The 113,277-nt window shown below is 41.3% G+C and overlaps 3 protein-coding genes and 1 long non-coding RNA gene across 9 annotated transcripts; 3 read left to right on the forward strand and 1 right to left on the reverse strand.

Moving 5' to 3' along the window:
• Positions 1–945: 945 nt before the first annotated feature.
• Positions 946–16,546, reverse strand: xpo5 (exportin 5). Its single transcript, XM_033613876.2, has 33 exons — positions 16,331–16,546; positions 15,610–15,731; positions 15,451–15,523; positions 15,224–15,361; positions 14,729–14,911; positions 14,576–14,602; positions 14,279–14,464; positions 13,549–13,625; positions 13,411–13,455; positions 13,220–13,310; positions 12,554–12,637; positions 12,289–12,414; positions 12,119–12,209; positions 11,901–12,029; positions 11,450–11,565; positions 11,191–11,346; positions 10,409–10,450; positions 10,226–10,315; positions 9,864–10,063; positions 9,676–9,778; positions 9,208–9,389; positions 7,759–7,859; positions 7,579–7,675; positions 7,356–7,492; positions 7,084–7,181; positions 6,927–6,973; positions 6,352–6,458; positions 5,529–5,591; positions 5,335–5,429; positions 5,137–5,244; positions 4,449–4,586; positions 3,174–3,338; positions 946–2,888 (listed from the first exon to the last, which is right to left on the reverse strand). Exons 1-33 carry the CDS (start codon positions 16,430–16,432, stop codon positions 2,742–2,744), a joined length of 3,666 nt encoding a protein of 1,221 aa, XP_033469767.2. The 5' UTR covers positions 16,433–16,546; the 3' UTR covers positions 946–2,741.
• A 3,685-nt stretch (positions 16,547–20,231) lies between these two features.
• Positions 20,232–51,663, forward strand: tp53bp2a (tumor protein p53 binding protein, 2a). 6 transcript variants are annotated; one of them, XM_078176259.1, is made up of 23 exons: positions 20,232–20,381; positions 20,677–20,833; positions 33,198–33,345; positions 34,435–34,548; positions 36,028–36,098; positions 36,915–37,016; positions 38,126–38,300; positions 38,497–38,678; positions 38,809–38,973; positions 39,187–39,225; positions 40,876–40,923; positions 42,306–42,489; positions 42,831–42,887; positions 43,788–43,838; positions 44,611–44,733; positions 44,938–45,059; positions 45,177–45,561; positions 46,727–47,577; positions 48,334–48,471; positions 48,627–48,760; positions 49,463–49,629; positions 49,786–49,985; positions 50,445–51,663. In XM_078176259.1, the coding sequence occupies exons 2-23, from the start codon at positions 20,807–20,809 to the stop codon at positions 50,484–50,486; spliced, it is 3,525 nt and encodes a 1,174-aa protein (XP_078032385.1). In that variant the 5' UTR covers positions 20,232–20,381; positions 20,677–20,806; the 3' UTR covers positions 50,487–51,663. The 6 variants fall into 6 exon arrangements, with proteins under 6 accessions (XP_078032385.1, XP_033468951.1, XP_078032386.1 ...); XM_033613060.2 differs by lacking the exon at positions 43,788–43,838; XM_078176260.1 differs by lacking the exon at positions 39,187–39,225.
• Positions 51,664–57,263: 5,600 nt separating this feature from the next.
• Positions 57,264–83,862, forward strand: LOC117248537 (semaphorin-4G-like). The gene is made up of 15 exons (XM_033613720.2): positions 57,264–57,629; positions 63,721–63,997; positions 70,007–70,155; positions 72,243–72,305; positions 72,411–72,509; positions 72,872–72,962; positions 73,044–73,157; positions 74,517–74,671; positions 75,589–75,764; positions 77,547–77,691; positions 78,416–78,638; positions 80,969–81,084; positions 81,179–81,333; positions 81,726–81,784; positions 82,719–83,862. The coding sequence occupies exons 2-15, from the start codon at positions 63,850–63,852 to the stop codon at positions 83,726–83,728; spliced, it is 2,703 nt and encodes a 900-aa protein (XP_033469611.1). The 5' UTR covers positions 57,264–57,629; positions 63,721–63,849; the 3' UTR covers positions 83,729–83,862.
• Positions 83,863–84,428: 566 nt separating this feature from the next.
• LOC144467493 (uncharacterized) lies at positions 84,429–87,638 on the forward strand. Its single transcript, XR_013493687.1, has 2 exons — positions 84,429–85,330; positions 86,713–87,638. It is a non-coding gene; the product is annotated as an uncharacterized LOC144467493 (long non-coding RNA).
• Positions 87,639–113,277: the final 25,639 nt, after the last annotated feature.

The following is a 113,277-nucleotide window of genomic DNA, read 5'->3' on the forward strand; positions in this document are numbered from 1 at the left end:
ATACTGCTTTTACAAATATAATTTCTAAGTCTCTCCTTCCTTCAGTATTGTAAATATTTTTTATTTTAACATCTCATAAAAAGTATTCTAATGATTAGTAAAAACAGGTTTTGGAAAATTATTAATCGTCATATTTTTTTATAACCAGTGGCAGTTATTACATATTTATAAAACAGACAGAAATTGATCCAGAAACATGACTCAACTTTCCAAATTTTGACTACATTTATTGAATTAAATTGATTGCATTTTTTTGGTTCGTTTGTTTTTTGTTTGTTTAATTGATTTAAGGGGTGGTGTAGCATCATGGGGAGTAAATGAGGACATGGCAAAACACTGAAAATGTGTTAATTGTGCATACAAAATGTGAAATATTATTAAAAGATAAAAGTAGAGTATTAACTAATTGGGTTAGCAATGAGCTTGTGTCTGAAATATGTATTTTTAAATTATGTTGAAATACTGCATATATTTAATGAGCAGGGTAGCTCCGAAGATCTGTCAATGTATATACACATTTAATTTTTATTTCAGTTGAGACATTTAATAGCCTAAATGTTAAAATTTTTTTATTTATTATGTCAATGTAATGTTACTAAAATCATTATAATGTAGTACAAAACTTAAACATGGTGACAGAAAGAAAATGAAATGTAGGCTTATGCTTCTTTAAAGGTATAATTTATTTTTCCACAGTTATTTATTTTTTTTATTTTAAATTTTATTTCACCCCAATGTATATTTACAACTATGTCCTCGTGTTGGTCATTTTGCAAAATGTTGAAAGTGGTGCATATGCAACAAAAACAAATAATAATTAATAAGACCCAAATATGTCGATCTATAGTAATTAAGAACTCATCTTTTAAACTTTAACTACTTCTGTCTTTATTCTAATTTTTTTTTTAAAGATTTTAAAGAAAGAAAATTAAAGATAAACTGAAATCAAGATCAATCTTTTTTTATTTAAAAACAACAAAATATAAACCACACTACACTTTTAAAAAGCCTATTTTCTCCTTTGTACAGAACATTTTAGTGTTGGACAAGCTTTTTTTTAAAAATGGCCGCATGTAAACAAACAGTCATGACAAAGACAGGAGAATTCATTGGAAAGTCAAGCTTCATAAATGTTCTTATTCCTGTGCAAGTATGATGTGAACCTGTTTGCAATAATTATCTGAAGTGCAGACCAGTCTAGATGCATTTAAAGTGAAAGCTCAAACAACTCCAAATAATTTTGGTCTGAATCTAGACATCACAAAGCAAATCATTCTCTACCATGAAGGAGCAAAACACACCCATCAAATTATGCTTAAAAACAATCCTTTAGACAACGGGGGAATGTAGTGCTGGTTCGTCTTTTCATATGACTGGAAAAACCAGTACAAACACATAAAAAACAAGACATGAAAAACAGAATACAATCACAAACTGAACAGCTAGAAAACAACAGAAAGACTTGGATTAAGCTACACATTAGTCGTCGAGTCCACCCTTAAATAATCTTCATAAAAGTTGTATCTTAGTAGGTTTTGCTTCTCACACACAAATGTCTGGTCAAGTTTGTCAAATAGGTCTACGTGTTTTGGCACAAAATGTGGCTGTATTAATTCTCTGTAGTATGATATGCATTAAATAAGCGTTTCAGAACAGTATGTGGGCTGTGTACAGTAAAGTGTGCCGATATGAAGAACGGGCAAAAAGCAAGCAGCCTAAAACAACTACTTCGTAATATCTGCAAACTAGAAAACGGTCATTCATATTTATATCTATAATAACGATTCATGAAAACACAATCCAGCTGCTTTGTTTTCTTTCTTAGAGTATGTTTCCATAAAGCATCTTGACCCCATGTTGGGGAACGTCGCACCTGAGGTACCCTTCAGCACATCCTTCAGAATCAGACCGCAGTTGAGCTCGTTCAGTCAGATAAAAACACAGCAAATAAAGAAATGTGCACCATTATGTGTCCAAGGTTTTTCTTCTTCTTGACCCAGCATGTAACAGCCTCGACAGCAGCAGCGTGGTCACACAACATATCTGCCAACACTGACCTCTGAATTTAAGAGTTTTTCTTTTGAGTACAAACAGTCTCCTCCTCTCCACAAGTGACACAAACACACACACTCTCCTTCCTAACAGGCTACTCCTGCAGCTATTGGCTCTACTGGCTTTGCTTGTTTGGACATCATTAGATGCCGACTTGTATGCTGAATATCAAACCTCAGCGGGGCTCTCAGTTTGATTCCCTCGTCCCATAAACAGACATGCTTAGTGTGCGTGATGCTGAGCAACGGGCACATATTGCCCCTTAAAATGAAAACATGAAACGACAGAATCAAAGTAGTTTTGTGGCTCGAAACTTCTGCTGCAGAGCAAATATTAATGGTTAGTCTGCTATTTTAAGATCATCTCTTAACCCAATCTGACACAGACACAGGCCATTCTTTAATCTGAAATATTTACTTCTAATCTCCGTAGCTCATATACCTCATTTATCGGTATGAGCGAGAGGATGGAGAAGTAGTTTGCTCTTCTGTGTGATAATAGCTTGCATAAATGACTGGTGGAAAGGTGTAATTCATGAGTCGTGCAACGGCACAATGAGAGTTGGATTAAAGATGGAACAACAGAGGTGTTGACAGTTATGTTAGGTACAGCCCCAGCTGGAGGACGGTGAGTTTGTACACATAACCGCGTCCTCAGTCAGTATGAAGTTCATTAGATCCGCTGTCTTCCTACAGGGCATCATTCTCCGGGGTGAAGAGAGCTGCCAGGCCCAGCACCTCACTGTTGGTTACATCGCTGTCTGGTTTCAGCTTTTTAAAGAGGGATGGAAGATTCCGGATATGAACCTCCTTCCTGAACTGCTGGCACAGAGCTTTCTGTTGGCAGGGGGGGGCAGAGAGAGGAGAGGTTACACAGAGCTATCCGAGATCTACCAGAAAGAATTTCATTACAGTGTACAGCCCTGTTGAGCTGCTGCACTTTTTTCTTTTTCTTTTTTTTTTTTGCTGCCGAGCACATTAGATTTACAGCACAGCCAGAATCACACTGCTGAGTAATGACTTGTGCTCTTAGGCTCTGGTTTCTCTGGTCACTTGTGATGAGCAGCTACAGTGGCATATAACAGAGAAGCACTGCCCTCTAGTGATTAAATGTGGCATTACCCCAACAGTTCCTGCGATGAGCTTCTTGAACTGGTCTTTCCTCTTCTTGTCTCCCATCTTCTGGGCATTGGGGTCCATGAGCCTGTGGTCATACTGGTCCAGAGCATCAACATTGATGTTTGGGATCTGAGTCATCACGGCTTTCAGCTCGATGTAGCGAGGCCGCTGAGAGAGATGGACAGACAGGGAAGGAGATTACAAGAGATGCATTTTCAGCAATTAACTTGAAAGCTGCACAGACAGAAACTTCTGTATTATATTACCGCTAAAGAAACTGGTACTACATGACTTTAGAGCTGATTGACATCAAATTAAGGTTGTCAAAAGTATCGATAGTTGGATACTTTTTTAATGCCACATGTTCAAAACAATATGATCTTCAATAATTACATATTCAATAGTATTTTAAGTACCAAACCTTTAGAAAAACAAACAAACAAACGATCTAGAATCAGATTTTCAAGCTGCACAGATGAAACAACTGGGAAGAAAATATGCTGGTCCTCAATCTGTGGCTGTTTCAGCATTTACTCCATCAACAAACCTATCAAATGTGTCAGTATGTGTTAAGTGACCTCCTCTGCACAAGCAGAGTATGCAGGTTGTTAATAAAATAATATAATAATCCTTTTCTTTTCTATTTTTTATTAGCATCCAAAGAGGTCTTAAAAAGATTATTTTTTTTGGCTTTTTGCATTTAATGACAGGACAGTGAGTGAAAGGGGGACACAGAGAGAGTGGGGACTGACATGCAGCAAAGGGCCGCGAGCTGGATTCCAACCCGCGGCTGCTGCAGCGAGGCGTTGCCTCTGTACATGAGGCACTGGCACTATCCACTACGCTACCAACGCCCCACAAAGAGGTCATTTTTTTATACTAGTATTAAATCACAATTTGAAATTCTGGTATTGTGACATTAAAGCAAATAAATCAGAAACTACTTTGATACTGGATTCATTGTTTGGAGTCATTTTTCATGCAAAACCCCCAAAAATTCAGAGATTCCAGCTCCCCAACTAAGAGGATTTCCTGCTTTTCTCTGTCACATGATAGTAAACTGAACATCTTTGGGTTTTGGACTCTGTAAAACCTAAAACCTGCAATTTGAAGACCTCACCGTGGTCATTTTAACCATTTCCTGACATCTTAAACAATCAAGAAAATATTGGCCACGTTAATCAATAACAAAAATAATGGTAAGCTGCAGCTGAAAACTGAAAAACAAAGGCAGACAGTAAGAGCAGATATGGCAGAGAATACCGCCCTTATCCTCACCAGGTTTTCATAGATGAGCATCGCCAGCTGAGAGAGGGTGGAGTTGCAGACCTCATGCTGCCCGTGAACCTGAAGGCCCCTAAGAACACTGGTATAAAACCATGTGACCGCCTCGGGAAGAAGATTACCCCCTACGACCTGAAGAAACACAGAGTGGATGGAAGCTTTAGAAATATGTGGCAATTTAAGATACTTTCTGAAGTCATCTTTCAGATCACAGGCAATGAGTTAGTATTTCAGAGGGGTTACCGAGGGATACAAAGATGTCAGTGGTCAGAAAGGTGGCAAAGGTTTAAATGAAAATACAAGTGCATTTTTTTTGTTGGGGGTGTGCAGCAAAGGGCCCAGGCTGGAATCATACGCAAGTTGCTAAGGTAAAGACTGAGACTAAATGTACACGCTCTACCAGGTGAGCCCATGTTTTACTTTCTTTTCTTTTTTTTTTAATAATGAAAATGCCTTAACGAAGCTGGCAGTGGGCAAAATGTTACTTCAGCCCCCAGCGAGAGGACTTTGTCCATCTCTGACACTTGCACTTCTGTCTGTTCAAATTAAATGAAGAGAAATGTGTCTTTATACATTGGGGGGGGGGGGGGGGGGGGGGGGTCCGCTGTACTGAACTCGCCCCAATCTGTGACTCCTTGGGTATGAAGTGAGTCCTGACTTTTGTGTACCATTACATCCCTACCTGCCGCAGAAGTGTCCAGCAGACCATGGAGGCAGTGCGGTGACAGTTCGTGGTGTCCTTCCACGACAATGAGGTGAAGGAGAGGGTCAACATGGTCATGTAGATGCTCTGGGCAAAGAAAAGGAGAAACATTGAGTTTACATGCAGCATTTAATGAGTGACCATACTGTCCTCTGAATGTAAAAGTCTCAGGCTGACCTCATGTTTCATCAGACATTTTCCCAGCTCAGTGAGCTCCTCTGTGGGCTGAGCAGGAGTCGCCGTCTGCACTGAATCCATCATCATGTCTTCCTCTATGAGAGCACATTTCAAGCAAAGACATGAGATGCTTGTCAGAGTAAAAACAAACAAAATCAAACTATTGATTCGAATGGTTTAGATTTGACTCTCACCATCTACTTCCTCCTTATTATTTGCTGCTGGTTCAGGTCCTTTTCTGGAAACACAGCTCACAGCTAGAATAAAAGGAAAAGACAAGTATTATGCATCATTATGAGTAAAAGCTGTTCAGACACACCTCATATTTTTTAGTACCTTTTCAATATGCAACATCAAAAATCATCCTCAGTATCTTGGCTATTTTAGTTTGGTACTGCACAGTCGAGCTAAATGACTTTAAACCCAGGTAAGAGGTTGTTAGTCACCCAAGATAAATCCCATTGGAAGCAACACAGTCTGATCTACCACAATATGCAGAGTCTCACCTCTATCCAGGAATTATGGCTGATACTTGCACTTTCCTGATGTGTTCTGAAACCGTTTTTAGCCTGTGTAGCTGGCACGAATACAACCATACCACATGACTAAAGTGCATTAGCAGTATTAAGGAATTAATACCCAGGCTTCACGTCACGCTTCGTTTTACAGCGAGTTTAGACAGGGACATTATATTGCTATCATAAAACAAGTGTAACATCATTGTAATAAAATTTTTATTTTTAATCAATACTTATGCCGACAAATGCAAAGTGGCTGACACAGAGTGCTCAATGTTAATACACTTCTTTCTTTGTTAAATACTTATTATTACTTATTATTTCAAAACAATCTGTTTATAACATTTTCGGGTGAAGAATTATCATTACACTGAGTCTGTATTAATTTGATGTTTCACCACCCCTTCATATATTTCACTTTTAATTCCTTCTAACACCCCCAACTGTTTGCTAAACTTGTATGGATACAGGAGACGTTAACAGAGATGTTGAAACTTACTGAGCAGATCCAGCACCTCCCTGGTGAGCAGGCGCACCAGCTGCTCCTCCAGCATCTCCTGCGTCACCTGGCTATCCTGACACACCACCTCCTCCTCATCCTCCCCACTACAGACAAACAGGTTACCAGTTAGTCCACATATCCGGTTTAAGTCATCAAAGAATTAAACATAACATATTTACCAAAAGAGGTTTAACAGTTCTGAAACCAAGAGCGAAACCACAGCTCAAACGTTCATAGTCTCATGTCCTGGGACATGGTCTCATGCAAACAATTTCAGTTTTAGTCAGTGAGTTGTGCCTGCCCTGTTCAAAAGGCAACTGCAAGCTGCAACTGCGTTAAAAGGTCAGAGTCTGAAGAACATTACTGACATCTGTGTTGCTTATTTTTGTTATTTAGTTTTTCTTATCGACAATATACCAGTATTTGAGTGCCTTAACCGTTACAGTAAGAATTATGACCAAAGAGCTAAAGCTGGGGGAGGGAACTTGTTGAGGGAACTAACTGTTTTTAAATACATAATTTCCAGCTTCCTGATATATACACAAAAACACATACAGAAACAAACAGCTTACTTGACAGAGGTCCTCTGGTTGATGACCTGCCACTTGATGTTGAGTCTCTGTAGTATGAAACAAAAGTGAGGTTGTGAGAAAACAACAGTGACTGAGTGAATATAGTCTATCTGATGGTGAGATTAATGATAAGTGCTGCAGACTGTGGAGATCTGACCTGCAGCATGTAGGCGAACAGAGGTCCCAGCAGGGGGCAGAGTAGACTGTTGTAGTACTCCTGAGGGCATGATATCACCAACTGCCTCAAAAATACACGTGCACCAGTTAAGGAAATTACATGTTAACATAAAGCTTTGTTAATGCAGAGTACTATTCATCTAAAGTGAGTCTAGGAAAAAGAGCTTTTACACCTATGTGCAACAAACCACTGACTAAAGCATGGAAACCGAAAAAACTGGCAAGTCAAATCAAGCAAAAGCAAAAGGATATGAATCATGGGGCGAAGTCTGTGGTCAGGCACATGGTCGAGGGAGACGAAAGCAGAGCCAGTGATTTCTTCTGCCAACCTCTCAATGGTGTAGAATTCCTGCTGCAGGGACAGACCTGCATTTCCCAGCACATGGAAGCTACAGAGGGAAAGAGACACAATTTAATCTACAACAGCACGTGAGGTATAACCAATACAAAAGAAAAATTTGGGGAAAATCCTCACCAGTTGTCATACAATGTGGTGAAAAATCCCTGCATTCGCTCCAGGTTAGTTCTATACACAGGAGAGTCATAAATATCCAGAAGATGCTGAGAGAGACCTGGAGGAGGCACACAAAGCCAGACGGTTTAACCACAGTCCATTCAGATGACAGCTCACTAATGAGCAAAACATTCCTCTTACCAAGAACCACATTTTTCTCTGCATCCATCACCTCATGGGCCCTGGAGAAGGTCTCACTCAGACGAGCCATGTTCTCTGGCAAGAACAGACTGTTGTGAGTCCTGCAATGAGGAGTAAAGAAAACAGACTGGTCACAGATCAGTACAATAGTAGTAAGTATTACTGAGACACTGTTGGAGACACTTAGTACGTTTGCATGCACAGTTAAGTCAAGCTACAGTTATAGCTCAACTAGGCCATTTAATTGGACTACAGTCCTTGTCCCAGTATTCAAGCACAGGAGGGGAATCGATTTATTGACCGAAGTATGTCCGAGTCCGCTATGATAGGTGGTGATATGTCCCCTTTCAGCTTGTTAGTATTGGACCCTTTTCCCAAACAATTGACATACAAGTTAGCTACGGTTAGCTAGCAACAAACTTGTACCATGGTGGACAACTCTACAGCTCTGTACATTTCATACATCCAAAAATGCACAGCTCTGGATGTAGATTTCACCATGTTGTTACCGGCTTCTTCTTCTGTTATATGTTTAATGCTATTTAATTTCTGGATCAAAGCCGGGGGCGGAAACTGTGGAGGTGTGTAGAGCACCTCAGCCAGTTTGGGTCCCATTGACTGTATACATGCAGGAATAATTCGACTCCCAAGCGATTTTAAGAAATTTGATTTAATACGACTTCATTCAGACTACAATGTTTACACGTATTTTAAAAGCCTGGTTTATTTGGACTAACACAAATAATCGATTTTCTCTAACGTCATGTAAACGTATTGAGTGATAACCCTTTTACGTCAACCACCCACATACATGTCCCACCTAAAAATTAAGGCCAGATCTGAAATGTCTGGACCATAATTATCTAACTAACTTAAAATAAAATTATCTTAGAAATTATGTCACTCTAACTCACATAGCACAATGCCTGAGTAGGTATTATCATGTTTATTCTGCAAAAAAAATGTAGCCGGAAATAGGTTTATTTAGTTTACAGTTTAAGAAAAACTGAGTGATAGACTTTCTAACTCCTGCAGGATGAAGCATCCGAGCATTTCTGCTCATGTGTGGCTACATTTCGGTGAAAGTCGTAGCATATATGGCTGATATGTTATAAATTTTCAAAGCTTTAAACTTGAGAGGGTTGCTGTAGCACCACCGTCAGGACTACTAGCCCAAACTGCCAGTTGAGGAAGTTTGGCATTAGCCTGTTTTTATATATTCATGAGAGGGCACATTTCCTCGTAGCAAGAATAATAATAACATTGGCAAATAAAAGAGGGGCTGGCAGAAGAGCTGCCCGACACCTAAAAAAGAGTGCCATGTTTGTTCAAACTATGTGTAAATGTCCTGATATGGGCATAATGCGATGATGTGTGTTAGTTCCACACAGTTCCACACAATGGAAACATGCCTGAACACAAGTTTTTGGTGTCAACCGATATGCGCACCTGATTAGAGCCAGCAGGTTGGGCAGCAAGGCCAAAAACTGGGCGGTGCAGGGGTTTCTGTAGATGGGTGCTCCAGCAGGGGTGTAGCCCATCACGAAGCCACCAGCTTTAGCTTCCTCCAGGTCTGCAGGCCAGCGTGCTCGCTTCACCACCCCCAGCATGGCGTACAAACAGAAACTCAACTAGAGGAAAGTCAAAAAAAGAAACAATCAGTTAAACGATTACTACGTTGTTATAGCTAACTACAAGCTTTTTGTAGACATGTTAGTGATACGGATTATGTCACCTCACGTCATCATCATCATCAGGTAAAAATCCAAACTGTCCAATACTTTAATTAATAACAAAATACCTGCAAAACTAATGACGTTCCTTGCAGTGTCTTACACATTAGCGTGAAGTAAGCAAATCTACGTTGAAATGCTACAGTCCTTATAGCTGACATAATCACTCAGTCTACACACTTACCCGCCCTCTATTGAGCCCCACTGTGTCTTTATCTTTATTTTGCTCGGTGACCACCTGATCAGCGCCAACAAAGGACAGGAACATGGCAGGGTTCCACAGCACACTGAAACACAAAGAAGACAGTCAATTATCTGTCAGGACACTAAAACATGTCATGTTCAATTTGAGGGAAAAAGAGAGAAACGCACTGTCTCATCTCATCTGAAGTCCATTCTGCTACCACTGAAGCCATCAGTTCATCTAGAAACGCCTTCTGCTTTGCAAAGTCTTTGAACTGGTTACTGATGAGCACCAGAGCTTCCATCAGCGAACATTTCTCCATGTGAGTGAGCGTGGCGTCGCTGGAGAACAGCTTCTTCACGTGATTGTAAAACATCTCAAAACAAGGCTGGAAGAGGAGAAAATAAATTACGTCCCAAATATTTACTCATGCCTATTCATCAGCACGATGTACTTCAGGTACACATGTTGAGCATGAAATCAATCAACTGAGAGCAAGTATAATCTAATTCATGCTGTTTTACTTTCACTGGGAGACATGCACACTTACCAAAATGAACTGTGGGTAATCCCGGCAAATTTTGATGATGGAAGAACAGGCGTGCCTCCTCACGTTCTTTACGGCTCGGGTCCGAGGTGCCTGGAGACGTCAGTCGGACAATTTAATTTTTCCTCTTCGACATTGCAGATAAGGAAAATCACTGATATTTGCTTTCTGTGAAGGTAAACTCACCTTATTTTCCTGATCAATCTCAAATGTGATGGCTTTAAACAGCTGCAGGGACAAAAGAATAAAATACTGTAAGGTATTTTGATTGGCTATGTAATGATTCAGCGTCCACTAATACCCTACCAAGTATTTCATGATTATTTAAACAGACGGAAATAAAAAGAGCTAGAAAATAAATGTGGTATTAGGTAATAAAAGCCTCTTGAAATAATTATGAAATAAAAGTCTCCTGAAATAAATAAAAGTAGTCTGTTGAAAAAAGACCTTTGTTTTTAATAAAAACCTATTTATTTATTTATTTATTTAATGAACTATATTGTATCACATATATATTCATATTCATTTATTCTTCTTCCTTATTTCAGGAATTATATCATAGCCATAATTATTTATTAAATAATTTATTATTTAACAGGTATATTTCTTATTTATTTTATACTGACTTAAATCTTAAAACTAAGTTTAGGTAAAAATAAAAATTAAAAAAAAGAGAGACAGAGAAGCTACAGTATCAGGTTGGCAGATACATATCATAACTAATTCTATACCATTATTAAATCAATTTGATGCTTTGAAGGCACAGCACTTGAGCTGCTAATTAATATTTGGTGAGGAAATACAGTTTCCGATTTAACATGACTTCTGGTATAAACCATGCCCACTTCCGGCCTTCGATCAGAATACATGAGACCGACAATTTAGTTGGTTGAACAGAGACAGATAATGACGCCTCTGTACTCCAAACACATAAGTAATATGTAGTAACCAATGACGACTCAGCTGACCTTGTAGAGGACCTGTGGCAGGAAGTGCGGTCTTTGTACGACAAATGGGAAGAGAGCGGAAACATTGGTGAGCACACAGGACAGGATGAGCGGGTCTTTGGTGTCGTAATTTAGCACGGCCTGCAGCAGCTCCATGCTCTGATCTATGGGCAACTTCTACACAGCAAGAGGGAGAGGGAGGGGAACAAACCTTCATGTCATCATAATCAACATATTTCTCACACAATTTTGTTCTGTCACTTAAAATTGTTTCTGTTACCTCCTCCTCCAGATTTTTGAAGATCTGTCCAACCATGCACTCCATGAAGACGGTCATCGCATCCCACTGGACCACTGATGGAGACAGGAGGGAGCACAGGCCCTCCGCTGACTTAGCTGGTGAGGTGCAGAGAGAGAGGTCAGGTTAATATGCTGAATGTAAAAATTCATGACCATCGTCATGTAAACTTGGTTATAACAAAGTCCTTCAATTGAATGCTACGACAAGTTCAAAAACACATGTTGCTGATGCATATACATTCCTACGTCACTATCAAAATCAGTCTGTTGTACCTGAGGGGGCAGTCGGGAAATCTAACCAATCAGGACTCCCTCTAAGCCCAAATCTATTTCCATATCGCTGCATATTTCACATGTTAAATTAACCAAACCAACCACAAATGTACAGAAAAATCTTCCCCAACATGTAAATAATGAGGACAAACACTTACATGTGGTAGCACCAGTATCAATAGGGCTGGCGATCTGATACTGTAACCACTCTGCTGCTATCTGGAAAGCCTCCAGAGGTACAATACGACATGCACACCTCACCACCTCTCCCTGCTGTGCTCGAAAAGCTGTTGAGCATGAACACACACTGTGAAACACAACATAAAATAAAGGGTACTCTTGTTTAGCGAAGTAAAATAGAATCCATAATACTTACAATTAAAGAATGAGTTGAAGTCCTCATCACTGTCAAAGTCCACACGGGAGTACTCACAACTTGGGCTATCATTTCTAGATGGAAATCCAGTCTGCAGAGAAAAACAAACCGTTATACCTGTTCATCTTCCATGTACTCTGGGAGTGGTAGCACTGACATCATTGTCTCACCTTAACTAGGTTGGTCATAGACGCTCTGAGGAATTTGATGGCCATCTCCACAACAACCACGTCCTTCGACAGAGTCTCATGTCTGAACAGAGCTCCCCAAGAAGGCAGAGTGGACGACTTCAAAAACTGCAAATAAAACAGTCGCAAGAAAGATCAAACACAGCTGAAGGATTGATATTCTACAGATTTAAATGCAGTCTTTGACTAAATTATTCAGAGGTGAAAGCTTTAAGTAAAATCCACCAGTAAATGATTGTTATCTCACCTGACTGGAATGTATAGTGAAGGCTAAAAAGGCTTCCATGTACTTGCTGAGATTTGCAGGTACCTCCACCTCGACATCTGAACCCTGTGGAGAGAAAATATATTAAAATGAAAAGTCTGAACTGCTAAAACATGCCTTTGTGATTGTACACAACGTGTCAACACGGACCAAGCTTGGTTTGAGCGAAATTGTACACAAATTTCAAATTTGAAGTGGCAATTTTTCTAATGCTACCCAATCCTACTGACCATAAGTTCGGAAACACCTAGCCCCGTGGGCTCCATGAGCACACACGCTGCCCTACACTCCATGTGACATATGCAAATGACAGTAGACGGAGAAAACAACTTGTAAAATGGCACGATCAAGCTTTGATGCTCACAGCACTACTGTGGCGATGGGAATTATCAAAATGTAAGATACTTAAAGTGAAAGTATTGAAATGGACTTCAAATGACTAAAATATAATGCATGTGTTTTTATTTTTAGGTTCAGGGGCCGCACATGTTTCTGAGGGCTACCACTGGCCCGCAGGCCGCACTTTGAGCAATAACAGTCTAAAAAATTGCAATTAGATTACTGTCCCATATTGTTCAGCCCTTGGCCAAGCCCTGATAAAAGACCATGTAAACACAGGAATAAATGTGTGGCCAAATTAAGACTCACCACTAATGAGCAGAGCTGTCCTCCCAGAGCACACAGCACCTGACACAGCCTCTTCAGGAAGATGTAGCGCCGCTCCACCACCTCCACTGCTCTAAAAGGTATATACACAGGACTATTAGTCACAGCAATGTGTGCTGAATAAACTTTAGATTTATCTTTGTGCTCCATAGTATCAGCATCCCATTACTTACTGTGATTCAGGGGATTTCTTACATATTGCCAGTCCATCTGCTGACCTGTCACCAGACACACAAACAATTCAGTAACAGTGACAACGGTAGCATGAAGCCTGTAATGATGGGATGATGGAGAGAAGCAGTTGTACTCACTGGGCCGCAGAAAGGATGTAGTGGATGGCCACATCGTCAAACAGCAGCATGAACGGCTTCCTATCCTCCAGCTTGCCCTGTGGCAGAAAGACACAACTGATTACACAAGACTTATTACTGTTAATCTAATGTTAATTTTATAGGCTGTAACCACGCATAGCATAGCGTGACTTATCTCATCTACGCTTCTACAAGAAAAAAGAAGTCCAAATTGTCTAACTCCAGCTCCTTAAATGTGAATATTTTCTAGTTTCTTTACTCCTTTACTAAACTGAAAATCTTGGACAAACCAAGACATATGAGGACATCATCTTGGGCTTTTTTGGACATTTTTCACACTGTTCTGACATTTTATAGGGCAAACAAATAATCGATTAATCAAGAAAATAAACAACAGACTGATCAACAATGAAAATGATCATTACAACCCAACTAGGAATGCAAAGAAAAACACTCTTCCGTACCTCTCGGTTCAGGAGTAATGAGCCAAAAAAAGTGTGTTACAAACAGCCACATGATGGCGCTACTGCTCCAGATCTGCACCACTTCTTAACATAACCCATGGCCTAACCTTCTCACAAATTCCATTCAAACCTGGTAAGACGTTTTTAAGATATCACACAGCAGTAACTATCTGACTAACAGAGACAGACATGGGACTGAAGGTATAATATCGTCACAGCTATCAGGCAAGCAGTATGGCTTAACCTCTGCCACTTGTGTGTCTCACCTTCCGGCTGATGGCGATGAGCAGACACTCCGCGGCCTCCAGCTGCAGCTCCGGTTCACTCAGCAGCAAACACAACATCTCCAGGAGGTGACAGTTTCCAGAGGTGATGTGCACCAGAGACACCCAGTCTATGTAGCCTGCGAGTGTGTTCAGCGTAACCACGGCGACTCGACAGTGAGCTCTGGCCTGAGCGTGGAAAATAAAGGAAGAGAGAAGAGTGTGTGACACAGAAGTAAACAAAGTGATCAAGTACATAAGATATTCATATTTGGGCAGAAATGCAGTGATGTTTCTCACCTGCAGTTCATGTCCAGGTGACCCTTTCTGGATTAAAAGAAAAGTCAGGCAAATATTAAAGTCACTTTACTTTGAGCAACATAATAATACTGACAAAAAAAATAATCTTAATGCGTCTTATGTCTACAAACTAAAAGTTAAGACCCCACTGACCAGTTTCCGGTAGTCCTCGACATTAACATGCAGAATGGCCATCATGAAGCTGAAGATATTTTCCATGTTCTGCGTGAGTGTCTGCTGGATGTCTCTGCGTCGCTGGGTGGGCAACGTCTGGAAGGTGATCACATCCTCCGCCAGCCTCAACAGGATCAGCATCACCAGCTCTGTCTGTGCCTCCTGTGAAAGGCACAAGTGAATATTTTGTTTTTACTTCATTAACTTATATTTGACTTTTAAAAGTCCATTACAACAGGATTAGAACACTGCATGCTTTTGCCAAGAATATAGATTGCACATGATGTTTTGGTTCATAGTTGCTGAAATCCACCAGTTGCATAGTTGACATGACGACACCAAATGCAAATGAACATGACTAATCTACATGCATGTGAGTGGTTACATAATTGTAATCAAATTGCATGCAAATTGGCAAAGGAAACAAATTATATGCAGTAACATACTTTTTCCCGCAAAACATAAGTCACTCACCCCGTGGCTAGTGAGAGCCTCCATCTCTTTCAGCATGTCTGGCCAGTGTTGAGGCCATTCTCTCTTTATCATCTCCACAGTGATTCGTGACAGGGCGTCTTTAATGTGGCTCTCCTCCTCCAGGATGGCATGAGTGCCCTGATGAGACCCAAAACAAGTAAGATAAGTGTGACAGAAAGAAGTTTCAATTGAGCCTCAAGACAGATTGTTATTACCACCACACTTACATTCGATAACAACTGCATGGCACACTCCTTCAACTGGACTTTCTCCTGTTGTTGCATGTTGTTCCATCTGAACCTGCAAGAAAAATAAGCTTTCTCTTAAATATGCAGCTTTTTATCATGTCATTATTATTTGATATATTTGATATCTGGTGCACTCACTTGATGACGTGCTCCAGGATTTGCAAACCAAAGTGTCTCACTACAGCTGGCTGGGCTTTGTCTGCTAGTTGTAAGCCACATGGGACACAGAAGGAGCTCGTCTCTTTAAACTCTTCGCAAAACTGTTGTGATAAATTAAGCTTGTTACATTACACACACCAAGACCAACTGACATTTTAAAGATTACAATAACACTTAATATTACCCTGCACATGTACTGTGTCAGTGTCATGAGGCTACAGCAACATCTGCCTCAGCTACATTACAATATACACTCCAATAGCATAAAGCTAACCTACAACTAGCCATCCAAGCTAGGTGCAGTGTTGCCAATAGCAACATGACATTAGGTTAACAGTTGTTAAATCGAGCTCTGTCTGTTATAACACCCCACAGGACGGCCAGTAGTGAACCAGATGTTACTGTTTCTATGAATGAATGAATGAATATGAGTGGATGTGGTGGTGAGGTGATAATCATGGCACACCGGCTAGCTCGCAAACCATCTTGCCATCATCATCACCACCACTGTAAATTTAGCTAACGTTAACAAATGTAAATGAACTGTCTGACTGACGCCATCACTAACGTTACAAACCATACCGATAAAAACAGACTCTTTATTTATCTACGCAGGTACTTGACTCTACTTTCACAACAGCTACAATAAATGACAAGCTGGGCTAGCTAGCCGCTAGCTAGCAGCCCAAAACGGTGCTACCTTTAGGGCCTCCAGTCGGTAAATTTGGCCTGTTTCTGCATCCATCATCACATTCACAGCTTTGATAAGCTGCTCACACATGGCGGCCACCTGGTCAGCCATGACTTCAGGTAGCGTCTGGCACACTGTTGAGGCGAAAGCGAAGCGCCCTTATGCAAAACACCTGCACGACAGTGAGCTGCGTACGAATAGGGAGGTACCAACGTGCACAAAATGTGCTGCCTGAACCTGTGGCTCGCCGTTGAAGGGGAATTCTGGGAGACGTAGTCGAAGCGCCATTTTTTTTTTTTTTTACAAGATCGTCTATACTGAGAGATAACTCACCTCTGAGTTTAAAAAAATAATACATTTTATTTTAAAATAACCTTTCAAAACACACTTAAAACGGTGCTTTGCCATAAAAATAAACAAATTCAAAACACAAGGAGAATGTAACGTAACGAGCTAAAATATTATAAAATGTCACAGAGATAACAAATAAATAGAAGGTCAAAACTGAAAATCAACATAATAAGCAAGAATTTTTGCAACATTGCAATAAAATGAAAAGACAGCTCAGACAAAATGATAAAATCAGGATACATTCCGAAAAAATATGATGATGGTAATAATAATAATAATAATAATTATAACTCAAGCTGGAAAGCCTATGGAGCACCAAAGTGTTCATCTTCTTGCATAACATATAAGGAAATAAACAATCTTATAAGTACACAAATTAGTCAATAAACTGTGAAATTATTGATTATAAATATGATTCAAACTCAACTGGTATGTTGTGTCATCATTCTCTTTATAGAAATTACATTCAATTATATATTTTTTAAAATGACTTTTTCAAAAGTCTGATTTTATTCCATTATCTTCTTTCCCCCAACAATACCTATTTCATGATGTCATTATTCATGACAGTGGAGTTAAGTCACCAGTAACCCTCCCCTCACCTCTCAGCTCTTCAAATTATTTCACACTCATTGGTGTCTTTATGTATTTTACTCTATTTATTAATAATGTCTCATTTAGTCATTTAATATTGCACTGGGTTTCCATAGTAGATTGTCCGCTTATCTCATTAGCAAACAGTTGTTTTCTGATTTATTGTCATTCCAGCTGGAAGAAGTGGGAGGTCAAGTATGAAAGAAAAATGTCACATTTATACAGTCACCAATGGATGCATTACATTACCCTTACAAACATCTAGAAAATCACTGCTAAGTAGGACTTGTAATCATAAAAGCACAGGTGTAACTTAACATTAATGATACCTCTGTTCTATTCAAGTGTCACTATAAGCTGACAGAGAGCCCGCATACACAGCTAAATGGAATTCAGTCACAATTAATTACATTATTTACACCTGTGATTTTACTACTGTGCTATGTCAACATTTCTTCAGTGAAAAAGTAAAAAAAAAAAAAAAAGAAAAGAAAAGAAAAAAAAGCTTATTCCAAATTAAAATGTACATTAAATTAGTACAAATCATTGACATAAGGAAAGGCTGAAACCCTTGGGCAGTCGCCCACTTTGCATTTCAGCCTTGCTTTTAGTCAGAAATATGGGGAATTAAGGGATAGGTTTAATTTTTCTCCAAGTCTGTCTTGAAACAGTGTCATTACTATTCCTCTGCAATGGCTTAGCAAGGAAAACTGTCTGTTGAAGCACAAAGAGAGAACATTATACCAGAAAAAGTCAGAGATACCCACTTGATTTGTCCTGCGCAGATTTCCGGAGCCCCATATTAGCTTTCGCTGAACTTAAGACGTTATTTTTAGACAGAATGAACCCTATGGTTTTGCCACCTAAACTGAACTTGCTTTAAAAGGGAATCTGTTAATGATACAGACAGGGGGAGCAGTTATGGCAATAGTAACCCTCTAGGCCTATATGTACATATTAAAATAGGCTTACACCTGAAAAATGTGAAACTATTGGTTATAAACTAAACATTTCAGCTACAAGGATGTCTAGGTAGCTGCTGAAGGTCTGGATGCATACAACCCCCCTTTCAAAGTATAGGGGGTCACTCTGTCAAACATCAGAGATACCTATTGTGCATTATCCACAGTTGCATGGTCTATAACACTAGTGTGATAAAAAATAAAGATCATGCAGACAGTCATTCAATTATTTGGGATGGGAGATTCTCCATATAGTTTTTAAAGGTTGCCATATTTCACATAAAGTTATCTTCTCCAGAGGTACGCACCTGTTCACTTCTGAGAGCCACAATCCAATCCACTTCACTGCAATACATTTTTTGGCAATAGCCAATAGGATTTCTGTACGCTTGATGGAACGGTTATGTCTGATATTAGCATTTAAGAGGTCAGGATCCACTGGGAGAATATCTCCATGGACTATGGATAAAGCATCACAGATCCCCCTGCCAAAAACCTTGTAGTTTACTACACTGCCAGGTGGAGTGAAGAAGAGGGCCCTCAGCCAGACCACATCTAAAGCAAAGGGGTGAGAAAGTAGGGAAAAAAAACGTATAGCTTTGAAGGAGTGAGATAAGTCTGATGAAGACAACTGAACTGATTAATCTATATCTTGAGTTTAGAGTACGAGTAACACCGTTGCTATGTAGGTCTCTCCACAGTATTTGATCAGTCTCAGTATCTAAATCCCTCTCCCATCCAAGTCTACATGTGTCTCTGGTTCTGAACTGGAGACAAAAGGTAGCAGGGCTTCATAAACCTAACCATTGGTTGACCTTCATGAAAAAGGAATTCAGTGGGTGACATCTTGGATAGTTGCCGCTGTCTTTGGAGGTTAACCCTTATAAAATTCACGTTTTTCCAACTATTTTTTTATCAGGGTTTTCAAAGTTAAACACACATTGACGATAGTCTAAAAGTGAAAACAGAATTTCTGATACAAAATTATTAAAAAAATATTCAACAAATCAAAAATACTCTAAAGGGTGGGTTGTCATACATGTATAGAAAACGGCACAAATATGGCAAACAAATTTGCGACATTTTCAGATAATATCATTCTATTTTAAAAAGTTTGAAGAAAGAAAACAAAATTTAATGACCATGTTCTATGGAATTTAAACCAGGCTGGTTAGGAAAGGAGTAAACCTTGAGAAATTTCTTAACTGCATCAATAAGATAGCAATTAAATGAAAGGAATACTACTAGAATAGAATAGAAAGAACTTAATTTATCCCCGCAGGGAAATTCAGCTGTCCAGCAGCTCATAAAAGACAAAAAACAACAACCACACTTCCCCTTATCAACAACAAAACAGTGACATTAAAATAGACATAAGATAAAATAAGTTAAAAATAAGTGCATAAATAGAAATTAAATTAAAATATATAAAAAAAGAAAACTACTACTACTACTACTAGCTGGATAACCTATGGAGCACCAAAGTGTTTGTCATTTTTCATAACATATTAGGAAATATACGATCCTATAAATGCATAAATTAGTTCATAAATTGGGAAATTATTGATTATAATTATGATTCAGACTCAACTTCTAATGGCTCTATTAAAATTAGTATTAAATTATTAGTATTTAAAAAAAAAACTCTTTCAGGTCAATAGCTAATAAAAATAAATTTAACTAATTAATAATGAACTAATTTATAATAAATTTTAAACTTTTTTTTAAGGATCTGAATATTTCCTCCACTTCCGGCTGCTTGTCATAACTCCGCCCACTTCAACTTAGCTTTCAACTTGTCAAACACGAGCAGAGTGAGACCTCTTAGCTTTATTCGAGTGGACTCAGGTTGGTTTCTGCCATTAAAATAAGCACATTTGCTGCTAAGAATATTTTCGTCCAACTAAATGACATTAACCGGGAGTAAACTGCAGTATAATTTAACTTTTATTTCCTGTAAGTGCGTATACAGGGCACAGTTTCGTGTTTACACCGGTCAGCCGTTGGGGGTGTCTCTGCTTCATGAGGGGGCGGAGCCTGAATTCCAAACTGGAATGAGTTTCCTCTCGATACGTCACTCTGGGATAGGCTACGAGCTATCGAGCAACGCTGTCAGTCACCGGGGTTTCGGGCTCATTACCTCGGCGTCTCGGGTAAGCAAAACCTAAAAAAATACCAAATAATCCCCGCGTAGATTTCTAATATGTTTTTATCTGTAGTTTAACCACAAAACGTGAGGGTTTTTAGCAATGCCTCGCGCTCCCAACGAGCCGTTTCAAAGTTCTCAGCGATGCTCTCAGAACTACAACGGAAACTTTTGCCGTGAAGGCCTTGTTATTCGTTGCAACAGGTCCTCTACACGGGATACAGTAAACATTAATGTGTTGTATACTTTTGGATATTTTGTCGTGGGTGATGAAACAACGTTGTGCTGTGTTTTTAATGCAGGACGGGACCCCCAAGCAGGAGAAAGTAGCCTTGCCCATCGTGGGTTTAGGCTCTGGGATTAAAGTGATCGCCAGTCCCACAGCTTTCGACGAAACTGCCAGTGAGGATTCATCCTGTGTTGGTTAGCTAAATGCGGTACGAAGCTAAAATGATGCCGGTGAGTTCATGTTTTATTTACTTGGCTATAAGTTTTAACGCTGTCCTGTAGGTTAATATTAACGCTTTCGACATTATATAACCGCTTTAACCGCGTATTGTTACCGCTGTGATGATACCTGGACATTTAAATTGACGTGGCAAGTTGATGCGGCTGCTACTTTGTGTCTGTATTATGGCAGCACAGGTTTCTGATGTGAAGTTTATTCGATGTGACAGCTGCGTGTGTGTGATCGGTGCATGTGGTTAGAGGCTATGTCATTTATTTGCTTTCTGAGGTATTCTTCCACGCATACAACTACGTCTGCCCTATATGTAAACCAGTCCCCTGCGTCAAAATGCTGTGTTACATCCATATCCAGTATTGGGACAGTTAACATTTACCTAACAACATAGTCATTAACGTCACCGTAGATGCTGTCATGGTACGCTTTGTTAGTATATACACATCCATCCTGCTCAGGACACACACAACAAGCAGAAGGGGTCTGCCAAGTCTGGATGGCACTACGCTAACCTCAGCTCTGGACTCCTGCCATGTCATCACCATCATCACCATCATCAGAGGTCCATTGCTTTTGCTGCAGTGAAAGCCTCTGTCTGTCAGCACTTCTTTGATGTGTGTAAGAGAGGGCAGCAGACAGTGGAGAGAAATATTCTTTCCAGCAAATAGAAATAGGGACAAGTTTGCCTGCTTGCTGAGAAATGAGCAGAGTCCAAAGAAGTGATGGCCGGATTGGTCATCGTTTAACTCAGATGAAATTATTATGTCTAGAATTTATTTACCAGAGTATGTCGTGGCAAATAGAGCTGCAGTCAACACATTTTTTATTATTGATTTGTTTGTTTAATTAATCGATGATTAAATGAAATGCCATAAAGTAGTGAAAAGTGGCCGTCAGAATTTCCTAGAGCCCAAAGTGAAATATTTATATTGCTCATTTTGGTTTACCAACATAAAGATATTCACTTTATAACATGATAAAATCAAATATCATGATACTTTTGATATAGAGATTGCAATAATATTGTGATACTGTTGGTGCTTTCGCAAAATATTTAGATCAATGAGATTTTTTATAAAAAATGATCAGTAACGTGGATGTGATGACCAAGTAGGGCTTATAAGGGCAGTAGGCTGGTAAGTTCAGAAAATTCCACCACTTCACTGTAAACCAAGATAGGATAGGACTTTGTCTCGAGGGAAATGCTGAATTGTCAAATTACTGATGATATTCAAAATCTAAGACGATATCTAGTCTCATATCACAGTATCGATATACACTCTTGACAAAAAAAAATGGCGCTAAACAGTACCCAAAAGTGGTCCTTTGACTTAATTATAGGTGAACCTGTCTTAGTGCTATATGTTACCCAACTTTGAAAGGCTCTGTACCGTGCTTTTTAGTGCTATATATATATCTATATATATATCTATATATATATCTATATATATATCTATGGAGGTGCCATGTAGCAGTATGCTGTTTTTAAATTTTAGACCCAGGCAGCCCATAAATGATACCAGATAATACCATGGACAAGTTAGTATGCTTCTAAGCAACAAGATATAAATGATTAGTAATAACTTCTTAAGCGTTATTGGAGAGGTTTCATGTCCTCTGTGGGGAGCACTGGAATATATTTGTGGGGCAGGAGATTGAGAGCCACTGCTTTAATGTGTTATCTGCTGCAAACACACCATTTTTAGGCTATTTTAATGTAGTCTTTTTATTATTTCCCCATAAACTGACTTAATGAAGCTGAAGAACCAGCACATAACCTCTAAGAACAATACAGGGGCTTCAAAGGTTCCCTACTGGTTCTTCAGCTTAGTTTACTTTACTGGGGAAAGATCCGGTAGAAAAAAGCATGCTGGGGTTTAAAATTTTCTTTGTGTGGCAGCAGTGCCATATAGCATCTCAACCCACATTAAAGAGCCACAGAGGAGCCAACATTTTCTGTGTGTATTGATATATTGCCCAGACCTACTTTACAGTTAGGTTATATAAAACAGAGAAAAGCAGCAGCTGGAGCCAGAGTATGTTTGGCATTTCATCTTGGTAACGGACTTAAATTTTTGATCTATTGTTGAAATAGTTGCTGGTTAATAATTAACTTATTGTTTCAAACTAATGCTGGTTCAGCACTAGTTGCTGAATGTTTAGTTTATAAAAGAAAGGACAGTCATTATCCTAATGTTATTGCTGAATTTTTTTTTTTTTGCCTCCACTTCTCTGGTTGATTCTGAACCTTTGTGTCTTTGGTGAAATAATGTGTTAAGTCACATGCTTTTTGACAACAATGTCAATGAAAAATCCAGTCATATCCTCTGTAGTAGCATGTTCAGGTTCTACTAATGATACCCGTCTCTGCTCAGACCTGTGCTTCCAGTAAAACAGCTTGATCAGTGAATTAATCATCTTAGCTGTGGAGACAGTCGTATTTGGATGCCTCCTGTCTGGTGCATGACCTCAGTCTGCTGCTGGCACATGGTTGTTTGTTATCACCAAGTGCTGCTCTTCTGGACACCAATATAAATTGCTCCCTTGCATGTTTTCATACAAGATCTCTTTCTTTATAGGCTGCACGAGACCTCTGTTACTGCCCCCTTTACCCCGATTCTGTCACCCGAGAATATATCTGTGTGTGTGTTTTGGTGTGTTTGAATGAGATACAGCTTCTGGTGTTCGCCTGATAAACACAAAATGGCCTCTATATAGCCATGTCTGATGTGAGGTATTGTCTTAGAAATTACACCCGTAGCCCATGACCCTGCTTGTACAGGCCAGGGGCTCGGGGGTAGTGAGAATGTAGTGTCGTAATTGCTGGCTGGGTTGGTAAATAAGGGGTCACTGTTTCCTGAACACAATGAGCTGCAGGGACTCTTTAACAGCGTGTTGTTGAGAGCACATTGTGTGTGCCTGTGGTGTGGCAGCACCCTGATAAGGGATGCTCACCCTTTATTGAACCATGGCAAGGTATAACTCATTTACCCCTGATTCACAGTTATTTCTACCTAAAGCAGCCTTTGTTGTGCAGACATTTATTAATACCACATTTAGGCTTGAATTCTCTGCTGGTTTATTAGCCCATATTTCATTGCTGTGTACTTCTTGTCAAGATTAATTATGGTCATTAGACTATGCCAGCAACATAAAAGAACAGAAACCAAAAGATAAAAAATCTGTCAACATCAGCTGGGGAAAAGTTCCTACATGATTTTGGATTTCAAATGATGCCAGATCATACCACTTCCTCATTCCTCTCCCGTGACACGAGTTGCTTGCTGTGTAGATTTCAAGCAGATAAACTTTTGTGTGCCTGGCTTGCATTATTTAGTTTTGCATTCTTTGACCACACACATATTTGTACTAAGTCTCAGTTACACCGCAACAAATCTTACTGTTGCTAGACGGTGTTATGATGGTGGGAAGATGAGGTGATGCTCTGAGAAGCCTGATTTTGCTGTATGTGTCAACAGAAACCTGAGAAGGCTTTCTCTGTGGCCACCATAGGCTTTGTGTTTAGTCTGTGGGAGAGTATGTGGTGGTTACGTAAGCAGCCCCATCAGTGATTGCCAAGGACTTTCAAGGGCATTGTTTTGACTTTTATTTGAAGAAGAATTATCGTTATGACTGTATTAGCTAAAAGAGTGGTGTATAAAATACAACAAGCTGGTTATGTATGTGTGTCACTGAGTACTTTTTACACAAGCCTAATTTCAATCATTACAGGGCAGAATAAAGAATACATGCTGAGACAATTGTTCATCTTTTAAGTAATTTTCTTGAACACATACTGTCAGACTCTGCAGCGTACTACTGCTACAATACCAGTATCACATTAGCCTGGTTTCTGAGAGGAAGCACATCAGAGTCACCTGAGCAGGTATCAGCTTACCTGCCATGGAATATTGAGTGACTCCCATCTGTGAGGAATCCAGGTGAAAAGCAGAATTACACATTAAAGTGGTGCAACTCCATAAAGACCCCTTGTCAAGCACCGAGGGCATTGTGATAGCATTGTCTGAGGTCGAAACACTAGTCTAGCCATGGAGAACAGGGAGGCCATGGTTCAGAGGTGTAACCAGGGTGGTCTGGGAATCAGCTTTCTAGGAAGGTTGTGGCCCCTTTTCACTAGTAGTCCAGGGAACTAAGGTGAAGCAGGAACTAAAGTTGCTTCGTTGTGATGCTATTTGCATTTTTCAATCACATTTCAAGAGCCACAAAGGTAATGGTAAAATTTAGACTGATAACAGAAAGCAGTGGCTTTTTGGAGACAGTTTTTCGCATGTAACAAGGAAATAACACAGTTGATACATAGTTCCTTATAATTTACTGCTGTGCTACTCTGATGTTTGAGTGGATGTTTTTCTAGTATGTTTAAATGCCAACATTTATTGAAATTTAAAGAAGCAGTACGTAGGATTTAGTGGCATCTAGCGGTGAAGATTGCAGATTGCAACCAGCTTAAACTTCTCCAGTGTGCCAAGCTAGAACTCCAGGTTAGGATTCCTTCAGTGTTCATTGTTGAGGAGGTTTTTACCAGTAGCCGAATTATCTGCAGAGGACTCCTTCTCTCCAAAACAAACACACCAGGTGGTCAAAACTGGAAAAAACACTGAATAAAGCAGTTATACATTACAAATCAGTGTTTCTTTGACATTGTTTGGCTCGTCACAGACAAGCCACTAGCCTAGCACCTGTTAATGTACTCAACTTCTTTGATAACGTAAGGTCCGGATGTTCAGTTGTTTTTTTACAGGAGCCCGAATTACTCGCAGAGGTCTCTTCAAAACAAATGTACTTGATGCTTTAAACTGGTAAAATACTGAATAGGCAGTTTAATGTTAAAAATCAGTGTTTTTCCGATGCTGTTCGGCTCTTAATGGAGGGGCTTCTAACAATGGTGGCCGTCGCAAAAACGCAAATGGCCCTGTCTAGAGCTACTGTTTGGATTGTCCATTCTGGGCCACTGTGTAGAACCATAGCGGTGCAACATGGTGAACTCCATGGGCGAGAACCCACTCCCTATGTTGATATAAAGAGCTCATTCTAAGGGAATGAAAACATGACAATTCTTATTTTCAGGTTATTTATTATATGCTAAAGAAAAATACTTTGTATATTATATTCCATTTCAGCCAATATATCCCCCTAAATCCTACACACTGGACCTTCAAGCATTTGTAGTCCTAATGTTGATGCTTCTGGGAACCAGTACGTGCCAATCTGTGAGTCATATCCCTGTTCCAGGGTTTTGTGGGGACAGAAACTATCACCCAGGAACTAAATTTAGACCCCGGTTCCTCTGAACAAAACATGTTGAATGTTCCTGAGTCCTGAAAAAGGTTCCTGGAAAAGTTCCGGCATTGAAAAAGGGCTTTTGTACTCTGCCTCCCCCAATCACCCTCGCTCCTGCTTTTCACCAAAGTCTCTTTTGCATATGACAGATTAAACACAACAAACACACCATTCACTCTGCATTTTTTTCAGGAAGCCAATTAGTGCGTCTGCCTCATTTTGAAATGCTGCCTCTTGGCTTTTAGTTTCTTTCATGAGATAAGCGTTGATAAAAGAGTTTTGCATACGATAAACTCCCATACAACAGAGCAGCCGGCAGACTATTTATAAAGCACTTTTATGTAACTTAAATCTGTGTATATTATCTGTAATACCCTCCAGTTTGCTGTGGCCTTGTTCTTACCCTGAATTACTTCATCCAACTGTCAAGAACACTTGGAAAAAAGGATACGTCCGCTCCCCTCTGCGTCATTTCGCCTCCCATTTCCCTTATCTCCCAGATAAGCACAAAGTAGGAACGGTCTCATCACGGAGAGCAGGAATGGAAGACTATTGCGAGAGTACAGATCATAAAGTGATAGGCTAAGTACTGCAGTGCAGACAGAGAAGAGGTTGTCCTGATCGAAGAGTCGCAGCTCCCTGCAGCTTCAGTGTATAGTAAAAGCTGCATTTTTTTTTGGAAATGTTGCAGCTGAACGAGGCTACTGTGAGTTCAGATTCCTTCTGCATTCTCTTGTTTGTTACCCCTGACCTTTTCTCCCTCGCCCTTTCATCCCTCCATTGCAGCATAAAGAAAGTGAGGGAGAGTGAAAGAGAGATGAAGAGGAATAATGCATAAAGCCATTAGGGACTTTTCTGCTGCCTCGTCTTTTTGAAGGACTGCTATGCTGGAACTGTGTCAACTCTTGAAGCTGTGGCAGGGAGAATGGAGACACACATGCAGGGAGATGATGCTGCAGCAGTGTCTTACAAACTTGCCGTAATCAGATTCAGAGGTGACTCCCTCAACAAGAACTAGTTGACTCATTCGCTTACCACAGCAATACGTGTAATTGAAAGTGTGTGGAGACAGAAGGCCCGGTAGCCCTTAGGTGAGACCCCCTCAGGCACGGTCAAAGATATAGCCCCTGTTATCTTCTGCTGCCTTCACTCTGCCTCATACTGTCCACTTTCCCAATTGTCCTGTTTCTCCCTTAGGCTTTAGATGTTGTTTATATGTGGAAGTCAATCCCAGTGTATTATATCAAGCCTGTATGACACTCTGCCTCATTTGATCTGACTACATCCATGCTCCTCCAAGGCAGGGATATAGTCTGAACTTGCTCAGCTATTCATAAAATAAAGATATAAATAAAACTGGACTAACTTACTGTTTTGTATAGTAATCATTAACACACTCTCAGATATTGGGCTCTTTTATCTTTGGAGCATAATGCAGGTTTCCCAAATTGGCGTTAATGTAAATTGTGCCAGTGTGAATCCAACACACACACAGAAATGATTTTGCTAGTTAATAGCATACCGCACTGTGGCCCTCACTTAAGCAAAGTTTTTCTAACTAAGAAATTAACATAATTGATTACAATATATCACTGTTTTATCAGCAGGAGGTTGTAATCAGGTCAACCTGGGACCATTGCGACACAGTATAATATGCATGGGTGTACAGGTTCTCTGTTTGAAATTAAGCACACTCATGCAACACTGTGTGAAGCTGAAAATATTTTTAACACTACTCACTACAGAGAAAAGTAACCTTTTTCTTTTTCTCACACACCAGCGTGAAGGACAAACTTTTACAATGACTCATACAAATCAGCAGGCTCCTTCACAACCCTCTATAACAGCCTTTTGTACTATAGTTGAAATATTTCTGTAACGGTTACTACATCCATGGGCTGACAGAAAATTAACAATTCTAACAACTAAGTAAATTATTTTTTCTTCACTTTATTTTGTATCATGTTAAATTAACCATATTTGGGTATTTTGACTCTTGGAGCAATGTTAGGTAGTAGATAGTAATTATGTTTTCCTACAATTTGAGGGGTGAATTTATTACAGTTTACATTCTGAACTATTAGCATAAATAATCTGAAGATTAATCATTAATGAAAATGGTGTTGTTGCAGTTCCAGTTTGAACCATAGTGTTTAGGAAAAATAGACACAGCTTTGAAAGACAGAAACATTATGGACCAAAACAAAGGTACAATTTTTTAAGAAACTGGTTTAAATAGAAAATCAGTTACTTGCTGACTTTACAGGGAACATCCATAAGGTTATCTAATCAGATTTTCTGTAAAATATCAAAGTGAGATAATGAATGAACTCCAACCCAACCTTGCTGTGGATATCTTTTAGTTATATTGCTGAATTCTCAGTGACGGGGTGGGCTTTCATGTGCTAGTTATCCTGATATTGCAGAGTAATTCCATTTCACTGCAATCTAATGTGGTTTGTCTATTCTTGGAAATGGGAAACTGCAGTGGGGGACAGTTTTGATCACACTTAACTCAATATGGGTACAATTGCATTTGGACAATCATCTTGAGAGACTAACACAGTGGAATTGACCCTTACAAGGAGAGAGTGAATTGTCAAGGTTGGACACTGTGATTGATGCGCTACTACTAGGCTTGCCACAAGTAACATTGTTAAAAGATCATTCTTGTAGCTTGTTTTTAATTTTCCTTAGACCTGTCTGAATACATTTGCTGAATTGCACATGTTCGTTATCTAAATGATCAGTGGGAGTGCCTCTCACACACATACACACACGCCAACACAGCATTCCTTGCTGTAATTGGCTACGGTGCAGTGTTGATCTTTAAACTCAAGTCATCTTGGAATCCTCTGTCTAAACAACTAGAGAGGCATGAAAAGCCTGTTCCCCTCAGCCCTGCAATCAATGGCATCTGCTTCGTGGCCCCTCTGGATTTAATGGGAGAAGGGATCCAAATTACACAGCAAAGGGCCACATCAGCATCTTATGGGCTGTAGGCTTTGTAGCAGATATCCTCAGCTTACAGTAAATGGCAGTATAGTCCTGCACCTCCCTACTGGGGCTGCATTTTATTTACCTTCATACACTATAGAATCACTGACAAAGAAACGTGTTTCCCTCCATAATAACTGTTACAGTATCTCTTGTTTTTTCACATCTCTCTTCCTCAACCTCACGGCTTTTTTCAGCAGGGCAGGTCAAGTGCATGCTGCCAGCTGCAGCCACTCTTTCCCTCTAAGATGTTTTCTTATTACAGTGTCTTTTATTTGATGGTTTGATGCTACAGCCTTTCATCTCAGAGAGACACACACACACTCCGATCTATGTTTCTGTGTCTACAACAGATGTTCTTAAGCATGTGCCATTGACCCTAAAGACTCAATAGTTTTCTTGTTCGGCCCAAGATACTGCAGTTCCTAATTTTATAGATTTAACCACCATAAACCAGGCACTGGACTGTGACCTCTGTTTGTAAGAGTGAACACCTGCATACTCTCTGGACTTGGTTACCCAAAAGGATATTCTTTTTTTAAAACTTAAGGTCTAGTGGCTGTAGCCTAGCTGCAGGCTATTGAATTTAAGCTTACTATTGTAATACTGAGCCAGTAGTCTGTTAAAAGGCTATATTTTTATATAGCGGATTAACTTAATCCCTAAGATATAGCCCCAATGACCTAGCCTTATAGCTGCTCTGCTCTTAGGAATATCTACAGTGCAGGCTGCAGTGTTAATGGACACATTTCTTTGCACTGGCTATAATTGTCAGTTTGCAATTCTGAGCTGTCACACCAGTCCCAAACCCTGGCAGACAGCTTTGACTTAGCTGATGCTGTGATGGAATTAGAAATCTATTGCTATAATAGTGAACCGCAGCAGCGAAGGCAGCTTGTCCGCCCTCTCCTTCCCCAGGGCGATCCCTTCGCCCTGTCTCAGGTAGGCAGGAAGTGCAATTCAGCAGTTGCTTCTGTCATCCACTCTGATAGACAGAAGGCAAGTGTAGCATATTTTTGCCAAACGTTGTCATATGCAATCCAAATGAGTGTCGCTTGGCTCCATGGTTGTGTGAGACGACCTAAGATGATGCTTCCTGGTGAGCTGCTGTGCTACTGTTTGTGTGTTTTTGAACTATCGGGTTGTTATTGAACTGTTTAATTTTACTCGCTGCTGTATCGATGAATATTTAATGAACTCTCAAGTTGTTTGGCTGAGTCAAAACGAGGAGTCAGGGAACTCTTCTCACCTATCTGTCTCGGTAGGCCACTTAAGACAGTCTTTTTCCTTTTAATCAAGATAGCAGAGGCTCTGCAGTAGGGCTGGGTGTTATGGAGTAAAACAAATATTATTATAAACTTTTAGTCATTTTGAAAGACTGTACATCACAGCATCTTTTTATGCATAACAAAATAACACGTGAAGTCATATTGTTGTCACACACTGGTCTACTGATAATGGAACGTGAGAGTTTAATCTGTCCCCAGGCAATATGAATATGCAAAGCTGTATGAAAATTGGCCTGATTATCTTAATTAATTATGTTTGTGGCACATGTGTGCAATATTCTATCCCATAAGCAGTGACCGCATGCATTAGGTGGATGAAGGTCAGCAGCAAAGTGCTAACTCATGTGGATTGAGGATAGGACTGGGTAGTAGTGGCCCTGGATCATTAACTTTAGTGCTGAAGAGAATTGGCTTTCAGTGTAGGCATTGCCACCCCCAAGACTCCACTCCCCTCCCATTAGTGTGTCCTGTCTTCTCACTCCCTTTCAGTCCTGCCCTCTCCCACCCTGCAAACCCCCCCTCGCTCTGTTGTCTCTCTTTCACTCTCCAAATATTAACAGGGTCATTTGAATGTCCTACATTGCTGGGAAGTTGTGATGATGTCAGCTGCTCTGCGCTGATCTCTGAATGGCTTTTTTTTTTTTTTGCTTAAAGCTGACATGAAATTGATGCCAGTTGAGGTTTTATTTTAATTACTGGCCCCGACAGTTTCATTTATTATCTAGACTGAATCCAGTTAAGTTCTCAGCTGCATACCACAAACAGTAAAACTATTCTGATAAGCAGACAGGAAAGGAAAAGTCTTGGTTTTTGCTTTGTTCTCCAGGGTGGTCTTTCACCACAGATCTATGGCCGGTGATAGGGGCAATGTCTGCTTACGGCTTTTTGTACTGTAGATTACTGACAAGGATGACTCACGGCTAATTCGCTCTATTGATGGGGATCTTTCATTTACATCCGTATGGAACAAACCAGTTGAGTCAGGTCCTCTGAGTCACACCGCTACCCCCCTCCCCCTTTCCACCATCACCTCATCACCGCAAAAACCTCCTGTGGTTGTGTATGTTGCTAAGGAGATTTTCAGAGGAAACATGTCACCTGTCCGCTCACTCAGTGAGCTTCATTTGAAGAAGAAAAGGGGAATAAAGCCACTTATCTTAAGGCTGTTGAGCTTTTGCTTGGTGCAACCCACAGTTCAAAAGCAACTCAAATACTTTTGTTTCCACACCATGGCTGCAGCTGCTCTGCAAGCTTGCCCCTCAAGCCCTTTGTGCTCGTGACCCTGCTGACCTGATGTTCCCACCATGGCCCCTGTAGGCACAGCCGTTCATGGCAGCGTGCTGAGAATAGAAAAACGTGGCAGTCAAACCTGGATGTTTAGGAGACAAACAATACTATTTAAACAATTACACACTTTCCAGGTTATTCCAGTTCTTAGGCTGAAGCACTACAGAAGTCACTGTGAAGATATTACATTGTGCCAAAAGCTGGGGCTGAAACAAAAAGGTCCGATGAGTTCAAGTTGTGCCATGCCCCAGGACACCTATGCTATGTCATATTAGTTTTATTATGGCCTTATCAATACTTTCACTCTCCTTTTGTGTGATCAGATTACAGATGGGAGCATATTCCAGCACGGCCATGAAAGCCTCTTTAGCGTACATCTGTATATGATTACACAGAGACACTGTTTTTCACTGTCATGTTCACATTTGTATTGATTTTAGAGTCTTACTTACACAGAATATGGTATTTCACTCCCAGCTGTGTATTTTTAAATTTACTGTCAAGGCTTTAATTTGACATAGACCTCTTTTCTTTTATTCAGTTAGACTCCCAATGCCTATAACTATAAAGTTACAGAATATCCTGTTTAAGTATACATATTATATGAGCATTTCTTTCAAATCTCTGTCAGCAATACAGAAGCTGTCATAGTTATAGAGCTGAATGTGAAGGAATACCAGCTTTCAGGAAGCTTGCTGTTAGACAGCTCAATTTTCTGCTCAGTGACGATGTGTTGTTTTTTTTTTTTTCTGAAGTAGCTGAAGGCTTTCACATTCCACTTCAGTGACATCTTCATTGAGATAGTCCATTTCTTTTTAGATAGTCCTAAACCAGTCTCAATCATCTGTCAGTCACACACTGACATCCAAATCCAGAGTCTCCAGAGTCCTCAGTGGGTCTATCCCTTGAGACTTCTTGGCAGGAGTATTTAGTGTATGTGTGTGTGTGTGTGTGTGTGTTGGGATAGAGGGATCTCTCACAGTGGTGACAGCACTAGTTTGCAGTTGGATGGCGTGAGGTGAAATGGAATTCTGGGAGCTGGCCTCTGATTTCTCTGTTGACACAGAGGAATGAGGGCTGGGAAACAAATCCTGCTATCTGTAGCCCCCTTGAGACGCGCAGCCCTTCATGTTAATCTGATGACAATTTGACATGTTGGTCTGATGTTTTAATAAGCATCCACTTCTACGTAAAAGTCAGGACAGAAATGTTAGTACTAGATGGGACCGTACCACTCTGGCTTCAACTACAAATTAAGTTCAATTGTAAATGTGCCGTCATGTCTGAACAAAGTCATACAGAACTTTAACATGAAGTGTGCCATTACTTGTACAAATGTTATATAACTAATGTTTGCAAAGTGCGAGTGAAGTACACTTCTCACTCCGTACACACACACACACTCCTCTATCTTGTATTGTTATTCAACTTCTCTGTCTAATCTGCTCTGCTTTCTGCCCCCCTCTCTCTCCCCCGCTGTCCCCAGATGTTCCTGACAGTATACCTCAGTAACAATGACCAGCATTTTACTGAGGTTCCCGTTACCCCGGAGACGCTGTGCCGGGATGTGGTGGAGTTGTGCAAGGAGCCGGGGGAGTCTGACTGCCACCTGTCAGAGATGTGGCGTGGATCTGGTGAGTGACGGTGCCAGCTCACCCAGTGTTATCCTTATCCTTCAGCACACAATGAAGAGCATGAGATTTACAGTCACATGCTGTTTCGGTTGTGGGATAGGGACAGGGACAGGAGTCAGCATTCAGATAGTTGTTTGCCTTCTTCCTTTTAATTAGAGGGAAATTGCTTTTCTGAAGTAGCCCATATATGGAGATTAGCTGTATGGTCAACTGCTTGGTGATTTCTTTTTGAAGGGCTTATCTCTTCTGGGGCTGCAATACAAATGAAGCAGAGCCCATAATCCCTGTAACAAACACAAGCACCCAAACATCTCCCACATCTCTCGGGTGGGAGGATGGGGGGGTTGAGATTTTATGCCTTCCCCTTTTTTCCCCATCTCTGAGAGTCAGGAGGTATTCAGAATCAAAACTCAAGGAGCCAGGCTTCGTAGCTGTTTCCATGGTGACGCTGCCGTAAGAGTGAAGAAAGTGCCAATTATTGTGTTTGAGTACTTCCACAAGTAGTCTGAAAAGATTGTCTCATTTTGCAGCCATTTTTCTCTGCAGGCCACTACTGACTCTCCTTGAAAACACAGCGATGACATTTAGCATCAAATTTAGATGTAAAGCTATTAATAACCGGGATATTACAGGTCGTACTGATTTGTTTTGCAGTCATGCCATTATAATAGATCACTTTCATTGACCTCTGCTTGACTGTAATGTGTCAGTCCATTTGTGTAATGAAATGGTCTTAAGCAGGTTGAAGAAAATGTCTGAGGAATGGATGATGAGCCCTTTGGCTCAGTACCAACCAGAATAATTGACAACACATCACAGTTGTTTTCCCGGAGGTCATTACTCAGAAAGATCAACTAGATGCAGATGGCGGTAAAATGAATCTCATTGCAGTGTAGGCCAGCAGTGTCAGGCTAATAGTTGGACGGGATCTTGCAAAGCAAACTTCACATGCAAACTTGACCTACATTAGTATTTTCATGTGTTTTAACCTTGGCAAATTAAGTATAATTAGATATTTAATATTGAGTTTATGGGTGTGTTTTTAATCTCACCCCTGAGCACTGACATCTTTATGTATTCTGTCTGCAGAGCGAGCTGTAGGTGATGGGGAGAGGATGCTGGATGTGCTCCAACGGTGGGGACAACACAGGGCAGAGGTGCGCTTCTTTCTGCGTCACAATCGAGCCCCTAGCAGGGAGTCTGGTAAGTGTCCATCTCCAACACACAGCTCAACTGTGCATACAGACAGTGAAGCAGAAGCAAGGGTTTCTATGGTCACTTCTCTCACATGAGTCATAGTTTGGGTGAGGGCAGTCCCCAGAGAAAAGACATTTGACACCAACGTAGTAAAATCCTGACATGCCAGCAGCCTCTAAACGTACACACATCCATTCTGGTGTTAAGGATTTATGAAAGTAAATTTATATTAACAGCTTGTTTGAGGCTTAGAATGAACCAGACCACCTCTCCTCTCACACTACAGAGGTTTGGAAGTGGTGCTCTGGCGACCGCCTTTATCCAGGAAAGGTTTTATATTAGCAGGCCTCAAATCCTTGAGCAAGCCTTATTTAACCGTACTGTTGGAGGCCAGGGTGTCCCAGTCACATCGTCATAAGCCTGTTACTTTTCAGTTTTCTTAGGAACACAGAAAACTCTAGTATTTTGGTCGTGCGCTATCCTCTCAGCCCCCAGTTGCATAACTAAGCCCTTTTACCCCTCACAGCTTGAGTCTGGCCCACGGATTAGATGGCTGTTTTCCCTTCCTGTTATCTTAGCTCTGCTCAGTGTTTGCAACACAGCTCTGAATTACCTTTTTCTGTTGCCATATTTTTTTAAGGATGGGTACATTTGGTCTCCTGTTTCTGTGGCGTTTATATTATTTATGGGAATTCTGCTGTATTCAGTGCCACCTGTAGTATGCAGGCCGTTAAATGCTCATACTTCCTGATGCTGTGCAGGCTGCCTGACCCGTTCAGAGGACAACATTCATTTACTGCTGAATAGAGCTAGCTAAGTAATCTCACATTTAATGTCACTTATTGAGCCTTAGCACGATGTTATGTTCACACCAACACTTAACTGGTGCATGTATTTAACATGTATACTGTATGTCAAGGGTCATCTAAAACCATTATGCAAGCTAAAAGGCTTTGGTCCTAGTCCGAGGCTTTAAAGATGGGATCTGGATTGCTAGACGACCCCCCCCCCCCACCCCTTTAGCTGTCAAATGCCAGTAGCATGGTTGGATATAAGTGCATTCATGTACACAGAAAAGCACATACACACACACACAGTTGTGGGACCCACCGCCAGACGGTTATGTATTAGGTTAAATCCTGAGATTACTGCAAGTCACAAAGAGCACTGATCCCAGTTGTTTCCCAGAGGAGCTAAGATCATTCAGCACTAGCCAGTCTATTTTGCCGGGCTGTCTACTGATCTACACCCTCCTCTGCAGCAAGTCCAGACAAAGCCGTACAGTGTGTACCCTTGTTTGTCAGAGACAGTGACGGGCAAAAAGGCAAGGGGAAAGTTCCTGTCATTTTTCACAGTTGTCTGCAAAGGCCAGTAGTTAGCTCGGTTTGCTGTGTTTTTTGGTTTGGACTAAATTTAGGTAGCCGCTTTGAGGTCTTCAGTAGAATATGATGTCTGATGAATTATTTTATTGTATCGGTTACTCAGGTGGGTCAAGAGGCTCAGAGCCGAAGAGGAATGGAGTGAAGGGTCCCCCAGACAGAAGAATGGAGAATGGGGTGAGTTTGGATGTCTTCTTTATACACAATTTGAAATATGTTCAGCAGGATGCTTTCTTTTTGAAGAAAAAAAGTAAGATATAGCCTCATGAAATATTTTACCTGAGCCAGTGAAGCACTGGCAACACCTTATTCATACTTTTGCACTCTCAGTTATTTAATTTTTGAATTCAAGAGGAAAAACAATAGCCCTGAACTTCCTTTATAAGGGCTTTCCACTTCACCTCATTAAAACAACATCAGGATTACAGTCATAGCTTCCTTGGCTCATTTTAGGCAGAGGATGTTTTGATGCATCATCACCAAGTTTCCATTTTGTTCTTTAATTCCCGTCATGTGGGTCATAGATTTTTTTGTTTACAAAAATTCTGTGACCTGGTTTGTTGTTTTTTTATACTGAACAACAAGCCTACTTGATGATTTGCAAAGGGGTATGATTACTTTATTCAGTTCAGAAACGCCCTGCAGTCAGTGTATGAATGCAAGTAAAAAAATAATCAGTGCATCATGACGTGGACATGACTGTTCATATAATTTATAATTTAAGAATATCATTTGAAAATTAATGTAATACAAATCCTGAAATCACAAAAAGGCCTTTGTTGGTCCTCATATGAGAGTTTAAATAGGAATGTAAAGGGATTGCTCCACTACTCTCCCCACGTGTTTGTCTGTTGTTGCTTTTGCTTTTCTGACTTCAAGGCTACACTCATTGTCTTGTTTTCAACCTTGAATGATAGAGCAGTGATAGAGCTTATTACACAAGATTGACTGTGTTGTCTTTTGTCCTTTGTCCCTCTAATTGTCCCTGCACAGGTGGCGACACCCCGGATGGACATGACCCTGGCTGAACTACAAGAGATGGCTGCCAGACAGCAGCAACAAATAGAAGCTCAACAACAGCTCCTTGCTTCCAAGGTGCATAAAGACGAGAGTGCAAGATGAAAGGGGAGATGGGGACTGGTAGAGAGATGGGTGGATACAGGGGGTGAGGAGGTTTAAGTGGCGGAGATGAAAGTAAAAGCCAGAGGAGGAGAGAAAAATAATAGAGCAGGATTAAATAGGGGACATTGGGAGAAAGTGAGAAGATAGCACACAAAACAAAGGCACTAAAACAAGTCTAGTGCACTTATAGAAGTAAAGATGCTGAGATAGGGTGCACGTGTTGTGATAGACAGGTTAGATGAGTTGTGGATGGCTGCAGGTGTAGTGTTTATAATTTGAGAAGCCTGAGACAGCTGCCTGCCCTGGATTCTCACTGTGTAGGACTCCTCTGGTGTTTGAAGATCTCTTTTTTTTTCTTGCTTGTTTCTCATTTTGCTCTGGATTTATTGGAGACGGTGAGAAAGACATTTGACAGAAAACAGACGTGATATAATTAAATACCTGGCTGACCTTTTGTTTTTTTCTCCTTTGCCTTTTTTGGTTCTTGCTGAGGCACCTTAAAATGTTTTTGCTCTGCTGATCCACACATATGTACTGTATTAGGAAAACTTAAGCATTCTGATCTATATTATAGCAAGCCAAGGAATGTAGCTTCAAGCAGGCATGTATGTTAACTTGCATACAAGTCATGTAAACAATCAGGTATGACTATCGGCACACATCACATGGTGCAGTTCCGCATAGAGCCTGTGCTGTGATCATCTGAGAACCTGTTTGGGAGAGCTCTGTCAGGTGTACAGCACACTGTCACAGTTCAATGGCTTTTTGTTTTGAACATTTGACACTGTTTAGCTCCACAGAATGTCTTAACCCTTATTTAACCAGGTATGTTGATATAAAATGGATTCCTAACAGCCTACAGGAGCAGTTACTGGGGGAATGGCATTCTTACAGCAGCCGTTTTACTGTCAGCTCCTAACCACAGTGTGTAGTTCAAGGCCTTCTCTGAAGACACTTGGACAGCAGCTGTTTAGTAAAACATCCTCGGCAATGGATTACTCGTAACGAAAGTTAACAGGGATGTGTCTGTTTAATTATGTTTCTGACCTTTGCCCCCTTTCTCCTCTCTTTTGTCTGTCCAGGAGCAGCGGCTGCGCTACTTGAAGCAGCAGGAGCAGCGACAGCAGCAGCAGGCCTCTGAGCAGGAGAAGCTGCAGCGCCTCCGAGAGAACATTGAGAACCAGGAAACTCGGCTCAAGAAGGTTCGGGCCCTCAAGGGCCAGGTGGAGCAGAAGCGCCTGAGCAATGGCAAACTGGGTAAGCTCTAAGACTTTGTTGAATGGTTGCCTCTCAGAATGTTGTACATGGAAGGTTTGATTTTGTTTTTTGACTCCTACCTTCATAATATTCTGTGTCTCTCACTTCCCCACCTCCATCATCTTCACCCACCTTCTCTGTACCTGTGGTTCCCTCTCTTCGCCTTCCTCTCCTTTTCATCCCTCTCCCTTTCCAGTGGAGGAGATAGAGCAGATGAACAACCTGTTCCAGCAGAAGCAGAGAGAACTAGTGATGGCTGCGTCCAAGGTGGAGGAGCTCAGCCGACAGCTGGACTTGCTCAAAAATGGCAAAATGGACAACTTCCATGACAACCAGAGCTCTGTGGCTGAACTAGACCGCCTTTACAAGGAGCTACAGGTGTGCAGAAATACAACTAAGTTAAATTCAACACTAAAACAAAATTAAGCTCTAAAGACTAGAGAGTATCTTTTTTAAATTACATTAAAGTAACTTCTTTTTGTCCTCATGTCTTGTCCCTTTTGCTTAGCTGAGGAACAAGCTCAACCAGGATCAGAACACTAAGTTGCAGCAGCAGAGAGAGGGCCTGAACAAGCGCAACCTGGAGGTGGCTGCCATGGACAAGCGCATCAGTGAGCTACGAGATCGGCTGTGGAAGAAAAAGGCAGCACTGCAGCAGAAGGAGAACTTGCCTGTAAGTATTGTCACAACACAGCAGCATTAACAAAAACATTCACATCATGTGTCATCTTTTATATCTCGTGAAAGGCATTAATGTGACTTGCTCACAATTTGTCAAGCCACTATTATTCATATCTTCAAATAAGTGATGGAAATGGTTTTGATCAGAGCTCCCCCTAGTGGCCGTATAATAAAGGCTGTTTGTATCTCTCTTTACCTCCGGAAGCCTCAGACGCCCTGGCATTCAGAGCTCACCCATGCCAATGTAAGGCACCTTAACCTCACTATCTTCTGTGTGGGCAAACCTAGTGACCCCCTCACTCAAAGGACTCAATTCCTTTTCGTCTTTTTCCATGCTTTGATCTCTTTTTCTGAGATAGCTGGTGGGGATTGATCATCGTTATGATCATGTCACAGAACTGCATCTGAGTTAACACTCCCACTTCTTCACTCAGCTGTGTTTTCAGTCCCATTTGGCAGAAACAACTCCTGAAGATGAGAGAGGAGTAATGAGTGCGGGCTGACATCTCAGACAGGCAGGAATGTCAGGGGAGATGCTATCTTTTCTGGCTGCACTCCTGACAGAAACAGGAAAAGGCAAATGACTTGTTTACTTAAGACAAACAACCATCTTACTTAAAAAACTTTTCCAAACACATTTTATAATAAAATACATGACAGGATTCAACACATACTAGAAATTAGCAGGCAGAATAATCCAGTCTTTGTACTCACTTGTATGGATGTTAAAGTTTTGGCTCCGAGTTTGCTGCCTGGTGTCGCCCTGCTCCTCCTCTGCTCCTCTCGCCCCTTTCCAGGAGTTGTTTTGAACACAGGTTGCCATGGGACTGTAAATAAGAGTCAACAGACTGTGAGGAAGAAAAATTAACATGCTCACTGCTTGAGGTTGACTGCTTGTGTAGGGATAGCAAAGATGAAAGGGACGCCAGAAAGAAAACATAATCATTCAGATTGGACGATGGATGATTTATGTTTTTACCCTCTCAGATAACATGAGTAATTTTATGCTGTTCTCTATGCAGTAATTTCTGTAATTATATATCCAATCAGGTCCACTTCCTTTCAGACATAATGAAGGTGTTTCATTGGCTTCCAACATTAACGTTCTTTCTTTCAATCAAATTAACATTCAGCTAATTAACCCCAGAGATTGTTTTTCATTATATAATGCTGATTTATAACTTTGTAATGCAAATCACAAAGCTGTTTGTATTCACTGCCATCAGATTCTTTTTTTTTTCTTGTGTTGTACATTCAAAAAATAGCCTTCTTAGTTTCCAGCATGCAGTGTTTACTTAGCAGATGCTGCGTACAAGATCTAAAGTGACCTATAAGTTAGAACATAAATAATAAATGTTATAATGGAGACTAACATATCCTTCTGAAGCTCTGCTGGAAGCCTTTTAAATAAAGTAGCAACTTGCACCCTAATCCAACTTTAAAGAAGCCAAACTTTTCTTTAGATGCCCCCCTGATAATAGAGTAGGCACAGAACAGAGAGAGGTGTGTGCATGAGTGTTTGTGTTTGCATGTGTGCACATGTGTGTGTGTGTTTTTAGAGATGAAGGCATGAATAGGCCCTAGTGAGGAGGTGATTTACCCACACCCTGCCTAGAATCATAATGAGTGGGCCTTTTTCACACTCGCACAAAGACACACTCCATCCAAGCTGCTCTCTCCTCCAACCAAACAGCGAGCGTCTGGCTGACATCACCCAAAAAGCACGTATAACCATACTAACTGGAGAGAGGCAGTCTAAGAGCCTACAGTCATCCTGCTCCGTCTTAGTGACATAGGTCAGGAAACACAGAAAAGGCTTATATTAGACTGGAAAAAGGGGATTGTTTGGTGTCTTGAACTGCTGTTGCATGTTTGTGCTTTTGTTTTTTTCAAGAATGGCTATCCTGGTAAAGAGAGGGCTTCAAAAGACACTCATCTTCAGGTAACTAAACTAGTGCTGGAGCTAAACATATGTGTTTCTTTTCTTTCCGATCTTTTAAGTTTGACTTGGCACATCAGATTCCATTCGTCTTTTTTTTTTTTTTTTTGCCTTGAAACCCTTGATGAGCAAAGTGAGCCGTGTTCATCTTATTTTAGAGGGACAGCTGCTCATAATGACAGCAGCTGTAGGATGAGTTTTCGTCCAAGGGTTGAGCTGTATTTTGAAAGATGTTTCATGTACTTAGTTTAGGTTTAAAGTGAAAGTTAATCAGTCTGTGTATTGGCTTTAAAAAGCATTAACTTCTTCTTTGAGGTGATGTATTTATGACAATGTTACTGTCTTTTAACTTCAAGATTTCTCTAATTAAGCCTGAAATTAAGCTACAGGATTTAAGAGGCAGTACTGTCAGTGTGGATTTTACATCCTGTCCAAGGGGGAGAGCCCACATGTTTCCTGACTGCTTTAAAATTACTGCATGATGTTCAGTTGGAACATGGTTTTTAAAAAGCTTATAAAATGAGAGGACATGAATATTTAATAAATCTGGGTAAGTTAAAGCTTCATAAATCAGCAACTGTAATGCATATGTTTTCTTGTAGCACTGAGGTTTTTCAGTAGTAGCTAAACAGTTGGATTGCGAATAATCAGTGCCATAAAATACTAGTGGAAGTGGTTTAAAGTAGCTCAGAGGATGGTGATTTTGGTTAATCATTCCAACAGTTTGGCCCTTAGTAAAATATCTCAATTACTGTTTGGTGGATTGCCAATTTGTTGCATTTATAGACAGTCATGGTCCTCAGAGAAACATGACCCATCATCAATCCCTACCAGCAGGTCTAAATTCCCACTTCTGTCAGACTTCACTTCATGACTGTTCACCGTAAAAGCTCACACGTGTCTTTGTTATGCCCGTTCCGCTAGCACCGCCCGCAGGTTAGAAAAGTAAAGAAGACTGCATTACAAATCTTTGAACATTTCAGCTGACCACAATAAATCCTTTTGAGTTGAGTAAAATTGTGACCCGCTCTGGTGCCACCTTCAGGCCAAAGTTAGAATTTTTTGCCTCAAGACAATGAAGCTGTTTCACCATTTTCATCCATCACACAATTTTGTTTTTGTCATGCAATGAACATCAAGCTTTAGAGGACTGCTATAGACTTTTAATGTTGTTGATTAGTGCGTTAATATTAACCATGATTTCAGCATGCTTTCCATGATCTCAACTGTTTTTTGTATCATTAACAAAACATACAAATTTTCGGTTACCATTTTGTCATCTATATGTGTGTTCTTTCTCTACCCTAATACAAGATATTGTGGATTACTCTCACTGACTTATGCTGCTCCTCTTATTTTTTCTCTCCTCCCCTTACACTGAACAGGTGCCCTCAGATGGCCAAGCTGGACAGCAGTCGGGTCCGTCTCGTGTGGCGGCGGTTGGCCCGTACATCCAGTCGTCCACCATGCCCAGGGGCCCAGTGAGGCACGACCTGCTTGTAAAACCAGCATACCCGGACGGCACTGCCACTCTTCCAGCCCACGACCCACAGAGCAAGGCCAGCACAGGTGAGCAGCCAGAGACAACACACTGTCTGCAGCCTTTCACCTCTCAACTCAAGCCTTTTCCTGTCTGACCATGACTCAGTTCTCTGACACTGGAAGCGGACCTGCGCTTCTGTGTTTTTACATGTAATTTATTCAGCTACATCTGGCCATTGCTGAGTCTGCAACAGCTCACTCAGCAGCAGAGTCCAAAATAAAGCTTAAATTGTCAGACCACAAATATGTAAGGAAACCAATAGCAGAGAGTCCTCAACTACAGTTCCCTGTGTTTCTTTGTGAATGTCATCATGGAATTGGGTGTGTTTTTCTTTAACTGAAATGTGACAAGACTGTTCCGAATCCAGCAGGAGCAGAGGAGTCTGGGACACCTGCTGGTTGCGATGTCACTCTGAGCTCAGAAGGTAGCTAGTTGGATGGTGTGGTGTGACAGAGTGTTGCTGAGCCTGAACTTTGAACTCTTGCTTTCACTCTCATTACATTTTCTTAAGAACTTTTGACATGTTTTGCAGTGGGTGAACCAGTTTTTCATGCCACGGTGTGTGTCTCTTTGTGCCCATCTTCTGTTTTTCTTTTAAAATCAAGCAGAGAACAGAGTAAGCTGTTGTCGCACCAGCACCCTCTCCCAGCGGACTGCAGTAACATGTGCGCTGTGTAATGGAGGGGAACAAAGTCTGGCCGAACCAATGATGGACCAGAGCAACATAGCCCATTTAAAGATGTTCTTTGTGCCATCCTCTTTCTCAGTAATTCTTTCTCACGTGCTTCATCTCTAGACTCGCTCTCGTAGCCCTAAAGCAGTCCCCCAGTGGATAGTGGGCCAGCAGTGCGCTTTACGTTATTAAAAATGAATGATCCGACACCAAAATTAGTCATTACAAAACAACAGCAGAAGGGAAACCCCCCTCCCTCATTCCCTCTCTCACCTCCTCATCAACCATGTTTTCCCTATTCAAGCAGTTCCACATACAGGAAGTAAAAGTAACAGGTTTTTCCCAGGCTGTCATGATGCTGCACGCAATTATTTCTGCATGCTGAGTTGATTTGCAGTATGGGAAGAAGAGAGATAGGGATGGGCGGGGATGCAGAGGAATCTGCTCTTAGTGTACACCCATTCCTAGTTCTTCTCTAGCAGAGACGTTGTGCATAGCATCAGCCAGGCTCCTGGGGGTTGTGCTGGACTCTGTGTGGCCCCTCAGGGGGGCCCCTGCTTGGGCCCAGCCAACAGCATGTCTTGAGCAAGGGGAGATCTGGAGCTCTAAGGCTACTTTGTTTTTCTTGTCTTTCGAATGCATCTTCCTCAGAAGCCATGTTCTTGCTTAAGCCTCTGAAAGAGCTGCGGGCTAAGAGAAAAGGTACACACTTGTGTTTGTGTGTGTGTGCTTTTCAGCGGCTTTGTTTCATTGTGTTTATGTTTCATGAGAGTCATTCTCACTGAAAAAGATATTTTCATAATTTCCTGGCTGGATCTTTTGGTCCTGTTTGCTTGTTTTGCTGCTGTTTGTTAAAGCGTGTTTGTTGAGCTTTCTCCTCAGTTATTTTTCTGCCGCTCTAAATGGGTCAGTTGGAACAAACACATAACCTTCAGTTGAACTGACATTCTGTGTGGATTCTGACCAACCCAATCAGGTCTCGCTCGCAAAATGTGTGTGTGTTTGTTTGTTAGTGTATTTGTACAACACCTCTTGAGAGGCAGCATTTAATTACACTCTGCAGGCACTGCGATGGAAATCATCATGTTTTTGCCATCTTTGATGTGATGCAAATCTTGCTCGTTGCAAGAGCCCTCATGCTTTTGTGGCTCATCTGACTGTGGATGTCTGCGGACATGCATGGCCACTGGCTGGTTCTTAGTCAGTCAACCAAAACAACAAATGATGAGTAATGAAGAAGGCAAAATGCTATAAAATTCCCATCACTTTTCAAAAATCCATGATTGTTTGCTCTGTGCGACTCTGCATAACACACAGCTCTGGGAACGTTTATCTGGATAAATAATGGCTGAAGCGAGTTTCCTTGTGCACTGGTGCTTTATTTTATCATCCATGTCTGTGTTAAATCTTAACATTAACACACTGTTTTATTATATTTCCTTATTCTCTCCTTGCTCTCCTGCGGGTCCCACAGGCCATCAGCCATCCAAGCTGGCAGACTGGGGCTCTTCAGGTCCAGAATCCAACACCAATGGTCATGGTCCAGCTTCAACACTGCCACGAATGACCTCTCACTCCAACTCTAACACAGAACAAGGTAAGAGGCATACACACATGCAAACTACATGCACATACAGCCATTCCACAGAATCGGCATTGCAGTCTCTTCTTGTAACTGTGGAAACAGTAACGCAGCAGGACAAAAGCTTTCAAAGGGGCTTTTGTTCTGTTTTCTTTATAAACACACTGTCTGAACATGAGACAAAACTGATTTCCACCTCTACGTGTGGTTTGTGAATAGATGACACGGAACTGAAGAGGGACAGGAAGGTGCGTCCATTTTCCATGTTCGAGCCAACTGAGGTTCCCGCCACCTCCCTCCGCAAAAACCAGAGCAGCGATGACCTGGTCAGGGACGCTCAGGTGAGAGGGAATGGAAACACTGTACTCACATCCAAAAAGGAAATTAATTTGGTTATTACCAGCAGGATTACACCCTGGTGTTAAATTTTCTATCTGTCTCTCCTCTTATTTCCCCAGTCTGCTCCCAAAGCTCCAGTCAAGGTGCCTCCTCCTGTTCCCACCAAACCAAAAGGCCCTGGTGTCGTGCCCTACGGCAAACAAGGTCTCAACACAGGCACCTTCCCTAAAACCAAGCCCCACAGCCAGCAGCCCCAGGCTGCCCAGGGCCGCGGCCCTCTCCCGCCCTCACAGAGCCAGACACTCCCCTTACCCTCCAAGCAGGACACTCCACCTGCAGCCACAGTACGGCCGTTCACCCCAGAGCTGCCTTCCTCCAAAGACGCCAGCCTGAGTAAGCCCCAGACCTTAGCGGCCAGCTCCATTTACTCCATGTACACGCAGCAGCCTGGTGTGCAGGGCGCTCTCAACAGGTCTCAGAACCGCACCAATGGATTTGTCAGTGGTAAGAATATCCAATTGTAACTTTTTCAAATGTAGTGCATGAACAGTGTTAATGAATGGGGTCATTCTCATTTGGGTTCCTTGGTAATTGATTGAATAGGTGTAGTCTGTTTGGTCACGAACACATTATGTGTCCTTGTCCCTTGTCTTTATACTTACTGTAACACACAAAGTCAACAAGTATATGTACACGTCAATCTCCAGATTTACATGTCAGCCTCTGAAGTAAGTATCCTTTTAAGTGAGATGGAAATTAAATCTGAATACTAATGCTGGAGTAAAAAAAAAAAAGGTACAGCTAAAACAACGTGAGGGTCAAGATGTAAACAGGGTAAAGAAAAGTAGTATCTTGTGTCACTTAAGATATATTCACTGGTAAACATGCCCTACTGCTGTTGTCTTCAGCATACTCAACAAGAAAATATTCACACGCCACTGACCAGAGAAGCAGCGAGAGAGGTTGAGCCATCTGTTATATCTTCCCTTTACAAACGCAATATCAGGCAACCATACCTGCTGCTTCTGACTGGAACTGTGGAAATTAAATGGAACAAATTTTGTCTTCCTTTCTGCGTCTGTTCCGAGAATTTTCATGTAATTCACACTAGCTCTGTGACGTAAATACAGTACTATTTTGCTAAGACATTTAAGGGAAACAGGAAAAAACAGGTAATTAAATGAGAGACCCCCCTCCTGACAGAGATTCAGTAGATGCTGTAGATGGAAAAGACAAAGTAGAGCGTCTAAATGGGCATAGAAGAAGTTCAATATGAGTGTAATAGGTCCAGTATAATTAAGTAATCCATTATACAGTAATTAATATTGACCTGGTGTTTCATTTATTAAACAAATCGTGTATTAAATGTCATCGTGCAGCAGGTATAGAAACTGATACAACCCGGTTAAAAAAACACAAGCAGCATTTTGTAGTCTTGTTTTTATTTGATCTATCTTAACAGTGTTTATCTCTGCATCTCTTGCTTGTTGCTGACTTGATCAAAGTCTCACAGGCTGGTTATGTCAGGTGGCAGGGTTTAAATACAGTATTACAAGATTAATTAACATGATGATTTTTATTTTGTTATCATGAATGTAAAAGGGCTAATGTGGCTCCATCCTGTAGTCTAACAGCAGTGGTAACACTTGTTTTCTGTCTTCACTCGCAGTGTACGGTAAACCAGTGATCCCCAGTGGAGGCTCCCTACATCCAGACAATCCTTACGTCGACCGCCGCTCCCCTGCCCTAGAATATGAGGTTGACCACAATGGAGCCAACAACGTGGGTCCCAGCCAATCCGAGGGCCCCCAACCAGAAACAGAGCGCATCCCCCGGCCCCTCAGCCCCACCAAGCTGCTTCCCTTCATTTCCAACCCCTACAGGCATCAGAGTGATGGTGACCTGGAGGCCCTGAGGAAGAAGCTCTACAATGCCCCAAGGCCGCTGAAGAAACGCAGCTCCATCACCGAACCAGAGGGTCCCGCAGGGCCCAACATTCAGAAACTCCTCTACCAGAAGACCACACTGGCAGCTATGGAGACTGTGACTACACCAACCACTCCTACTTATGCTGGTGAAGCAGAGGCCGCGGAGGGATCTGTGGGACAGCATGTTCCCAGCTCTCTGAGTGGTGCAGAGAACCACCCATCAGAGACAGGACAGACTCTAGAGGGAGGGCAGCTCCCATCTCAAATCCCAGGTGCTAATGTTCCCGCTCCAGCCCCTGCTGAACACACCAAACCACCTTTAGCTATCCCAGAGAGTGAGGACATTATCCCCCCTCCGCCCCCATCCCACCCAGCCCCAAGGCCAGATGACGCTCTTTTCCCACCACCACCCCCTGCTGGCTTGGAGGACGCAATGTCCAACCTGCCCCCTCCGCCTCCAGAAGGCTTCCTGGAAGAGTTCCCGCCCTACCCACCACCCCCATACCCCAGTGGAGCAGAGCAGGACAGCTTGGGCGAGGACACCTTTAACATGAAGGCACCTGAGGTCACCGGCCAGGTCACTCTGCCACCGGTATGAATTACCACCTCAAACTGCTGAATCACAATTATCATGTGGCTCCCAGCTGTCTTGTTTGTGTGACTGCAGTCCTGAGTCTTCAGTATAGATTAACATCATGTGCTTTATCCTATTACATGTTGGTTTGTTAGTACCAGGGGGCAGGTCGTGATTTACAGTTTGTGCACATTCTACTTTTTAACGACGTGCTGGTTAACAAGCGCTGACCTGGCCTGATGTTACGTAATTAGATAATCCATATCAAGTACTGCTTTTGTTTCTGGATAAAATGGGTCTAATTCTGCTTACACTAAGCGGATACCCACCCCACTTTGCCTCATTCTGTGTTGAAAATAAACACCAGTTTATGTGCTTGTTGTTAAGCTCTCAGTGAAACTCTTTAAGTGGATTTAGTGGTGGTGTGGCAGGTTTTACCCCAAAAGGAAAAAAACCAATGAGAAATCAGCATTATGACCCATTTTACTCCTTTTGTCACCTCCATTTAAGACCCATTTGGTTGCATAATCATGGTTTTAGAGAAACTATTTTGTTTGTAGATAAACTGGATTAGCAATGCACTTAGAGCTGGAAAACAAGTCCCTCCTCTGCTCTCAGACCAGATTGAACACAACAGAGTGGATGCTTCCCACCTCAGTAGCACAGACTTCAGGACATAACTTTGCAGACTCACGTCTCAGATTCAACATTTCTCTTCTCTGTGTTGTGATGATTGTTTAGGATCATTTTACACAGTTATGATTGTGTCTTTAGGGAAAGAGGACCAACTTGCGCAAGCCCAACTCTGAACGCATCGATCACAGCATGAGAGTGAAGTTCAACCCACTGGCTCTGCTGCTGGACTCTTCTCTGGAGGGAGAGTTTGACCTGGTCCAGAGAATCATCTATGAAGTAAGACATTTTCACCACAAGAAACATTTGCTATGGATTATAACATGGTTTTAATGTTGCGTTTTCAGCTGTATTAGCATTAATATTAAAGTAGAGATTATAGTTTACTGTTTGCTGGGGCTAAAACTCCCCTCACCCCTTGTAAATTCTCACAGGTGGAGGATCCCAGTCAGCCCAACGATGAAGGCATCACTGCTCTACACAATGCTGTCTGCGCTGGGCATACAGAGATTGTCAAGTTCCTTGTTCAGTTTGGTGTCAACGTCAATGCTGCTGACAGTGATGGCTGGTAAGTTCAAGTTCACTGCTGACATGGTAGATGAGTTTATCATCCCCCTGCTGTCCAGTGAAAACTATATGTCTTTAAATGTGTTGATTGTAAATGTTGGTGATAAACTTAGAGAATGAAGTGTTTCTTTATGTGTTAAGGAAATTCTCCTACTAAGCTAATTGAACTCTTTAAAAGGTCAGTTGGAAAATGCATCGTCACAAAGCTGAAAACAGCTGTTTTTCTGACCCCATGAAAAGTTAACTTTTAGAGATATGTGGTTCTCACAGGACAGCAATGCTACAAACACATAATGATCTTTTAGAATATGATGCATTGCTGTAGATTAAACCATGTGACAGTATATAAAATTGATGCAACCTTAAACATCTACAGCAGTAAAATGCAACATACATATGAATACAGCAGTAATACTTATCCAATAACATAACATATAATAGTAAAACATTGACAGGGATAATTTTACTGCACTGTGATTACTTTTAGTTTTAATACTTTTAGTATGTTTTGCTTAAAATACTTAAATACTTTTGCTTCAGTAAGGTTTTGAATGCAGGACTTTTACTAGTTATGGAGTGTATTTATTGTGGTATTAGTACTGTTACTACAGGGATACAAAAAGGATCTGAACACTTCTTCCGCCACTGCCCTTTTCCTCTGTTCTGACCTCCTTTTCCTTTCCCACCCACCCTCTAAACACAGGACACCTCTTCACTGTGCTGCATCCTGCAACAATGTGCAAGTGTGCAAGTTCTTGGTGGAGTCCGGTGCAGCGGTGTTTGCTATGACTTACAGCGACATGCAAACAGCTGCTGATAAATGTGAAGAGATGGAGGAGGGTTATACCCAGTGCTCTCAGTTCCTCTACGGTCAGTGGAAGCTATTTTTTTTTTGTTGTTGTTTTCCTATATGTTATGCATGCTTTGTTCCTTTTACTGTTTCTGTTTCTCTCTGAAACTCACCACACTTGAATCTTTTTGTGCTCATTAGTTCTCTGTGTGATCTTTAAATCCGTCTCCTCCCAGGTGTGCAAGAGAAGATGGGCATCATGAACAGGGGCGTGGTCTATGGTCTGTGGGACTACAGCGCTGAGAACCCTGATGAACTGATGTTCCGCGAGGGAGACTGCATGACCATCGTGCGCAGAGAAGACGAGGATGAGATCGAATGGTGGTGGGCTCGCATGGGCGAAACTGAGGGTTACATCCCCCGCAACCTTCTAGGGGTGAGTCATGAGTCACTGGCACTGTAATCAGGGTTCCTGCACATCCTTTAAAACTCTTGAAAGGTATTGCATTCATCAATGTAAAAATAAAGTTTTTATTGCTGTTAAAATGTCTTAAATCAATCTCAAAAGAGTTTAAAAGTTTTTTAAACTGGGCACGGTGGGAATCATAACAGTGGAATCCCACATGCCGAGTAAGAAACAAAATCAAAAGTATGCTCTAACTTTGTCTCTGCCACATGACAAAGAAGTCATGTAATATGTTACAATGAACATTTGGGCAAAAAGTTTCCGTAATCTGACATAGCTAATGTCAGTGATGTCACTTTAATTATGAGTGGCATGAAAGAGTCCTAAAATGTCTTAAATGTGTGTGTTCTAATGAAAAGTGTATTTTATGTTGAAGCATTTTATGTACAAGTGTGCATTGTTGACACGTCGTCGTCTTGTCTTTAACAGCTCTACCCCAGAATAAAGCCAAGACAGAGAACCCTGGCTTAACACACAAAGATGCCTGCACATTCCAGTCTGCCAGAACTCTCCAAAACACACACACACACACACTCATATACACACAGGCTTTAACAGACTGGGGAAGAGAAGGACACTGCTGAAATGAAGAAACAAGGACAGACCAAACAATATGAAGGATCAACTATGAACTCTTTTTCGCACTTTTTTTTCTGTATCTAAAACAGAGGGATTCTCCCTCGCTTATTTTTCCAGGCCGCACTGTGTGTACTGTGTACTTAAGACACTATTGGCATTGTTTTCCTTTATTCCACTGTTTTTGTAATTAGTGTCTGAAACTATTTCTAAACTGACAGATACACTCAAACATTGGGATGTAAATGGAACAAGCAGTATTTTCTATTGCTAGACAGTAATTTTTACACTTTTGAATAGTCTTTTAAAAACATGTTTTTCTGGGCTACTGGTTGTTTTCTAACACACTTGGGGCTCTGCATTGCATGAGGTGGATGAGTGGATGATGATGATGATGCGTTTGAGATGCTCTGTCACCATGACAATCTTTGGGGGGGCTTGTTTCTCGTCATCTGTTGAGTGACTGCGCCTCTGAATACCTGTACTGGAGGTGTGGCACTTCAGTTGTGACCGCCACTGTTCTGCATAAACAAATGCTTGGTGGTAAAAGCTTTTTTATTGATCTATTGCTGTTCATTCTGTGGTCTATGATACCCCGAGAGCCAGTCTGTTTCCTGCATTGGCACATGGTTGAGATGCCATAGATACTGTGTATACACATATTTCTGTCACAGAAAATAGTGAAAAGTTACTGTAGGAATGATATCATTATGAAAATTGACTTTCAGACTCTGGCACTTTGACCAGGAAGATGTCATGCAAGTATGAATTTAATATTTCATCACAACCACGTCCTGACCATACAGCAGTGTAAGAAGGCAAGTGCAGTACCAGAAATCTTGACTTTTTGTAATAATCAGAAAGTGATGGTGACACACTAGTGTATAGTCAAAAAAAAAAAAAAAAAAAAAAGGAACTCAGTTCACAGTGAGTTACCAAAACCCATCACATATCTCTGTCACTGCAGATGTATTTATTTTTGTTACTTTTTTCTTTAGCCCTTTTGTCGGAACTATAACCACAGATGTACTGTAGTATTTCAGACATTTACAATAAAAATACTTTGTACTAAGCCTATATTGTCTTCTTGCTCGATCATGAATGCAGACTTTTATACATTTTTCCTATACTGTGATAAAGGTGAATAGAAATGTGTGGGTCTGTTTTTACACAATCTTTGCTGCCCCCTGCTGGAGATAAGTTGGTACTTTCAACTACCACAGCATGAAGACAAATATGGAGGACAGTGAGGTGTGGAAGCAGGTTATAAAATACATGAATCTTGTTGTAAAAGTGATACAGTACAGAAAATTTGATTCAGGCGGTCATAAAAAAAGACCCTAAGTATATTTTGGGCGATCCTTGTAAATTGATATCTTGCAGTATTAGATCACAGCTAAAAAAAAAGGAGGCTAATTTTCTCAACCGATCCCTTCACAACAGGGAAGTAACAAGCAGAGGAAAAGGATGTTGAACAGCACACAGCACAAATTAAGCCCGACAAAGACAGAGAGCACACAGATTTAACGAACCAGTATTTGAGTAACAGCCCAGATTAAATTAACTTAATAAATGAGCCTGTAAGTTGGTGGTGTGTTTGCAGTGTTGAATGAATGCATGATGTTGTCTGGCTAAAGCAAACTGCTACTGATATTGTAGCTTCTTCTGAAAATATTTCACTCCACAGAGAAGACGAAAGACAGCATTTAGCAGCTAGTAATGGTAACCCGTCCTTAAGTCTCCCACAGCTGGTTTAACTGCCCCTCTGAAACAACGGTTCAGGGCACAGTAAGATCAAACTGTTTTCCAAAGTCTGAAACTTCAAGAGAAAAGAGGAAGGGATGAAGTGAGCAAGTCCCTTTGTGTTTGGACCCCACTAATCACTGTTTGCAGCTATATTTAACATAATTATTGTTCAGTTTATCAGTGTTATTTAATTTATTGCACCAGTAGCGTGATATAGTATTTTTGATATCAGATAACACCCTGAAAATCTTGTTAGATTAGACATTTTAACATCTGTCCATACATTACACAGTGTGTAAAAGTCCTGAAACTGTGAAATAAACCTTTTTATTTTTACTGTGGACTCATCAAGACTAAATATAGTGAGCCTTGACTTTTTTTTCTAAGTTATATTTCCACATTAGTAGGCCTGTGTGTGTCATTTGCCCAGTGTTAAACATTAGTACAAACAAAAGGCAGGTGTTTTTAATTAATTACAGAGTGTTGCTAAATAATAACTTAATTTCCTTTTAATCACCTCACTCAACACAACACCGAACAACATGGTCCCAACAGAGTGTGGCCAGAAACAATCTGAAATATAAAAAGCATCAACATGAATTACAGGTGATAGATGACAATCTCAGGAGGAAATAACAGTAATTGGTGTAGCAAGTACTGAATGTGCATTTGTGTTTATCCGTCATTATACTTGCTGGTGCTCTGTGTTTTGTGTGTGTTCAGGGGGTTCACGGGTTCATCTATTACACCAAAGACTCCCTGGGTCAGGAGATGAGCTGACACTAGGTAGGTAGGTACTTTATTAATCCCAAAGGAAATTGCAGGAAAACTACTGTCCATATGAACTGTTTATGAAGCCTTCACCAGAGCCTGTAATACACTAATACAAGTAATGGTACAAGAATTGGCATTGAAAGAGTCAGAGCCAGCAGCTCTGTGATGTGTAAACTACAAGGCTCAGCAGTACTTTGAGTTGAATACTAACTTAAGCATGCTAACATGCTCAACATAACATGATACATTACCCCTCTATACTCCCTTTCCATGTTTAGTAAGTTTATATGGAAGCCCATTTTTCTAATGTGATGTTGAGGAAAAGATCCTGTAAGTCATTATAATGAGGAACTTCATCAAAATAAGTAGCACTGCAAAATAATGACTTAGTTTCTCAAAATAAAAAAAAGACAGCACTAAGTATTCATTTTGAGTTAGTGAGTTTTTTCCCTCATTATTTTAAGGTCTACAGCATTACTTTTAAGGAGTTTTTCATTGTGTAGCAATAATAAGTTATCATTTGAGAAAGTTTCACATTATTTCGGGACTAACTCGTTATTTTAGAATACTATGACATTATTTTGAGATTTAAGTCATTACTGTTAAGAAAGTTTTTTCATTATTTGGGACTACTAAATCATTATCTAAAGATACTACTATTATTTTTAGGGAGTTTCTCATTATTCTGAGATATTGACCCATATTTTTTAGTATGTTCTTAATTTCGTTTTATAATACTAAGTCATTATCTTGAGCTAAGTTATTATTTTGAGAACATTTCTCATTATTTTGAGATATTAAATCATAATTTTGCTAATGTTAAGCATTATTTTATGATACTAAGTCATTATTTTAAGAAGGTTCCTCATTATTTTTGATACTAAGTCATTATCTTGGGAAAGTTCCTCATAATGACTTACAGGATCTTTTTGTCATCACACTGGTGGAGATGGGCTTCCATCAGCTTCCCCAAATAACACAACCTATGTTTGGATCTAGATTGTACATAAAATATATATGATTTATATATAAACACTTTTTATGACTAGGATTTCAGCTGACTGGTTTGAGCCCGACTGTATGCTGTGTTTTGTGTGCAGGTCTCTGTGGATCTCAGTAACAGACTGGCGGGCGGGGTGAAACAGTTCAGTCCATTTTTTATTGTTATTATTAGCAAGCACACACTGGGAAGAAAAACAAAAGTGCTGCATCTTGCAATGTATTGAGTATATCCACAACATACTGTATGTCATCATAACGAACCAACCCACCACTTCTTCAGGTGCCTCTGTTGCCATGGTAACCTGTAACAGTGATGCTTCTTCCCCCATGAGCTCCAGTGAAATTCCTCTGTTTTGTCCCTTTGCGAGTTTTATGGGGTTAATGCAGCTGAATGTAAGACAAAGCCCCTACGCTGCACAAATCCCCTGATGAAATTGCATTAAGGAGTTGAGATAAAAGCTTGCATTCAACATCGACACTGCCCACTGAACACGACTAACTGCATTTATAATTGATATATACATTCATAATAGATTAAAAGTTCTGTATAACTGAGACAAGACAGTGGTGTGACAGATAGCTGCTGTTTTTCCTCTTTATAATCATCAATCTCTGCAGCACACAAGCCCTCTGTGTTGTTCTGAACATTGTGGAGACCTGCAGGGTGCATGCACACAAACAAATATCTGATCTATGTTGTTACTGTTGCCTTATGCAATATAATGACTAAAATCCCATGTATATCTCCTCTGGGCATGTTATTTCATTGGGTTTGCATCTATCTGGGGATAGGAACGGGGAGAGCGATGGAGCTGGCTTTCCTCACAGGCACCCTCATTAAGTGTTGAGCTCCTGTATCCACAACATCCACATTTACTGGGTTATGGGATCTGCTGCACCATGAATCTCACCTAATCTACAGATGCAAAATATAACATTTTACCTGAGGGTCTGGAGGAGAGGTAGAGGGAGGCGAGGATACAGATTAGGAGCCGCAGGTGGAATTATGTCTGCATGCCTGAGTGTGAGTAATGTGAGTCTCCCACAAAAGTAAAGGAAAAACCTGACTTCTCTAGTTCATGTTTCAAACATCCATTGTCAATTCATACTGACCTTGAAATTTAAAAAAGATGATCTCATGACTACTTGCAGAAAAGTTCCCCTCAGCTTCACAGAGCTTTGCAGCATCTTTAGTGTCAGTGTTTTGTTTTTATGACCCCTCACTGTGTTGCTTGACTCTCAATGCTCTTAGTGTTGTTCCTCCAGCAGGCAGCTGTTTTCAATGAAAAAGCCAACATGCCGCCAGAACAGGAGCTGCATACCATAAGTCACTTTTTGATCTCTGACTTGCTTGAAAAAGCTCCAATATTCCCACTGTACTTTTTCTGTCCAGCACCAAACGAAGTTAGCCAACATGCCAACACAACTAAAGAGCTGGATACTTCCTTAGGAAACAGAAAAAAAAAAGCTTAAACAGAGTGAATATTGGACTTACATTCACCAGGAAGCCTGACACATGATTCCAAATAAAAATCTTCCAGATGGAAAGGCCGCTGTTTGCCGTATCAGTTTATAAGGTGATAACATCTGTGTTGTCTTTACAGCTGGTTGCCTCTGGACTCAAGTGCTTAATAAGGTGATTACTTATCTTTATATATATATATATATATATATATATATAAAGAGGTAGGACTTGATAAGTAATCACCTTACTAATTAACTATTTTATTAACCACTTTGAATGTTGTGAAGCCATCTAGGGCAAAGACACCTTTGATATGCTTAACTTCCATGTGACATGGGGCTCTGGCTAATATCTTTATTGCTTTGTCTGATGGTTAATTACCATGTGGTCCCCTGGTGCTACTGAAGGCTCCAGGGCCAAGGTGGGCCACAGGAGAATCGAGTTTTCAGGGGCTTGAAATGAAGAATTACTGATTGTTCTTACAAAGTAGCATCACTACACTATGAAATGCTTGAGAATCACATGTTTAGGTCCACTTGATTTAATCATTTTCTCCCTTTTGTCAGGAGGGATTAAAGCACTGCTGGTTTCAATCAGAAAAGCTTTATATATACAATCTGGGGTCACAGGAGAAATGTATTATCCATAGTTGTTTAATATAGGTATTTGCTCAAAATGAATAAATAAATGTATTCTGCATTCCTAGGCCACTTAAAAAAACAATGTCTTACCAAGATACAGAATTTAGAATACAAACTGTGTTACTCATACATGGGATGGATATTAAAAATTCAAAATGTACTAATAAACATGTAAGACAATGTTTTTCTACCCTCCTAACATAATGGTGTCAAGATTTTTTGACTCAGATGAAAAATGTACATTTTGCAACAGTGAACCTGAAACACTAGTAGGTTTATTTTACAGTTGTTCGCATTCTAGTTCACATTTTTGACAGACTTGGCAAAACTCATTCATCATTTCCTTTCTTTTTTTTCCCATTTATTTCCATGTAGAAGTGGAGCACAGTGTATGCAGGTGATTACATACAACACATCCAATACACAAACAAACAGTATCATTCCACCACAAAAACAGAAGAAAAAACAAAAACAAACTAAACAATGTACCTCACACAACACAGGGACAAATGGCCATACAAGAGAAATTTCATATTGGCATGGCAGTATTCCAAACTAGCTCAACAAGTTGACAAAAAATAAAATAAAAACAATAAAGAAAATTTAAGGCATTCTTGAAGAGTTTATGTGAGGTCACATATCTTTTCTCACCATCTCTCAGCTTCAATAAACTTTCCCCATCTATCAAAATAACCTTTTTTATTTGTATAATATCCTTCCAAAATAAACTGGTGTTTAAGGAAGCCCCTAAATCTATACATGTTTAAAGATCCTCCTCCAGTTGCCTTGTAAATGAACCTTTTCCCTGATAATATAATGTTTTTATATTGTTATTTTTAACCTCACCGTAAAAAGCAGATAGAATACGACAATACTAAATCTGGCCCCCTTTCAAAAACGTTTGCACACCCCTGGTATATGACTTTCTATAATGAACACACCTGGGTGGGTGGGTGTAATTCCCTCATTGCACGCTAGGTGTCAGTGTGACGCCACCCAGCAACACTGAATGGACAGGTTGCACCCGTGCACCTTTTTCACTTTGCCTCATAACTGTAACTGTCCTCGCGCAGGCTGGAGCTCATGTTACACCCCAAAAAGTGGAACTAGGAACCGTCTCATCTTCAAATAACAACGAGCTGGTTTATATAAAAGGGAGCGGACCACCTTATCCAGAGGTTGGTGGTGAGAAATAAACCGGAGAAGTGAGCGTCGTGGGAGGGCGGGCCACCTGTGACGGCAAATGAGCGGGGAAGAGGCTCGAGTCAATGCCACTGTTAGTACTGTGTGTCGCTCAGAGGGAGTTTGTGTGTATGACAGTGTGTTTCGGCGTGTAAAGTCCACTTGGATTGTCTTGAGCTCAAGGAAACCTGCATATCTTTATCTTTGAGGAAACTGTACGTGATTCAGGTAAGACACCCTGAACATTACACCATGGTTGCTTAGATACAACCGAGAGGAAAATACCTGTATTGCTCTATTGTGGTAGCTTTTATAGTATTTCTACTATAGTCATAGTTGTGTGTGATATAACTCTGTGTCGTCGTGGTTTATTTTTAATCTTTTAAAATCTTTATGACAGTTATGCAATGGTCTAAAACAGACTTGGGATATTTGTACAATATAAAATTTGGGATTAATACGTCTTATTATGGGATATTCAGTCCACCTGTGAGTTGAGCCAATTCAGACAGGTGTAAAATCCAACTAACATGATGATTGTGTGTAAAATTGGCTGTGTTTGAGTCACACAGTGAACCATAATGTGCCTTCCTGCTTCACTTCACTGCATTACCTCGTTTCAACTCATCGGGAACTGCATTTTCTGGACAGACTTCCAACCCGTAAGATTGAAAGATCAACAGGGGATGTGGGCGAACTGGACAGCATGCAAAGTAAAGCTGCAGCCTGTGATTCATATTGGGAAACATGTGGCTGGAGCACCTCTGATAGGAGTAGATCAGCTGTAAACACACATTGATGATGCTGAAGGTGCTTATAGAGCATGATTGATCTGTTGGAGATTGGTAGTCAGCCTTCTCCTGTCCAAGCTGATGGTCTTTGTAACTGTGATCTAATCATTAGAGTAGAGAAACCCAGTGAACCCCCTTATCGACCGGCTTAGTCTTTAAAAATTCAAGATGGTAAGTGGAAGGATGGGCCTGTAAGATATGCAAAGATTTGGTCATTAACACAGAGTATGTAATTGTTATATAGATAGGGTCCTTGATGGTCTCTTCTAATTGTTTTTTTTATTTCACCCCATTCTTCAAAGGATATAAAGGGGTTATCAGCTCTTACTCAAATGTTGCTCATCTATAATCAAGCGTTTATAATGGCTTAACCAATGCTTTTAGTCACGAGTAACTCATTCTGCTGCAACCACTCACTGGCATTTAGCACAGCACACAATTGGGCAGTCAGTATCTATCACGATCATGCTTTTTGTAATAATTTATTGTCCTTGCTACATCTACACTGCAAACATGATATATGTTCATGCAAAACAACAGTAAGTTGTTCCATATACCAAATAAATGTTTGCACTTTGTGTAATATTACAGTTCAGCCTAAGCTTACTATTGTTACTTCTATCTGCTTTGCACAGCATGCAGTATATTGCATGTCTCTCTGTCTCTGTTGCTCTTTTCCTCACTGACCCCAGGCTCTAAGAACAGAGAGCATTGTATGCTGCCCAGATTGCGAAGCCCTCTGAAGCAAATTTAGGATTTCAGGTTATTTATTCCAGACAGAACTATTTTGAATTGATTGTAAGCCTCCTGTTTTTTTCAGTGAGATTGGTTATTGTTTGTGAAGGTTTAAACCAGGGGTGTCAAACTCACTTTAGCTCATGGGCCACATGCAGCTCAATCAGACTAGAAAATCCATAGCATACTAACCTAAAGGCCATAACAACACCGTCACATTTTTCCTATCTTTTAGTATAAAGAAGAACATTCTGTCTCAGGTTTTCCACATTCAGTCAGTCTATTACTCACTGTCGTTACATGCACATTTTTCCATACACTTCTGTGTAGTAATGCTGGCACAAACCATATACAAATCAAAAGTTTTGAGATGTTTTAGCTGCAGCCACATCCCGAAAGGAGCCTACACAACACACAACCCCTGCCCACCACTGGTACAGGACAAACGCACAAACGCTAATGATGTCAAACGTAGCGATAATACACCTTTAAGTTCACGGAAGATGTGATTAACCTTATAAATATGAAATGTAACCCATGTCCTAACTCTAACCTTAACTGCCTCTCTTTTCTCCTCACACTTCATTGCTTACTAAGCATACTTTAAGGGCTTCCGCTTCTGGGCCAAAGAGCGAAGGGGGCCGATTATGTAGGTATGTTGGGTGACTCATGTAGCTAGTGGACTGGACAAGTAGCTTCTCCACCCACACGTATACCTACTCAAATGTTTTGTCAACAGCGTTCCACCAATATTGTTTTGATATAGACATCTGATGCAGATTCTTTTGTACTGAAGAAGCTGAATATTTTGCACAATGTTTAAAATCTTTTTTTTCTTCAGAGAACTGTATTCTTGTCAGGGTAGAAATGCCTCTAAGGTAGCATTTTACATCTACTCACTGTTTAACTTGGTCCTGAAACCTGGCACCTCTTCTTAGCCTCCACAAGTGCATCAGTATAGGGTGTGCAAAGTCATTCAGTGAGCCAGATTGGCCCCTTTGGCGGGCTGGTTCTGGTCAGCGAGCCGCATGTTTGACACCTCTGGTCCAAACTTCCTATTTTAGACTCTAGACTCGTAATCATTACTGCATTTGGACTTCCTGTAACCCCAGAGAGAACCAGCCGCAGAGTGAAAAGATTGAAACAAATAAGCTGTGAGGTTGTGTCATGCAACATTTCAGTAACACACTGGCCGTACACAGTTTGCCTCAGTGTCACATTGTCAGAAAAACTCCAGTGTCTCTGTAAAGAGCACAGTGTTACACTCACACAGTGACTGTACAAAGTGTAAAGCTACAGTACTGGGTACAAACAGAGTTCAGTTCAGTTGGCTTCCTTTTGTCTGTCTGTGAAACAAGAGTGTTTTTAAGCAGTCTGTCTCTCAGTTGAAGCACAGCTCAATGGCTTTGACTGTAATCTTCTCTACTATTCGTCACACACACACACACACACACACACACACACACATAGATACACACACATATCCAACTCCAAAAAACAGAGACTTTCGAGTCCTTTGGGACAATCGTCGTCTGTTGATGGAGCTGTCACTGCAGCGCTCCAATTTCCTCCATTCAAGCGGGTTTATAGACACTTTATAATTGCCTGATAAAATCCATCTCCGTGAATGGATGTCATGGGACAGAGAGCTGGCAGCGAGATCAGCAGGAAGACAGATTAGAAAGGTTAGGTCGCGAGCGGTAGAGTCACTGTGATTTCCTCTGGGTCAGCCCTCATTTTATTTTCAAAATGTCTCCCTCTACATTTTCTCAAAGTTTTGACTGGTGCGCTTCGGTGGCCAATTAACTATTGAAAGCTTCTGCATTTAGGGGGGTCGGTCCGCGGTACTCTGAGCAAGTTGAGGAGTAATGGATTTTAGATGACAGAGAATTGGGAATGTTACAATTACTGGCTCTTTGCTCTTCGCTGCTGGACTTTCCAACAGCATTTTACCTCCTTGCTCGCTGCCTTCCTCCTTTCATATTTCCTTTCCCTTCATATTCCTCTGAAACATTTCCATCTGAATAGACTCCTCTTCCTCTCAGGATTATAAGACCACACCAGGACCCCTGTGGTTGACTGACAGACTGATTGACTGAAAGGGTTCAGACCCTGACAGCTCATTTGAGTGATTTGGTGCACATGAGTCCGATAAATGACTTATAAAGAGCCCTACAGTGCACCTCCTCTGCCACCTTTTAAGGTGAGCTTAGACAAGGCTGGGAGGGCGATTGACACACCTGTACAGAGTCTGACAGGCCTCAGGAGAAGCAGCACATCCTGAAAGAGAGTACGACTGAAATAATTGGTGTCCCCAAAGTATATTTGCCGTACTGGGAACAAGACAGAGCTGTAAAAACCTTTAAAACTGCTACATTTCAGGATTAATAAAAGCAGCCTCACTGTGTTTTGAGATTATCCTGAGGGTTAGAGGCTCAAGGAGTTGTACATTTTTTCTCTACCCCTGGAGGATCACATAACATTTGCAAAGCATTTAGATTGATTTCCAACCTTCTAGCCATTGGTTTAATTTTCCTGCAGTACGGTAGAGACATCCCTTTGCAGAGACCTGAAATCCTTCACTGTGAAGATTTAGTTGACTTCACCCTTATGCTCAAATTCCTTTCTGTCAAAAATAATGAATTTGCCATCAGGGACAGTTTCTAAAACTCCTCCTTGCCAGTGTATTCAGAGAAAGTCCAACATCCAAGACTTTAGAGTCAGCTGCTGAGAAGTTGTATTCAATGCAATGAACTCACAGACAATGAGCAGTTTCATCTGGTGATCATTTAGTCTTTAAAATGTCACAAAATAATGAAAGACGCCCATCAAAAGTTGTCAGAGCCCAAGGTGATGTTTTCAGATTGCATGTTTTGTTCAGCCAAAAGACCACAACCCAAAGGTATTTTAAAACAGTGAAATAAACCCAAGAAAAACAGCAGCTCCTCACATTAGAGAAGCTGGAACAGGCAAAGATTCGATGATTCATTTTCTGTCAGTTGACCAATAGATTAATCATTTCAGCACTAAACAATCACTTCACTTTTCCCATGAGGGAAGGATAGTTTGGATTTTTGAAGTGGGGTTGTATGAGGTACTCATCCGTAGTTAGTGTCTTACCTCCAGATGGTGGTTGGCATGCCCTCAGTTTGGAGAAACAGGGAGGAATACCGCCACAGAAGCCAAGCATTGTACTGCTGTCTCATCTAGATTTAACCAAAATCTACAGCAGGTTTCACATCTCTCTGCGGAGTTCATCTCACAGAGAAATCAACTGACGCTGACTTCTGCAGGAAGATAGAAAATCAATCTAAAAAAGAATATATGTATTATTTAATGGGCTGAAAACATGCAAAACCTCTTTAGCATTGACCCCCTGGAGACACCATACTTTTAAGCTTCCAGTGATACTCTATGTATATTTACAACAGGGTGTCTTTTTGTCCGTCTGTGGATGCACATTTCTTGTTCAGGACTATACTCATGTATTTTTCCATAGTACTAGCAGTCCATGAAAGTCTTACTCAGAGCTATTGTCCTGTGGGTGGAACAGTGGGTAGTACAAAGTTATAACATCACAGTGTATGTATGCAGTACGTGCTGCATGTCCATGAGCCTGTGATTCCCCGTCTCACTGTTACTACCTACTGCTGATATAACAGTATCTCTCTTACCCACACCTGCATGCTGCTGTGTTTGTCCGTTACATTATGCAACGCTCAAGCCAGCCGTTGTCATGGTGTCAACCCTGAGGGACTGCTGGGACTTTCTGTAAGAGTGCAGTCACAGACACTTGTGCTAATGGCTTCACTTTTCTGCTCTTTTTTTTTCTTTGGTTGCATCCATGCGTGTAAATAGGTTTGTGTTTGTGTGTGTGTATGTGTGCGTGGAGGAACAAGCAGCCTCCCTGGACATTCAGCTCTTTAGTGTGCTGGAGGCATGCTTTGTGAAAAGAAAGCGCAGAGGAGTGACTGTTTACATTGGGAACTGGGAAAGCATTTTGAAGACAGAGGTGGAGTATTAGCAGAGAGACAGAGAAAGAGAGACTGTTTGAAAGAGCGACACAGAGGAAAACAGAAAGAGAGATGTCACCATTCCTCCTAATAAAACTGGAGGATGTCGGTGATGCTCAATTGTATAGAATGTATTCTCAGTGTTGGTGTGTGCACTGGTGCATGTGATAGTGAGACACACACCATCTCCTCCCTCCCCTCCTCTCACCATCTTTCCCTTCAGTTCTTCAAAAAGAGGGTCTTGTCCAGCCAGAAACAACATTGGCATTCACATCACAACACACACTCATCATAGAGATGATCATATTTCAAACTCTTTCCCTCGTGGATTTGTCTCCTGCTTTCACACCTTATCGATCTGGATTGCTCCACATCTCCGCTCAAGTGTTTGTTCGTGACATTGGCACGTAGCTCTGTTTGGCAGTCATTGTTTGGTTAATGATATTTGCAGTCATGTGTTCAGCCTGGGCAGCTGCTGCTCACACACTGCAAGACTTTGCAACATGCAGCAGCATTGATCTATCTATATTTTATTGAGCGAATGCACTTTGTGTCTCTTTCATATCTCTGTCGTCATCCTTGTGAAATCCTCCACATCAGCTTATTTAATGTGTTTGAACTGTGCCGCTCAACTTTACTAGCTTTCCCTCTTTTTTTTTTAACTTCTCTGAGTTTTTGAGGTGGCACTTTCAGTCACAGTGCCCACACGCACAGCATTTTCCCTCCAGTATAGACATGACTGCTAACACTGTTGGTTTTGTGTGTGTTTTATTCTTTCAGGTTTCTTTCAAGAGGCTGCCTGCTTGTCTGCCACTGCCAGTGAGTGGGTGTGTGTGAGTCGTGGGGTGAATATGTTTGTGTGAGCGCCTTTTGCATGTGTGTACACCCCGGCTGGAGAGTGTGTGTCCCATGAGACGCTCGTCGGAGATGCAGGGAGCTTGGTGCTCTGCGGTGCAGCTCCTGCTGCTGAGCTGCTGTGTGTGTGCGGCAGCCGGCTACCCATTCAGAACACCCCTGGACCTGGATGTGACTCCACGCATCACCGTGTTGAGCGGCGGTAAGCACGGACACAAGCACACAGGGGGAGGGGTCTAAAATCTGCATAATTTTTAAACAGTTTATGTTGGATCATATTCATGTTAGAAGGTCTAAGTCTTTATCATTTGACCCTTAAACGCTGAACTGATTTTTCTCTGTTTAATACCTAAAGATGATTCATAACTCAATTATTAATGCCTTGCTTTACATTCAAACTGAGAGTAACATGTTTCACGACATACATCTTGAGAGAAATTCTTCATATGTTGAGTGTCTGTATTGCAGGTGCCTCCGCCTTTCTCTTTATCTTGTTTTACTCTCTCCTGGCTCAGCTCCTTTGTCTTTTCCCTCTTTTCAATCTCATTTGTCTGCACACCAACTTGCGCATACACCCGCTTGCCTCTGGTAATTCTTACCTTCTTCTTCTGTAAATCATATAGATTTTTTTTTTTTATCAAAGTGTGATTATTATTCTTTTACCGTGTTTGAGTGATGGCATGTAGCCTGAGGTGTAACACAGACAGAGGCAAGATGAGTGAAGTGCTTACACTTGGATCCCTGCGGAGCATCCAGGGAGACTGACACCACTGTAGGTAGTTCACAGGCAGCGTAACCATGACAACTGTTGTAGTATGGCGCAAGACGGCCGTATACAGTATTTTCCTTTTTGTGCATGTGTGGGCAAGTGTGTGTGCACCTCCTCAAACCAGCGCTGTTATCTGATCCTGGACTTTATTTGTTGATACGCAGACGTGTGAAAGACATTTTCTTACATCTCCACTTTGACTTGCAGCCAGATTCGCTTTATAAGATCTACTCATAGGACAATATCCCTCCTCTACCCTTCTCTCTTTGTAAACACTTGTCTTTCTCACAATACATCACCAACTTACACTCATTATCCATTTTTTTCTCTCCTGTTACTCCTCTTGCTACGAATCTCTCTTGATACTTTTATCTCAGTTTCTGTAAATCATCGGTTAGTGCTCGAGCCTGCCCACAGGTCCTCCTACACGACTCATCCGTGTCTGCTGCCCCGTCACTCTCTCATCCACTCCCCCTCCTCTGCCATCCATCTTTCCGCCTTTGCACCTAAGGTCTGCCTCTCTTGCTCAATTTTTTCTTCATTAGTTTGTACTTTTCATGGTTGCACTGCCCTCCTTTAACTCCTTTACCTCGCCTTCACCTCTTGTCTTTGTTTCTTTTGCCTCACTCCTGCTGATGAGAAGACTTCGATATGCAAACTCACCTCTAATCCATTTAATCTCTGTGTTTCTTAGCAACCTAAAGGCAGAGCCTCCAAACCTGTGAGGGGTTGTTAAATCATGCATGGATGCTCACAAGCAATCAAACGTGTACCTGTGTTCTCTCCTCATTGCAGTGTCACCATAAAGAAAAACATATTAAGGGAGGGACATCGTTAAGGGTTATTAATTTGACGATTTCCAGTGCTCAGTTTTGAGAAGCTGAGAGGCTAAACGCTGGCAAAACAGAGAGGAAGCAGGTTGTTTTTAAGGGTGAAAACTGCTGTTACATCTAAACACCTTCTCATTGCACACACTGATTTCAACCTGTCAGGTATTTGGGAATTACAGTCAGTGGATTTAACTTTGTTTATTCAGTACCGTCTGCTGGCCTGACAGAGTACTCTGGACCGTAAACAGTCCTGACAATCGAGTGTGAATTTGTATGTAAGGCTGTCACGTCACAGCCTGTTGCCGAGAAGTTCAGAGAATGTGCGTGCTTGCGTGTGTGTCCCTGAACAGTGCATGTTGTGCTGATCAGCTGAGGTCCCTCCAAGTGTTTGCTTAGTAAATAATATCATCTGGGCTCCTCTTCGCCTCTCTCCCTCCTTGTCTTTCCCTAAAGAATGAATCAAACCTCCCTTTTCCTGCACGATCTGGTAAACTGAGGCTAAAATGTGCTGTCAAATCTAGTTAATAAATCTTCCTCTGCTCCGTCACACTCTGAGCGAGGTAGTTTTCAGTTACCTGGCTCCAGCTGTCAGGCATTGTGTGTCCTAATGCTTGGATTACACTGAGGAAACCTAGGCGTTGCCTCTGCTATAATGCATTGTCTTCACTCACAATGAGGCACTTATATCATGTAGGAAAAGGTATTGTTCTGAAAATCCCATACAGGTAATACTCTTCCTCCTCCTGCTGAGAACGAGGGAGGAAAAGTAGACACCTGATCACCCAAAGCAGTCTGGGATGGGAACCAACTGCTGCTGCTGCTGCTGGAGTGAGCAGAGTGGATTGTGTTTTGCAGCAGCTGATAGGAATCTTAATGACAACTTACTTGATAACCATGCAGTCTTCAGCAGGGAAGTGGAGTGGCAGGAAGTGTGACACTGTTCTGTTTGGCCGAGCTGAGCTGCTGTACTCATGAATTGGCAGGAAAAGTGGCCCGCTTTCAAGTTTGTGACTCTTAATTGCTGTCAACACTCCACATCAGCTGATAGTAAAACCTGCTCAGCATTAGTCACGTCAGATATTTTAATTAGACATTAAACCTTGACATCGCTGTAATTTTTTCCACAAGTGGCAACACTGCATCGCACTCTTACGTAGATGTTGTCATGCCTAGAGGTTCTCTGTGTCCGTGTGTGTGTGTTGACCGTGGTGTCATGTTTACCCAAGCTAAGTGGAGTCCTGATAGATCGTATGTTTAGAGCTTATATAACACTTGGTCATCTCATGACTTCAGCAAGTGACTTCAAAACATGTCTTGTAAGCGTGTGTGTATATGTGTGTGTGTGTGTGTGTGTGTGTGTGTGTGTATGTGTGTGTGCACGCGCGCTGTGCAGCATGTCTCTTTACTGAGTGTTTGTATGAGTGAAGCTCATTAGTATCTTGTCCTGTCAAAACAGATGCATCCCAATATAGCCTGGAAAACTGGACAGGGGACAGAAGCAAAGCAAAGAAAACTCAAACCACAGAAACCCACATTAAGTAGAAGTGGCTCTCTGATATCTGATGTTGTGTTGGGCCTCTTTTCATTATCTTCTTCTTGCTCAGCAGAGCTGCGTAGGATAAGCATAATCCCTTGGCTTTTATTCTCCATGGTGGAGTTGTAATTTCATTTCTGGTCAGGGCTATATGGACTTATGTAGCTATATAAAGCTGAGAAAGGCAGAAAATCTTATGTTTGTGATGCTAGACACACCAAATCTGTGACATTTATTTGTTTGCAGCAGGACTCTTGTGTGTGGCAGTGGTTCACCAAAGAAATGTTTTTTAAATTGATGATCCTGAAGTTTCCTCCAGCACCACCATGAGGTTGATGTTCATGGTTTTAGGTGGAATGTCCCCACAACGAGTTGCAACGATAGGAGATTTCAAGGAATGGTTGAGGCAGTCGAGGAGGAAGGGAGATGCACAGTTGAGATGGCACATCCTGTTGCATTTTAAAAAAATATTGTAGATAAGCAAATGTACATGGTACGGTATACTGCTGCAACACTACTCCACAACTGTTAGATGCATCGTCATGAAATTTGGTAAAGACATTCAAGTTTATTGATGCTGTATGTGCTTTTGTTATGTCTGATTATGTAGGCCTGTTTGTCCTTTTTTGTCTGGCTATGTCTGTTAAATAGCACCTTTCAAAATACACTTACTAAGTGCTGTACAATATAACTAAACACAGTCAAAACACAGGGAGAATGAAACAAACTAAAATGTGAAATGTGTGAAATGTGTCACCAAAGTAAAGATGATATACCAAAGGTCAAAATTAATCTCAAGATAATAAATGGGAAATAAGTCAATAAGATAGCAATAAAATAGATGGACAGCTCAGATAAAACCAGCTTTCTGATAGGAGAACATTTTTAGAAGAGACTTAAACAAAGACAGTGACTCAGACAGCCTTATATCCTCGGGCAAGTCATTCCAGAGCCTCGGGGCCCTGGATGCAAAAGCTCTGTCCCCTTTAGTCCTCAGCCTGGACTCTGGATCAAACACAAGACCTCTGCCTGAGGATCTCAAGCTACGCAAAGGTTCATAAGGGACTGGAAGGTCTGAAATGTAATCTGGAGCCAGGCCATGAAGAGCCTTAAAAGTAATCAATAAGATTTTAAAGTCAATTAAGTCAAAAGTTTTCTTTACTTGGGTCTCTCGTGAAAGACATCTTGCTATTTATTTTGAGGCTATCTGATTAAATAAAAGTTGACATATCTACGTGTTCCTCTCGGGATGAATTTTAACAACTTGACTTTGATCTCTGACTTTTCATATGTATTTGGTGCTATGTGGAATGTTAACATGCCAATACTGAACAAAGATGAAAAGTAGTAAAGCCTCACAGAGCTGCTAGTGTGGCTGTAGACTCTTAGTGTTGTTCACTGTTTTCTGACATTTTATGGACTAAGCAATTAGTTGATTCATCAAGAAAATAATCTGCAAATTGGTTAATAATGAAAGCAATTGCTAGCTACAACCCTAAAACACACAAAAACAGAAAGTCTTAACATTTGATTGGACAGAAACCTTTAAATTTGGGGCCATTTTTGCTTGTTAAATGACGTAAACATATGATCATCATTTTTTGGGCAGCCAGCTAATTTATAATTGACTAATGATTTCTGCGCTAAAAATGAGCAAAGGAAAGTCAGTAGATGAACAGTCTTAAAGGAAATGTCTACCTTTAAACATCACTGCTGCCAGAAAGCAGATATTGACAATAGAGCTGCAATGATTAGTCAGTTAATCAGTTGATTGACAGAGAATTTATTGGCAACTATTTTGATAATCAAGTACTCATTTATCATTCATGAGCGAAAAAGTTAATCATTTGCTGGTTTCCTGCTTCTTAAATTGATAATTTGGTGCTTTTCTTTGTCATACATGATAATAAACTGAACAGCTTTGAACTTTTGGACTGAAGACGTCACCTTGGGCTCTGGGAAATAAACCATTTTTAAACATTTTCTGATATTTTATTGAAAAAAAACAATTGATTTAGAAAATAATGGACAAATGAACCGATAGTGAAAATAATTGTTCGTTGTGGCCCTAACTGATAGTGTTTTGCTGTTTCATTTTTGTGTACTTTTCTTATTTCTAACTAAACACAAGCACCTGTGAAGTCACATAAAGCGATTTCCTGTGCAGCTACACTACAATGGAGTTTAATAGATTTTTTGTCAGCAGTCTAAAAAAAGAATCTGAGATTTTAGAGCGAGGCCTTCTTACCACTTTGCGTCAACGTTCGGCAATCATACAGCAAGAAATCCATCACAGGAGATGAATAAATTTCTATTTCTCTCTTTATTCTCATACTGCCAGGTTTGATTGGAAAAGTGCTTGCTCTTAATATGCCTCCACTCTGATGCCAAGAACTTTATGCACATTAAAGGGCTTTCAAAAGGCGTTCAGTGAGATGATAGTGCATGCGGGGATTTTTTTCTTTGTTTTTTGTTTAAAGTACCACATAAAAATCCAAATGACAGTATAATGAGTTTTGTATTTATGTGTACATAATACAGTAATTAGTCCAGTGGCACTACAGAGGATTAAAAGGTCAATTCCTGGAGAAAATCTGAAATTGAAGAAATGATGCTCTTTCTGAAAAATGTTATTTGTTAACCCACAGTTGTTCCCATAGAGACAGACCATAATCAATAGCAGTTGACAGTGTTTGTGTGGAGATATTTCCAGGTGGTAATGTGCCATAAAAATGAGAATCAGGCTTTTTCAACCACTTTTGCCATTCAATAATCACACCAGGGATATGCCTCTGATAATATCTGAGGAGAAGAAAAACTGGGTTATTTTTACTGGTTTTTGCTCCCGCTGATTCTCAGTGTGTCATTTCTAAACTTTCACCAATCATATCACTGATTCAACCTTGGCGGTGTGTGTCTGTGATCTATTTTTTTTAAAGAGCAGCAGGATATGTTTTGGTAAAGAGATGTAGCAGAAGCAATCATTAACAACCAGTAACTTTCCTCTCCTTCTCCTTCTCCTGCTTCATCTCATCTCATCTCCTCTCCTCTCCTCTCCTCTCCTCTCTCCTTTCCCAGGTCTCCAGGGCTGCAGACGTTTCCACTCCTCTGCAGTCAACTACAGTACCATGATCCTGGAGGCTGACAGTGAGCGTCTCTACGTCGGGGCCCGGGGGGCTGTATTCGCTCTCAATGCCTCTGACATTTCAGCCAGCTCGCCTCTCACTGTGAGTTTGTTTGTTTCTGTGTTGTGCACCTCAGCTGCCATATCTTTAACTCTGCCACGGCTTCATTTGCATTCCACAGCACAGGAACTTTTTGAGGCAACAGTATTTCATTTTGAGGCAAAACTATTTATTCCCATGTCACCTCCTCTTGTGTGTTTGAGTGTGTGTAGTCACATTACTCTTAACACAATAATAAGACAGTTAAACCACAGGAGCATCGTGCTGCATAAACTTACATATTAATGAGAAAAAACTGAACTACTGTATCTTCTCACTGTAACTCTAAATAGATACAGAATTCATGTTATTATAATCCACGTATGGGAGCATGTTGACACAGAAAGAGTTTCTGATTTATGCAGCAATTAGCATACTATCTACCTCAACTCAGTGCTGCCAGTTTTATTGAAAAAAATATATTTAATGGCAGCAGCATAATTAATTATAAATCACAGCCATAAATAGTATCAAAAATTGAGTTCAATTATTTAAATTACTTGTGCAGTGCCTGTTCAAAACATGCCTGTTCAAGACGGTGTTTGTCTTGGGCCCCTAATCACTAAATCTGCCCCTAAAAAAACACCTAAGTTGTGGCTACTCATCAGAAACACCGGTGACATTCACTTATTGGAGGTATTAATTAAGTCCCTTGCCTTGACACATCACCACTGCAGTCATAAAGTAGAGCATGGATTTAATTAGCGGAGGTATTTTGCTGGCTGTAACGTTATTAGTGTTGTAAGTTTATGTGGCAAAGAAAAACACAGCCAAATCGCGGTTACTTGTGGTCAGACCCACCAGTGAAGTGCAGTCTGCGAGACATGCTTGACTCTCTGCAGAGCCCTGAAGCCCACCCCTGCTGTTTCACAGAGCCACAGAGTGCTGTTTACCTGTTTATTCAAACTTTAATAACTTTGACAAAATTGTTTATTTAATCAATTAATTGAACATGTTGCGTGTGCGAATATCACCAAATTCAACACTGCATGTCCTATGTGAAGGACCCACACTCAGACAGACAGATGAAGATTCCTTGCTTTATAGTTAGATGTCCATTAGCTGATGGTGAGGCCATCTATTTACATTACCTTATAGGGAGAGTTCACCCTGGAATCAAAACGCACATTTTTCCTCTTACCTGTAGTGCTATTTATCAGTCTAGATTGTTGTGTGCGAGTTGCTGAGTGTTGGAGATATCAGCCGTAGAGATGTCTGCCTTCTCTCAGATATAATGAAACCAGATGGCACTCAGTTTGTGGTGCTCAAAGCACCAAAAAATACATTTGAAAAACTCAACAGCAATGTCTCTTTCTAGAAATCAGGACCTGGTTACTCAAGATAATCCACAAACCTTGTGAGCAGTTTAATGTAGGAACTATTTTATTTTTACCAAACATTGGTGTTGAGTTTTTAAAATGTATTTTATGTGGCTTTGAGCACCACAAGGCGAGTGCCATCTAGTTCTATTATATCAGAGAGACGGCAGACATCTCTATGGCCAATATCTCTAACACTCACACCAAAACAATCTAGATTGATAAACAACACTACAGCTAAGAGGGAAATATATATATTTTTGATTTTGGGGTGAACTGCCCCTTTACGTTGTATTGCCAGCAATGTTGCTGTGATTAAGTCTCGTTCTTAAACTGCTGCGTGTTGTAGGATGATGTCAGTAATGTTGACCCTTTAAGCACACATAGAAGCCGAAAAACCTTGTTCATGTCTGCCAACAACGTGACGTTAAGCTATTATGCTAATTATGTTAATACAGCGTTGGCGTCTGTCATAAGGTATAATTGCTGGTGTGTGTGCATAACACTCCCTCACAGCCACACCTACATCTCCTACTGTAAATACACCTGTTACAGAAGAGTTAGAAAAACATGCTGCTGTTCAACAGCACAGTAAATTCAGATGTTGTGAGGTCAAAATTCCTACAGTATGAATTATTAAAGCAAAAGAGCTCACTCTCCTTTTTTCTGCTGTCAGATCTGTGGTATTTTGCTCAAATTTATGCAAGTCGCTGATATGAAACCATCCAACTTGTTGTGTGCTCTTACTGTATGTTATGTGGTGTGTGTTAGATTGAGTGGGAAGCCTCCCCCGAGCAAAAACGTCAGTGTCTGCTCAAGGGAAAAGACAATAAGGTAGGCATTTATCTCTTTCTCCCTCAGTCCTTCCTTTTCATCTTTTTGTATTGATATTCATTCCCTCACCATAATATGTTTTCTGGCTTTGTCTTCCTCTTCTAGACGGAGTGTTTTAATCACATCCGCTTCCTCCAGAGGTTCAACTCAACTCATTTCTACATGTGTGGGACTCATGCATTCAGACCCCTCTGTGCATACATAGTACGTCAATGCAAAACACATTGCAGCCCTTCGAGCACTTTAAATACATTCGATGTTTCTTTCTTCTTCTGTGCAAGTGCAGTCTGTTTGCATCTTGAATTTACTGTATAAACATGTTTTTTGTTATTCCTCATCAGAATCAGAATCAGAATCAGTTTATTTGCCATTTGCAGAAAAACTGCATTGTAAACGAGTTGCAAGAGCTCAGCATAAAAATACATGAAAAACAGTAGACAAGGTTAAAAAAACAATAAATATACATAAATATATTTATGTATATAAACATAATATATCCCAACAGGAAGTGAGGTATAATCTCATGTGTGGTTTCAAGATTAAACTAAATGTTCTGTCCTGTATAGGACGAGGAGAGGTTTGTTATGTCTCCACCTGAAGAAGGCAGAGACAAATGTCCCTACGGCCCGACAACAGGCTACACTGCCCTCATCGTCGGTAAGCACTTCCAACAGTTGTCAGTCACCTCCAGAGTTTTACTAAAAAACTGAAGAGGCTGATTAATTGTTTCTCCTCCAGACCAGCAGATGTATACAGCTTCCCAGTACGAGTTTAGGAGCTTTCCAGACATCCGCCGCAACTCTCCGTTCCCCACGCTGAAGACAGAAGATGCCCCTACACGCTGGCTGAATGGTGGGTTAATCTCCTGGAATGATTAAAGCCCTTTTAGCATGTTTAGGTGACAGGGTGGTCCAGTAGGTCAGAGCCCCTGTCTGTCAACCAGTTGAGACAATGTTTAGGCCTCCAGACTGACAAGATCTAATCTGATGAAGTAGCCACAGCAGCTCAGATACTGACCCTTTACCAGTGCCAGCTGACGATAAAGTATCATTTTAGTTTTTCTACTGATTGCTCCACTGATTGTTAAACATTGCAACTTGTGTTTAGTCAAAGCAGCAACATCTGTGGCTGAAAAATTAAGTCAGTGCTTAAGTTCTAAAAACTACACTTTCTCAAATGGCCACTTGAGGCTGGTTCCAGAAGCGAGTTGGTCTGTAGCCTACCTAACTCAGAATTATGTCAGTCAAGTCAGATTTGGCTGTTCGCAGAAATATTTGACTACTTGTTCCTTTTATTTCCATATAGAGTTTGAGAGTTTGAATGGTATTCAGCAGGACGTTCGTTGTGACAGTGACGTTCATGTAATATAGCTAACTGTCGACACTAGATGTCAAACTAAAGCCAGAGACAATATTATATTAAGTTGCTGTGAGCTGTAATTTCACCACTTCTACAGTATGCAGAAGGCAGAAGATAACTTTATCTTAGGGCAAAGCCTTTCCTCCTCTGGGCAGCTGCCTTTGTGTATGCAGCTGCCTGTACTGAAGAGCGGAGTGAAAGTGAGGAGTGCTCGTTATTTTCATTTAGCCCGTGATTTAGTTCAAGTCCACCACTTTTGTCTGGACTAAAATATCTCAACAGCTACCGCATGAACTGCCATGACATTTTGTACAGACATTCATGATTCCCAGACAATGTATCTGAATAACTTTGATGATCCCCTAACTCTTCTTCGAGATCCACCATGAGGCTGACATTTGTGGTTTTCAGTACAGCCTCACAAAGCCACCAGTGTGACTGTAGACTCTTATGTTTGCTAATATATTTCTCTAGAAACGTGGTTGAAATGACTTCAATGTGATGTTTTGCAGATAACCAGAGCATCTAAACATAATCTCTTTTTGGTTTTGCTTTCACCGTCTGTTCAGACTGTTATATTCCTTTCCCCTGGTGTTACAAGTAGCAGACTGCTCAGTCGAAGATGCTTATCTGCAGCTATCTCACTTTAGCTTTATTGTTTCATGTTTTGGTGAGAAACCTCAGGCAGACAGGTAGAATATTACTTTAACTGTTTTGTTCAGAGCAACAGCTATACCGAGTTTCAGTGCATCATGTCAGCTCAGCTCATGTCAGCTGTTTTGCTAATTCATTTATCAAGTAGAAAAAAAAAAACACAGAATGTGTCAGTGCATCTTTTTCTCCACCATACAGAGGCAGAATTCGTGGGCTCGGCGCTGGTGAGGGAGAGTTTGGGCAGCAACACCGGTGACGATGATAAGATCTATTACTTTTTCACTGAAAGTAGCCAGGAGCAGACGACAACTTACAGCCACAGCCGGGTGGCACGAGTGGCTCGCGTTTGTAAGGTGAGTGCAGATTTGAAAAGATGCAGCTTATGATTTACAACTGGGAGTGAAGCCTTGCATCAGAGTAGTTTGAGTGAAGTCGTGGTTGGTGATACTGTAGGAGAGGGTGCTATAACAGATAAGGGGCTGGATGGATAATGCATTTGTAACAAGGCCCCAGTGTGATTAGAGGAGCAGACTGTGTAGCTGATGAATGGGTTGCAGAGTCAGTGTGGGTCGGAGTGAGAGGGATGGATGACTGCAAGAGAGAGACAGGCTGTTTAGCATCCTCTGCTGCCTAGAACGTGAATGATTTACATTTCCTGCTACCCAGGAAGGAGTTAAGATCAATGAGTGCTAACTGTACAGTGTAATAACCTTGTTGTTCTCTCCTGTGGCACCTTAAAATAAAGTCAGCTCACAGGTTCTCTCCTTGAAAGCTTGGCAGCATATTTGTTTTTTCATCTTAATAGAAATGCCTCGCAGTGGCATGTGTGACATTTGCAATTTGCCATAAGCTGAATACATTTAAAAGTTATCATCAAAGTGCAAGATAGATGTCAGCTGCTTGATTTTCAAAAGAATCGTGGCCTTGAGTCAGGTTTCTCCATTGTAAACCTGTCAAATATTATTCAACCTTTATGTGTGCTGCAGTTTGCTGAGGGACAAACACACACACACACACACACACTCATACACAAACCTGTAGATTACACCAGGGAGTCTTACCTATGGGAAGCCATAATCTTATTGAAAGTATCATTATTGCTTCCACATGCCATCTGTTGCACGCTTCAGGAGGTTCACTTCCCTCTGTGTGCCACCTTGAGCCAAGTGCTCATTCTGTTTTTCAATTATCCAGGCCTTACCTCATATCACCTTGTCTGCTCTCTCCTCCTCCTCTGCTTCTCCTCTCTCCCCCACTCTTCTTCCCTCAGGGTGACCGGGGAGGCCGTTTAACTCTCCAGAAGCGGTGGACGTCCTTCCTCAAGGCCAGGCTGACATGTTCTCTGCCCGAGTACGACTTCCACTTCAACATGCTGCGCAGCGTGTTTGTCACACCTGGCCTCATGCCGCAGGACACGCTCTTCTACGGCATCTTCGGCCTGGAGTGGTGAGTGGGAACTTGTGTGTTGTCACGGCTGGAGGCGACTTTGAGGATGCAAATGTAAATGAGTGAGATAAAGATGAAAGGCAGCGATCGATACATTGAGACAGCCGAAGGAGACAGGAAGGGACGAGATGAAAGAGAGAGGTGAGACAAGGAGAGGAGAACTTTTTCAGCCAAACGATGTAAGAAAAAAAAAAAGAAGTTGGGTGAGGTTTTACAGCAGTTTGAGGGGAGAATATTAATTAGAAATGCAGATGGAGAAGTTAACCTCTTAACTCCTCACAGTGGCTCGTCCTCCTTGTTCCATTACTTCCTCACAAAAATGAAAAATTATACACTGATGAAAAACGGAGAAAAGGACCTGTTGTGTAGATGCATTTCTGATGAACAATTGCAGTTGGAAGTTAAACATAATGGGTTTAATTTAGCTGCAATATCAGAACCCATCAGCTGTCAGTTGGACAACAATAAGCCTCTGGTGGCAATGGCCAATATGTCAGGAGATCTGGTGCAGCCAGCGGACAACCTGGCAAAGACATTCTGTTCCATGCCACAACTCAATCATTATCAGACGATAGCTGATGGGTTCCAAGATTGCATTTCGGTCAGTGCGTTCCACCTCTCCACTATTTGCCTGCCTTTCAAACGTGATTGGTCAATAATATTTGGACTACAAACAGAAACAGTCCCATTGATGACACATGCTGCATACATAGATACAGACATCTGTTTAAAGAGATTACCTTAGCAAACAGGTGGCAGTCAGGCTGTTATGGTTGAGTCTGCCACTCTAAAAAACAACTACTGTACACAGAGATAATTACTGAATATTTAAACATGAAATAGCTATTGCAGAGAAAATGCAGACTATTAACATTACCAAAAAATGGGCTTGATTCCAAGAAAATCTTAAAGTTCCCATGTGTAACATTTAGGGGGATTTAGTGGCATCTAGCAGTGAAGACTGCAGATTGCCTCAGTTTTCATTGTTGAAGAGGTTTTTTTCAGGAGCCGAGTTATCCTCAGAGGTCACCTCCTCTCCAAAACGAACAGACCAGGTGATTTGAAGCAGTAAAAACACTGAATAAAGCAGTTTCACATTAGAAATCAGTGTTTCTTCCACACTGTTTGGCATGTCAGAGCAGGGCTGCCAGCCCATCACCTGCTAACCCGTGCTCACCTTTGTCCTCTGATAACTCAAGATCCAGACGTTCAGGAGATTTTTATTAGGAGCCAAATTAAAAATGAATAAAGCAGTTTCACGTTAAAGAAACTGGTGCTTTTCAGATCTACACACCAGACCTTTACAGATTATAACTAATGTACATTTGTAGAAACTAGTTTCCACTTTTCAGTGTTGTTCATTACTGCAAGGATTGTTATGGCTGTCATGCCAAAGCAGAAGATTTTGCAGTGTGGAAAGCATAAACAAACAGTCATTATTTTCAGTGTTTTTGTTGTTGGGATGCTGCTGTCTCCTCTTGATCTCCACCTCTTACCTCAACTCCTACTACACCTCTCTGAAACCAGTTTGTAGTTCTTCCGTCCTCACTCCTACTCTTCTCAGAGATGTATGACTTCTAACTATCTTCGTACTATCTCTGACAGTGCTCACCTCCTCCTCTGTGCTTCCCTCCCATTTGTGTCTTTTCATCTTTTAGATGAGCCACTGATCTACTGTACCTCTACTGCTGTCCCTATGGCAACACTGGGTTTACTGCTGTTATTGTTCCCAGCCTGTGCTCTGGTCTTTTTCTCACCCTGTGCATGTGTTGCTGTCTTTAGGAAAAACGTTAAGGCGTCTGCAGTGTGTCGGTTCTCTCTGTCTGAAGTCCAAGAGGCCTTTCAAGGACCCTACATGGAAAACCAGGACTCTGGCTCTAAGTGGAAGGAGTACACTGGAAAGATCCCTGACCCCCGACCTGGAACGGTAAACACACATGCACGCAGACACACACGCCGTCTCTTAAACACAAGATGAAGCACAGAAGAAATGTCTTCCTCCTCTTCAGCCTCCAAGTACCCACACCAGAAAACCCCAACAGAGAGCAGATGAAACTGATCAAAGTAAAGATGGAGGGAAAATGATAGAGAGGATGAGTGGCAGCCTCAAGGATGAGGTTCAAAACACAACCAGCTTATGTCACTGAAACCCATTTCCATGGCGATTAACTCCAGCCTGCAGCTTTGGCGACAATGGCTTAGCACGGCAGTCAGGGCTGTGGTTTGGTTAGCAGGAGCAGACATTATCCACTGTAGTGTCACTTCAACACTTTGTTGGACTTAATTTTAACGTTGCTATTAAACGGAAAGAAGAAATGGTCAAGGGCTTTAACTTGGGAGCGTGAAAGCCTCTTAGAGGAGTTGGCTGAAGGGAAGTCGTTCCCTTAGTCAGGTGCAGATAGAGCTGAGTCGCCCGCATGTCAGTTCAGGCCGGCTGCTGAACTCACACAGGCTCATTGTTGTCCAAGTGAAAAGTGGCATTTTCTCCCGACACTATCTTCCACAGGCTTGCATTTTCCTCTTGATCCCCTAATTTTCCCCACAGACCATCCCGCTAAGCATTGTGACATCCTCTCTGCCCTCCACATCGTGCCTTTCTTACTTGCTCATCATGCCCTCTCTCACTGCTCTCTTTGGCTTTTTTTCTGCAGTGTATAACTAAAGCTCTGAGGGCCAGGGGCATAAACGTCTCCACCTCCCTGCCCGATGATGTGCTGAACTTTGTCAGGAGGCATCCTCTGATGTCCCAGCAGGTCCAGCCTTCAGACAGACGCCCCCTTTTGTTCAGGCGGACCACAGACTACACACACATGGCCGTACACTTGATCCAAGGCTTAGATGGACGAACATACCATGTATTATACATGGGCACAGGTGTGTATGAATTCACGTTAGATTTAATTGTGCAATCTGTTAAAGAATAAATAGATTTTTGGGGAAATATGCTTTTTGCTTTCTTGCATAGAGTTAAATCAAAAGATTGACGCCACTCTCAGGTTTGTATACTAAACGTGGAGCTACAGTAAAGCCAGGAGACAGTTAGCTTAGCTTTGCATATAGACGGCTTACTCCAAAGGTAACAAAATCCACTTTCATTTTATGAGGGGTTATGCCCTGGACTTTTTCTTCTGAGTGCATTGGCCTCCTGGAGTCTTGTGTCACAGTGCTTTATAGATTACTCATTGCATACACTTCTTGACATATTTTTCTAACCCTCCAATTAGCTAGATTTTCCCATTCATTGCACTACGATGTGAAAATCGGGTCAAAAATGGCAGCCCATCATTTCATCACTGTTATTTGTTTTTGTTAAATTACAATATTTATTCATGGTTATCAGGTTGTTGATGTGTTCAAGGAGACTTTAGAGTCCAGTGTTAGTGGCCATGTTCCAAGTTCCTAGGCCACATAGTCTTTAAAGTGTATCCACAAGTCCATTAGGCGAGGAAAATGTTTAGCAAGGGTTTCACGGCAGTTGATTCTTATCCAAAGTTACATCTCAGCCCAGTCCGTTACTGATTTAATGGTCTATTTGTACTTAACATGAGACAAACTCCACAATGTAAAATATTTACCAAATACAAATGCCTGCTTAAATGATTATTGGATGCATTACAAGTTTTCAGAGAATCGATCAAAAAATGTGAAATACGCAGCATGAAGAGGAAAGTTGGAATTGTGTCTATTTCTTGCATTAAAAAGGTTGTGTTTTGCAAGAGGACTCCACATCATAGGCCCTGTTTACACCTGACATTAACATAGATCTTAGGTGATCGAATCACACATGGACAGCTTTAAGTACAGGTGTGAATGAACCCAATGCATTCTCAATGCATCTTGAGTTCGGTCTTGTCAGACCACATTTGGAGGTGGTCTGACAAATCTGCATATGGTCACGTTCTTTCAGCAGAATGTATTATAATGTGTCCTGGGACACATTGAAGGACCGCCTACTCAACTGATGTCCTTTGAACAGCGTGTCTGTGTGTGTGTGTGTGTGTGTGTGTGTGTGTTGCTGTGTTACCACAACTCCTTTGCGATTTAAGTAATCCTTTGCTTTGTTGTAGGGGGGAAATGATGGGAATATTAGATAGGGCTGTCCCTTGAAAGTCAGAGATTTGAATCATCAGTCAGAGACCCCTCAGTTGGATCAAACAGCTTTAAGTCGAGCAGTTTTTTTTTCAGCTAATCACTGTGTTGTGCAGTCTGGGGACATTTTGGTCCCCAGATTTTGCTGCAGAGTGAGCGCTCTTGACTTTCACGCTACTGTTTGGAACAGACCGCTGTAGACACAATGCAGCGGCACAGAGGAGGAGAAACTTTCCACTGTATGGCTCTAAGATAAGATTATCTTCTCTCCTCTGCTTGGAAGTGGTGACTTTACAGCTCACAGCAACTTAATATGACACAGTCTCTAGCTTTTGTTTGATATCTAGTGTTGGTGCAAATATGTTGCTGCACATTTCCGATCCGTCGATAGTGCTGTTAGCTTGTTTACTTTATTACAGGATTCCCGCTGTCACTCTGAACATCCTGCTGTGCCCCAGTTAAACTTTAAAACTTTACATGCATGAAAAAAACCCAAATTGTCAGATATTCTTATTAAACTGCCCAAACTCCTGTTTCTCTATGAAATCATCCACGATCTCCTGTAGTCTGTCCCCACGAGGCAAACTAATTCATAATCTGGCCTTGAGGAGTGCGTATAGAACGACAGACCTCCCACTGCTTGAAAACAACAACGCGCTAGGTCTTTGCAAATGGAAATGATGTATGTGTTTATATGCATATAGAGTGAGGAAGTGAGATCTGATCAGAAGTGGTTACTCCAGACATATGTGGAGACACATTCTTATGCCAGGTGTGAACAGACACACTTAGATCTGTCCTCCTGTGATTGGATCACTGAAGAGGGGTAAACCTCCCTCAATGGCTGCATTTCCACTCAGAGTCAACAATGTTGTAACTTTGATAAGAAACAAAATTGAAGTGGATTGCCTGTCTGAAGCAAGTCTCAAGTGTTTGCAAGTTAATTTATATTGCATACTGAAAAGACTTAAAATCAATGGCTGCCTAAAAGGTAGAAAATCAATCTAAAACACAATGAGATGTTTTGGAAACTGGCTGACAGAAATGCATGCTGGTAGTGCCGGCTACTGCGTGGTGCAGTCCTTTTAATTCCAGTGTTTGTATATGTCACTCAGATGAAGGCTGGTTACATAAAGCTGTAGAAATCGAGGGTCAGCTGCACATTATTGAGGAGCTTCAACTCTTTCAGGAACCCCAGCCTGTTGACAGCCTGCTGCTATCTGCAAAACAGGTATCAAACAGGGTGTTTGACTGTTGCATGAACATACACATTTAAGGAGTGATCTTGGTCATATAGTATTTAAATCCTCTTTGTCCCCTTCAAGATGAGCGTGTACGTGGGCTCTCCATCAGGTGTGGTACAGCTTCCCCTCTCTAACTGTCGCAGATACACCTCCTGCTACGACTGCATCTTTGCCAGGGACCCTCACTGTGCCTGGAACGGAGCCCAGTGTGTGGACGTAATGGCACAAGCAGACAGGTGGGTGGTGAAGGGTGTGTGTGTGTGATTGGATCAGATGATTAAAGTGCTGCAGGTGCCCTTTTGTGTGTTTGATTTGACAAACTTCAAGTATCGCACTGCCCTGTCACAGTGTCAGCTCCCAGAACTGTTGAGTAATCACAACACTGGCAGAAACTTGATGCCGGCTGAGATCGTAAACATGCAGCTGTGTACTTTAAGTGTGCTGATTAAACCTTGACAGATTTGCTTACTCAGTACAAAGCTGTTATGGAGACAATAAATGATATGAGACAGAATATAGCACAAAGAGATCTCAGTACCTGGACTAACAATACTGGTGATGTTTTATGTTACAGCGAGTACATGCTTGCACTAATATACTTATTGTTATGTTTTCTCCCTTTTCACAGATCCATTTTAATTCAAGACATCCAGCAAGGCAGCAGAGGATGTGAAAACACACAAGACGGTATGCTGAAATCTCATCTGCAGCAAGGTGCTGCTGCTGCTTCAAAAAAAGTTTCCTTTTTATTGCAGTGAATGATGAAAGGGAGATTAAAAATAGAGAATGTTAGGAAGGACTCGAAAGATGCATCGTTGTCATCAGATGGCATGAAGGCCTCTTTGAAAGTTGATTATGCACACTGCGTTGGCAAAATCCTCTCTTCCCTACTTTAATCACATTTTTGCCATCTCTGGAGAGAAATCTGTTTGATATTCAAGGCAGGCAAATGCCTTCTCTCTCTTCACAATTTCAATCCAATAAAATGTAGCATCTTCTGCCCCTTCATTGTTCTCTCTTTGTACAAGGTAAAATTATGGCAGGAGTAAAAGAATATGGCATCGGAGTTTATGTTTATGTTTAGTAACTACTGACAGCATATATTAAGATCAGTATGGGGTTAAGTTCTTTATATATTGAGTCAGATGCTAACATAAGATTTCACCTGTAAACTCATCCTGCGTTGTAAATTGCACACTTTTGCACACCTCTTTTTACTTAAATGCACTGCAGCTGCCCTTACACAGTGTGTGTTATTGCACACAATCAGGACATAATACTTCATCATAATATGGCTTAAATTTAGGACCTTGTTGCTCACATATTCATTGCAATCTGTAGTGGAAAATATGAGCTGTCAAAGGGCTGTCACCTGTCTGCGGCTCAGTAGATGTGATGACTCTTCTGCTGCCCAGAAGACTGTTGGTCAGAACAGCCAGAGGAGCATGCCTGCTTGCTTGCATACTGCAAAATGCGACCAGATGCAGTAGGACATTCTGGTATTTTTGGCATACTGCATTTGACATACTATGTATTGGGACACACTAAATGTTTTTCTGGCATACTTAATAGTAATGGTAGTATGGGTGTTGGAATTTATGTGTATTAATGTGTGTTGCAGATGTTGTGATGCGGAGCCGCTCTGTGCGTGTGGGTGATGACGTGCTGCTGCAGTGTGAGCTCAGCTCCAACCTGGCGACACCCCTCTGGACTCTGGATGGCAGCAAGCTGCAGGGCTACGGCCTCAACTCCGGCTTCAGAACTGGCACAGATGGCCTGCTGATCATCGAGGCCCGGCAGGACCAGAGTGGGCTGTACACCTGCTACGCTGTGGAGAACAACATCCAAGTCGCCATAGTTACCTACAATGTCACCATCCGCCTGGACCTGCCCCCTCCTCCACCCGTTGAGCCAACGGAAGACCCCTACAGTTTCTTTGCTACTCTGCCAGCACCCACTGAGCGTCCCTCCTCTGAGAGGCCCCTGCCACCGCCCCCGGCTCCTCTCCTTCCTCACTCAGAGCTGCTGTCCCCAAGGAATATGGAGGCCATGTACTTGTCCCTCATCACCATCCTCGGAGGCCTGTGTGTGGTCCTCACTGTGGTCCTTGTCTATGTGGGCTTCTGCCTACGAGTGGGCAACAGAGGGAAGTACTCATTACGAGCTGCAGCTTCTGTCTACCCGAACAGTAAGAGACACAGCAGGAATAGAAAACAGCACAGGAACTCCACCCACATGGAGCTGAAGACCATCTCAAGCCACTGTAATGGCAACGGCATTTGTAACGGAGGTTCAAAGCAGCATAACGGCAACATCCAGGATGGAGGCTTCCTCCAGATTGTCCCAGGTGAGGGTCACCCATCACCCAATAAGGAGCCTCCTCCCCCAGCCCCTCCTCTCCCACCAACCCCATCGCGTCCCTCTACAGAGTGTGACTTCCCCAACGGGCTGTCGGCCACGCTGCCCAGCGTCCTAAGGAGGATGAATGGCAACAGCTACGTGCTGCTGCGGCAGAGCGAGTCTGAAAGCACGTCACCGCTCTGTTACTCCTTTGCCGAGGAGCTCAACAGGATTTTAGAGAAGAGGAAACACACTCAGCTGCTGCCCAGGCCAGACGAGAGCTCTGTGTAGAGACGTGGCTCCCCCTGTGGTGGGAGAACTGCTGTGTTCTTACCTGGTGCTGAAGTGCCTGTCATATGACTCATTATTGTTGAGGACTAAAACAATAAGAGTCTGAACTAAATTCTTTGGATTTCTTTTTCTTTTTTTACAAATTCATGATGAGGCGTTCATTCTTTTTGCAACTGTGAGCTGCTTGTCAACCTTAATTCCCAAACACATAACAAGTGAGAATGAGAAATGCCAGTGAAGGACAGAGCATGACATGGAAAGAAAGTGTAATCTACCTCACCTCAATACTGCCCAGGAGGACTTCTGCCGTCAGTCTGTAGTCTGATCCGAGTATCAGGGCTGAGATCTCAGCTGCAGAGAGCTCCCTGATCCACAAAGCACAAAGCAAAAGACACACAGACTCCACCGAGGAGCGGAGCCCCCTGGGAACATAAATACATGTGAAGACTTCTGCTGTGTGGCGGCCGTATTTGGCTCAATCCAAACTGGAGGGCAGCTAGCCAAAGTTTGTTTGCACTGACAAGTGCGCAGATGGCCTATGCATTTTTAAAACATGACATTCACACTTTATAAATATTGAGGGAGATGGACATGGAGAGCGAAGGAATTTGGTTTGCGAGGTTCTCACTTTTCATACTGACTTAACCAGTTGCAATAACCAACACAAAATAATATTCAACTCATGACGGCTCACTTTACACCAGCCATCTTTAAGAAATGGTGAACTAATCATTATTTAATATTACTAACCATATATTTGTTTTAGGATTTCTGAATTCATTACCTTGTTTTATATGAATCATTAATGACGCATTTAATTATTAATCAATGACAATATTAATAATTCAAATAGTCATTTAAATGTGGTGTTAAAATAATAAGAAATTAAATCAATAACCCCTGACTTCCACAGTTAGTGATTTGTTGGTAATTACTTTATATGCAGGACAGGTAAAATTTGAATTATTGTTAGAATATTTGTTAACACAATAAAGCATAACTCTGCTTGGAGCCCTGATTTATGGCTGCAGCTGAGGCTCACAATCCATCATAAATGGTTAAAAATTGCCGCATGGTGACGCCTTATTATAACATTTCATCTCATGTCTGCAGTGCCTAAAAACAGGTAACAAGTGACATCATTAAACATTTTATGGGTCCATAGTATATATACAGTTTCATAAGAAATTAAAGAATAAACAAGGAAATAATGTTGTGTAACCTTTACATAATGAAAGAAATACTAAATAATGATTATTTCACCACAACCTGAAGAATATATGACAGTATTATTTTAATGCACTTTAGATACCAGTTTTAAAGCGCTTTGGGAAAGGTATTGGATGCTATATTGACTCTGCAGCCTGTCAGGAACCAGCAGGCCAGAGGAGCTTTTCATTGGCCGCCTCTCAGTATGAAGAGCTGCAGCAGCGAAGGCCACAGCTTTGTCTGCTGGACCTCGTTTGACACTAGTGGATTAGACGCAAAAACCCTGACTGTGTCTCAGCTGAGTCTCAAGCCACCGCTGAGTGACACCCTGCATGAAACTGTAACGCAGGATGACAGACTGTGGGGGCACAGCGTTCACCAAAAGCATCCAAGGTAAATCATTTATATATCTTACCAGCACATCATCTCTCCTACACAGGCACTTTGCCAAACAAGCACTTAAAGGCATAGATCACAGGGTTGGAGTGCGTGTTCACTGCACCGGTGTTTTAAAGACTGGATACATACAGAACGCTGAGAGTGCAATGTTATCGCTCAGTTTACTGGATTTAAATCCCTCTGCATGCTAACAGCTTGTTGATCTGACTGCTGGGTTGTTTATAATTTGTGGGAAAGTTTAGGTTCGGAGATGCACAAATGAGAACATCTGCTACAGACTGATTCACAGACATACTGTAGCACCTCAACCAGGACATTTCATCAGAGGAACCCAACCATGGAAGTCAAACTGCATGTTAAAGGGATAGTTTGGATTTTTTGAAGTGGCATTGAATGAGGTACTTGTCCATTGTCAGTACTAACTATAATGGGTAAGTATCATACAGCCACACTTAAAAAATCCAAACTATCCCTTTAATTTCTAGAATTCAGGATAACAGAGGAGCTTCATGCTTGACTCTCTCAGGTTCCCAGTTTCATGCTTGACAATTCTTTTGCAGTTTTGTCTTTCTAAAAAATGAAGCTAAGATAATATTCTGCTCTTTTCACTTGTATCTCAAGTTTATATCTCAACTAGTTTGGTCATTATCATTCAGTATCACACAGTTTATTTCCCTTATCAGTGTCCTCTTGCTGCATCTCACTGTTGTTGAGTCAGAGGGCAGCATTAATTAAACACTTGTCTGACCTTACTGCTGAAGGAGGGAGACAAGAGACAGAATGAGTTAGAGATCTTTCCCCAGAGATTTACAGTATGAAACACTCTCCGAGCTCCCAATTATTTTCTTATACCCCCGGGGTCAGACTGCAGATTTGTATTTTATTACTGTATGTCAAAATAGAAATGCAAAAGCATCTCAAGTACACATTCTATGCTTATGTGCACATAAAGCAATTTGTACTCCACCACAGATGATCCTGAGGCACACTTGCATTACCGCACATGTGACTGAATCCAGCAAGCCTGTGATGTCAGGGTGTGAGACATTGTACGTGCCGCTGTGGTTCTCAATAAGCCAAGCTTTCCAGTCAGTGGCACTGATCAAAGACATGAAAGGAGAAGGCCGTAGCTGCACACTTCGCACATTAAAAGCCTTCATTAAAGCCCTTTGACCTCATTTCAAAGCACAAGACATAGTCCTGCAAAAATACTGAAGATCAGTGTTGCAAATATCGAAATACTTTGAGCTGGGTTTGAAAAAGCCTTGTCCACATATATTCAGATCTGATGCTGTGACTGCTTTTTAAAATAACAAACAATGGAGCCACATTTTTGAGACTTACTGCATTTTTTTTCCCATCCTTTTTTGTTGCAGGTCTGACGTGCACAGGTCAGTTTGAGTTTCTCTTAATTCCATTCCCAGGTTATACCATCTCTCCGCCAGCGTCAGATGGCAGGACCCGCTGCAAAGGTGTTTTTTTAATGAGCAGTGAAATTAAATTCAGCATCATTAGTGGACAGTGGAGCCAGAAGAGAAAGAGAAGCCGGATAAGGGCTACAACACGAGAGTCTCTGCACCTACAGCTCAGCTTCCCCACAACTGGAATGAAAATTGTTGGCTGCACCGAGCGATGTTTGTTCCACAGACAGCAGCTCTTTGTGTGCAGCCTCTGTTTGATGCACACTTGTCAGACCAAACTCGACGTATGATGACCTTTTTCTCACACTTGCTGCATGAATTTTCGACACTGCTGTTTTTTTCCCCTTAAAGTCAAAGAAACAAGGATTCATTGTAATATTAATGAAAAGTGCCAAGGTTGTTTAAAAAGAGCTTTGTGAGCCTATTTTATTGCAAAATCAGAAAAAGAAAAGATTTTAAAAAAAGAAGCATATTTATTTTGTTATTTTGTACATTGTGTTTTGGAAGTTATTGTTAATATTGCTGTTTCGGTGCCGCTTGGGACAAAGAGGAGCGTCACAAGTCGGCTGTGTTGCACAAAATGTAATAAATAGAAGCATGATAGCCAAAAGCATGCAGAGGCACCACAGAATTTAATCTTTATAACCTACTAATGGGAGGAAAAACACAACAATTTACACGTTCACTCTAAGCTATTAATTAGGGATCATTCACTTTATCTGTCACTGTAATGTCCACACATACGTTTTGATCTCTATTTGCATGTTACACCAAGCTTGCGCACACAGCGAATTCTTTTACTAAACTAACAAAGAACAAAGGGACAGTGGGTTCCTTCACATTTCAGTCATAATGAGTTCAAATAAAACTTTGTACTTCAACCTCCTCCTCTCCTCATCATTGTTTGTGTATATTTACAGTTTGTCTCTCACATTTCACAAAGACATGCAGATGAAAGTGACTTCAACATGAAGTCAACTGTGGGTGATGAAAAGCTTGCTGCAAGATTAGTGATGATGACAAGCATAAAAGTGAAGGATAATGCTGTTGTTTTACTAACTCTGGGAATACGCAACAGCATTTTAAACCCGGACATCCATGGTGTCATCACTGAAACAATTACCAATGATTACGGGCAACTCAAGGGATTCAATTTCGTGTTTAACTCCCCCTCATCGCAACAATGTCCTAGAGGAGGCTGAGCGTTTGTATGAGCTGATAAATGCTGTCAGATACTCAGGAAAAGGAGGCGTCTGCTTTGTTACTGGAATCTAGCCTGAGCTCCTGCAGCACAGCCTGGGGCTGTAAGACAGCACGGCACAGAATGGAAAATGTTGATGTCCCAGGACTGGTTCAGATCCAACTGGAGAGTCTCAGGACAGTGTTGTTGACCAAACCCAAACATACACTACATGTCCTGTTTCACATAAAGGCATTACAAGAGAAAGTGTTAACTCTGCTTTTATAAAAGAGCAGCCGGCCCTGCTTTAATCTGAGCCTTTTGATGTGATCTTTCAGAAATGCCACAGTCAATATATAACGCGGATCTTTCCATCATCCGTGTGACCTTTCCTCATGTTCCTGGGTGAGAGGGCTGCACCCAGCTTTCAGACAATAACTCAGCTGATGTAATTTATTACAGGCAGCAGCACGACAAAACAGCCATAAATAGGACAGCCGTGTCATGCACACGCAGTCAAACACAGCCAAAGGGCGAGTTGTAAACGTGCCAGGTACCTGCAGTGTGTACAGCTTGACATGTGATTAACAAACAGTCATGGTTGGTGTGTTGCTTGTGCAACGCTGCCTCAGTTTTAATCAGGGTCAACATTAAGGACCTGATCTGCCTCACAAGTGGTGGAGTGGAATATTTTCATTTCATTTACTTAGAAATGTGTAAATTGAATAAATGTTGCTGCTTTAATGAGATGTGTGCTGATCAGCCATGACACATTACTGTCTTATTTTACATTAGAACTAAATTGATGAAAGTGTTGCAGTCAAAATGTACACATAACAGGGTACACAAAAGACTTGGGTCCTCTGGGGAGAACCCACAAGCAGTCACAAGATAAATCTGACACCAATATCTCAACATCTACTTGATGAATTTGCATATAATTTTGTAAAGATGTTCGTGTGTCCCATAATAATTTTGGTCGACTTTTCCTCTAGCACTGTCGTTAATCACCAAAGACTTGCAAAGCTAATGACGTCCCCATCACCTTTACGTTGTGTATGGTACTAATGACCAAATATTAGCATGCTAACACCTGAAACTTTGATGGTTAACATGACCAGTTAGTAACATCAGCATTTGTCATTGTGAGCATGTTAGCATGGCAGCATTAGCCTCACTCTTAGTCTTGTTCTCTTGTGAATTACCGGATAATTTGACCTCTTCTGAATATCATTCAAATTAACAAAATCCTGCTATTAATTATGATAACAAACCATCTCAAAATATTAATATAATATCTAAAAAATGATGACTTACTTTGCAGATTTGCTCTCTGGTTGCAACAAGTCATTCAGTGATGTTTTTTGAATGAAATAATGAGTTTAAAAGAATCATTGGAGTCTGAATGCAAATTTCTCTACAGAAAAGGTACAAAATGTAAGGACAGAGGGAGGACAGGATTTGTTTGTTATATAATTTAGGTGAAGTTGAGAATGAGGTTCACCTTTTGTTTTACAGTCCTGTATATGAAGACACAGGGGTAGTACTTTTCAGTAAAACAAACTATATTCATCTATCTATCATGATAGATGAGTATCTATCATGAAAAATTAGATTTTTATTTTTCAGGAAGGGAACCTTTTTTTGTGGATGAATTTCTGGGATAAAAGGCAAAGTTTTGTTTCAGGACTGAGCAGTAAAATAACATGTACGTTGGATTGTTTACTGCAACGTCATTTTAATGATTTCTGTAAACCCATGAGGGTTGTGCGTGACACAAAATTTAAAAAACTGATCAAACTTTACCAAAATAATGACTTAGTATCTCAAACAAGCGTCAGTTTGTGGGGCTAAAAATGAAGGCAACGCAGATGGGCCAAAAACTGCAGTTCCTCAAATGGCCACTTGAGGCTGGCTCCAATAAGAAAGTCAATTCCCATAGACACCAATGTTAAAATGCCCAACTTGTGGGGGGATTTTTTGTGTAACTCACCTGTTTAAATTTTATTAAGGCTTAAAGTTATGCATATTTGAAACCGGGGCTGCTTGAGGGACAGGCTGGCTCATCCACAGCTCCACCCTTTTGTCTAAACATGGTCACTTCTGTCTCATCATGGTGGCTACATCTGTTGATTTTATACAGCCTATAAAGTCAAAATAATAACTTGCTTGTCTCAAAATTATGACTTAGCATCTCAAATAATGACTAAGTATCTCAAAATGAAAATGATGGCTTACATACAGTACAGGCCAAAAGTTTGGACACACCTTCTCATTCAATGCGTTTTCTTTATTTTCATGACTATTTACATTGTAGATTCTCACTGAAGGCATCAAAACTATGAATGAACACATGTGGAGTTATGTACTTAACAAAAAAAGGTGAAATAACTGAAAACATGTTTTATATTCTAGTTTCTTCAAAATAGCCACCCTTTGCTCTGATTACTGCTTTGCACACTCTTGGCATTCTCTCCATGAGCTTCAAGAGGTAGTCACCTGAAATGGTTTTCCAACAGTCTTGAAGGAGTTCCCAGAGGTGTTTAGCACTTGTTGGCCCCTTTGCCTTCACTCTGCGGTCCAGCTCACCCCAAACCATCTCAATTGGGTTCAGGTCCGGTGACTGTGGAGGCCAGGTCATCTGCCGCATCACTCTCCTTCTTAGTCAAATAGCCCTTACACAGCCTGGAGGTGTGTTTGGGGTCATTGTCCTGTTGAAAAATAAATGATCGTCCAACTAAACGCAAACCGGATGGGATGGCATGTCGCTGCAGGATGCTGTGGTAGCCATGCTGGTTCAGTGTGCCTTCAATTTTGAATAAATCCCCAACAGTGTCACCAGCAAAACACCCCCACACCATCACACCTCCTCCTCCATGCTTCACAGTGGGAACCAGGCATGTGGAATCCATCCGTTCACCTTTTCTGCGTCTCACAAAGACACGGCGGTTGGAACCAAAGATCTCAAATTTGGACTCATCAGACCAAAGCACAGATTTCCACTGGTCTAATGTCCATTCCTTGTGTTTCTTGGCCCAAACAAATCTCTTCTGCTTGTTGCCTCTCCTTAGCAGTGGTTCCCTAGCAGCTATTTGACCATGAAGGCCTGATTCGCGCAGTCTCCTCTTAACAGTTGTTCTAGAGATGCGTCTGCTGCTAGAACTCTGTGTGGCATTCATCTGGTCTCTGATCTGAGCTGCTGTTAACTTGCGATTTCTGAGGCTGGTGACTCAGATGAACTTATCCTCAGAAGCAGAGGTGACTCTTGGTCTTCCTTTCCTGGGTCAGTCCTCATGTGTGCCAGTTTCGTTGTAGCGCTTGATGGTTTTTGCGACTCCACTTGGGGACACATTTAAAGTTTTTGCAATTTTCCGGACTGACTGACCTTCATTTCTTAAAGTAATGATGGCCACTCGTTTTTCTTTAGTTAGCTGATTGGTTCTTGCCATAATATGAATTTTAACAGTTGTCCAATAGGGCTGTCGGCTGTGTATTAACCTGACTTCTGCACAACACAACTGATGGTCCCAACCCCATTGATAAAGCAAGAAATTCCACTAATTAACCCTGATAAGGCACACCTGTGAAGTGGAAACCATTTCAGGTGACTACCTCTTGCAGCTCATCGAGAGAATGCCAAGCGATTTATCTGCCTGTAAAGCTCTCCACCTCAAAGAAATAACCTGTCAGGTAACTTAATCTGACATTAAAACACCTGTTCTATTCCTGGACCAGACATCTCAGAGAAAAAAATATTTCAACAGATCTTTTTGTCTTCCTTGTGAATCCACGCTGTGGATAAATATCATCCCAGGAGAGACAGATGAAAGGGCTGTCAGTGACAGATGATAGTGAAAAATAGGATTTTAGCTTGCAGACAATCAATCATATATCAAGGTAACCTTCGGTGAGACAGAGTAGAGAGTTGTAGGAATCATATCATTGCGGTTGATAGTTCCCGCTCCTCTTGTTTTTCTTTTTAGTTCCTGTTGGCTCTGTTGTCTCTGCTCTGCTTTGTGCTGTTTATTCGTGGCTCTAAATTCTCATTTAGACGTGTGCAGCGGTGCTTTTGTGTTTGTCACAGAAACAAGAACACAAAGACACACCCTTAAAAGCAAGTGTCCTAAAAGCCCACATATTAAACCACGGTTACACAAGTGGAAAATGTCATGTGGAACAAATCAGAAAGCAAAGTCAGTGTGACTCATTAGGACTGGCGAAAGGACAAATAGCTTGTACATGACTATCTACTTTCTGTTGCGCAAAACTGCTCAATACACTCACTGCTTTGTGTTGCAGATACAATATAACAAAGAAATGAGAAATACTGAGCTGAATTCAAGGTTTGGTGTCTAATGTTTGATGTGAAAAGGCTTATTTTTAACCTTTTCTTTCCTTCATCCACCCATCAAAAGATATTTCCCAACTCTGCGTACGTCTTCTGAATCTTTTTTGCACCCTGTGTGATGCTGGAAATGTCACACAGACAGATATGTGGTATTAAAGTTTTGACAGCTGGGATGAATTAAGAGGATCTGGAGCCTCAGTGAAGTACAGTACAGCTAATACTGCTGGGACAAGCGTGACAGCGTTGTCTTTAAGTCCTTCCCTGTGGTCTCACATCCCCCCAAAAAGGAGGAAAAACAAGTAAGAGCAAACCAAATGTATCCATTCAGTTAATAAAAACACTGATGATTTTCACTGTTACTTCTGTGTGCAGCCATTGTGCAGCTCCATGAACAGGCTTGTGATAATGTTAGTTGTTGATTCTGCCCTGAGTTAGTTTAGTGGATGCCACCATTATGGAAAGCCTGTCTATTGAAGTGACAAAGGGAAGTGTGTCACTCTGCACTTTTCTTCCCCAAAACAAACAGATACTGTTGCTGGTTCACGCAAACAAGCAGCTCCTCTCTCTGCCTCCTCCCAGACCGGTTTGCCAGAAAAGCCACGCGTCTCTGCTGTCACATACGCCACACTCCCATATCAATCAGCCCTTTATCTGCTTCCTCAACTCCACCCGACCGGCTTGCTGTCTGTCTGTCAAAGTTGCTTCAGACAAGACACATGCCTGTCAAACTCAGACAGCTGGTATCTAAAGATATACCTGTGGAGAATATCAAGTTCTGTCCTGGAAACCCCCAAAACAGGGTTAATTATAGGAGATTAAAATGATTCATGGCATATAAAGCTTATTGGTTTTATTGTAATGGAAGCCAGGAAGAATAAACCACTTGAGGCTTTTGTTGTAGTTGTCTAAACAGCAGCCCATTTCCTCTGATTTTTCCTGACAGCAGCCAACGAAATCAATACAAAGGCAGCTTTTTTGAAACATTAAAAGATGCCCTGTGGTTTTGTGATGGGGCAGTAGGAGTGGAGGAAGTAACAGGAGGAGGAAATTAGAGCTGTATTCACCGGGGAGGCCGCAGACACACCCAGGTGACTGTGTCCTGGTGACACGTCACCTGAATGATCAGCTTGAAATCAGTCACACCACATTCTCAGGTACACACACACACTTAAGTGTGTCAGATTTTTCTGATACAACACTTTGATGCCAGATAGCTCTTTTAATAACAGCTCTCAGGTGAAACTGCAGTGAGGAATAACACCGAAACTGGCTCCAACACGTGATTTTATTCCATTCCTTTGCATTATGTAAGAATTAAACAGATTTAGACAAACACAGACAGCTGCTCAGGTGTTGTGTACCTATGTAGATGTAAAGAGGATTCACACAGACCAGCAGCTGTTGACACACAGGAGAGGCAGAGACAAAATGTCAGATCTTTGACCTTTGGACTCTTTGAAATATTGACAGTGTGTAAACATCCTCCAGTGCAGCACATATATCATGTTTAGCTCAGATGTTTGAAAGTGGCCTGAGGGAAGAGAGCACTTGTTTTAGAGTGAGAACGAGGAGGACGCACTTCATGTTGGAGCTGTATGTTCCATCACCATAAGTAATTATGGTGTTTCTCTCTATCCCTCTCTTTCTGTGTGTGTGTGTGTGTGTGTGTGTGTGTGTGTGTGTGTGTGTGTGTTGCTCAGAGCCACGCACTGACTTCCCCTTTGGACTATGAGCTCACGCCGTAATGCATCTCATCCTCACACCTGCAGCGCCACCTAGTGATTCTTTCTTTCCAATCACATCAAATGTACTTCTGCTGTATACCACTGGAGGTCACTGACAGTCTGTATATGGAAAATCCTCTGGCATGAATTCTCAGTTCAGCAGCAAATATACTGATATATATGAGTTTGCAGGACAAACACAGTGTTCTTCAAATCAAACAAATAATACAAAATAATATGAGATGCAAGCGATCTAATTGTGTTTCTTAATATAGGCATTGTTTGTATTAGTATACATTGTTTTCTAGTCCAGAAGCCAGTTAAGCTTTTACCACCTGCCTGGCTGTATGACATCTGGGCTGAAGGAGCAGGATTATCTCTCTCCATATGTTTGATGCAGGATGGACTGTGGGACAGACCCGAGTCAAACAATGATAACGTCTTTGTTTCAACCTGAATGGAGAGCTAGACGTTTGCATTTTTCTTCACAATTCAGACTGTGGCAGATAAGCCTGAGTTGATTTCCTTTAATTGTCCCGTAAGACAAACACGACCCCATCTGGCTAACTACAACAAGCCTGCAGGTTGGCATAGTGAGTGGGAGACTGACCTTGACCCAGAAAACCTGGCATCTTTCCTTCATGTCAGCAAACATCCAACCTGATGAATGTGTCATCGAACAACAGTGACACTGAACTCACGCCAGCTCCAGAGGCGCTGTTCCACAGCTGCCCGTGACCTCTGACCTTCCTGTGCAAAAAGAAAACTCCCCAGGGGAAATCAAACATTAAACACTACATCAACATAACTGATGTAATATCACTGTCACTGGGTGGAAACTTTGTCTCTCTAATGCTTTTTACTGAGTTTTGTATTCTTACACACACCAGTACACCAAACAATTTCCTCACTTTGTAAAGTAGTATGTAAACCAGCAACCAAGATTAAAACAAGTAAACACTCCAGATACTTTATGCTACTGTACAGTGAGACATGTTTTTTTTTACTGAACAGCCTGAGCAGCCACTGTGGCAACAAGTTACAATCACAGGATAACAGTAAAACACACTGAACCAATAACAGTGGTGGAAGAGAGATTTTAATTCTTTACTTAGATATCAGTATGTAGGATTTACTGGGATCTAGTGGTGGGGCTGCAGATTGCAACCAAATGAATACCTCCTCTTTATCAAACATGTTAGACTTCAGGTAATGGGTGGCCCTATTTAATTAGCCCTAGATTTCTACAGTAGCCTATTCTCGCCTACTGCTTCCTTGGACCCCTGCTCCTTATGTAGATATAAACAGCTCATTCTAAGGTAACCAAAACACAATGATTCTTAGTTTCAGGTGATTATACAATAATGAAAACATAGTTGTGAATATTATATTCCATTTCTGCCAATAGATCCATCTAAATCCCACAGACTGGACCTTTAAAGGACAAGTCTGTAGGATTTAGTGGCATCTGCTGGTGAGGTTGCACATTGCAACCAAGTGAAACTTCTCCTGTGTGCCAAGCTAATAGGAGAACTATGGTGGCTGACATGAAAAAGTGAATGGCCCTTTCTAGAGCCAGTGTTTGGTTTGTCCATTCTGGGCTGCTGTAGAGACACCATAGTGAGCTCCTTGGAAGTGAACCGGCTGCCTGTGTAGACATGAAGGGCTCATTCTCAGATAGCAAAAATACATTGAAAAGAAACTATTGAAAATAGTTATGAATGTTATATTCTATTTCTGCCAATATGTCCCTCTAAATCCTAAAACTGGACCTTTATGTAAAGATGGAAATACAAAAATTTAAAAATACTCTGTCCTGCATTCCAGTATATTTGATACTTATGTAAAAGTACATAAATATCATCACCAAAATGTACTTAAATTAGCAAAAGTAAAGGTAGGCTACTTATCATGCATCATGACCACTTTCAAAATGATCAAATAATCATTCATCTAATTAAATTTCAATGCACAAGTTAAAGGATTCGAAGGGATCGCATTTCACTGGAGTTGTACCATGTATGATTCCATGTAATAGATGATTGATTGACCCAGTGATTGATAACATAATTATGTCTATTTATAACTATGTATGAACTGATTCTGTTACGTAAAAGCAGAATCTGCAAAATAACTAATACATTTTTCCCTGTAAGATGTGGTGAAGTCAAGTCAAGTCAAACTTTATTTATAAAGCACATTTAAAAACAACCTCAGTTGACCAAAGTGCTGTACAGTTATTGAAATATAAAATAATCATATACAAATATAATAAATAAAACAAAGGAAATAGTAAGAGCTCAATTTAAAAAAACTAAAATTAGATTAAAAAAGGAAATAAAAGAGTAAAAAGAGTAAAAGCCAAGGATTCTCGCCTAGCAGGGACTGAACGCCAAGGAGAAAAGATGGGTTTTCAGTAATGTTTTAAAGTGCTCAACAGACTGTGCAGCTCTAACCTGGAAAATAGGCTGTTCCACAGCTTTGGGGCCGCCACTGAGAAGGCTCTGTCCCCACAAGTAGAGAGTCTGGACCGAGGTACTGCCAGGCGCAGCTGGTTTGACGACCTAAGTGCTCTAGAAGTACTGTGAGGCTGTACAAGCTCTGATAAATAAGACGGTGCCAGACCATTTAAACACTTATAAACAATTAATAGTAGCAGAATGTGCAAAAAACGGAAGTGGAAGAATGTGCTATTTCTTCTTTCAAAAGTTATATAGGCTTGGGGCACCCAGTAGCCCAGTGGGTAGAGCAGTACAGAGACAATGTCCTTGCTGCATACACCAGAGGCTCATTTCCAGCCTGTGGCCCTTTACTGCATGTAGTCCACCCTCTCTCCCCCTTCATACTTCCAGCTTGTAACAACTGGTGAACGAGGTGAGAGTGGACTCAAATGCATGACTCAAGAGACAGTTCAGGTAAAATAATACAGTCTGTACTGGTCAAAAGGTAGGTTCAGTGCACAGGAGGTCCATCAGTGGAGGGAAACAAATCCAGAGGGGATGAGGCAGAGTCAATCAACAGGCTAAATCTAAAACACCAAGAGGAGGACACAGGGAAACAAAAGGTTGGAACTCTGGACATACAATGAGCTAAGACAAACTGGCACTGGGAGAAAACAAGACACACATTAAACACTCTGGCGAGGGGAAGGATAACGAGACACAAGTGAGGCTAATTAGGGTGGGACAGACACAGGAGAAGTCATCAAAAGGGAGGGAAAGCACACAGGGGCAGGAAGTGAAGAGATCTGAAAGGAGAGGAGATGTGGGTTTCAAAGTAAAACAGGAAACAACATGAATGAATCAAATAAGAAACTTGAGCTGTGACACAACTGTCGTGTCATAAAAGCCCCAAAAAAATCTTTAAAAAAAACCCACCTGTCACCGGCCTAGTCAGTACTGTAGACAGAGGACAGAAGACATTTTGACCTGTCACAGAAAGAGCAACACAGGTTGTTATCACTCCCACCTGAGCACTTGTGTAGAAGAGAGCCGTCATTAACAGTGTTAGTAACACTTGTGCTTTTCCTACTATGACAAATCAAGATGTCTGCCCTGAGAAATGTCTATGAAGAGTATGGCCGCCAGAAAAATCCTTTACTGTGAGAACAACAGGCTGTTAGCAATGAAACAGTGTTGCAGATAAATTAATTTGCAATAAAGCTTAACCTTATAGTATTTGCAGCATTGCACAGCCACACGACTCAGCGCAGTCCCACCGTGCTAACCGGAGGAGAAGTTAGATTGGTGGCTGGTTAACTGACCGGAAAGCTCTCTTGTTGAACAGTGCGTACCCTCCATGCATAAATTCAATCTCGCAAGCAGAATATCAAATCTCTTTCAAATTGGTGTGAGCGTGGCACAAATGAATAGGACTAGATATATACACACACACACATTGAATCTGTCATGGGGTCCCAGCTCTTGTTTCACTGAGTGTGAAACACAATCAACAGCAGGAAGGAAAGGCAATTTCAGGCTTCAGTGACGAGAACACTTGTCTGTATTTCAGTGTCATTCTTATTTAGGGTGGATGGAGAAGTCAGACATAGTGAGTGTGTGTGTCTGTGTGTGCGTGCATGCATGCATGTGTGTCTCATTTCTGCTGACTTACACCATTTCCTACTACCTTCCATCATTTTGTCCCGCCATTTATTGGAAGCACATGTAGCCAGCGCTGTCTTTGCGTCAATACACTGTTGAATTATTTCACTGGAATAACCTTTGCTGCTGACACTTACTGCAACTTTTGCAACAGTACACAACCACCAGTCAACACTGATGGTGGGTGGAGGGCACGCCAGCCAAATTGCAGCTTCCATTGCCACATGTGCATTAAAAGGTCCAGTGTGTAGGACTCAGGGGCAGCTATTGACAAAAATGGAATATAATATTCATAACTATGTTTTCATTAGTGGTTATAACCACCTGGAAATAACGATCCTTGTGTTTTTGTTACCTTAGAACAGTACAGGTAGGGTGCTGGGTGACCTGCTGATCATTTTCTCATTCATAATGCAAATAAATTGATTTACACTGTGAATGTTTTTGTACACTTATTGTAAATTAGGCTCCAGAGTGCATAAAAAGGCATCACAACTGAGCTTGTATATAAAAAAAAAAACAGCGCCAGCAGAGCAAATGCGTGTTTCTACGGACAACATAGGAATGACCTGCCCTACTCTCCCTATGACTGGCCAGTTGTCATTGTCTTTGTTGGTTGGATTGCTTAGGTTTAGACAAGAGGAGTGAGATTGGTCTGGGTAAGAAAGTCAGGATAAGCCAATCAGAGGCAGAGTAAGGTGGGTCATTCTTTTGTTATCCCAGGAAATGCTAATTTGCGCCAGGGGAGGATCCCTCAGACCTCCTGACAGAGGTCCAGGCTAAGTATTTATATATTACTTATAAATGTTTGTTATCAACTGGCCCCTGATTTCCTGTCATTTTGTGAAAGTTCACCCCCGGGCAAAGCAAGTTGAGTATTCCTGCCTAAGAATGAGCTGTTTATATCTATATACAGAGTGGGTCCTCTTTCACAAAGTCCGTCATGTTGTTCTACAGTAGCCCAGAACCAAAACAGAAAAATCAAACACTAGCTCTAAATAGGGCCATTTCTGTTTTTGCATTGGCCACTGTACTTCTCCAACAGACTTTGCACATGGCAAAAGTGTCAGTTCTGCAAACTCACCACTAGATGTCACTAAATCCTTCACACTAGAACTTTAAATCACAAGTGTTGATTTATTCATTTATATCTATTTGAATTTTCTGTTTCAAAGAGGGACTTTTTAAAGTCAGATAGATAGTTTTCAAAGTAAAATGCAGTGCTAAAAAAGTGGTGATTAAATTTTAAAGTTAGACATTCAGTTCCTGCTGAGATGTTAATGTTATGACAACTGAGTGCACTCAGTCTGCTAACGAAGACTGTGTAATATGATCAAGAGCTCCAGAACAAGCGAGTAAGAGTGTCTTAAGTTGAGAGTTTTTCATCAAAAGAACAAAAAAAAATCACACACACTTTGGACTGAAAACAACAGTGTGTTACATCAGTGACATCAGCGTTAAGGACACGAAGATTTTGACTGAAAGACTGTAAAATACAATCTGTGACAGACTACTGTTACATCACACACAGACACCAGAATACAGGCAGTGGGGCACAGATGACATGGAGATAATAGTTTTAATACTCTGACTCCGTGTGTGTGTGTGTGTGTGTGTGTGTGTGTTCATAAGTGTATGAGAGACCAAACATGAGTGTGTGAGATGGTGCATGAATGCGTGTATCTCAGTGTCAAAGGTTAGGATGGGATGATGATTAGGGTTAGAGTTGGTTTTAGGGTTGGGTTTGAAGTTAGGAGATTTGCTGATGATGATTATGGTGATGATGATGATGATGCTGTGTGTGTGTGTGTGTGTGTGTCTGTGTCTGTGTCTGTGTTTAACTGAGTTAGAGGATCCAGCTCCAATCCTGGATTAAAGCTCATCTCTCTGTATTTATCTCCCAATGGACTATCTGAGAGGCAACGAAGGGGTTTGACCCAGTTGGACACACACACACACACACACACACACACACACACACACAACACAAATATATACACACACAAAAGCACACAAAACTGCGGCATAAGATAATGAAGAAATCTGTGTGGGTATTACTGCTTTGGTGATTGATTAATAGAAACAACAGTACCAGGTGTCCAGTCAGCAGGGAGCAATTAATGACTTTCTGTGTGTAGGTGTGCCTGCCTGTGTGTGTTTGTGTGACTCCACTTGTTACCTTCACCTCAGGCTCAGTGATGCATGTTCCTGTGAGTTCTGCATTGCAGCAGTCGCGTCCGTCTCCCCTTTTCCACCTCCCTACTTCATTACCATCATCAATACCTGGTCGAATAACCGATGATGCAGTTAGTGAACTGGCTAATGGGAACAAGCATCATACTTTGCAGGAGATCCATCTATTTTTATGGGGAAGCAAAAAAGCTATCAACTTTAATGACCAGGATCTGCGAGGAGGTCTTACATTAGCTCGGCTCATGTTAAACATCAGAGGAGGGGTTGAGGAGATCTATGCAAACAAGCGGAGCAGCTGTATATGCTAAAAAGAAAAGTCAGGATTTTTTTTTCTCCATAAGGCACATGAGACATGGTTCTGCTTGTTACTGCTGGTTGTGTTTTTTTTTAAGCTGAAAGCGAAGGTCAGAGAGTCTCCGGGGTTGATATTAGCGCAGCTCTAGACTTTACAGCACCGGAGAGCCCTGAGTTCTCCTCACTCCGTCCTCCCCGATCATGGCGAATGGGAGTTTTAATGGTGTTGCAGTTTAGTGTTTGTTATGAGCCCAGGGTCGACCCAGGGGCCCCTGTAACTACATGAGTATGTTCCCTTTACACTCCCAGTCCCACTCTGTATCACTCTGAGTGAAATATGAAGTACCATGAAGATGGAATGATGAAGTCGTCCGGAGAGGCCACTCGGAGCCTCAGAGTCCTGGGCGAACAGAGGGAAATAGTTGTGGGGTTCAGTGGAGGACATGGGAGGAGCTTGGGCATGTTTTCAGCAGATACTCCTCCTTTACACTGTATAAATTAGAGTAGACATGCAGGCAAGAGGGGAGATTTTTTAATTTAATTTTTGCAAAAAGCAGAGTTCAACTGGCTGGTTTCCAACAAGCATTAAATAATCCCTAAATTATTGAATGACTGTTGTGTGATTGAGGTTGCCCGACCTCAGATCATCTCCAGATTTCCTCCCAATGAGAAATAAACGAGGGCAGAAACCTCCCCTTGTTTCTTTCCAATCCTTGTTTCTGCATCCAGACCCGCAAATGCTAATCTCTTATGTAATAATGGTCCACACGCACACACGCTTTGAATTATTTCTCAAGCCCCCACCGTAATAACACTTCAATATTTTTATAGCCTTCTGCCATTAAATAGAGCAGTCCTGACTGACCCTGGGCTGTGGAAAAATAACTGCAGCCTTGCTGTCTCCGCTCGCTGTTATCCAACTCCTCCGGGAGAAGATCCCGGTCTTTGCTCTCTGATGGCGAAAGACTGGCTGTTTAGAGCACACTGTGGGCACAAAATAAATAGAGACTCTGAAATAGATGCAGAGGGGGTCAGGAAGAGGAGGATGGACAGAGAGCAGAGTTTACAGACTCTAAAAACAGATGCTCCCTAGACTGGCCCTGTCTCCCCACATTAGTGCAGCGTACCCTCCTTCCTCTCCTCCTCTAGCCTTTTCTCTTCCTCTCACATGTACCTCTTACCTCCTGACATAAAAAGTATCTCACAGACCCTCCTCACCTCTCTCTCTGATGCCACCTGTTTTTGCTCAAAACCATCTTGTACCTAGCAGCCTTGCTTTGAACCCTGAGTGTAACAAAATAATCTTAGCTCCAAAGTTAGCAGCTTTTCTGAGCTCTCAAATTCAGTCTTCAAGTTCAGTTCAAGGATGGCCTCGGATGTGAATGGCCTCGCCTCTTGGATTTTTCTCCTGTCGTCTACCGACTTTTTTTATTGTCTCATGAATAAACCATGTAACTAATAAAGGCTTCCACAGCACTACACCTCTCAGGGCCTGAAGTTAGCTTTTTATGCTAGTGATTGCAAGGTCAACCCACCACTTTGGTCCAGACTGAAATATCTCAATAACTATCTAATGGATTGTCAAGAAGTTTTGTGCAGACATTTATGGTACCCAGAGGATTAATCCTACTGACTTTCCCCAGACTTTCCTTTTAGCACCACCAGTGTTTCGAGTTTTCACTCACGTACCCGTTGAAATATCCCAACATCTGCTAAATGGATGGGCACCAGATTTTGCACAGACATTTTTTTTTCTTCAAGAGCAGCAGCATTTATTTCTTGAGTGCATGCAAAGACTCACAATAGAATAGAATAGAAGGAGCATAATTATATGGTATGCATACAGTATATGGGTGTGGTAACCATGTTTGACCTCACAAAGATGAGAATGGGATTGAAACAATCTGTCTGTTTAAATAAATGTGTGGGTCAGAGTCAGTGTGAAAGTGTTACTGTATTTTTTCTCAAGAATGCTGAGACTCACCCTGTTAATATCACATCACACTCCCACGCTTGTTCAATCACAATCCAGAAAGCCCTTGTGTGTGTGAATGAGTGATACATCTTCTCATAATAATGATCTCATGCTGATCACTCAGACGTTTTTATTAAAATAATGATATTAGAGACTATCCAACCCCAAAAAGTGATATACCGATACCCATAGATCTTTCGTACGAGCAGCTTTTTACAACCCATAGTCTCATTTATTGTAGGCGCTGACCTCCAGTGGCTTTAGTAATCATGATGGGAGCAAAGGAGGAAGTCCGTCACAAAGGCGAGAAGGGTCTAACTGCAGTCTCACAGACTACCAACTTTACTACACGACCCCACCACCCCCTGAGATCTTTTCCTAACCTTGACCATGTCTGTCCAAAACTAGACTTTATAAAGTTTGTATAGGAAGGCGGTGGAGCTGGCAATTTCTTTTTTTCTTAGGATGGTGAAGGTATAACCCACCATACTTGCCTCTGACTAACTTACACTGATACTCTTACCCTAACCTTGACTAATCTCACTCCTCTTGCCTAAATCAAACTTACTCAACTAACAAAGGGAACGAGTACTAGCCAATCAAAGGGAGAGAAGTGCGGGTCAGGTCTTCTACATCCTAGGGGAAAAAAATGGCATCAGGGTGGATGGGTTGGTCAAACAAACACATGACTTTCATCCAGGAGACCACTGTTTGTGTCCTATGTGAAACTAAGAATCCACGCTGATTTATTTTTACACAAGTTTTAAATATTGCATCCCCACTCCAGAATCTACACCTTTGTGTAACATGTTGTTATTCACCACATCGATATGTCATGTTACGTAATGCTACATCATGTTATGCATGTTACGTCATGTGCCATCATGTTACGTCACAATGTCATTTTACATTAAATATGTAATGTGATGACACCCAACCATAATTCTTCTCCTAAACCAGTGGTTCTCAAATAGTGGGCCCTGATGCAAATCCAGGTGTGCCGTGGAATTTTGTGATAACCACACACTATTATTATTCAACTGGGCCTATACAAAAAAAAGTATGAATGATTTTTTTATGACTGTATCAGTATGTTGTGCGCAGTCATTTACTAATAAAGAAGCAAACTCTACCTAAAAAATGTAATTTAATTTGAAAAAAAAACCTTCACGGGTAACCTGTTTGTCGCCGTCCCTGCTTGGGAATTACAAGTGGGTGACACATCACATCAACTTACATTATCTTGGGCGGCAGTAGCTCAGTCCATAGGGACTTGGGATGGGAACCGGTGGGTCGCCTGTTCAAGTCTCTGTCTGGACCAAATATGGTGTGGACTGGTAGCTGGAGAGGTGCCAGTTCACCTCCTTGGCACTGCTGAGGTGCCCTTGAGTAAGGCACCAAATCCCCCCAACCGCTCAGGGCGCCTGTCCATGGGCAGCCCCTCACTCTAACATCTCTCCATTTAATGCATGTTAAAAAGGTCCTATTTGTGTATGTGTGTATTTGGCACCTGTGTGTAATTGACAACGGAGTGAAAGAAAAAGGAATTTTCCATCAGGGGATTAATAAAGTACATACATTTAAAAAAAAAATAAAAATCTTGCATTAGTTCCTGTTTTAATGGATGTGGTATTGTATATTTTAAAAAGTTTAAAATGAATTCTTGAATCATTTTGTTAAATATATAATGAGACAATAGTTGATTGTCAATTGTTATTTGATATTAGTAAATAAAAACAAACATTTATGTCGGCATAAGAGTGATAACACAATTATAATCATAACTAGCTGGGGCACTAAAAGGCTCCTGTGGGTGGTATTAGAGGGTAGGAACAAACAACGTATGGTTGTATGGGCTGGAGCACTTACTGCAATAATACTTATTAACAATAATACTCATTAACACCCTCGCACTGGTGTGGAAATAATCTTTTGACCTGCACCAGGTCAAAGGTCAGGATGCATAGAAACATGTATTTCATTTCTTGCGCAGGAGAGGGGCTTGAGCCTGACTCCTCCATTTGAAAGACTGTCCGTACCCTGTCGTTACAACACATGTACACACACACACACACACACACACACGCTCTGCACATCCTTTTACTGTGACAAACAAAGAAGCTGTGCATGACTCACTCTGTGTTCCTCAGAGTTCAAGGACCCTGCAACAACAACATTTATGGCTCCATTTCAGACATACTGTAGCATTAAGGAAGCATCAAAAATGAATGTGTGTGTGTGCGTGAGTGTCTGTTTTCGTGTGTGTACACACACATCTGCTGAGTGTCTGGAGACGGTCACACTGTTTGCATCACCTCAGCCAATCCAAACATTTCCACAGCTGCTGTTTTAAACTAAGACCCCGTATTCTGTTTTCCACACAGCATCTGTCTGCAAATGAGCTCGATCTAAGAAATGTTTGCAAGACTAAGTTTTGTTGGGGATATTATTTTTCTGCATGTGGTGTGAATGAGTATGGAGACACACAAACTCCTCTCTGAGGCAGCTCTGCGTCTTGATCCTCACACATGTGTCTGTGTGAGAAAGGTGTAAAGGTGATTTAAGAGCTGTCCTGCAGCCACGTCCTTGACCTGTTTTGATATTAGAAACATGCTGGCAGCTTGATCTCGACATTGCGGCAGGAAGCGATAAGTCACCCACCATCAACATGTCACTGTCCAACCTTCAACATGTCCAACACACGCAGGCACACATCCTGTGACTGCACTTTCAATAACATGAAAGTACGAAAAGTGCAGAGTGAAGTCAACAATAACACGTGTGCAGTTTAAAAACAAATATTATGATTTTATAATGGGAGAGAAGTGAATAAGGGAGTTAAAGGTCTGAAGACAAAAGCATTTGGTCCTGATTCAGACATTTTTAAAGGTCAGTAAACTCTGAATCCGCCAAGGTCACTGAGGCATGAAAGGTTATTATTCATGCAGAGCTGATGGCAATGAACAGAAAGTTATTACAGGGGTTGCAGAATGTAAAATCACAACTGCTTGGCTGACTGTTACATAATTTTATTTTTTTCTCATTCATCATTTCTTAAAAAAAAAAAGTGCAGTAATCTCATCATTAACCTGCGGGGATGGAGCGTTTTCCTGCAGCCAGATTTACACAACATGACAGCGTGCTGCCTGCAGCCTTTGCCTGACTAAAATAACCATCTGCAGTGAGTTCTCTGGGACACGTGCAGCATGAATCACTGCCACTTACTACTAACTACAAACACAGACACGCATGCATGCTCTAATCTGGGTCAGCACACTTACTATGAGATGATGAAAAGCACATAGCGGTGTCATTTCACCAAAAAAAATTCGACACTACAGCTATTTTGTGTTTGAGTATGAGCTGCATTTTATTATTTTATATTTAATAGTTGCTCCAATGATACACAAAATTCATCACTGAAGTGCATAAATAGGCCCAAACATGTATTCCTGCAGCAAGGGAGAGCATTTGACTGTGTATGTGGGTGCACATAATTGTGGTTTTGTGCACTGTTGTGTATTTGAACTGGGTGTAAGATTAATTCTACTCAACCTACCTTCTTATGTCACATAAAGAAATTAAACCCTCAAACCTAAAAAGCACTTATCCTGTGCTCACACTCTGCACGTTCAAATATGTCTCTGACACTTCCTCTCTATGACATTTACTCACTGTTTTTTTTTCTCCCCATATCAATAATGTAGGATTATAATTGCTCCCCTTTGAAGTAGCTGTTTAAATAATCCAGGGAGGATTGCTCTTGGCATCCCATTTTCAGCTCAGCGCGGAAAATGAGCCGCTGCAAAAAAATAAAAAATAAAAAATAAAATCCTGAATCTGGAGGTTGAGGCTGAGAAGCGGTGTTAGCTACTGGAGGTAGTTAGCTTTAATCTGGCTGCCTGGAAATCTGCTCTGCTGTGCTCAGTGTGTTCACATATCACAAAGAGGTGCAGAATAGGGATGATTATTAATGGAGCACGGCTTAAAAGCAAAACTTGTAGTCCATTGATCTCAGTTTAGTTTATTCTCTCTTCATGATTTTCAAACATCAATGTCAGTGTAGGAAGAGATCCTCGTGTGCTGATTCTGACAGCTCTGACAACAAAACCTCATATTCATGCTTTTAGACTGCCATATTTTTCTCTGCGATCAGACTACTTTGTGCTGTAGCTGCACTTTAAATGTCAACATTAGGTCACATCATTGGTGTTTAGCCAACCAGAAAAATGCACCACCAAACTGCAAAACAGAAATGGAAGGTACATCACCAGTGACTGTGTATGAGACTGGACTTCTTTGGCAAGGAAAGATAAAGCCTCAAATAATTGTTTAATTGCTTTAAATTGATTATACACTGTGTAGGGATACACTGTAATTTATAACATATGCTTACACAATAGTTTCAACAAAATTCAGTAGTTATTGTAGATATTTTGTTGATTTTCGACCAGCTTTTTATTATGACAATGTGGGTAGTATGTTTAAATGAACTGTGGTAAACTTCCCTCCATCTTACCAGCACCAAGATCACCCTGCTCGTCTCCCTCTTGATGATGCAAAACATGTCATCCAGCAGAGGGTTCCTGGTTTAAACCCTGAGGTGGGAGAGCCCTTCTTTAGGGAGTTGGGTTTTCTCCGGGTACTCTGGCTTCCTCCAACAGTCCAAAGACATGCATGTTAGGTTAACTGGTGACACTAAATTGCCTAATGTGAATGTGAGTGTGAATGGTTGTCTGTCTCTATGTGTCAGCCCTGTGATAGTGTGGTGATCTGTTCTGCCTCTCGCCCAGTGTCAGCTGGGATAGGCTCCAGCCCCCCTGTGACCCCTGACAGATGAAAATGAATGAATGAATGAATGAATGTCATCCAGTGGACTTTTGCTGGCTCTACAGTTGAAATACAGATTATACTTACACATTTTCATATGTCTGCCGCCGAGGGAGGGACCAGTCCCTGTTTCTCTCTCTCAAACTCAGACCAAACTCCAATCAAACAGTAAAACTAAGCAGCGCTGATAAAATATGAACCAAGTTTCTGTTACTGTGTTGCCTATTTTTCACCGAAAATGTCACCCACCAGCGGTGTGTTTATGGGTCCAGTGTGGCGAAGTGTATTCTGGCCGTTGTAGGTTTTCTCTCTTTTGAAAAAACACAAATGCAACAGCCTCTTTTCTCTATTTCTGCTGGTCATGTCGTGCCAATTTCAAAAGTATTTGTGTCTTTCTACTGCAGACAGCCCAGTGTTATAAAAAGACCATCTTTCCAGCAGTGAAATGCTTCATTAAATGTGAGAAAAATCCTTAATTTAGAAAAACAGATTGGTTTTATTGCAAAATAGAGTTTTTGTTACCTGTAACTTTAAAACACACTTTTTTTAACGATAACATCAGGTCCCTTTTGAGCTTTGTCTCAGGACATGAGGGTGTTTTGTTTCAGAGGCTCAGACAGGAAAGATGAGAAAAGAAAACTCATGCATACATTCATACATTTATAGTACACAAAACAGATTACATAACCCCTTTCTGAAGAGCATTTTCTTATTGGACTTTGATGAGGAGATAAGTCTTATTTTAGTGTTCTCAGTGTGATGCCATGAGTTCATATTGTCATCCCTACAGCGTGTTCGGGTTGTATTTATATTTTTATGAGCATTAATGATATCTTCTCTGTCTGCAAGGGTTTTGTGAAGGTCAGAGTTCAGCCACAGTGCCAGTTTAGCAGAGGATGGATGAGCATATGGGACTGTAATTAAAATGTATGAAAGTACATCAGGACGGGGAATAAAAGGAAGATCAAAGTGGTGGCTGGTGACTGAATAAATTATCTATGTGGTTATTTTTGTTGCACAGACATACTCCTAATGAGCATGTGTAGAACAGCGGTATTAAATAACCATCTTCAGTGTGTGGTGTGAATGAGTTTGTGCCGCCATGGCCCGACTGCAGCAACAGCAAAGTATTTTATAGAATTAGACAGAAACAGAGCTGTCATATTGCTTTACAAGCAACGAGATGAGAAGCTCTGAACAGACAGCAGTATCAGAACAGAGATGAAGCTGTTTTCTGCCCCAGTTCCTCTGCTTCCCAGCCACACTGATTCTGCTTAAAGACAAAGAATTCAACATGGGATGAGCTCGGGGCTCCGACCAGAGCTGGAATTTCAGAGAATAAAGTGTTTCATGCTACACTGCACCCTCCTGATCTGACCATTATGGAAATATGTAAATAAACCTCCACAGAGTGCAGACTGTGTAGCTCTGGGATTGGGGAGCTCTAATTGGGAACATGACAGAGATGTCAGAGCACTTGATGTATTTTTAAAGGGCCACAACAAAGAGCATTATTCAAAATCCCTCGTCGTCGTTTTGTTTTGCAGATTCCTCCTGGATGCACTTTGAGCTTCATTGTTTATTGAACGGCTAAAATTCATTTACTTGGCAAACGAGGCATAAACAATTTATGAGTCATTAAACAAAGGTTGGACAAGTGAAGGGTGCTTTTTGTAGAAACACAAGAAAACAAAAACACAATAATGCACATTACAGGAGGAATGATGTTCTTTTGAATAAATTCAGAAGCTCTGCTGGAAGCACTTTGATATTTCTTAATCACGCTGAGGCTGAGGGTCAGGCTCTGGTCAGGTATCTGGTGGAGGATGAAGACCCTGAGGGGACAGAGCATGTGTGAGTCATATGATCCAAGCTTTTGGCCTTCACGCAGACATCCACAGACAGACCAAAGCGGATTGGAAACAAAGGCTCGCAGTGTATTATTTCTGCTGAGGCATGAGCGTGAGGAATTCTCCATTAATCTGTTTCATCTTGTTTTATGAGGCTGTTACACCAAACACTGTGAGATGGGGAAGTAAAGTTGTTTCTCAGAGTACCCCCTGTAGGAGCCCTGTGCCTGTTCTCACGGTATCAAAGCTGCTGCAGAGGCATATGTGTGCTTGACTAACACAGCATGTGTATCTACAGTGGGGCACATATATACTGTACATATATCTGTGTATAGCAGTATAGTATATACCTTTAGCAGCAGAACAAGGAGAAGCAAACAGAGATCATGAAACAAATGTTTGACTCCATGTTGTTACATGTTGGTACAAAACTTTAACATGGGAAGCTTCCAATCAAAGTTTGAGACATTTCAATGCTTTATTTTTTATTTTAATTAGTCTTAAAGGGACAGTTCAACCCAAAATCAAAACTGAACTTTATTTTTCCCTCTTACCTGTAGTGCTATTTATAAGTCCAGATTGTTTTGGTGTGAGTTGTAGAGTGTTGGAGACATCAGCCATAGAGATGTCTACCTTCTCATGAATATAATGGAACAGATGGCACTCGGCTTGTGGTGCTCAAAATGCCAAGAAAACTTTAAAAAACCTTTTCCAGAAATCTAGAATCTCAAGGTAATCCACAGACTATGTTGTGAGCAGATTCATGTAGGAACTGTTTTATTTCATCTACTAGTGCATCTACTCATGGACGAGAGGTTTCGTGATCATGACGTGTGAGATGTAAACCTTAATGGCATCTTCCTTGGCTGAGCTGAAACGTGTGCTAACTAAGTAGTGTGAGATTCCTTCTGCACAGTAATATGGGTGGGAGGTGATGTTTGGTAGGAAGAAAAGCTTGGCTGATATCACCAATATTCAGCAACTCGCACCAAAACAATTGAAAAATAGCACTACAGGTAAAAGGGATAAAGGGTTCCTTTAACAAGCTATGCTGGCTATTCTCTGAGGCTACAGGCTACTTGTGCACCTCTGTGCTTTGAGCTAAATCTACAGTGACAATGCTGACATGCTGATGTTCAGCAGGTTTGATGTTTATCATTTTTACCATCTTTCTTTAGCGTGTTAGCATGCTTATATTTTCTAATGTCGGCTGTGGCTGATGAGAATGGCATTCATTTTGGAGATATTTGGTCTTCAAGCAAATTATTAAATTTTCAGATTTTGATTTCATGATGACAAAAGGTAAAGTCAAAGGATCACCAAAGTTACTACAATGCATGCTTTTGGAAACAAGAATGTGTGCACCAAGTTTCATGGCAGTCTATATGATAGGTTCTGAGATATTTCACTCAAAACTACAAATGTGAACCTGCTGATGACGCTAGAGAAAGGGATCACCAAGATTATCAGGATTCATCCTCTGGAGAATTCGGATCAATGTACAAATTTTCATGGCAATCCAGCCAAAAGTTGTTGAGACCGACTGACTGACATTGTCATCCCTGGAGTCACACTGCTAATGTTGCTAAAAACAAAAATGGGATGACCAGGACTTTTTACTCTGCTTTCTTTACATATATTTCTTTGCAGCATCTTCCTCTCAGTTGTTATGAAATAAACAGTCTTGTCTTCAAAAAACTCACAGGATGCCGAGGGCAAGGACACTTTTTGGGATGCACACTTGAGAACACAGATCTATGCAAGCGTGCACACACACAGCTGCAACAGCACACACTCACATACTTTGCATATTGTGTAAGACAATAAACTCACTGGGCTTTTTGATGCTGGAAAAATAAAAGATGCTCTACCCATAAACATGAAGCCCAGAAAATGTCTAACTTTAATCTTTTGCAGTTCAGAAAGAAGAAAAATCTCCAGCCACCCCAACCTAATGAAGTAGACTCCAATGGGAACCCACTGGGGAAAAGGAGAGGCTGCAGCACATTTGCACGTTTCATTTCAGCTGGAAATCATATTAGCGTTGTGGGCTGCCGAAGCCTGAAGTTGAAATGAACCATGGAGGCGATTTAAAGGAGAAAGGGATTGAGAAAAGAAGGTCTGTGGTGTTGAATTGGGAGGGCGGAGGCTGAGTGTGGAAGAGAAGTAAGAGATGAAGCTCATGTACAGTAAAGTGGGAGATGAAGGGTGGAGGTTATTTGGACAGTGTGGGATTAGGGAGAAGAAAAGGAGCAGAGGTGGTTGACAATCTGGAGGGAGAGATGATTAGGAGGAGAAACTGGGAGGCGGAGGAGAAGGTGGGGGTTACGTACTTGGCATTGGTGCAGGATATAAATTGGCATGTTGTACGCAGTGGAGGAGAGGTCATTTGGAGTTCAGCAGTGACATGCCTCCTGAGTATCCTTCTCCTCAGGCAGGAGAGCCGGCCCAACATCAAAGACATAAGGTAATGCTGCGGAGGCTGTGAGATAGTTTGAAGCTGCACTTTGTTTTTAACTTTGATGTTTGAGCTGTTTACAAGTGAAGTGATAGTGGAGATGACTGATTACATCACATATGTTGTAACAATGTGTTGCTGCACTGCAAAGGAACTGCCAAGTCGCCAAAGGAAAATGTCGGTATTGTATGTTTCTGCAAAGCACAGATACATTACAGTTGTACATTTAAAACTTATCAACATTTCTAAAGTGACATAGCTCTGATTACATGTAATGAGCTGACTTTGTTATTGGGAGGTGGAAGTAAAGGTGGATGGTGCAACAACTAGACAAGATGCCTGCAAAGCTGCAGATTACTGTTTGGGACCAACAAACAAAAAGTGCTTGTTTTTTAGCGAGGCACCAACACCATATCCAGCTTTGATCGTGCCATTCCAGCCATTATTGTGCCACCAGCGGCGGTTGTTTTTAAGCAAGACACTTGCAGCATTTTCAGCAGCTATCATGCCACTTAAAATAAGATGTTTTCAAACAGGACATCGGTGACATTTTCAGCTGTGATTGCGCCACCAACAGCGGTTGTTTTTATGCAAGACATTGACGGCATTTCCAGTCGTGGTTGTGCCACCACAACAGCTTGTTTTTAGTGACATGTCAGCAGCATTTTCAATGGCGATTGTGCCATCATCGACAGTTGTTTTTTGGCGAGACATCAACAGCATTTTCAGCTGTGATTGTGCCACTAAAAGCAGGTGTTTTTAACGACAGCTGTTTTTTGGCTAGCAATTGTGCCACCAAAGGGGATTGCTGTGATTGTGCAATCAAAACTGGGTTTTTAAGCCAAAACACGATCTTTTCCTAACCATAACCAAGTGTTTTTTGCGCCTAAACCACATGTTAATCACTGGGTTGTTGAAATGTAAAGAAAGGAGAAATTTCAGCATGTCTTGGACATAATAACATACAAATGTTACATATCCGTGGATTGCAGAAACCTACAATACCAACATTTATTTTGGCAATTGGATTGCAGGACATCTAAATGAGTTATTTAATATTATACTGCATCGTAAAAGGAGCAAAAGAAACCACTGGATATAAACCCTTTTTTCTCAAGTATTTCTGAGGCACTTCAAGCTTTGAGAGATGACAGGAAATCAGGGGAGAGAGAGGCAATGAAATGCAACAAAGATCCCCAGGGGGACTCAAAACAGGGAAACCGAAGTTTATGGTCAGTGCCATGGTGCATAGGCCCATCTTCTCAATACTAATGTGTGATTTTTATTATTCTGACATATCTCAATGTCTTGTTCTTGTCTTTAGAAAAACAAGTGACACTGTAGTTTTGCTTTCTTTTACCTTTTCACACTTCAGACCACATGTCCAAACTAAATAAAACTGACTGATTAATTAAGCACATTACCAGAAAGACTGATGACAAGATGCAACTTATTAGGATGAAACAGTTGTCCCCATGATCACTTATGCATGTCGTGACCAGCTACTCTATCACACATCCGGATGCTTAGGTAACTCCATATGGATTAACATCATTGCAGCAGCT

This window comes from Epinephelus lanceolatus, chromosome 17 (genome assembly GCF_041903045.1).
Source record: "Epinephelus lanceolatus isolate andai-2023 chromosome 17, ASM4190304v1, whole genome shotgun sequence".
Lineage (NCBI taxonomy): Eukaryota > Metazoa > Chordata > Actinopteri > Perciformes > Serranidae > Epinephelus > Epinephelus lanceolatus.

Excerpts from the sequence above, each read along its gene's own strand:
- xpo5 (XM_033613876.2), bottom strand. The coding sequence starts at position 16,432 with ATGGCTGACCAGGTGGCCGCCATGTGTGAGCAGCTTATCAAAGCTGTG. Across the intron at positions 12,638-13,219 it reads GACAGCTCTGCTCATTAGTG|GGTTCAGATGTCGAGGTGGA; the intron begins GTGAGTCTTAAT and ends TTCTCTCCACAG. Across the intron at positions 5,245-5,334 it reads AATGTCTGATGAAACATGAG|AGCATCTACATGACCATGTT; the intron begins GTCAGCCTGAGA and ends TTCTTTGCCCAG.
- tp53bp2a (XM_078176259.1), top strand. The coding sequence starts at position 20,807 with ATGCGGTACGAAGCTAAAATGATGCCG. Across the intron at positions 40,924-42,305 it reads CAAAAGACACTCATCTTCAG|GTGCCCTCAGATGGCCAAGC; the intron begins GTAACTAAACTA and ends TACACTGAACAG. Across the intron at positions 45,060-45,176 it reads ACCTGGTCAGGGACGCTCAG|TCTGCTCCCAAAGCTCCAGT; the intron begins GTGAGAGGGAAT and ends TTATTTCCCCAG.
- LOC117248537 (XM_033613720.2), top strand. The coding sequence starts at position 63,850 with ATGAGACGCTCGTCGGAGATGCAGGGAGCTTGGTGCTCTGCGGTGCAG. Across the intron at positions 75,765-77,546 it reads GGCATCTTCGGCCTGGAGTG|GAAAAACGTTAAGGCGTCTG; the intron begins GTGAGTGGGAAC and ends TGCTGTCTTTAG. Across the intron at positions 77,692-78,415 it reads CTGACCCCCGACCTGGAACG|TGTATAACTAAAGCTCTGAG; the intron begins GTAAACACACAT and ends TTTTTTCTGCAG.